Below are 130,891 nucleotides of genomic sequence, written 5' to 3' on the forward strand. Positions count from 1 at the left end.
ATATATATATATATATATATATATATATATATATATATATATATATATATATATATATATATATATATATATTCAATAAAAACATAATGCCAAGTATTTAATTCAAACTTTTATATTTAGATTTTTTAAAAATATGAATTTATTTTTATCTGCATCTTTATTTTCCATCCAAACAGAAAAAGAAAGAAATAAAGCAGAGGCTGATAGTTCATCATGATTGATAGTAAGAGCAACGACTGTAGGCGGTATGAAGGTACCTCTTTATAAAATAAAATAAAAATGTATATTTGATCCCAATTAAAATGCAAAAAAAAAAAATTTGAAATAGTGAGTATTTTAACGTTTGCGGCCCCATTCACTGGCCCCTATTTTTTATTTTATTTTTTATCAACATTGTGCCACAAATTAGGTCGATTGATCTTAACTTGTACTGAACCCAGATTATTCCTTTAACAAAGTCACCCCGCAAAGGCGATCTACCAAAGCTTTGCTAATCGGTTCGATCGAGTCATTAAAAAGAATTGGTTCAAACGAACAATTCGTTCGCGAATTGGGTGTCCTCAGCGTCGTAGAAAAAGTAAGTTGCGACTAGACCAGTGGTTGCGGTACCATTTAAACTTGCCGCTACGTGGTCACATGGTTCATGTAGCTCTCATATTCCAAACAAATGCGCGCAACCTGTTTGAATTGTTTTAAGCGGGACAAACATCACTATATTTGCAGCAATGTTTGGTAAATATTAATATGCATTGATTGACTGCATTTATAGTAGCATTTTTTCTGGGGAGTGATGGAGAGACAGCAATAATCAGTTTTCTGTGTTTAATTTTTGGAGGGAAGGGGGATTGCTCCTATAACGTATACATTTACAGTAAGTATGTATTCATATTTTTCTCGTGCAATTACTTGCATCCTAATGTTATCTTAATGTTAAGACATTCACAACAAGGGAATATCAACGAATGTAAGCAACTGCTCAATTTAACCCATGAAAGAAGTTTGGTCACTTGTGCAAAATAAACTAGGCAACCCATTGCATTCGACAACACATTATATTATATTATATTATATATCCAGGGATAGGGTAGATATGTTTTTCCTTGAATGGGCAGTCTTCATAGAAACACATTCAACCTCCAATAGGGAGAGAAAATTTTCAGAAAGCAGGCCAGGAAAGGAGTAAAAGTCAAAATAGCTGCATTCTTTCTTTCACCGCAACAGTAGGAAGAAAAGGAGATCTGGACACCTGGCCATGAGCGCTCAATAATTTTAACTGAATAATGACTGCTCAAAACATCTCCAGACACACATGCAAGAACCACAGTCAAATTCTTATCCATACAATGTTAGCAAAAACAATCAAACTCCACACCACAAGTAATGCTACAGTTTCTTGAATATTTGGGGTGAGGGCATTCCACTGCCAAATGCAGACAGTGGTGGAAGTTGTATTCAGAGCTTTTACTTAAGTACTAATACCACACTGTGAACATACTCATCTACAAGGAGAAGTCCTGCATTCAAAACCTTACTTAAGTAAACTTAAGTATGTAAGTATTATCAGGAAAATGTACTTAATGTAAAAAGTTACCAAAAGTAGAAGTACTTATTTGTAGAAAAATGTTCCCTGTCAGTGTTTTACTATTATACATGATGTTTTTGGATTAATATTACATATGTGTACATGTTGCATTTTACTGCTGTAGATGTTTAAGGTTGAGCTAATTTTAACTACTTTATAAACTTTGGGTAGTTTAATCTACAGCAATGCATCATATTCTATCATCATATGTTTGTAAAGTCGCTGTCCTGTGAAAACCATGTAGGCCTATCTAAAAAATTAACTTTTCATGATCTCAGAAAAACAGCATGTGGAAGCAACTGAGACTTATCCTCCGCCACCCGGATTGAGGTGAGTACGCACCACCATGAGGACCTAGTAAGCAGTGGGAATTGGGTATTCCAAATTGAGGTGAAAAGGGGATCAAATAAAAAATGTAATAAAAAAGGAAAATTTTCTCAACCCATAAAAGAACACTTAATCTTTCAGTTTATCACAAACATTCAAAATCACCACATTTGGAGATATGTGGTTTTCACTGGACAGGAAAGGTATGAAAAATTGTAAACTGAAAAGTAACTACTGTAGTAACTAAAGCTGCCAGACAAATGTAGTGGAGTAAACAGTACAATATTTATATTATTTTATTTGGACTCAAGTTGGCGCCGAGTATGGCTGCTGGGTTGCGAGCTCCGACACAACACTGCAGTTTATTTTGTTTACAATTTTTTTTATTTTTATTTTGGATGTTGTCTGCTTAATTGTATATGACAGACAAATGCTTTTGGACATTGGTTTGCAATCACACACAACGATCCGCTGTTTACAAACACACCAGCGGAGCTCTTTGTCTGGGCTGCCCAGCCGCGGAAACGCAGAAGGAAAAGGGGAAAAAGAGCCGGCGTTCTCATCAGAGTAAGACGTCGTGCAAATCGACCCCCGCTACCCAGTATACTACTGGCAAATGTTCAGTCTCTGGACAACAAGCTCTGGGAGCTGAGAGCGCAGATCTCTTTCCAATGAAAGACGAGTGACTGCTGCATTATCTGCCTTACAGAAATTTGGATGTCTGTGGAGACTCCGTGCACCGACCGGACAGAGCGAAAGACCTCACAGGTAAAAGCAGAGGTGGTGGTGTATGTTTTATGATCAACAAATCATGGTGTAATCAGAGGAACATACATTTTATCAAGTCTTTCTGCTCTCCTGATCTGGAATTTCTCATGCTTCTGTGTCGACCTTTCTGGCTACCGAGGGAATTCACAGCGGTCATTATCACTGCTGTGTACATTCCCCCACAAGCCGACACAGACCGGGCACTCAACAAACTGTATGGGAGTATAAGTGAGCAGGAAACCGCGCACCCTGAGGCCGTGTTCATTGTTACCGGAGACTTTAACAAAGCCAATTTTAAAACAATCGCACCAAAATACATCATCAGCTTCAACAACAAGGGGACCGGGTTTTGGACCATTGCTATTCTCCTTTCCGGGATGGCTACAAATCCCTCCCCTGCCCACCATTTGGCAAATCAGACCACTCTTCCATTCTGCTTCTGCCCGCTTACAGGCAGAAACTGGAACAGGTCACTTGTTTAAATGACTGGCGTCCTGTTGCTCTGACCCCCATCATCAGCAAATGCTTTGAGAGGTTAATCAGAGATTACATCTGCTCTGTTCTGCCCACCTCACTGGACCCATTGCAGTTTGCCTACCGCAACAACCACTCCACTGATGATACCATTGCATCTACAATACACACTGCTCTCTCCCACCTGGAAAAAAAGGAACACATATGTGAGAATGCTGTTTGTAGACTACAGCTCAGCATTCAACACCATAGTGCCGTCCAAGCTTGATGCGAAACTCTGGGCTCTGGGCTTAAACAACTCGCTGTGCAGCTGGATCCTGGACTTCCTGTCAGACAGATGTCAGGTGATTAGAATGGGCAGCAACATCTCATCACTGAGCCTCAACACTGGAGCCCCGCAGGGCTGTGTTCTCAGCCCACTCCTGTATTCCCTATACACACATGACTGTGTGGCAACACATAGCTCCAATGCCATCATTAATTTTGCTGGCGATACGACGGTGGTAGGTCTGATCACTGACAATGATGAAACAGCCTACAGAGAGGAGGTGCACACTCTGACACGCTGGTGTCAGGAGCACAACCTCTCCCTCAACGTCAGTAAGACCAAGAGCTTGTAATGGACTTCAGGAGGAAAGACAGAGAACACAGCCCCATCACCATTAATTGAGCTCCGGTGGAGAGAGTCAGCAGCTTCAAGTCCCTTGGTGTCCACATCACTGAGGAACTCACATGGTCTGTCCACACTGAGGCCATTGTGAAGAAGGCTCAGCAGCGCCTCTTCTTCCTGAGACGGCTGAGGAAGTTTGGAATAAACCACCACATCCTCACATGGTTTTACACCAGCACTGTAGAGAGCATCCTGACTGGCTGCATCACCGCCTGGTACGGCAATAGCACCGCCCACAACCGCAAAGCCTTGCAAAGGGTGGTGCGAACTGCCAGAAACATCATCGGAGGTGAGCTTCCCTCCCTCCAGGACATATATAACAGGCTTTGTGTGAAAAAAGCTTGGAGGATCATCAGAGACTCCAGCCACACGAGTCATGGTCTGTTCTCACTGCTACCATCAGGCAGGCAGTATTGCAGCACCATGACCCGCACCAGCCAACTACATGACAGCTTCTTCCCCCAAGCAATCAGACTTTTGAACACTTGATCTCTCATGATCAATATACATCAGCACTGCACTTTATTAATCTATTATCTCACACTGGACTGTCATAATTCTATTCTCCACAATACAACTACTATATATGTATATTTTTATATACTCGTTATTTTTTTTTATGTGTATTCTATATTGTGTTTATTGTTTAATGTACATTGTATATTATTATTGTGTTGTGTAATTATGTGTACATTTGATATGTAAATTGTGTTGTGTAAATATGTTGTTTATTGTAAATTGGTATATGTCTCGTTACTGTCATGACTGCTATGTTGCTCGGTACTGCACACAAGACTTTCACCTACTGTTGCACTTGTGTATATGGTCGTGTGACAATACAGTGATTTGATTTGACAATATTTTCCTCTGAGATGTAGTGGAGTAAAAGAATAAAGTTGCATTAAATGGAAATACTCAAGTAAAATACAAGACCTTCAAATTTGAACTTAAGTACAGTACTTGAGTAAATGTACTTAGTTCAATTCCACCACTGGAAACAGACTGACTGGGTCTTGAGTGGAGTCAAGCTTGTTGCTGCTGAAAATGTGTTAAGGTTAATACACTGAAGGACATAGATTAAATACACATCGAAACCAATGTTTCCCAAAGATTTTAATGAGGTAGAGAGTACAAAAGTGAGGGTACATTACTATGGACTTCAAGTGCAAACTCTCAGCTTAAATTTGTGGGTATTTTCAGATGTATCAAGTGAACCATGTAATAATTATGGTGAGGGTCATGAATGACCTCCTTATTGCAGCTGACAGGTGCATGCAGTATTTTGGTCTTGTTAGACCTCAGTGCTGCATTTGACACTATATCCCACACCATCTTACTGGATAGGCTGCACAGCTGGCTTGGTCTCTCTGGAACAGCATTGGACTGGTTTAGATGTTATCTTGCAGATCGCTTTCAGTTTGTCATCTTGGGTAATAATAAGTCTGACACTGTAACAGTGCATCAGGGTGTTCCACAGGGGTCGGTGTTGGGCCCCACTCGTCAGCCTTTATATTTTTTCCCTAGGCAGATTATTGGGAAGTATGGCCTTGGTTATCACTGCTATGCTGATGATACACAAATCTACATCAGTACTGGCCCTGATATTAACTACACTTTAAGTGTGCTGACAGAGTGTCTACATATTTATTAAGTACCTGGATGCAGCATCATTATCTGAAGCTGCACTGTTCCAAAACTGAGGAGGCTTGGGAGTTGGCCACAGGGCAAGGACTAGGTCAGGAGGAGACGACTCTGGTGAAGTGGGCGGAGGAGAGGAACTGAAGGCGGAGCCGTGGAAGACTCTGGGCGGAGCTATGGAAGGCGGGGCCGCGAGAGGTGGAGCCATGGAAGGAGGAGCCGTGATAGGCTCGAAGGGTGGAGCCATAGAAGGCGGAGCACGGAAGACTCTGGGGGTTGCGAGCACCGGCAGAGACCGGGGAACGGCCTCTGTGGTCGCGAGCACCGGCAGAGAATAGGGAGAAAGTCAAGTCAAGTTTAGGAGAAAACTAAAAATAAGAGTCCTTGAACATGGTGGAGACAAACTGTGACAGTCAAATATGGGAAACATTTATATAGTGCTGACAATCGCTGAAAAATTTTAATCGAATTAATTACATGGTGTCCCGATTAATTGCATATACAAATATTTGCTGAGAAAGCCCCACATATAACAATAATTCAATATATAATGATGAAATAATTATACATAGTTATCTTTAAATATTAAATATATATATGTATATATATATATATATATATATATATATATATATATATATATATATATATAAAATAACAAAATATTCAGATAATTATAATACATTACATTCTTGTGGCAGAAGTGTTAATAATTTATAAGACAATACAAAAAGCGGCTTTAGATGTACTGTTTACTATCATATTATTGACCATAAGACAATCATTGGCATACAGTTCACAGCAATCCATTTCACAAGTGAATTTGTCAATAAGTTGGAGATTTATTATGAGGGCTTGTTTAAGGACCGTCAATTTACACCTGCGTCAGACATTTTCTTTTTTTAGAAACAAGCCAGGGGTATACATAGTACACAATACTACAGATATATTTTACAATAATGCCAAGACATTATATTCATTACGTAGTTCAATGGTTTTCAGTGCTTTTGAGTTGTTGGAGGTACAAAGAGTATTTAAATAATATTTCAAGTCTTTACAAAAAAGTGCAAATCGGGGCTTTATAGACATAAATTTACACTTATGTTTAAAAAAAACTTGGCAAGAAAAATAAACAGATTAATCAGAAAATATTAACTTAAGTTATCAAAACAGTGAAAACCAAATAAAACATCTTTATAAAGCAAAGAAAAACTACTTAAAATAGAGGTACATACAAGTAAACAGGTGGTACTACAAGCTTGCACTTCTCAGGAAAGCATTGTTATTAATTGCGTATTTTTTTAACGTGTTATTTTTTGTAAAATTAATCGCATGTTATTAACGTGTTAAATCGACAGCCCTACTTTTATACAATTCCAGGAAAGTGATTAGGCTGAAAATAAAAATTATAGGGTGCCTATAAAAAAATACTTTACCTCTTACTATTATATATTTTTATTTTCCCCTGAATGTTCAATGTTGAGGGTGGGGGAGGGGGGTGTTTATTAATGTTATTGTATGTGTGAATATGTTTTATTTGCGCTCCACTACTCTTACAATATACATTTTTTGTATTTCTATTAAGCCTATAAGCATATACAGCTGCCATTTTATTAGGTACACCGAGCTAAAACTAATACAGTCTATCGGTCCTGCAATAAATCCTACCTTCATGAAGGTTATAATGTTTCAACTCTATGATTATTCTGGAAGATACAGAGAGCTGGTTCTGACAATTTCATACCTCTTTTTTTTCATCATTGGTAGATAACTTTCTTGCAAAGTCAGCCTCCCATGGTTTCACATGTCAGCACATCAACAGAAAAATATTTTTAATGTAATTAGTTATCTGCAATTATACTTTTTACTATGATCATCCACATGTATGCTGCTGATCTTTTCACTTGTCACTAATGCACTGTCTAAAAAACGATGTGTGTAAAGACTGAATTAACCAAGAAAAAACCTGGCTAGAGACAAGCTAGCCATGTTATCTAGTTGAGCTACCATTCAGTGAAATTGGGTGTACTAATATGGTATGGTCTTCTACCAAGTGTTGCTAACTTGAACAACAAATCTAATCACCGAATATAAACTTTGAATGTTAACGAACGCCAATAACTGCAATTAATTTGAGTTAAATGTAGGCCAACTGTGTTTGAAACACAACATGTTTCATCAGGAAGTGCATAGATGATGTAGTACCGACCAAAACTATACGGATCTACCCTAACCAGAAACCATGGATTAATAGCGATGTTAGTTCGGCACTTAATGCGTGGGCCTCCGCTTTTAATTCCAGGAAGGCGGAGGAGCATAAACAAGCCAGTTCCCTATCGAGAGGTCTCTCCTATTGCGTAAGTAGCTTACGCTATAGGAAAACTCAGTTTCTCGAGAAATATTGAAGTCTTTATGTAAAACACATTGCAGCTGCACAGCAGACAGCAATGAGCGAGGCAGCTCGGTCATTGGCTGTGCTGCAGCAACTTGCTCGAACCAGTGACGGGGCGACTCTGAACGCATGACCAATGGGCGCGCGCTTCGCGCTGCTCGCGCGCTCGGAGCCCGCCAAGATAGGCGTGGCTTAGGGCTATATATTAAGCGCCCCTTCATGAGAGATCTTTACATTTAATCTCCTTCAGCAAAGACCTTCTCTTCGCTGGATTCTCCGGATTGTTGGAGTCTTTCGCGCGCCTTCGAAAAGCCTACAGCAGGACCGCTAAGAGGACGCTGGCATCTTCAGCCGCCTTCGAAGCCTTCTGCTACGCCATCCGGCGTGCAACGCTATATCCTTTACTGCAAGCGCTCGCCCCTGCGACGCTTTTGATTAGTAAAAGAGCAATTTTTTCAAGGCATTGTTGCAAATGCCTTCAGCCTGCGCCTCGTGCAGAGGCCCTCTTCCTGATGGGGATCGTTACATCATTTGCACTCGCTGCCTGGGACCAGACCACGCAGAAGCTGCTCTCATTCAGGGCGGATGCCCCGAATGTGACTCCCTGGGCCTCGCCGAGCTGCGCGCTCGCATTGCCGCTTTCGCCGCAATCGAGTCTGCTTCCACCGTGCTGCCGCCCCCTCCGTTCGAGCCGCGCAAAAAAAGCGCCGCTCACAGAGGCTGCCAGAGCACGTAGACTTCGGTGACGTCACGCCGGCCCAGTCCCCGCGTGCTTCACCGCTGCCTGAGATCTCCCCGCCGCCAGTCCATTTTATGAAGACAGACCAGCACCCCTCCAGCAGAGCGGTGGGTCTCGTCTCGTTCAGCGCGTCAGGGGACGACGATGAAAAGGATGACAGCCTCTCTATTGACGCTGCATCCGAGGACTGGCCGGGCTTGAGTTTCGACCTCACGCCATCGACATCAGCGGACACGAGCACGGGCACCAGCATGGACTCTGAGATCGTCCGCATCCTGTCCAAAGCCGTAGAAGACCTCGGGCTCGACTGGTCTTCTCTGGAAGAACCCGCCCGCAGCCGGCTGGACGAGTGGTTCCTGCAGGGGCACTGGCAGGCCCCTCGACAGAGACCCTCTCCTTTCTTCCCCGAAGTGAACGATGAACTCACAAAGTCGTGGAAAGCCCCGCACTCTGCTCGCCTGAAGCCTTCTTTTTCTTCCTCGCTCTCCTCAGTGGACGGTGCAAGAGAAAGAGGCTACAAGGGAACTCCGCCCCTCGAGGAGGCTGTGGCCAACCATCTGTGCCCACTCTCCACCGCCGGATGGAAAGCCAAAGCTTCTCATCCCTCGAAGCCCTGCAGATCCACCTCAGCGTTCGCCGGTCGTGCATGCGCCGCCGCCGGCCAAGCTGCATCAGCGCTTCATTCAATGGCGGTTTTACAAGTTTACCAGGCCAAACTTCTCCGCACCATGGACGAGTCTGGACCTGAACCTGAAGTTTTCAAGGACCTGCGCAGCGCCACTGACATAGCCCTGCGAGCCACGAAGGCCACCGCCCAATCCATCGGCCGGGCCATGGCTAATTTGACTGTCCTTGAGCGCCATCTGTGGCTGACGCTAACGGAGATGAAGGACGCGGATAAGGCGCCATTCCTTGACGCGCCTATCGCTCCAAGTGGCCTGTTCGGATCAGCGGTAAAAGAATTCGCTGAACGCTTCACTGAGGCCCGGAAGGATTCGCAAGCTATGCGTCACTTCCTGCCCAAGCGCTCCAGCTCGTCTCACCAGAGACAGCCTCAGCAGCAGCAGTGAGCCAGGGCGGCCCCTCCCGTCTCCAAAAAGCCGAAGAGCAGACCTGAAATGGACGCTCGACGCCGCTCTCGTTCCGCTGGCCGAAGAAAGCCGCCTGAGCAACGAGGTCCTCGGCCCAAGATCGTGCTGAACCCGGAGCCTCGTAAGTCTTCCTAGCAATGGGAAGAAAAAGAGAGAGTATGTGTCTCGCAAAGGCCGGACCACTTTCTCTAAAACATGTAAAACATTACCCAGTCCCCTTACAGGCGGTTGGAAATGTCTGTACAGCAGTCAATGGGCCAGTCACAGAACTCGCTCACCTGCAATCAAATGCCATTTTAACGGCGACACACAGAAATCACGAAAAGAGTCATTTTCTGCCTGTGTCACTAAGGGTTCACATGTCCACACTAAAGTGCGCATTCCCACATACCAATACTGTCCAAACAGTGCCAAATACTTCCCCAGCTCAGGCTGGACGTCCAATAAATGTAGATCGTGTGCCTATTGTCATGTATGCACCACTACACACAAGCACTGTTCCCACAGTTATAAACACTTCCCCAGTAAAAGCGGGAAATACTATAAAGGTAGCGCGTGTGCCTGCTCTCCTGCATGCACCCCTACACACAAACACTGTATGCATAGCCAAAAAAACCCCGCCGCGAGCAGAAGACTTTATGAAAGTGGTGCGCGTGCCTACTACAGTATATGCACCCCCACCCATAAGTGCTGCCCATACAGTTTCAAACAGTTCTCTGTCTCATGCCGCAAACATCACAGATGCGATGCGCGAGCCAAGAGACGCCCCGCTAAAAGCGGGAAGCTTTATGAATGTGGCGCGCGTGCCTATTACGATGTATGCAGCCCCACCCGAAAACTCTGTTCATACAGTTTCAAGCATTTCTCTGACTCATGCTGCAAGCATTTCGGAGATAGCACGCGTGCCTGTACTCTCCCACGCACCTCTGCACTCGGCACTCAATACGGCTGCTCAGCACGCACCTGCGCCTCTGAGAGCTGTAAACTCAGTGTTAGCACAAGGCAATTTGCCGGTGGGGCCCATACGTCACAGCGACATGCCCCCAGCCAGCATTCAGCCCATATCTGTGCGAGCAAAAGCCTGGGAAAAAATCCCCGACATGCCGAAATGGGTTTTGAACATAATAAAACACGATTACTCACTTCAATTCGCTCGCAGACCACCCCGCATTTCAGCGGTGGTCGAGACGAAAGTGAGGAAAGATGTGTCACATGTTCTACGCACCGAGGTGCTCAAACTGATAGAGAAGGGCGTTATAGAAACTGTTCCTCCTCTATGAGCTAGGCGGGTTTTTACAGCCGCTATTTTCTCGTCCCGAAAAGGACAGTGGCCTCCGCCCCATCCTAGATCTCAGACATCTGAACAAAGCTTTAATGATTCGCTCGTTCAGAATGTTAACAACCAAACATATCCTCGCGCAAGTTCGCCCGGGATTGGTTTCTATCAGTGGATTTGAAAGACGCTTACTTTCACATTCGATAGCGCCTCATCACAGGCCTTTTCTGAGATTCGCCTGAGGGACAGTCATACCAGTACACAGTACTACCATTCGGCCTATCATTGGCCCCCCGTACATTCACGAAATGTATGGACGCGGCACTTTCCCCCCTGAGACAGCGGGGAGTGTGAATACTGAATTACCTTGACGATTGGCTAATCACAATCAGAGGGTCAGTTAACGACGCACAGATCTTGGATTATCAGCCATCTAGAATGCCTGGGTCTGAGAATCAATTTTGCAAAGAGCGTGCTATCCCCCAGCCAGAATATCTCTTTTCTGGGAATAGTGCTAGACTCAGTGCAGATGACAGCGCGCCTCTCTATTTGACGCCTTGCAACATCATTCAGAACGGGCGCACACGCCCCCGTCAAACGATTTCAAAGAATGCTCGGTCTCATGGCATTGGCATCAGCGGTACTCCAGCTAGGATTGTTGCACATGCGTCCTCTCCAGCGCTGGCTCAAGAGCCGTGTCCCCACTCACGCGTGGCGCTCTGGCCATTTTTTGATCAGAGCGAATCGCGGCTGTATAAAAGCCCTGACGCCCTGGAAAGCCGTCAACTGGTATCAAACCGGCATGAGTCTGGGTGTAAATACACGGAGAAAAATGATCACGACAGATGCCTCCAAAATAGGATGGGGGGCCCTTTACGAGGGCAGGCCTGTATCCGGCTTTTGGTCAAACCCGGAAAAGCGCCTACATATAAACTGTCTGGAAATGAAAGCGGTCGCCTTGGCTCTCAGAGCCCTGCTTCCGTACCTGAAAAATGAACACGTCCTGGTCCGAACGGACAACATGACGGTAGTTTCGTATATAAATCGCCAGGGTGGACTCAGGTCGAGCTCCCTGCACTCTATGGCCAGGGAGCTCATCTTATGGTCAAAACACCACCTGCGCTCGCTGAGAGCAGCGCATGTGCCAGGCGCCCTGAACCAGGGAGCAGACATGCTGTCCAGAGACAAGGTTCTCCCAGGAGAATGGTCTCTCCATCCCCTGACGGTTCAGTGGTTATGACAAAACTTTGGCGAGGCAGAGGTCGACCTCTTCGCCTCCAGGGAAAACGCGCAATGCCCCCTTTTCTTCTCAAAGAGCACGGATGCGCTTGCCCAAGTCTGGCCGAGCCGCCCCTTGTATGCTTTTCCCCCGATCACGATGCTACCTCAGGTCATCAGTCGGATCAGGGAAGTGAGATGTGCAGTGCTCCTGGTAGCCCCACTCTGGAACAACCAAACGTGGTTTCCAGAACTGATGCAGATGATGCAATCTGCCCCATGGCCGATTCCGTTGAGGCTAGACCTCCTCAGGCAGGCCAACGGGATGATACTTCATCCCCGCCCCGATCTGTGGGCCCTCCATGCATGGCCCCTCAACGGGTTCCCGAGAACCTCCCCAGTGGAGTGTTGAGAACCATCACTGAGGCGCGAGCACCCTCTACGAGGCGCTTATATGCCCAAAAGTGGAAAGTGTTCAGTGACTGGTGTGATACCAAGAGCTTGAACCCCAAATCGTGTGAGGTACCAAGTGTACTCGCCTTTTTGCAAGAGCTGCTGGAGGCGGGCCGCACACCCTCCACGCTCAAAGTCTATGTGGCTGCCATAGCGGCATCACACAATCCTGATAAAGGACGTTCATTAGGGAAAAATGACCTAATCATTCGTTTCCTAAGAGGCGCTAGGAGGATGAACCCTCCTCGCCCCCCCTCGGTGCCGATCTGGGACCTGGCCACGGTCCTGGATGCACTCAAGAGTGCCCTGTTCGAACCTCTCCGAACCGTGCACCTTAAACAGCTCTCGCTCAAAACTGCGCTCTTGCTAGCACTCGCCTCAGTCAAGAGAGTGGGCGACCTGCACGCGCTGTCATCAAGCGCTGCTTGCCTGGAATTTGGACCTAACGACTGCAGAGTTGTCCTTAGGCCAAAGCACGGGTATATTCCTAAAGTGCTCTCCACACCCTTCAGAGCACAGGTGATATCTCTGGCAGCTTATCGTCCCCAGCAGACGAAAGCGACGCTAATTTACTCTGCCCGGTCAGGGCGCTCAAGAGTATATTTGGAACGTTCTGCCCCGTTCAGACAGACGGAACAATTATTCGTATGCTTTGGTGGCCGCACTAAAGGTCTCACAGTCTCAAAGCAAAGAATATCGCGCTGGATAGTGGATGCTATAGCGCTAGCTTATGAAGCCAAGGGCTTCAATGCCCCTTAGGCGTCAGAGCTCACTCTACGAGGAGCATGGCCTCCTCGTGGGCTTGGTCGAGTGGGATACCCATTGAAGATATTTGTGCGGCGCCTCGCCTTCGACATTTATCAGGTTTTATAACCTACAGGTCCCCTCATTATATTCCAACATTCTATCAGCCTGACTGTAGAATGGACTGGAGAATGTATATGCTGAGCATTATATCCTCCCTTATAAGGTCCGTCTCTGACTGACTTAGAGGATTTTTTATGCATATCAGTACATAGAAAAATGCATTCCAACATTCTATCAGCCTGACTGTAGAATGGACTGGAGTATGTATACGCTGAGCATTATCTCCTCCCTTATAAGGTCCGTCTCTGACCGACTCAGAGGATTTTTTATGCATGCCAGTACATAGAAAAATGCATTCCAACATTCTATCAGCCTGACTGTAGAATGGACTGGAGTATGTATATGCTGAGCTTTATCTCCTCCCTTACAAGGTCCGTCTCTGACTGACTTAAAGGATTTTTTATGCATATCAGTACATAGAAAACTCAGTACATAAGATATGTGCTTGTGTTTGTACTATGAGCGCCCACCATGGACCACCTTGGAAGGGCTCTATACTATCCCATTATGTAGCTCGCCGTTGGCCGGCTCGTGGAATAATCACTTTGCTTTAAGGCTCAGGCATCTGCCTCTGGCTTTATAGAGCGAAGTCAGCACGCACGGCGTTTTACATGGTGTTCCCATAGCGTAAGCTGCTTATGCAATAGGAGAGACCTCTCGATAGGGAACGACTCGGTTGCTAACGTAACCTCGGTTCCCTGAGAGGAGGGAACGAGTATTGCGTAAGCTGCCGTGCTAGTGCTTGGTCAGTTCGGCTTCAGTCGATTGAACCAAAGAACTCTCATGAAGGGGCGCCTAATGTATAGCCCTAAGCCACGCCTATCTTGGCGGGCTCTGAGCTGCGAACGCAGCGAGCGCCCATTGGTCGCACGTTCAGAGTCGCCCCGTCATTGGTTCGAGCAAGTTGCTGCAGCACAGCCAATGACCGAGCTGCCTTGCTCATTGCTGTCTGCTGTGCAGCTGCAATGCGCTTTACATAAAGACTTCAATATTTCTCGAGAAACTGAGTTTTCCCATAGCGTAAGCTACTTACGCAATACTCGTTCCCTCCTCTCAGGGAACCGAGGTTACGTTAGTAACCGAGTCGTTATGCCCTCCGCAAAACTATCAGAGCGGCCAAATGCCAGTACAGGAACAAGATTAAAGGACAGTTCCGACTCTAGAAGCATGTGGCAGGGAATTATATCATCACATACTTCAAAGGAATAAAAACTCCGCCGTGAACACCACTGACTCTCTCCCGGATGAGCTAAATACATTTTATGCTCGTTTCGAGGGAGACAACACCGCCCTCGCAGAGAGAGCTCTTGCTGCTGCAGCTACAGAGGTTAGTTCACTCGCCGTCTCTGTTGCGGATGAAACCAATCCTTTCCAACGGGTGAATATCCGTAAACCCGCGGGTCCAGACGGCATTCTGGGCCGCTGCACCTCCTCTATGTATGCTGACTTATTGTTCTTGCTGATGAGACCTACCACCGTCGTATCATCTGCGAACTTGATGTGATTCGAGCTGTGCATTTCCATTGCTGCACAGTCGTGAGTCAGCAGAGTGAACAGCAGTGGACTGAGCACACAGTCCTGGGGGGCCCCAGTGCTCAGTGTGGTGGCGGTGTAGATGCTGTTGCCGATCCGGTCTGACTGAGGTTTCCCAGTCAGTAAGTCCAGGATCCAGTTGCAAAGGGAGGTGTCCAGGCCCAGCAGGTTCAGCTTTCCAATCAGGTGCTGAGGAATGATTGAGTTGAATGCTGAGCTGAAGTGCATTCAAACGTATGAGTCCTTTTTATTCCAGGTGAGGGCCAGATGGAGAGTGGTGGCGATGGCATCTTCTGATGCTCACACACTGATACACTCAAACTCACACACATACACTCTCTCACTCTAACCTGTATAATCACTTTACAAGACTATGAAATAAATTAGATATACACAGAAATACAGAAATAAATTAAGATATACAGTTGTAAATATACTAAACTAGCTAGATAAGCATTAGTGTACCAAACGTAACCTTCATGGGGCCCACTTGCCTGCCAAAACACCAAAGTGCAATTAAACAACCCTTTCGTTTCAGTGTCTCTCTTCTTTGATGAATAAAGTCATTTTATTTGCGACAGAAATTGACAGAACTGTTTTTTTCTGTTGGTCTTAGTTATAACTAAGTGAGAGTGTAATAATTTTCACAGCCTGTCGATACTCCAAATCAGTTGGTGGCGGTAATGCACCAAAAGCTGGTTTGCCAACCGCCAATAAACAGAAAAGAAGACGTCACACGTATTCCAGTACTCATCAGCTTAGTTAGTGTGTATGAGCTAAAGGTAAGTTTAAAGGTTTTCTTTACAATGTCATATGAAATTTTGTTACTAAATGGAAATGGTCCGTAATGCATAATTTGGGCAGTGAAAACTCCATATGGCTCATGAAGGTGTTTAACATTATTCTGTGCCTGATTTAGATCTTTCAATCCCAACTCATGGACGTATAACATATGTTCGGTAGTTATTTTGCATTGCACTTCAAAGCACTTTGATGAGGCACAATGTCAAGTTTACTTTTGTTTTTTGATTAGAGACAGAATGGGTAGAAGCTGCTTTGTAGATGAGGCAGTGGAAAAATATCTTAGTGGTGTTCAGGCACCTCCTGGATCATGTGTCACTGGTCTTCTAATTGGACAAGTAAGGAAACTTAACTGTCATTAAACCTAACCTATATGTATTTTTCTGGTAGTTAAGAAATGGTCTGACACTTTCTATTCACAGTCCTCCCCTCAGAGAGATTTTGTGGTGTTGGCTGTGAAGACTCCTCAAAGGGCAAATGAAGGCCAACCGAAGGCTTCAAAAGGGGGCTGCCTACTGGATGAAATTGATGTGAAGTGGGTGACAGAACATGCCAGGCAGGTGGGTAGCCTATTAAATTACCATTTACACACTGGCTTTAAAATGTTTCATTGTTTCACGCAATGAAGTTAGACATAATTTGCACAATTTAGAATTCTGAATGGCCCTGTTATAGGTGTCCCGCATGTTACCAGGAGGTCTCTGTGTTCTTGGCCTGTTTTTGGTAACCCCACCTGAACTCTCTAAAGATGCCCAGAACTCTCTAAAAAGGGTGAGATTTATTTGCATGCATACATGGATGTATCTGTTTATTTAATAGTCTTTAAAAAAATAAGTTAATTGGACCTCAAGTTGTAAAGCCCATCATAAGGAGTACTGTCTCTTCTGGGTTAATTTAATTCTGTGTCTATTTACGTAGCTTATATTTGCTTTGGATAAATACATAACTAAAGGAAGACTCTGGGATCTTTCAGAAGAGGATGTGACTGATCGAGTCACTCTGCACATTTGCTCCACAACTAAAAAGTATCCTTGACACTACCATCCATTTACAGCTATTATGTTTTACTGTATTTGAAAATGTAATAAATGTGTCCTGCAAAGGTGTTAGGATTCCCTCTATCTAGAACTATCTTGGTGTGAATGATCCTTGACAGCAATGTGCAGAGCTATTTGCAGAACATTTGATGTGACAGATCCAAAGGTGCGAGACTTTCTTTTTTTTTGTGGCTAAAATCATTCAAATATGGCATGAATTAGGGCAAATAATTTTGTATCTGGGCACTCATGCATGCTGGTTTACAGAGTTCAGCTAAGCCAGCAGATTGGAAGTATCAGGCAGGTGTTTCTTCATCCTGGCCCATGTTGACCTGCTCTGTGGAGCTCGACCTGCAGATCCCTGTTGCAGAATCCTCCTTCGATAACACAGAAAAGTGGATGAAGGTAAGACAGAACACAGAGAATTTCTTGCAATACTCTTGTCATATTAGAATTTATATAACATTCAAAGGAATATTCCAGGTTCAACACAAGTTAATCTCAGTCGACAGCATTTTTGACAAAGTTGATTACCACAAAAATAATTTTGTGTCTGTCCTCCTTTTCTTAAAAAAATAAAGTAAAAATCAAGGTTACAGTGAGGCACTTACAATGGAAGCAAATGGGGCCAATTTTTGGAGGGTTTAAAGGCAGAAATGTGAAGCTTATTATTTTATAAAAGCACTTGCATTCATTTATTATGTATTATTTGAGCTGTGAAGTTGTTTAAATGGTTTGTTGACATTACATTGTCATGGCAATGAAGTTGTAATATTGGCTATAACTTTACACAGAAAAGGTTAGTAAGCGTTTTTTTTTATTTTTATTTTTTTATTACACTGAAATCATGTTAACATGCATATTGTTTATGTCTTGTGGCTATACTTTTGAAACAAAGTATTTTAATGTTTACGGATTGCCCCCCATTCACTTCCATTAAAAGTGCCTCACTGGAACAGTTTAAAGAAAAGGAGGGCCAAATTTGTTTGTGTTAATCAATATTATTTCACAAATGCTGTCGACTGAGCTTAACTTGTATTGGACCTGGAATATTCCTTGAATTATTGTCTTTGTAACATATTAAAGACATGTCATATTTTATTCGTAACATATGTACATTTAACTATGTATTTGTAAAGATTCCTATTTTTTCGTATATTTGTAAATTTCATAATTGCTTTGGTACCCCTTGTTCAGGATGGTCTTGGGAGATGGGCTAAACAGATTGAGGCTGGTCACTGTCTCATAAATGGCAGACAGTTATCAGATGACTCTGAACTTATCTCAGGACAGGTAGTAATCTTTATTCTATTTTTTATTTTTAGTCCATTGACAATTTTGATTCTATATTTGATCTTTATAATTGTTCTTTTCAGAAAAAGAACCCAAAGATTACCCAGCGTCAGACACTCCCAGCACGGATCCTTGTTTCACATGTGAGATATGTTGTGTGTGTGGGGGTGTATGTATATATATATATATATATATATATATGTATATATGCATATTGTCAAACATATATTGATATTTGTGTCACAGGAGCAGCCAGAGGTAGATGAGAGGTCCAGTGCTGTGGTTCAAAAGTGCAGTGGCTCAGTGAGTGTGAGAGGGATTGTGCACTGCAGGGCCTACATCCAGAACAACAAACCCAAAGCCAGACATGCAGCACAGGTCATTAAAGCCTATTCTCACTGCAGTTCTGTTTCTGTGGTGGTTAATGGGTTCTTTATCAAAATAAACTTGGAGTAAATCAGTTACATTTAAAGTAAATTATATTAATCTATAACAGTGCTTCCTTTAAATGTTCTGTGAGTGGTGACTTATTATATGTTCATAACCAAAGAGCTGACTTGAGCTTTCCTCTTCACCTGTATCCGGTTATTGATCAAATCAATGCTGATGTGTAATTTCTTGTTTGCACTGGTAGGCCATTAAGAGAGACATCATAAATACAGTTTCCTGCAGAGTGGAGATGTTTCTAGAAGATCTTTTAATAAATGAAGGGAGCCACAAAGGTACAGTGGTCCATATCTAACTTTTGATGTTGTAGTTCCACTACAAACTACAAACAACTATTTTCAATCTTTAGTAACCGTTGCAAACATAAAACAGACCACTAGATGGTGGAAGGGTGCCTTTTTTTTATCATCTGCGTCCTTGGAGAGTTAGTTCACCTAAAAATGACAATTCTGTCATCATTTACTCACCCTCATATTGTTTCAAAACTCATATGACTTTGTTTCCTCCATAGAACACAAAAGATATTTGACCGAATGTTAGTATCATTCACCATTCACATTCACTGGATGGACAATATGTGTAATGAAAGTGAATATTCCTAACATTGTAATTTTATTGTAAACTATTGCTTCAATCCATGCCAAGTATTGTATCTAATTAAGGAATCAATTTATTCATAATTCAAGACATAAATTATTATTTTTGCGTCTCTAGGTCCATGTAGTGGGCCGCAGGCTCTTCCGCGACGTGTGTTTTCCACAGTGCCTGGCTCTGGCCTGTCAGTGTGTGACTACATGTTCCCAGATGAAAGCACAGCTGATGTAGCTGAGCGTCTAAAAGAGATGCTGGACTGGGAACCACGGGAAGAGCGACATAGATATTAGTCTAGAGAACAGTCAATGTAAGCTTCCCTCAAATGTTTTTTCATGAAAAACTGTTGGGAGTAATTCATTCTTTAATTTCCTTTGAATGTCTCATTTTACTTATAAACATGTCTTATTTTGATAGTAGAATATATTTTTGGAAGCATTCTATTGGTTTAACTCCACCAATACAATTCTTCAAAGTGGACCACAGATATGTGGTGAACTGTAGAGCAAACCCTTGTAGGGTTTTATTGTTAAACGGTCAAAAATGTGTATAGGTGTGTGATTTTCTTTGGCAGAACTCCAAAGGATAAACCTAGTCTCTGACACACCCTGGCTCATTTCCCCTCCAAAATAGTAGCTGGTACTTTGCTTCCTGTTCCAACCAGTTTAAACTAACTTTGTCAACAATTAATTTTCCAAGTATGGTAAAAGGAAGACATGGAGCGGTAGTATTGCTGGCCGTAGGCAGTAGAAAATATGATCTCTTTTAATAACAGGCCCTTTGGGAAGTGTGGATTGTTTTCCCTATGACAATGCAACTCTAGCACTTTTTAGAAAGAGGATAGTTTTTTTTCTATTCTTTTATTTGGTCTTTTTCTTTCTTTTTTCTTTTCAATATCTTATGTTTGTTTTAGTTTTTTTAGTTTTTTCTTTTTCCTTCTCTTTGTTTGACATCTCTTAATTTATTTTCTTTTACATTTCTTTTTATTTTTCTACTTTTTTTTTATTCTTTTGTTTTTTCTTATTCTTTTAGCATTTTTCTTTTATATACGTTTTTTTCTTTCTTATTTTATCTATATTTTTTTAAATGTGTCTTTCAGTGTTTTCCTCGGTTTCTGAATGGGAGATATCTGACAGCCCATGTGATGAATCTAGTAAACAGGTCACATCACAAGCCCATGTTCCAAATCCTAAAAGCCAGAAAGCCCCCCAATACTATGCAGGTAAGTTTCTCCTGTTTTAAATAATGTCTATTTCTTTGAGTAACAGCTTTATGAGCCGATTTAACTCCAAAAATCAGCATATAAAAAAAAAAATGTAAATGCTCTCTTTTGATAAAAGAAAATGCTGGCGAATAGATATATAATCTGTCACTCTTTCTCTGAGTAATAATTTTAGTAATAAAAGCATAATTCTTCAAGTATCTCTTGGTATTAAGAAAGGCTAAACCCTGACTGATCAGTAAGCAGTCTATTAGTCCACCTGCATAACACAAGGTTAAAGCTACAGTTGCAAGAAAAAATATGTGAACCCTTTGGAATTTGCTGGTTTTCTGCTTTAATTGGTCATTAAATGTGTTCTCAACTTCATCACAAATGTAGACTAATAACAATGTGCTTAAGCTAACAACGCAAACAGTTATATTCTTTCATGTCTTTATTGAACACATCCCATTAAACATTTAAAGTGCGTTGGAAAAAGTAAGTGAACTCTTGTATTTAATAACTGATCGATCCTCCTTTAGCAGCAATAACCTCATCCGAGTGTTTCCGGTAGCTGCAGATTATACCTGCACAATGTTCAGTAGGAATTTTGTACCATTCTTCCTTACAGAACTGCTTCAGCTCAGCCATATTCTTAAGATGTCTGGTGAAACGGCTCTCTTGACGTCATTCCATAGCATCTCTATTGGGTTAAGGTTTGGGCTCTAACTGGGCCACTCCAAAAGTGGGATATTCTTTTTTAAAAGCCATTCTGTAGTGGGTTTATTTCGATGTTTGTTTCATTGTCCTGCTGCATTGACTAACTTCTACTGAGCTTCAGCTGGCGCACAGCCACCCTTATATTATCCTGTAGGTTATCCTGGAAAAAAATTAATTCTCAAGTTTATCATGATGTTGCCAACTGGTCCAGGACCCGAAGCAGGAAAGCAGCCCCAGATCATGATGCTACCTCGACTGTACATCACCTTTGGAATGTTTACTTGTTGGTATGCGGTGCCCTTTTTTGCGTCATATGTAGTGCTGCATGTTGTCCCAAACAATTTTACCTTAGTTTTATCAGTTCACAAAAAAAATTTCCCAGTAGTGTTGTGGAATGTCAAGGTGGTCTTCGGAAACTTCCATACGGAGCAATGATTTTGTTGGAAAGCAGAGGCTTCCTTTGTGGTGTCCTGCCATGGACCTGTTTAATGTTTTCCATAGAGTAGACTCATGAGCAGAGATGTTAACCAGTTCCAATTATTCCTTCAAGTCTTTAGCTGTCAGTCTAGGGCAGGGGTATTCAGTTAAAGTTTCAAGAGGACCGGTCTCTACATTTCTTTCACAGCAAAGGTCCGGAAAATAATAACTTGCGCAGTGTCAGTATGGCTTTGAAATTATGTTTTTTGTTTGTTTTTTGAATAGTTATTGTAATTTTCCACGTTGGCAGCAATAGTACTTTGTAAAAGAAAAAAAATTTAACTGTCAATATAGTCTCTTCAAAGCAGAGATGAGGATAATGGCCCAGAGACAAAGCCAAAGCAGTGGGGTGTGAGGGATCTTTTCTATCAGAAGATTAGGCTAATATATAGTTGAGGTCACTTGGATATTAATATTACAAGATAAGATCAACATTTGTTTTCAAGCTGGGTGACGGCAGTCCAGTTTTTGTTCAAATATTTTTACATTCAGATACATATGTATGGCACATGAGTAATTTTGACTGAGAAAATATTGGTTACTGTATGGGGGTTCAGGGGAATCCCTTAAGAGAAAATTTAGAAAATGTCTGAATGGACCATTTTTATATTTTTCATAAAGTGAGAATCTAATAACAATAAACGAGCAATTTACATCTAAAAAATACTGTTTGCTTAAGTTGAGTATGAATGGGCTGACTATGAAATAATGTGAACGTTCTCATCAGAAGCAGAGAACTCGACAAGCCAGGCTAACTAATAATATCCATTCATTATAACTAAAAATCAGAGATAAGGACGACATCTGTGGTTAATTTTCACCAAAAATTAAAACCAAAACAAAAAAGGCACGTAACACGCTGATTAGTAAAGCTAAATTTAGATGGGGAAAAAAAAGGTGAAACATGAACTTGTCCTGCCACAAAGCTGCTGAACAGTCGGAGTCATATATTAGACAGATTAAAATAGTTTCACTTTGCTTTAGTCTCATTTTCTGCAGTGTTCTTAGTGAAAGGTCTCCATCTACATTGCTGCTCACCGTGACTCCACTGCTGTTGTTAAAATAACTGTGCCTGGAACTCTACATAGCCTAATCAGGCTTTATGCTACACCTCTTGTATATCCCGAGGGAGAGAGGCAACCTGCTTGGAGCAGGAAATGAAGCTTGTTCGGCGCTTGAGAAAAAGATTATATAATGCTGATCATCCCCGAGTGCTTGTGGTGTTAATAGCTCCATTGTTTGGATGCACTGACCACTGAAACTGTAGAAACATTATGATAGAACAACTGTTGTCATTATCTCGCAATCCGGATGGAACCAAGCTCTAGGGTTCTTTTTTTAACTTATTGAGCATTTTGCGGTGTATCCCTTTGAGTAATCTTGGCTGGACGGCCACTTCTAGGGAGAGTAGCCATAGTACTAAATCATCTCCATTTATAGATAATTTGTCTAGCTGTGGACCAATGAATATCTAAGCTCTTCGAGATAACTTTGTAACCATTTCCAGCTTCATGCTAAGCAATAATACTTGATCGTAAGTCTTCTGAGATCTATTTTTCGAGGCATGGTTCACGTCAGCAGATGCTTCTAGTGAATAGCAAACTCAAAATGTTTGAGTGCTTTTTATATTTAAAAGATCTAAATAGCTCTAACCCACAACTCCAATCTTGTTCCATTAATTGGATGCCAGGTTTGCCAACTCCTGACTTTAATTAGCATTTGTTGATGTCATTAGCCTAGGGGTTCACATACTTTTTCCAAAATACTCTATGAATGTTTGAATGATGTATTCAATGTTTACAAGTACAATAGAATAATTTGTGTCATTAGAAACCGATTGTCTTTCATCATTATTGTAACTTAGATGATCATACCAGATTTTAAGATACATTTTTACATAAGTGCAGGAAATTCCAAAGGTTTCACATACCTTTACTTACCACTGTATATAGACATCATTTTGGATCCAGCTTCTATGACTAGCTCCATGTTGCGTGTAAATTGGGCAGATGTGACCATGTTTTTCTTGTGATTCCTATCCCTCACCTAATTCACTACCTGATTCACCTCTTATATCTCTCTCTCACAGGTGTGGCAGTAGCAGCAGTCATTGCTGTCCTTGCCACAGCCACATCCCTGCTTTATTTTAGTGAATAACAATGGAAGCTGCATGTACTGTATGGATGAGTGTATAAGTGAGTGATTGTGTTTGTTTGCATAATATGATCAAACTATCGTAAATAATCTTATTGATTTTCATATTGATTTAAAATCAACATTAATTTAGTTTGTACTTTTAAGTTCATCCATAATTTATGAAAGCTCATTATATTGTTATTTGAAATGTTGTCCCTGTGCCAATTCTCAGTGTACTAAATAATTCTAAATCCAGTTTTTTTTTCTGGCTTCAGTATTAAAGACACACAGGACCTGATGCTGAAAATGTAACTGAAAATGAAATACAACTGCTGGAAGCATTTTGTGTGTCATGAGTTACAGTTAGTAATTTAATGTTGCTCTTCACTTTCACTTCTTACGCATCACATTTGTCAAACACATAATTATCAGGTGCATCCTTATCAAGTTTCAAGTCACTTAAGAATCACAATAATGCACACACTTAAACCCACATTAGCCTGCACCTCCAAACACACTTGAACATGAACCCTCATAATCCTGTAATTGTGTAATCTTTGATGTGTTAGGTGGGTACATGTCAGGGCACGTTCCAACAGGAAGGATCTTTGTAGTACAAAACTAGCATTACAGTCATTAAGACATAAAGATACAAGGAGTGTCGTTTGCCTTTTGTGTCGATTTTGTGAACTTTTATTTACATAGAAGATAGTGGCTTGATGCACAAGAGAAATTACAAGTACAGTGTCACTGTGAGCCCTGCACACTGAAGCGTAACCACACTGAAAATAAAATTAAGGTGGCTTCTCACCTTCTCTGCAAATAAAAACAAGCATAATTGTGAGCCTGTTGATTACACTGTGATATATTTGAACTGTTGTACATTTTGTGTTGAATGTAAGTAAATGCCTTGAGGTGTACATGCGTGGGGTAAATGGGTAATTGTTGATGTCACAGCCTATTAGACTTCACAATGTCATTACTGGATCTATGTCTGAAACAAGTCTGACTGCCCTCACTGGTTGATTAGCAACACTTCCACCTGGATCATTCCACATCAGCATTCTCTTCCTCATCTTGACAGGCTGCAAACTCTTTTTCTGGTAGAAGACCATACTCATTTAGGAAGTTCTCAACATCAGTGGCAAAGAACTCCTCGTTTAGGTGCTTTGTAAAGCACAGGAAGTTGCCTAGCAGCTCTCTGGCCTTGTACACCAGCAGAGCGGGCAGAACGTCTCCGGAAAAGTGCTCAACCGCACCTGTGACTGAGGCCTGAATTCGGCAGAATTTGACGCTGGAATACTCTGCTGCCAGGCAGGTCAGGCAGTTGTTAAGTGCGTCACAACCTTTAATCCCATCGTCGTAGATGTGCACCACCACGAGTGTCAAGCGATGCTCTTTCTCAATGACATCCATGAATGCCTCGCCACTATCCAACTCAAATACGGCATCAAACTTGGGCCCGAAGCTTAGGCGCTCATGCATCTCCTGCATACATTGCTTGCGATACTTACGCAGACACATCTCGTCCTCCTCTTGGATCATCTCGTATTCCTGAACACTCATCTGCATGTAGGCAAACACAACAACAATTTAACACTTAAACGCATACCTTGGGTCTTTAGTGACCTTGGACCTCATTACGCCTCCTGTACCTCATCCATTTTTTAGAGTTGTGCCCACACCTCTTTAGTATTAATCAACAAAATGATTGTCTTCATGTGGTTTAGTGCTTGGATTGAGCCTTACATTGCCATGTTGTTCCAAAAGTGTATAGGGTCATAAGAGACCCTAGATATGTATGGAGCCCCTCAAGTGATCCTTGCAGGGGGGGGAATCCTGAGATTATGCAAGTTGTTTTTTTGCACTTCCAACTATATAAGTTTACTATCACATGATGTCTATTTCTGTTTATTACAAGAGAAAGTGATTGACTTGATTTACATTTGCCATAGCTATTTGATTAAGAAACATGGAAGTAAACTATTGCAAGTGTAACACATGAACAATATGATATGACTATTGTCATTTGGGTATACTACTAAAATTATGTAAGTGCATCTATTTAAGACTCAAGAAGCGCCTAGAAAATACTTATGTGACATATGTATTGTGTGTTGCTGATTTGTTGCCTTTTTGATAATTGAAAAATAAAACATCAAAATATACTTTATTGTTTTTTTTTTTAATTGTCTTGAAAATAACTCACTACCAGTTAAAAGTTTGAACACCCTTGAATTAATTTGTTTCACATGATCTTAAAGACCTTTTGATTTATAGGCTTATATATATATTTAATTAATATTAATATGTAAATTAATTCTGTAGACAAATTCAAATTTGAACTTCTTTATAAAGTAAGATTTTATTTAAATGGATGAGCTGGATCAGTTAGAGAGGGTAAAGCAGCCAACGTAAGCCCAGCATACATGGGAGCTTCTTCAATATGGTTTAAAAAGTATGCCAGAAGGAACCTCCTGAGGTGTATGCCACAATGATAATTAAATGTCTGTTGTATTTCATGAATGACAAGGTGATTGGTTAAATCATCTAGAATTAAAGTGGCTACCTCTGAATCATTATAATTGTGTTATAGAATTTGTGTAATTCTAGAATGTGAACTGGGGAATTCTTCCCGTTTACCTTGCGATTTAGTTTTTCCTGTGTGTCATCATTGATGGATTTGGGGTTGGACATCTGTCTGAGGAGCTCTCTTTTGTTTAGAGGGATGCTTTCAAGATCCTCACTCCCCAGTTTGAACTTTCTCCAGTCATGAATCACCCCTTTGGGTCCTTAGAAGGATGTAAAAGTTTGCAGTCATGAGCTTTTCTGCATCATTTAATAATTAAATCAGCATTTCAATCCAATACTTGTGTTATTTGTGTTTATTATCAATGGAATTTTTGGGTTGAAGCTCCTATCATAACAATAGTACATATTCTGCAGTTTTGGGCTTCTAGACCCCCAAATGAATGTGAAATTGGTGCACTATGAGTAAATGACAGATTTTAGGCATTAAAAGTGCTGGGAATCAATGCCTTACATTTATAGTAAAGTTAAAAGTTGACAGCCGAAATTACTATAGAAGTTAATCTAAATCCAGGCTTTAATTATAGAAAAATGTGAGAGTATCATAATATAATGTGAGATATTCCCAGTTTTGCCTCACATTACAGTAAAAAAATGTACTAACATTTCTCACTGATTTGTTTTGCAGTATCTATAAGGGTGTATCTTCCTCGGACGGTAATTAGTGGTGCTTGCAAAGCATCACTATTGTAATCTCACATACTTATTAGTGGTGCTTGCAAAGCATCACTATTGTAATCTCACATACTTATTATTTTTATTATTTTTATTAGTGGTGCTTGCAAAGCATCACTATTGTAATCTCACATACTTATTATTTTTATTTTTATTTTTATTTTTATATCTCTTAACAAAACTTCGGCACCTAACTCGTCCCGCACCGTTTGGCGTAGACCCACGAATGAGGTGTCAAATCGAACGGCCTATTGAGGACACGTGTGCTATGACTTTTATAAGCGTATCGGGGTACGGTATTTGCCCCAGGGGCAAAAAAGCAGCCGAAAAATCCCATAGACTTAACATTGACGACAAACTTTGACGCGTCACAGCTCCAAGCGAGGATTTCAGTAGAAACGTGTGATTTGCCACATTTGAAGAGGCTGGCAGGCTCTGTAAGAGCATACCTCAATATGGGGTAAAAGCTGCACCCCTGGGGGCAGGAGCTGCCCAAAAATGCCCCAATTGACTTATAATGGTGTAGGACGGCCCCTGAAATGAAAAGGCATAGGGATTTGTATTGAACATAGCTCTGGATCACAGTGTCATAGAGACGAGGGGGTGGGCTCATTTTACTCAGACGACCAATCAGTCTCTCAGGATCATTGTGAAGCTATCAAGCCACGCCCTAGCAACCATTAAGAGCACCTTAGCAACAAGTCCCATAGACTTCTATTGAAACAGATCAAAGGGATATCTCCGGATAGAAGTGTCATAGAAACACAAGGGTGGTCTCGCTTTACTCGGGACAGCAAACAGCCAATCATGCATCAAATCAACACTTCCTAGCCCCTCCCTAGCAACCATTGTCGAGCACCTTAACAACCAAAATCCATAGAGGGATATCTTCCATTCTGAATGTCACAGAGGCATGGGAGTTGGTTTATATCATTCATACTGACAAGCAGCCTTTGGAGATTCATGATTGGCAGCTGCCAAGCCACTCCCTAGCAACTAAACAGAGTACCCTAGCAACCGCTTAGCAGTAACTATATCTCTGCACCAGAAAATCAGAGAGACTTCTGGGTTGATTTATTTCAATCAGGATGGCAAGGACACTTGATTAGTATCACTATGGTAACTGCCTAGCAACCAGATGGGGTTACCCTAGCAACCGAGTAACAAATCACATATCTCTGCATCACAAAAACGTAGAGACTTCCGGGTTGACTTATTTCAATCAGGATGGAAAGGAGACTTCATTAGTATCACTATGGTAACTGCCTAGCAACCAGATGGGCTTACCCTAGCAACCGAGTAACAAATCACATATCTCTGCATCACAACAACATACAGACTTCCGGTTTGACTTATTTCAATCAGGATGACAAGGACACTTGATTAGTATCACTATGGTAACTGCCTAGCAACCACATGGGGTTACCCTAGCAACCTACTAACAAATCACATATTTCTGCACCAGAACATTATACAGACTTCTGGGTTGATTTATTTATGACCACAATTTCTGTTCTTTTCAAGCAGGCTATTTGATCGAGTTTTGCCACGGCAAGCACCACTCACATTTTCTTCAGGAAATGTACCTATCTAGTTAGTGGTGCTTGCAAAGCATCACTATTGTAATCTCACATACTTATTATTTTTATTTTTATTTTTATTTTTATATCTCTTAACAAAACTTCGGCACCTAACTCGTCCCAAGACCGCTTGGCATAGACCCACTAATGAGGTGTCAAATCGAACGGCCTATTGAGGACACGTGTGCTATGACTTTTATAAGCTTATCGGGTACGGTATTTGCCCCAGGGGCAAAAAAGCGCCTAAAAATCCCATTGACTTAACATTGAGACAAACTTTGACGCATCACAGCTCCGAGCGAGGATTTCGCAGAAACGTGTGATTTGCCACATTTGAAGAGGCTGGCAGGCTCTGTAAGAGCATACCTCAATATGGGGTAAAAGTTGCACCTCTGGGGGCAGGAGCTGCCCAAAGTTGCCCCCATTGACTTACAATGGTGTAGGACGCCCATGAAATAGGGATTTTTAATTAAACATAGCTCTGGATCACAGTGTCATAGAGACAAGGGGCCTGCCTCATTTTACTAAGACGACCAATCAGTCTCTCAGGATCATTGCAAAGCTATCAAGCCACGCCCTAGCAACCATTTAGAGGACCTTAGCAACAAGTCCCATAGACTTCTAATGAAAGAGATCAAAGGGATATCTCCGCTAGAAGTGTCATACCAACACAAGGGTGGTCTCGCTTGACTCGGGGCAGCAAACAGCCAATCATGAATCACCTCAACACTTCCTAGCCCCTCCCTAGCAACTATTGTCGAGCACCTTAGCAACCAAAATCCATAGAGGGATATCTTCCATTCTGAATGTCACAGAGGCATGGGAGTTGATTTATGTCATTCATACTGACAAGCAGCCTTTGGAATTTCATGATTGGCAGCTGCCAAACCACTCCCTAGCAACTACACATAGTACCCTAGCAACCGAGTAACAAATCACATATCTCTACACCAGAAAATAGTACAGACTTCTGGGTTGATTTATTTCACTCAGGATGGCAAGGAAACTTGATTACTATCACTATGGAAACTGCCTAGCAACCAGATGGGGTTACCCTAGCAACCGAGTAACAAATCACATATCTCTGCACCAGAAAATAGTACAGACTTCCGGGTTGACTTATTTCAATAAGGATGGCAAGGAGACTTCATTACTATCACTATGGTAACTGCCTAGCAACCAGATGGGTTTACCCTAGCAACCGAGTAACAAATCACATATCTCTGCATCAGAAAAACGTAGAGACTTCTGGGTTGATTTATTTATGACCATAATTTTTGTTCTTTTCAAGCATGCTATTTGATCTAGTTTTGCCACTGCAAGCACCACTCACATTTTCTTCAGGAAATGTACCTATCTAGTTAGTGGTGCTTGAAAAGCATCACTATTGTAATCTCACATACTTATTATTATACTTTATTTTATTTTTATTTTTATTTTTATATCTCTTAACAAAACTTCGCACCTAACTCGTCCCACGACCGCTTGACGTAGACCCACGTAATGAGGTGTCAAATCGAACGGCCTATTGAGGACACATGTGCTATGACTTTTATAAGTTTATCGGGTACGGTATTTGCCCCAGGGGCAAAAAAGCGCCTAAAAATCCCATAGACTTAACATTGAGACAAACTTTGACGGCCACAGCTCCAAGCTGAGGATTTCAGAGAAACGCGTGATTTGCCACATTTGAAGAGGCTGGCAGGCTCTGTAAGAGCATACCTCAATATGGGGTAAAAGTTGCACTCCTGGGGGCAGGAGCTGCCCAAAAATGCCCCAATTGACTTATAATGGTGTAGGACGGCCCATGAAATGAAAAGGCATAGGGATTTGTATTGAACATAGCTCTGGATCACAGTGTCATAGAGACGAGGGGTGGGCTCATTTTACTCAGACAACCAATCAGTCTCTCTGGATCATTGTGAAGCTATCAAGCCACGCCCTAGCAACCATTAAGAGCACCTTAGCAACAAGTCCCATAGACTTCTATTGAAAAAGATCAAAGGGATATCTCCGGATAGAAGTGTCATAGAAACACAAGGGTGGTCTCGCTTGACTCGGACAGCAAACAGCCAATCATGCATCACTTCAACACTTCCTAGCCCCTCCCTAGCAACCATTGTCGAGCACCTTAACAACCAAAATCCATAGAGGGATATCTTCCATTCTGAATGTCACAGAGGCATGGGAGTTGGTTTATATCATTCATACTGACAAGCAGCCTTTGGAGATTCATGATTGGCAGCTGCCAAGCCACTCCCTAGCAACTACACAGAGTACCCTAGCAACCGCTTAGCAGTAACTATATCTCTGCACCAGAAAATCAGAGAGACTTCTGGGTTGATTTATTTCAATCAGGATGGCAAGGAGACTTCATTAGTATCACTATGGTAACTGCCTAGCAACCAGATGGGGTTACCCTAGCAACCGAGTAACAAATCACATATCTCTGCATCAGAAAAACATAGAGACTTCCGGGTTGACTTATTTCAATCAGGATGGCAAGGACACTTGATTAGTATCACTATGGTAACTGCCTAGCAACCAGATGGGGTTACCCTAGCAACCGAGTAACAAATCACATATCTCTGCATCACAAAAACGTAGAGACTTCCGGGTTGACTTATTTCAATCAGGATGGCAAGGAGACTTGATTAGTATCACTATGGTAACTGCCTAGCAACCAGATGGGGTTACCCTAGCAACCGAAGTAACAAATCACATATCTCTGCATCAGAAAAACATAGAGACTTCCGGGTTGACTTATTTCAATCAGGATGGCAAGGACACTTGATTAGTATCACTATGGTAACTGCCTAGCAACCAGATGGGGTTACCCTAGCAACCGAAGTAACAAATCACATATCTCTGCATCAGAAAACATAGAGACTTCCGGGTTGACTTATTTCAATCAGGATGGCAAGGACACTTCATTAGTATCACTATGCTAACTGCCTAGCAACCAGATGGGGTTACCCTAGCAACCGAGTAACAAATCACATATCTCTGCACCAGAAAACACTACAGACTTCCGGGTTGACTTATTTCACTCAGGATGGAAAGGAGCCATGTATTGTATTACCTTGGTAACTGCATAGCAACCACATGGGCTTACCCTAGCAACCGAGTAACAAATCACATATTTCTGCACCAGAAAATCATACAGACTTCTGGGTTGGTTTATTTATGACCATAATTTTTGTTCTTTTCCAGTTACAACATGCTGTTTGATCTAGTTTTGCCACGGCAAGCACCACTCACATTTTCTTCAGGAAATGTACCTATCTAGTTAGTGGTGCTTGCAAAGCATCACTATTGTAATCTCACATACTTATTATTATACTTTTATTTTTATTTTTATTTTATTTTATATCTCTTAACAAAACTTCGGCACCTAACTCGTCCCAGCACCGCTTGGCGTAGACCCACGAATGAGGTGTCAAATCGAACGCCTATTGAGGACACATGTGCTATGACTTTTATAGTTTATCGGGTACGGTATTTGCCCCAGGGGCAAAAAAGCGCCTAAAAATCCCATAGACTTAACATTGAGACAAACTTTGACGCGTCACAGCTCCAAGCGAGGATTTCGTAGAAACGTGTGATTTGCCACATTTGAAGAGGCTGGCAGGCTCTGTAAGAGCATACCTCAATATGGGGTAAAAGTTGCACTCCTGGGGGCAGGAGCTGCCCAAAAATGCCCCAATTGACTTATAATGGTGTAGGACGGCCCATGAAATGAAAAGGCATAGGGATTTGTATTGAACATAGCTCTGGATCACAGTGTCATAGAGACGAGGGGTGGGCTCATTTTACTCAGACAACCAATCAGTCTCTCAGGATCATTGTGAAGCTATCAAGCCACGCCCTAGCAACCATTAAGAGCACCTTAGCAACAAGTCCCATAGACTTCTATTGAAACAGATCAAAGGGATATCTCCGGATAGAAGTGTCATAGAAACACAAGGGTGGTCTCGTTTGACTCGGGACAGCAAACAGCCAATCATGCATCACTTCAACACTTCCTAGCCCCTCCCTAGCAACCATTGTCGAGCACCTTAACAACCAAAATCCATAGAGGGATATCTTCCATTCTGAATGTCACAGAGGCATGGGAGTTGGTTTATATCATTCATACTGACAAGCAGCCTTTGGAGATTCATGATTGGCAGCTGCCAAGCCACTCCCTAGCAACTACACAGAGTACCCTAGCAACCGTTTAGCAGTAACTATATCTCTGCACCAGAAAATCAGAGAGACTTCTGGGTTGATTTATTTCAATCAGGATGGCAAGGAGACTTGATAAGTATCACTATGTTAACTGCCTAGCAACCAGATGGGGTTACCCTAGCAACCGAGTAACTAATCACATATCTCTGCATCAGAAAAACATAGAGGCTTCCGGGTTGACTTAATTCAATCAGGATGGCAAGGACACTTCATTTGTATCACTATGGTAACTGCCTAGCAACCAGATGGGGTTACCCTAGCAACCGAGTAGCAAATCACATATCTCTGCATCACAAAAACATAGAGACTTCCGGGTTGACTTATTTCAATCAGCATGGCAAGGACACTTCATTACTATCACTATGGTAACTGCCTAGCCACCAGATGGGGTTACCCTAGCAACCAAGTAACAAATCACATATCTCTGCATCAGAAAAACGTAGAGATTTCTGGGTTGGTTTATTTCACTCAGGATGGCAAGGACACTTCATAAGTATCACTATGGTAACTGCCTAGCAACCACATGGGGTTACCCTAGCAACCGAGTAACAAATCACATATCTCTGCATCAGAAAAACATAGGGATTTCTGGGTTGGTTTATTTCAATCAGGATGGCAAAGACACTTGATTATAATCACTATGGTAACTGCCTAGCAACAAGGAGGGGTTACCCTAGCAACCAAATAACAAATCACATATCTCTGGATCAGAACATCATAGAGACTTCCTGGTTGACTGATTTTACTCTGGATAGCAAGGACACTTGATAAGTATCACTATGGTAACTGCCTAGCAACCACATGGGGTTACCCTAGCAACCGAGTAACAAATCACATATCTCTGCATCAGAAAAACATAGGGACTTCTGGGTTGGTTTATTTCAATCAGGATGGCAAAGACACTTCATTATAATCACTATGGTAACTGCCTAGCAACAAGGAGGGGTTACCCTAGCAACAGAGTAACATATCACATATCTCTGCATCAGAAAAACGTAGAGACTTCCGGGTTGACTTATTTGACTCAGGATGGAAAGGAGCCATGTATTGTATTACCTTGGTAACTGCATGGCAACCAGATGGGCTTACCCTAGCAACCGAGTAACAAATCACATATTTCTGCACCAGAAAATCGTACAGACTTCTGGATTGATTTATTTATGACCATCATTTTTGTTCTTTTCAAGCATGCTATTTTACGAGTTTTGCCACGGCAAGCACCACTCACATTTTCTTCAGGAAATGTACCTATCTAGTTACAAATGCACTGCTGGGCTGTATATTTCTCAAGAGGGTGATTGTATTATCAATTATATTATCAATGATTTAAGTTTATACAAGGAATGCTTGACTTTTTTTCAAACCTGTTTGTGTTGCTGGTAGTTCATCATTCTCAGTTGACATGATTTCCCTGGAATCTTCTTTTAAGACCTGATGATAGAAATGACAGACCCTTATAAGCCTTTTTTTTTTTTTTTTTTTTGTGGCTTTATTAAAAAAAATGTATGCTTGTTTAATCTACAGGAAGATGTGCAGGTAAGGATGGAAAAATAGAAGAAAGCTATTTGTCCATCAGAATATGCCTATTTTGTGCAACTTCCTTCTAAGAAATACATGCAAATATGAGGATCATCACTTTGCAACACTGTAAAACCTAATGCTCAAAATAATTAAGTAGGAAAAATTAAATCATACTAATTAGTTCAAATAAATTAACCTTGATGAGTATTTAGAACTTTCTCATTTGAATTCCCTAAACTACCATCTTATAAACAACCTGAATTGTTTCATTTTTTTTTAGTTGGATGAACTAATCACTTTCAATTTTCAGGAAATTAAAGGGCACCTATTATGCCCCTTTTCACAAGATGTAATTTAAATCTTTGGTGTCCCCAGAATGTGTCTGTGACGTTTCAGCTCAAAACATCATTTATTATACCATGTTGAAAATGCCAATTTTTGGGTGGGAATAAAAACGAGCAGTTTTTTTGTCTTTAAATGTAAATGAGCTGGTGCTCCCCGCCCCGTATACAGAATAGGGTGGAGTTTTGACATCTCTGCTTCAGATAACTAAACATCATAAGCAATATGACTGACTGTGAAAGTAGGTGTGTTCAGCCCTATATGTTTGAACCGGAGTCAGACACTGATGAGGGAGAAACTCCATCAGAAGTAACAACTTTGAGAATGAAAACGTGTACTGTTGGTGTGCCTCTAGGAACAGGGTTCAGAGAAACACAACATTAGCAGCAGATCCTTCCCTGTAAATTGCGAGTTGGAGCTGCCGTGGATCAGACTTGTTGGTCCAGCACAACCTGAAGATGCTCAATCGGATTGAGATCTGGGGAATTTGGAGGCCAGGACAACACCTTGAACTATTTAACATGTTCCTCAAACCATTCCCGAACTGTGTGTGCAGTGTGGCAAGGCACATAATCCTGGTGAATGAGGCCACTGCCATCAGGGAATACCATTGCCATGTAGGGGTGTACCTGGTCTACAACAATGTTTAGGTAAGTGGCACATGTCAAGTTCACATCCACATGAATCACCAGACCCAGGTTTTCCCAGCAGAATAGTGCCCAGAGTATCACACTCCCTCCACTGGCTTGTCGACGTCCCACAGCGCATCCTGGTGCCAACACTTGCCCATGTAAAAATGGTGCACATGTACACGTCTGTCCACGTGATTTAAAAGAAAACAGGACACATTGGACCAGACAACCTTCTTCCACTGCTCCAAGGTCCAGTTCCGATACTCGCATGCCCATTGCTTTCGACTGTGGATGGGGTTAACATGGGCAGTCTGGGCTAAAGTGGCCCATATGTAGCAGGGTGTGCTGCACTGTTTGTTGTGACACATTCCTCCCGTATACCCATCATTAAAATTTTTTGGGGACTTGTGCCAAAGTAGACCTTATGTCGGTTTGGACCAGAAAGAAAAGCGTTCGTTGCCATCGTGCATCGATGAGCCTTGGACGCTCAACACCCTGTCACCAGTTTGTGGTCTGTCCCTCCTCGGACCACTGTTGGTAGGTACTCACCACTGCTGTCCCCTGGAGCACTCCACAAGCCTTGTTGTTTCAGAGATGCTCTGAACCAGTCAAATGGCCACATTGATTATGAGATTGTATTGTTCACTTACCATCAATACTACCCAGACCTTGACATGTGGACTTGTTAGGAGATGATCAACGTTATAAGCTTCACCTGTGAGTGGTCACAATGTTTTGGCTCATCAATGTATAAGTTGAGATTACTTGTTCAGTCACAGAGTTCAATTTAAAGTAAAGTGCCATACAAATTTATGTTATCTTACCCAATATTTAAAGGGGAATTAATATGCATGTGTATTAAAAAAAATTTAACCAGAAGGTTCTATCAACTTAAACTTGGGAGTTTACTACATTAAAAAAATGTATGTTTGAGTTCTGCTGACTTATTAGGTTTTGTAGCAGGTCAGGAAGAAGGCCAGCGATGAAATTACCTGAAATAGTTGGCATTTTCGCAGTAATTCCTTTTCATGTTTCATATGAGAGCAGCAGATGGGATGTTTTGTGAATTGGTTTACTTTGTCCTAACTGTTCTGATCTAATATAGCATACAAAGTAGATATAAATTCTGTTGCATGAGATATTGACACTGTCAGACTCTGTTACAATTATCCAGGTTGAGGTGGAATTAGCAGATTACTCTATAGGTAATGGATTAGATTAAAATCAGATTATATTGTTGTGAGTAATGGGTTTGTTTGGAACAGATGCCCCCATTGCGTCTGTTTCTTGCATGTAAAAATGCCTTCACTTACTAGTGCTTGCAAAGGGCTGAACCTGATCCTATAACAGTTGTACTTACTCTTTTAATATGCCAATGTCCCCAAAAAGTATTTGCAAACTTAAGATACACTTCAATTAAATGTATGAATGTCATAACATTAGATGTGTGGATTGAGTGTCCAAAAGTGTTCAAATAATTTTTGGTGAGTTGTAAATGGCTGAAAAGGGCACAACTGCATACAATCACTCGCACCACAGAATCAACAAACCTCATATATTTGTGTGACTTTCTCAGAGCATTAACCATGTATTTCTGCGAAGAGGGTTAGCTTGTGGTTTACCAAGAAATGTGCTGATTGTGTCCACTACAACATTAGATGCTGTCAACAAGAGACTCGTCAGAAATAAGCTTGATCGATCCAACCCCTACAGTTCGCTTTGTGACAACCGTCACATGATTGTGAACTTATGGCAAAACAATTCTAATAAAAAAACTCATCATTCCACTCTAGTTTCCTTAGAAAATTTTAAATTTAGTGTAAGTCATGTTGTCGAATGCTAGACACACAATTTATGCACAGGGGCAGATCTGTCTAAGCCCTCTACATTGCACCTATTGTTTCAGCATCAAGGATGATTAAACATACAATTAAGCATACAATGAATTTTTTTTGTTGAACTACATTACATACTAAATTAAGCCCCTTTGTCACTAGTGTCACAATACTGTGGCAGCAAAGTGTCTTAGGAGAACAAGGCCCACTATAGTGTGGAAACATTCAAAAACAGCAAAAAATATAAATGCTTATAATATAATGCTTGAAAAAATTACAGTCCCAGAAGCAGAATGGTCAAATTAAATTCATGCTTACCTGACTGTTTGCTGTCACAGTCTGTCTTTGTTGTGCACTGTTATGAGTATACTGTCTCAGATGCTGTGGGGGCTCTGTCTGCATTGGCATCATGGTTACAATGTCAATTGTAATTTTGTTGTAATAGGATTACTGCACAGAAATTAAACCTGCCTGTCTTCATCACAAGCATGGTGAGAGATTAGCAGGCAAAAAACAGGTCCTACATTGTTTGGAAAGGCCCCTATAAATAATCAACAAATGTTCAGAGTGTGATCAGATTATCTATAACTAATGTCCCAAACAACAACTCAGGATTCCAGGTCACTCCAAAAAACATTTTAGCCTAATTTTAAGATTTACATATTTCAATTGCATTACTAAATTCCATTAAATGAATATTCTGGGTTCAATACATGTTAAGATTAATTGACAGCATATGTGGCATAATGTTGAATACCACAGAAATTAATTTAGACTGTCCCTCATTGTCTTTAAAAAAAGAAAAGAAGCAAAGTCTGGGTCACAGCAAGGGCAAGGCACTTATAATGGAAGTGAATGGGACCAATCCGTAAATGTTAAATTACTCAGCTGGTTCTAATGTATTGCCACAAAATGTAAACAATACTTGCGAAAGTTAGTGTTGCATACATGATTAAAAATGAGTAGTTCTGCCCCAGGCAGATAGGGAAGTGTTTATGAATATTATATTTAGGTTAATATTTTTCCAATTCCATTTGGTGATGCTAGTGGTGCAGAAATGACACACTTAAACCTAGCTAATTTTTAATGTTGCCCACTGTAATCTATATAAAGAGTATTTTGGTGCAGTTAGACCCAGTGTAATGGTTGGTCCTGCCTATATACGTGAAGTCATAAAATTATGACATTTGTACATTAGAGAGACTGAAGGTACACACTGATCTCCCTTCCTGTCTGTACATGATTTGTGGAGACAATTCAAACATGTTACTTCATGCCCTGTCCTCTGGGATTTTGCCTTCTCTCATCTGTATTCCATCTCACATTACATCAACCACAAAGAGGAGAAGATTTGCCAAGAAAAAAGAAACACTATAGTTACATTTACATTTATGCATTTGGCAGACGCTTTTATCCAAAGCGACTCACAGTGCACTTATTACAGGGACGATCCCCCGGAGCAACCTGGAGTTAAGTGCCTTGCTCAAGGACACAGTGGTGGTGGCCATGGGGTTCGAACCAGTGACCTTGCTGATTAACCTAGCTGATTAACAGACCTGTGCTATAGCCACTACGCCACCACCACTCCAGTAAGTTTCCATGCTCTGGTAAGTTTCCATGCTACGCCACCGTGGCGTAGCATGGAAACTTACCAGAGCATGGAAACTTACCAGAGGTGAATGGTATGTAGTTTAGTCATCTCTCAGATATCACTAGATGGTGGTAAAATCCACTGTAAAGGTTTGGAAACCTCTTCTTATTGAACATTTCTGATGGTGTGAGGAGAAAAATGTCTCACCAACTCTACATAGCTATTGATGTTGTATAAGCAAACTTACACATTTATCATTGCAGGGTGATCTGCCAACAAGCTGTATGCACTGTAATTTCTTTGGCTCATTTCTGGGCAATTGACACACACACTGGGTTAACACGCTTTATTGAGGGGTGTGAACTGCTTAGCATAAGCATGGTTTTACTTTTGATGCTTTGATAATTTTGTAACTATTTACTACACAACTCAGCAGCTTTTATAAGGGACATCTTATGAAAGTGAATTTTTTTTAATTACAATAATAGTCATATACTGACTCACTCACTCACTCACTCACTCTCAATTTGTCTACTAACAATGTCCAAAATATAACATGCACAGTGTGCTTGTTATATGTTATATGTGCAATGTGTTGATCTTCACAGGAGATTTGTTATTTTTATTTAATTTTTTTATTATGGTCACGCAAATTACTATTTATGTACCCACTACATAAATAGTATTTTAAAATTTTCTTGCATAATTTTCCAAACTTACTGATTGATCAGACATAACGCTCGATAAAAATATTCAGCTCACAAGTGATTTTTACTAATATTATTTAATAATAATAACAATAATAATAATACAATAGTTATGTACAACATTTTTGGTGTGGTGGAAATGAGGCCACAAATTTTCACAATTTTCACACAATAAAATGTTAAATGATTTGTTTATTTTATTCTTTGTTTAGATTATCATATTTTTAAACATGTTATAATTTGCATTTTTATACTGGATATTCATAGTTTAATATTGACTTTTTCATATTGGCTAAAACAGTCAAATCTATACATAAAAGGCATTTAAAAACAACCAAAAATAAATGATGAAGGCCTGGTAAAAAGTTTCCAATAAAATTTGAATGACATGTTCATGTTCAATAATTCTAGGCCCACACACACACACACACACACACACACATATATATATATATATATATATATATATATATACAGGGCCGGCCCAAGCCTTTATGGGGCCTTAAGCAGAAGTTGATTTGGGGGCCCCTCGGTGCCGGCAATATAATTGAATATTGTCAATGCTTGATTATTCGCACACTATAAATCTAACACACCCCTTATCAATTTTATTAGTTGTAGCTGTGTTGCTTACAACATACCAATGTCTGCCTGGCATGATTTTACCCTTCTACGGTTTTAAATGTAACAGTAGCACACCTATATTTACCCAATCCTCTTGATCCTCTGTTACCAGTTTTGTGGACTTCCTAGAGAACAATTTGCAGCAGAAGCTGTAGACAGTATCATTTCTTTTTGAATAAGTGAGCGGCTCCACTTACATTTTTTTCCCATTAATTAACTTTCTGTAGGAGTAGTGGAAGCTTCGGCCATCAGGTTTTTCAGGGAATGTGAAGTTTTCCTGTATAGGCAGTGGCCCTCTGCTTACCAGATCAGTCCTTTCTGAGTCAGACAGGATAGATGACCACATCAGTGGATGCAAGTGCTGGGAAGTGCTCCTCGCATGCAGAGGATGGACCTGATGAAAGATTAAAATAATAATAATAAAAGCTAGCCATGTTAGATGTCATATTAGAAGGTAAAGCAACTGTCTGTCAAAAACAAAGGCACGGTTTTAATATGGTTTAATAATGATCTGGGATTGTTGAAAAATCATCATCAGCTGTAGCACTGGAACTTGGGGCAGGTGGCGTTGGTTGTGCCCAACGTCCAAAATATTTCAACAGTGCTCCTAGGGAAGTTTCATAAGAGTACATATTTGACAGAATATTTGACAAAATATGTTATTTTCTCAACACAAATTATTATACACAGCAGCAAGCCATCAGTACACCTAAACAACAACTCTTAATCTATAACTAGCTAACTGAGGCATAATGATATTGGAATATAATAGCAAAGACCCCAAAATGGTAGACTAATGTAAATAATGTTAAGTTGTTATCAGTACCAAGTTTATGGAACAGAAGCTTATTTTTATTACAAAAATATATACCCAGGAAAGTAATTTTTACAGAGAAGACAAAAACTTTAATCTAAATCTTGCTAAGTAATATGATGTACTAATAATATATTAAGATGTCAAGGCTATTTACGGATGTTTAATCAAACTTTCCTAAAAAAGAAGATATGCTACATAGGCTATGTTAACTAACTAGCCAGCTAATGTTAGATCGTAACTTAGCCTAGCTACTTAACATAACTTTATCGTGCTGTTTTTTTCTCTTCCTCTGTTTTCTTCTTTTTCCTTTTCTTTGCACCAGAGGATATGTCCCTTTTTGTGACATTGCTGTTTTGCTTGCTTGCATCCTGCAGCCCGTTAACATAATATTGCATTTAATATTGCATTTTTGTATAATTACCATTGTCCTTTGACAGTATAATCACAAAAAAAAAAAAAAAAAATCAAGCTGTCATTTAATGTGCTCTTGGGGGCCCCCTGGTGGCCACCAGGGCCCTAAGCAGCCGCTTAGTTCGCTTATGCCTTGGGCGGCTCTGTATATATATATATATATATATATATATATATATATATATATATATATATAGATATAGATATAGATATAGATATATGTATATAGCTGAATATAAGCTGAATTCTGTTTGTTTTAATAAAAATCAACCCCTGGGACATGAAAGTGGTTGAAGAAATAGTTGCAAGGTTGAAGAAATCATATATACAGTAAAATATTGTTACATTTAAGGGGTACAAATTTACAACAAGGGTACATGAATAATTATGTAGAGGCTTCAAGGCATGGACTTATCAAAAACTAATGAAGAGTTTACCTTGACTACCACTGAATCATATGGATTCATGCATGAATAATGGCCACATTCACTTCACATTCTCTAGATTCAAACAGTTTATTCCTAAATTTTAATTAATACATAAAATATTAGATGTGTACAAAAGTTTAGTTAAAGGGATAGTTCACCGAAAAATTTAAATTCTCTCATCATTTACTCACCCTCATTCCATCCCAGATGTGTATGACTTTCTTTCTTTAGCTGAACACAAATAAAGATTTTATAAGAATGTTTCAGCTCTGTAGGTCCATACAATGCAGGTGAATGGGTACCAAAATTTTGACGCTCCAAAAAAACCACAAGGACATTTACTTGTTAAATCCATATCTTCAGAAGCAATATGATAGGTGTGAGTGAGAAATTGATCAATATTTAAGTCTACTATCCACCTTTTTCCAGGGGGTCTTACTGGGGAAAGAAATGTGAGTGGGACTTCTGCCGGAAGTCGTTCTACAGCATTCCCTAGCAGCAGCAATTTTAAGATCCTGTTTACAGCTGGAAATAAGATGCTTTTCGAATGATCTGATCACAAATGTCAGCGCTAAATATAGTTGTAAACTGGCTTCAAAATGTTTTATGATTGGATCACAAAACAGCATACAGTGGTAATCAAAAACCACATTGCATTTGAGGTTTAAAACGACGTCCTGACGCGTCCCAGACAGCAGCAAAGCACCACCTCTCATCACCAGTCAGTCGCCCTTGGAAAAAGGTTTTAAACCTATGTGCAGATTTAAAAGGAAATAACTGCCTGATCAGAAAGCTTGAAAAATTGATTACATACCCAAGTATGAGAACTGCACGGCTCTTCCTCAGTGTGTATGTCTGATTTGAACATGCAGGATTACAAGATGACAAGCACACACATCTGAAGCTGAACTAACATAGGAACTCCACTAAAACAACCAATAATTTTGCTCTAAATGTTGCATTTGTGCTTAGATTAAATCTCAACTGTTAATTATCGTTCAGTAACACACTGATATAGTGATTAATGTATGTCCTCATGAAATCATACATGCTCTCCTCAAAATCCCAACACCACTACAAACGAAGGAATGGACATACACCGCAACAACAGTTGTGTTAACTTAACAATGGAAGTAACGCCCTTATTTCTCGCTAACCATCACGGGACATAGGAAAAAGTTGGATACATTTACTATAAATTCTCCTCCCTACCCAGTAGCACAAATGTTGATACCATTCATTGTATTGATTTACGGATTTGAGATATTCTTCAAAAAATATTATTTTGTGTTCAGCAGATGAAAGAAAGTAATACACATCTGGGATGGCAAGGGTGAGTAAATGATGAGAGAATTTTCCTTTTAGGTGAACAATCTCTTATTCATGCATGAATATATATGACTTCAGTGGTTGTCAAGGTTAACTCTTAATTTGTTTTAGATTAGTCAATGCCTACACTCATCATTATTTTATATTGAAGTAAGTATTAATTCAGGTGTTAGCACATGATTATTCATGTACCCTTATTGTAAAAAATTACCCATTAAACTTTGGGCGTTAAACTTTCATGTTTCATTTCACCTGAGATTAAAATATTTGAAAACTGACAGTTGAACCATTCTTTTACAGACTTTCTTGAAAGTAAAGATTTCAAAACAATTCCATGTTCTTTAAAATGTTACTGTATATCAGTATATTGCTCTACAAAATTCCTCTTTGATTAATTGAAAAATACATTTGTAACTTTCCCTTCCCCCACAGGAGTACTGTAGAGCCTGGCGAGGTTCAAATAAAGAATGTTGCGTAAGAAGTGAAAGTTTGAGGAAGCGTAAATCACCGCACTTACTACAGACATATTAGGGTCATTATGTGTGTGTGTGTCTAACGTTAGCCTCATATGGTTTTATCATAATGCGTAGCAGAAATGACTCTTTAAACAGTGCTCACCACTTTATGACATCAAAGCTGTATTGTCTAAATAATCTTCACCAGGCAGGAATGCTTGATTTTGTGGAGAGTTTATAACGCAAAGGATAACATGAGTAAACCACTCTGACTAAATCTCAGATGTTCCATGATGTTACAATTGCATATTTTTTTTATTGGACTGATAAAATGTATGTTTTTTTTGCCACTTGAGATGCTCCATATTGTTCTATATCAATGTGTTCTCTTATTTTAGTTATGATTTTAGACCACTTGTACAATTATTTTGTAAATGTATAAAGATGTAACTCTCTCGGTTGTTCTGTAAAAAAAAGATTTATAAAAAAGAAATCCTTCTATAATTGGTTGACATCATGTAATGATTAAAGGTGCACTCAGTAACTTTTGTCTATGTGTGATATTGGACTTACACTGACACTTTGAGGCTTGTATGCAGCATCATTTAAAATGAATAGTTTTCAGTTTCAGATGTCATTGTAGAAATGTAGAATTCACAGTCAGCCATGATTACTTTAATCAATGAGTGAAAGTGTCAAATAACAGGAGGGTTACTGAGATTAAGCGAGTAGTATTCGGCTGGTCGTTCGATTCTAACATGGCAGCCCCCACGTGTGGACCCTCTCCGTGTAGAATAAAATAGCTTTTATAAGTAGGTGACTGGAGTCTTCAATTTAATGTGAATGGTCATAATTTCCTACCTACAGCTGTAAGAGATCACTGCAATATTATCAGTTTCTCTGGATTTACTGTTTATAGGTATGTGTTTGAGTAAAATTAAAATTTTTGTTTTATTCTATAAAATACTGAAAACATTTCTCCCAAATTCCAAATAAATATATATTGTCATGACAACTGGTCAAAATAACAAAAAAATATGCTGTGTTTTAATGCAAAGAAAACCAGTTCATATCATTTTGAAGCAACACAATACTACAGTTTTAACTTAGGAAGAGTTCAGAAATCAATATATGGTGGAAAAACCCTGCCATTCAATCACAGCTTTCTTGTGTCTATCAGTCTTTCACATTGCTGTTGGGTAACTTTATGTCACTCCTGGAATAATAATTCAAGCAGCTTGGCTTTGTTTGATGGCTTGTGACCATCCATCTTCCTCTTGATCACATTTCAGAGGTTTTCAATGGGGTTCAGGTCTGGTGGTCCTCCATTCGCACCTTGATTGACCTGGCTGTGTGGCATGGAGCATTGTCCTGCTGGAAAAAAACAATCCTCAGAGTTGGGGAACATTGTCAGAGCAGAAGGAAGCAAGTTTTCTTCCAGGATAACCTTGTACGTGGCTTGATTCATGCGTCCTTCACAAAGACGAATCTTCCCAATTCCAGCCTTGCTGAAGCACCCCCAGATCATCACCGACCCTCCATCAAATTTCACAGTTGGTGTAAGACACTGTCGCTTGAAGGCCTCACGAGGATCGGTGATGATCTGTGGAAGCAATCCAGTTCGTTTTGGGTGAGAACAGACCAAAATGTAACTCCTCTTTCACTGTCCATCTTAACTGCCATCTCCTTGGCAATCATGATTTCAAGCTTGATTACACTTCCTATAGCGCCTCTAGCAATCGAGACCATAATGACAAGCTGTAAAGAGAAATATTTGTTGCATTTTGGTCTTTTCTCACCCAAATCCAATATTTCCCAATACCGGAATATTTCAGAAGACATTGATTTAACCACTGGAGTATTATGGATTACTTTTATGCTTTTATTACCTTTGGAGTTCTGGTCACCATTCACTTACACTGTATGGACCATACACATCTGGGACAGCATGAGAGTGAGTACATTTTTGGATGAATTTGTGCTACTTCCTGGCCAAAATTACTTTCTGTAACCTACAGTATGTAGACAGGCTGATTTAGTGAAAATCAAATAATATATTTGACTGGAATAAAACAAATTAATTTAAATGTTACCACATGAGCCACATTTACTTGCTACATTTAATGTGACAAATGTTTTTATTTTCAATGTAGACCAGCACCCACCAGCACTGACCAGTTAAAACCAGCCTAGACAATGATGGAAATTCAGGGTTGTCTAAGCAGATCTTTTCAGCAGGCTCTTACGCAATCCATGAGGAAATGCTTCTAGGGAAGTTTTTCAGTTCTCTAAATATTACTAAAGAAAATTTGTTGTTGATGTTGGACAATGAACTCTCCTTTCCAAGAAATTCTGGAAGAATTCCTGTATGAGTGTTATGTTCCCTGTTGTCTTTTGTTTTTGTACTGTCATCGTGAAGTTTAGTTTAATTCCTGTTTTGGTTTTGTAGTCTTTTTGTAGTTTCTTTTATTCTGTCATGTTCACTGTTGTCTTGTGTTCTATGTTTCTTCACATTCTTGTCATGTTTCCTTGTCTGCTCCGTGTTTTCCTTTTCACCCGTCACCGTTCACGCTCCATGTCACGTTTTCTTTGTTGTCCGCCCCATGTTTCACTGTCCTTGTCTAAAACTACATTTCCCACAATTCCCGGCCTCCCTCACTGCCTGCACTCATCATTGTTTCCACCTGTCTCGTTCTGTCTCCACTTTGTCTGTGTATTTAAACCCTGGTTCTTTGTTTAGTCTCGGTCGATTGTCGTTCGTTTCTTGTATGTTGCCAAGCCTGGTCCGTGTTCCCTACCTGAGTTCTTTGTTTTCTTTGTGTTTTGGTTCATCGTGTTTAATCTGTTTCATTGTGTTTTAAGTTTCCAGTTTTCCCATCGTGGACTTTCCTTTGTGTTTACCTTTTATTTCTTATGTGTTAAAGTCAATAAAAACCGCGTTTGGATCCGCACCTCTTGTCCGTCTTGTCCTGCTTCCGCACCCCCCATAACAATGAGCTACAGTCTTATATAACTCATTCAGTTAGTGATGCCAACCAAGCTTTTTCCACTGTTCAATTGCATTACTGTGAAGAGCGGTTTGAACTAGAGCCTATTAGCTGCCTGATTACTTCCTCCCAAGTGTCTATATTTATTTATTTATTTATTTTGGACTATTGAATACATAAAAAAAGATATAGCTGTTTGATGGCTGTACACAATCATCCTCTCCATACATGAGGCCAGAATTCTCATTTTGTATGATTTTCCTTAACATTGGACTATGGAAGGTAGACGTTTTCCATTCCCAGCATTGTTCAACATTCATCCAAGCATATAGCACACCCCAGAATATGTAGACAGTGTCCCACCAGCATGATGCACTCAGGCTTAATTAAGCATACTGCGGCAGTTTTGCTGAACACTGGTTTAGATTACTATTATTTTAAAAGAGAGAAGTACAGTTATCCTAATTAGCAGCTTACGACCATTTAACAGTAAAGCATGAGTCAGTGGAAGAAATGTTGTTTATGATGAGAGCAGCTGGTTACTAAAGGAAGAAAATGTGAAGTGGAATTTCCAGACGCACCATTCACACTTTTCACAACTGTTGAGCAAAGGTACAAATTTCACTGAAATTTGGTCAGTGCTGTTTTTTGAGGTCTTTTATATCCTTTTTAACTGAGCTGTGACAGAGTTTTACGCTTAATTTTAATAACAATTAAATAGACCTGTATGCCTACCAACAGGCCTTACCTAAAAAAATAGACAAATGTTTGCCGGTTATGAGCTGAAGGAATGTGACTGTACAATCAGCTTGTTGTCATTACCCTCACAAGTCCATCACATTCAGTCTAAACACACCCACTTACACTTGCAATGTCTACAGCACTTCAGATGTTTAAACATTTGCTCTCACATTATTATTATTATTTTGAGACATTTCCTTTCTATGAGTCAGATCAGACGGGATGTCGGTATGACAGTGAACAGAGCATTTGGTTAAACTAATAATGTACCTCACTGTAACTGTTTTAACATTTCATGTAGAGGATGTTTATGAGTAAATAAAAGATATGTACACAGATGCAATACTACTTTGCATCACTTTGTATATTTGATACACAAACAGTGATTCTTCTGTTGATACTACTGAAAATCATTGCCTTCAATACATTCAAATTTGACTTAATTTTCAAGGTTAATATAGACACATGGAACTTCCTGATTTCAACAGTACATTCCTCTAAACAGGGCCATTTCAGAGCATTATGGTGCCCTAGGCATCCCTATCGCTTGTTGAGCATGTTACCACGGAGATACAGTGCGTGTGGAGGCTTCACGGCATCTAGCACAACTCACCACGCACCTCACCGAGGTTGAAACACATTACAGCGATCACGACCCTCCCTAGCAACCGTGCCAATTTGATTGCTTAAGAGACCCGGCTGGAGTCACTCAGCACACCCTGGTATGTGAACTAGCGAACTCCAGGAGTGGTAGTCTGCGTCTTTACCTACCCAGGCCCCCTGAACATGGGAAGCTTGAGTAAAACTGACTATAGCATTTTTACATGACATTAAATGTGATCTTTCAAATTAAATGCATTGTTGTGTAATTGGAATTGTTTTCACAGTTGTTGATAGTAGGTGGTAGGTCAAAAAACAAAGGACAATGTCATCATGGCAGATGTAGTAGGCCTATGTTTGGGAATGTAGCCTATGTGTACTACACACTTGCATACCTAATAAATATACTTCATCAGTGGTCGAGAAGTAAGAAGCCGAATTCAGTACATATTCTGAAGGTATGACAATTCAGACGCAGTCAGTAATAATGATAATAATAATACCCAAATTGGGAGTTTGACAGCATCTATGATTGATTTTTTATCCCTAAAGCAGGCAGTCAAGGCCATATTTATATAATATTTATGACAAGTTTGAGACTTAACAGGGAATTTTTGCACATGTAAGCAGACCATAATTTGTCATTTGTCCATTGATGTTACAGTGCATCCAGAAAGTATTCACAGCGCTTCAATTTTTCCACATTTTGTTATATTACAGCCTTATTCCAAAATTGAATAAATTCATTATTTTTCTCAAAATTCTAGATTGGGGCGAAGGTTCATCTTCCAACAGGACAACGACCCCAAGCACACAGCCAAGACAACAAAGGAGTGGCTACGGGACAACTCTGTGAATGTCCTTGAGTGGCCCAGCCAGAACCCAGACTTGAACCCGATTGAACATCTCTGGAGAGATCTGAAAATGGCTGTGCACCGACGCTCCCCATCCAACCTGTTGGAGCTTGAGAGGTCCTGCAAAGGAGAATGGGAGAAACTGCCCAAAAATAGGTGTGCCAAGCTTGTAGCATCATACTCAAAAAGACTTGAGAAGGTAATTGGTGCCAAAGGTGCTTCAACAAAGTTTTGAGCAAAGACTGTGAATACTTATGTACATGTGATATATATATTTTTTTTAATTTGCAAAGATTTCAAACAAACTTCTTTCAAATTGTCATTATGGGGTATTGCTTGTAGAATTTTGAGGAAAATAATGAATTTAATCCATTTTGGAATAAGGCTGTAACATAACAAAATGTGGAAAAAGTGAATCGCTGTGACTACTTTCTGGATGCACTGTATATTTAACGTTTAGTATGAGCTGAACATGAATTAGACAATTGTGTTATTTAATCAAATAAACATTCTCAAACTGGAGACTTAAGCCAAGTCTTGCTCACTCAAGCCCTGTGCCAAGTTCTATCTGTTATAACTAGACAATTGTGGCTGGACAAAACTACACATTCCTTGCAACATGATCACATGGGAAGTCGCCATGGTGCTTCAGAATGTTCCAGTGCCCTGGCATCGGCCCCATCATGCAGCTACTGAAAATTGCAATTTCCCATAAAACATTTTTGCATCGGTTCAGATGTGTTTACCTTCTCCTTTGGCCCGAATAGAAGCCAATAGCATCAGAGTGGGAGACCCAGCTTTTTTAATCTGTTTCCTGCTCTTTCCTGTTTCTTACACAACACACGTGCAGTGAGCATGTGACTTATATTTGTATTCCCTCTTAACCTTGTATGAGTAGCGAGCAGTATAAATCAAAGCCTTTGTGACTTACATGACCTATACTCTTCCTTTCCCTTAAACATTCATCTCTCTTTTCCAATTGTCAGTTAGGCCATTTGGCTCATCACGCACAACGAATAAGAAATATGTCAGCAGTGTTGGAAAGGCATGTTAGTGCTTGTATCTTACCTCATTTTTTGCAACGCTCCCAGTAACACCCAGAGGATTATAACTTAGGACAATTGAAGCCCTGTTTTACCAATTAATTTCTTTGAATTAGAAGTGTTTATTCATTTTAGTTCTTTGTTTGATCAGACAGATCTTTAGTACAGTGCACAGGGCCAAAGCTTAATGAAACTTTGGCCCTGTGCCAATATGTTTAAAATAAGTGAAAATAAGTGACTTTCAAAGATTTGATTCCATTAGCCCTACAAACTTTGGCAAATCCTCTGCCGCAAAAGTGCTCATTTTATCAGCCCAGAACCTTATTCCAGGTAGACTGAAAAAAGAAAAGAAAAGAAAAACCTGTGCTCCTTTACTCTTAGAACTTGTGTAAAGCCAGCCAATCAGATTGAAACTGGCTATTTCAGCCAGCGCTTGCCATTTTTGCAATATGCATCCGACTATTATTCAACGGACTGTGTGTGGTTTGCCGTTGAGCTGTCTAAGTAAAAGACTAGTAAATGTAGCTACTCTAAACTAAATATTGTTCCCGACTTTTTAATCAATGAGCATATTTACATGCACGTTCTTACATGGGCGCCTACAGGATTTCGCCTTGAGGGTAAGCACAGAAATTTTACTAAAGTATAGCTACTTTTATTTGTAGAGGGGTCCAGGGGCATGCTCCCCCAGGAGATTTTTATTTTTTTTATTTTTTTGTAAAATCAACACCAAAGCATTCAATTGACCCTTTGCTAAGCCCCACCCCCTTGATTATGGTTATCACACTTAAAAAGAGAAAAGGATCATTTGATAGCATTGCACATCTGATAAAATTAATATAAGTGAACAGAACGGCTCAAAACACACTCACTATGATGCAGTGAACACTTTATTTACTACTCGCTTTACTAAGACCTGAAACAATACATAAATTCATTAGCATTCAGATATTAGCTTTAATTGACCTTGGATCAAAGGTAGGTAGGTGTCCTCTCGCTGTTGTTATTCATGCTCATTTGGGAATGAGGGCTGACACAGTTTAATCCGTTGTCTTCTTGATATTTATTTAAAATACATTTTTTAAAGAAAGAAAAACACTGGGTGTATCCTTCAAGTACCTCATCACTTTTTTAAGTGGATAGTTTTTATAAAATTCTGCTTAAAACTGCTCAAACATACAATTCTCCCATTTGCTCTCATTTGAAAATAGCAAACGTGTGTCAGAGAAATGGCAGCCCAGCAATAGTTGCTAAGACAGGAATGGTCAGAAACGCTCTAAGGCGGGGCTTAGCGAATGGTCAAATCTGGTGACTTCGAGAGAAGCATTCTCGTGCTAAAAAAGATGATGTAGTGGTCAAAAACATCCATCTAGCAAATGTTTCTGGAAATCGATTGAAAAAAGGGTGAGTGGTGAGAACAGCCCCTTATTCTCATGACACAGCACTAGCTTAAGTTTCTCAAATTTACCTCTAAAAAAACAGCATTTATTTTTTTTATTTGACTGTACATATTTGTGTTATGTCTGTTGGAGCCCTCATGGTATGCACGGCAGTACAGCTGCAGGTGTCGTGCCAATTTTTCACTCCCTAGTATGGTTATGTGTTGGGATAGGGACCAATTACTCCCTACAATGATTAGGGTTAGAGGTGGGGGTAGGAGTGGGCTTAAGGGATAGAGACCAATCAGATAGTGGGGAGTAAGACCCTGGCAGGTAGTCAAATTTCAGCACAACACGTAAAAATCTGAGAATATCCTGATGATAACGAATCTCGTATATACACGCATTGTCAGACTTTTTGAAAAATCCGATATTTGGTAAATATTTGTGTATTGATGAGCATGTAAACACACTTAGTGTCTTAAAATGAATGTGTATCTTTCCCAGTCATGAGAACCACCAAGTTCATCTGAATTTTGGGCTTTGTCTGGGAAAAGTAAACTGTTCACTCTCTCTAATATTTCTTCCAGTTAGCATGTCCTAGGTACAAAGCCACTTTCCCAGAAACAGAAATCCTTTCCCTCTTCAACAGAAACACATTCCCGAAAGTTACCATGCACACCGTGCTGTATATTTTATCAGCTTGATTATGTTGGAGCTTAACAGTAATTGTTGATTCAGATCAAAGTAGTGGTCTGATGCACATTCTTAATCTGCGCTTTGCCTATTTTTCTGGATTTATTGCTGTCAGCATGAATTTATAATTGATTTCACATCAGTGGGAAAGTTAGGTCTACAGAATCACTATTAGCTCAAAAAGGTCACGATTTGATGGTTATACCATAAGTCTCAAACTTTTTGTTTCCAAGGCTTCCCATTGTCCAAGACAATATTTGAAAGCCACTTTCACCCGGGAAACAAGGAGTGTCAATAGATTAAAATAATAAATCACAATTAATTTTGTGACTCCAGTCATTTCAGCAACTTATAAACTAAAAAATTGTGGGGCTCCATCTTGATTTCTTGCTGTTTTAGCATTTTATTGAAGATATTCAATAAATAATTTGAATATAACTTATTTAAAATGAACTTGAGTCATCCTGAGACCCCAATGAAAGTTTGATGAGGCCCCACTGTGGCCCTGTCCCTCTGGTTGAGCCCACTGCCTTAAGCACCATCTAAAGAATAAGAACTAAGTCATCCACTAAGTTTTAAATAAGCAAAAGTATTACAAAGATACAGCTTCACTACCTTTTCTTTATTGTCAAATTTGTTACAGGTAAACGGTTTGGGGTATCAAAAATGTGTTTGTTTATTTGTTTTCTTTTAAGAATGCATTGTGTGGTGTGTCAAGAGTAATTGGCAATAAAATGATACCAAACTTATATTAAAAAAATATCTCAACAATTTTATTCAGAGAAAGGCACATCATTGATATAAAAACAGCTACATTCTACATTTCTTTAAAAAAACATTACTCCTTTCAACATAAGAGTGTATTAAAAGAACACCTAAAGTGACAAGCTTACTCTTAATTTCAAGTATTAATGTTACAACAATACCAACAGAATGTCAAATAACACGTTAATAACAACTTTTAAGCTATAAATAATACATTCAAATAAATAATTCAAATAAATAAACAAATAAATAGAAATATAATAATTATATCAAGAATCACAGTTAAAAAATATTGACAATGTTTTAGAGCTCTGAACTCCGCTCTCTCAAGACAACAGTTGGATTAATATTATTTTGCATGGAGTGCACTGTGCTTGAATTAATGTTTTCTGAACTTTGATATATCAAATCAGGCACCTGAAAGGACACCATTGGACAGGGTCCATTGATGTTTAAGCACACAAGCTTCTTTAATGAAGCAGTGTTAACAATGTCAAATCCCACTTTCCCACCAAATGTACTGGGCATCCAGTATTCAGGAGAACAAATAGCATTTCCCATGAGTCCTTTGAGAGAGTAGGGGGCTCCCATCTCCACCATTGTCTCCCCAAATACAGCATTGGGTCTGGGCTTCTCCACAAGGAGACCAGGATAGAGCTCAACTGCATCTACATGACCATACAGCTTCTCCAGTTCGGATGCTAGATCCTTGTCTCCTGTTAAACAGAATTATTCATATTAAATAATCAGGTCACATTTGATATATTTGTAATAATATTGTGTAATATTTAATAATGTAAACATAGCGGTTTGTAAATGTAATTGTTTATCTTACCTGTCATCTCCTCAAAGGAGGAGTAGGGCTTCATGTTGAAACGTTTTCTGTAAGCATTGAAAGACTGGTAGCGCATCGCTCTGGAGTGCTCGAGAGCTTTAATAGCAACTCCTTGCACTGTAGCTGGCAGGTTCCATCCACCAGAAACCTATCGATACATAATTGGACAGAAATTAGGTCAACAGAGTGGACACAAATTAAAAAGACAGTTCACCTTTCTTTGAGTGAAACTCACCCGTCCAGCCCTCTGCTTGCTAAAGGACTCCACCAGGTTGCTGATGCCATGTTCTGTAACAATGGAGTTGTTAAATATAAACTGGTGGTGGCCATAGACCTGATCCTGGATCTGAAAGATGTCAGGCATCAGCGGGTGCCAGTGATAAAGAGTGTTGAATTCAGCCGCAATGCGATTCTGATACTGGAAGCGTTGATTGAAGAGAAGCTCTGGGTCAAACTTGAGCTTGAGGTGATAGCCACTCAGGTGCTGAACATAGTCCTCAATAACAATTTTAATGGTCTCACCTAGGTGAAAGAAGCAGGAAAAATATGAAATCCCTTGCTTTCTAGATCACATCCACAAAATTAAGTGGATTAGGAGAAAACGACATCTTGACTTACCAATCAGGATGAGTCGGGTGGTTTGGAAGATTCTCTCATCGTCCCAATCAGGATGCTCTTGCTTCATGATTTCACAGACACGATTGTGCTCGCGCAGCCAAATAGTAGCATACATCATCAAACCTGGAACCAGACCGAAGGCCTCATGGCCCACAACAAATTTTTGTTCCTCTGGGACGTGAGGAGGGTAATGCATCTCCACCTGGACATCCTTCACTAGAGGAGGGTACACCTCACCATCTACAACCTAAGGGCCACGCACATGTTTCATTAAATAAATGTCCTCTTAAAGACTGTAGAACCAACACGCGATATTTAAATGCTTTTTTGAAAGGTAGTTAGTCTCATTATAGCACCATACCTGATACTTCAGCTTGCCGTCTTTGAATAGGCGAAGTTTGTGTTGCCTCTCCAATGTCTCTCCATAAACATGCCCCAAATCCACCTGAAACATTACAGAACCATTAGAAGTTGCACTGCAGTTCCACATAAACCTTTGATGGGATGTTAAGTTTACCCTCCAAGTTAAACGTGAATGAGACTTACTCCATGACCCAGGGCTTTGGTGAAGGCTGGTCCTTTTTTAAAATCAGTCTTGAAGAACTGGTGAGTGAAATGCTGGGCAAAGAAAGCAAACATAAGACTAGTCCTCTGTGGATCAGGGATGAATTGTTTCCTTAAGAGCACCTTCTCCACCACCTGCTTTGCATTAGGGAGATCAGGTGCAGGGCAGTTCTTGGGCAGTGGTGCAAGACTGCGGGTGTAATAGGACAGATTGGCATAAGCTTCCCAGCTTTTGTAGTTATAATCTGCATTGTACGTTGGTGGACTGTCAATCAGATGTGACCTAGCTGGATAACATGAAATGAAGAAACAATTTTATGATATTGATCTTCTGATATTTTCTTAATTGAGTGCCTAATGTGAATAATTCAACTTACATGTCAGGATATAGCGCATTATGGCATCTCTCAGATAGGAAATGTTGTTGATGATGTCCCAGATCCATTTATAATGCGTTAAGAGGTGATGCACTAGGCTTGGCCTTGGTTTCAGTGTGGATTTGATGAGTGTGAAAAGTTCAGCTGTAAGGCAAGACAAAGCAACAACACTTATAATAAAAAACTAAACAAAATGTTAATTAATGTAAAGACAATCCAGGGTCAGACTTACGGGTAGAGCAGTTCACACCATAATATCCAGTCCTGGTACAATCACACTCATAAGCATCAGCACCCTTGGACAAACACACACCCTGGTTTTGACAAGGTTGTGCACAGCAAGGGTCATCTGTAAGAATAAAAGTGAAGATTATTTCAAGGCATAATAGATTTGAGTACAGTACAACAAACAAACACCAAAAGATGCATATCTAGCCAAGGAACCTCTACTTTCACTGTTAGAGCAGTTAACTTACATCCTTCACAGGGAGAGATCCAAAGGATTGACAGTAGCACCAGGCAAATGACTCTATGCATTCCAGAAGTGTTTTCTAGAATATGTTTTACTTCGAAGCAAAGCTCTGAGAGAGCGCCTGAAAATATGCGCCTTAATGCGCGTCTCTGCCTTTTAAGTGCTGCAAAAAGGGAGGAACTCTTGCGAAATTTGTATGATAAGACACACACACACACACACACACACACACACACACACACACACACACACACACACAAAAGGGGAAAAAAAAATTTGAAACGTCACAGGCATACTTGACTGTATTTTTCCATACGCGTGTTATACATTTGGTATGGATTTGTATTCAGGTTGATTTCGCTATAGATAAATTGGCATGTTAAAAGCATAATAAATATTAAGAAATTATAGAAATTATATTAAATTATTAAATTATAAATAATAGGCCTACAGCAATAAAAAAAAATCTTCATATTTCTCTATGTATCGACACGTTCAATAAAGATGCAATTTTAAAGTAATTTAAGTTCAGAAGTTTAATTATAGCGGCTTAAGATGGAAAAGAGAGGAATTTTAAAACTGCGTAGATCAGACACAGTATGGGAATGCCAGTGATGCGCATTGGACTTTGGCACATGAGCGCCACCTTGCGTTAAAGTAAATGTTACAATAGATTTTCATTCTATTCTATTATTGTTTTTAGGGCTTAAGTGAACCAAAACCTGAACACCTACAAACAATTTCATATAAAATTTTGTACAATGTTATGAGAAATATAGAGACACCTTGACTAAACATCATTCCCAGCAGCGTTTCTCATTTTCGTCGGCTTTTTTTGTGAAACATTAAGAGCTGGGGCGGGAGAAAAGTTGGTATCCGCCCAAGCGCTGGGAAGTTCGGTTCATTTGAACGAATCGATTCGCTTGGACAGCTCCTTACAATGAATCGGTTCAGAAACCGAGTTGTCGACCATATAGCCTACACAAGTGCAACAGTAATACATTTAGTTGAATAGCTAGGCTACTGATAGTAGTCTATCGCTAGTGAGTTGTACTGTACCTCACAATTTAACTCTTAAACGTTTTCCTCTACAGGCGAGTGATTTCAAACGCTTTGCGAATCGGTTCGCTCGAATTATCCAAATGGACCGCTCACATGAACGATTCGCTAGAGAATCGCACGTCTCTAGTCCGCCCCGTAATGCGCATTCCTCTTGTCTTCCTGAAATTACTTTTTGTCGGAAGGTCTTACAGCACTATACCACCAGGCATGGTAAGTTCTTACATGTTTCGTTTCTCTGTAAAGTCAGAGTGTGTTAGAGGACGCGTAAATGTAACTTGTGCAAATACGGCATCAGCTTCAGCAATTCCTACCATTAGTCTTCTTTCTTCTAAACTCTAAATTAACATTTCGGTTCGCCGCACGAAGACGTGTATAAGTTGAACTCTGCAAGTCTCATTCGACAAGACAGTATCACATTTCAACATCTTGTGCGTAGACAGTATTTTTCTTCCACTTTGTACTGTATAATTTAACAGATGTTTCCCGGACTGTCCTGAAATAAGAGTGCCTTCCTGACCAAAACGGCTGTCAAAATGTCTTCCATAGACCCCTATCAGTACATCATAGTAAGTTATATTATCCTCCTCAATTTATATAATGATTTTAGTGAGAGTTGTCTTAAAATACAGTCTAAATTATTAGAATTAGAGAACCCTAAATACTATCATATAACATTTTACTTGGTGATTTTGAATAAAAAATGTATTTAAATTATTTTATTTTTTTCACATGTATTTGTTGTGGTTATTAATATGCATTTAGAATAAAGATATATATATATATATATATATATATATATATATATATATATATATATATATATATATATACACACATTCTGAAATAAGATCAATAACTTCTGGTCTATAGTTGTGTATGTTGTGCTGCTGTGGGTTTAATTTGCATGAGGAAAACTCCTGCTGGCACTTTTTGGAAATCCAGTCTTCATTTAAATGATGTGCTAAATATCATGTTGCTAAAATGCTACATTCATTAGTTATTCATTTAAACAGTATACCCTTAATGTGTATTTATCATGATAAAATGTCAGAATACCTTTTTTAATTGCTTATTTTGATGTAGGAAGCAATGCTTGGACACAATTCTGTTTTTGGGATTTACCTGTTGTCCATTTCCTACTTCGATAGATAAATAAGCTTCCTTTTTACAGGCATATTTTACTGCCTTTTCCACCCTAAATCTTTGCCATTGTATATACATTTTTTCCACAGGTTGAGCATCAGTATTCTCATAGATTAAAAGTAACAGTGGCAAGAGCTGAAAATGTGACTAAAGGAGCATTTGGGGATTTATGTGAGTATAAACTCATGATTTCTTTTTGTTATTTGAGGAAATCCTTAAATAAATATATGAAGTGATTAGTGCACAAGCGTTACAGTTTATGTGTTTTTTCATAGTGGACACCCCAGACCCTTATGTGGAGCTGTCCATTTCAACCACCCCAGAGTCAAGAAAACGGACACGCCACATAGATAATGACATTAACCCAAAATGGAACGAAACATTTGATTTCATATTGGACCCCAATCAACCCAACATTTTAGAGGTAAAAAAGTCATACTCTAATCACTTAAAGGGATAGTTCACCCATAAATGAAATTCTCTAATTTACAAACCCTCATGCCATCTCAGATGTGTATGACTTTCTTTCTTCTGCTGAACACAAACAAAGATTTTTATAAGAATGTTTCAGTTCTGTAGGTCCATACAATGCAAATGAATGCTGAACTTTGAAGGTCAAAAAAGCATATAAAAGTATTCCACATTACTCTAGTGGTTAAATCCATGTCTTCTGAAGATATCTGATAGGTGTGGGTGAGAAACAGATAAATGGTTTTTACTGTACCGTAATTTCCGGACTATAAGCCGCAACTTTTTTCCCACACTTTGAACCTCGCGGCTTATACAATGACGCTGCTAATATATGGATTTTTCCCGCTTTCAAATGTTATATATATATATATATATATATATATATATATATATATATATATATATATATATATTAAAAAAAAAACATTCTGTGACGTGCTCAGTTTTTTGGTGGCGTGAAGCTTTCATTAGACCAATGAAATTGCCGAACGGTTTAAGGTCAAAACAACTTTTTTTGTTTACTGTTTAGATTAAATTGAGCGCGCTCAAACTTCCCATCATTCTGATTACGGTAGTAATTTTGTCACCCTCAACATGGCAAAGACATGGAGAAACGCATATGATGCTGCTTTCAAGTTGAAGGCGATTGATCTGGCTGCTGCACGGGAGCTTGGTCTTAATGAGTTGATGATAAGACGTTGGAAACAGCAGCGTGAGGAATTGACTCAGTGCAAAAAGACAACTAAATCTGAGGCTATTCAACTCCGACACCGAAGGAGATGACTTCAGTGGTTTCAGTGCACAGGACGAGGAAGATAGTGACCAATGACTTTCTTGGTAGGCTACTATTTACTGCAAATGTTTTATTACAAGCCGTGTGTGGCAGCGGGGGCGTGGTCAAGCGCCCGTCCGGGAGAGAAAAGCTGTAAGGGCGCTTGCACCTGCGCTAAATTATGTCTAACACCGGTGTCTAATTTCAAGTGCCCTGCTTCACATGTCCTTCTTGGGAAAACTGTCACACGGGCACCAGTGTGACAGTTTTCAGCAGGGCACTTGACGTTCCAGGTAAGGCTTTTAATGGCCACAGCAATGTTTACAATCAATTTTATAAAGTTTCTCAATTCTTCTATGCGCCAACACTAGACTGACGTGTGTCACTCTCTCAGCTCTGTGGCTGCTGCCTTTTTATGCCGCTCTCCCCATGCTTACTGAAATTAGACACCGGTGTTAGACATAATTTAGCTCAGGTGTAAGCGCCCTTACAGCTTTTCTCTCCCGGACGGGCGCTTCACCACGCCCCCGCTGCCACACCGTGTTTCATTAAAGCCTATTTATTTTTGTTACAAGCCATGTTTCGTTAAAGCCTGAGTAAAGTTCATTTGTTTCAATGTACCGGTAGGCACCTGCGGCTTATAGACAGGTGCGGCTTATTTATGTTCAAAATAATATTTTATTTAAAAATCAGTGGGTGCGGCTTTTATTCGGGTGCGCTCAATAGTCCGGAAATTACGGTAAATATAAATCTTCACGTTCACATTCTTCTTTTGCTTTTGACGATTTGCTTTCTTTGTGCATATTGCATTAAAAAAAAAGACGAACTATTTCTCATCCACACTTATCATATGTCTTCTGAAGATAAGGATTTAACCACTTGAGTCATATGGATTACTTTTATGCTGCTTTTATGTGCTTTTTGGACCTTCGAGGACCTACCATTCACTTGCATTGTATGGACGTACAGAGCTGAGATATTCTTCAAAAATCTTCATTTGTGTTCAGCAGAAGAAAGAAAGACACACATCTGGGATGGCATGAGTGTGAGTAAATTATGAGTGAAATGTCATTTTTGTGTGAACTATCCCTTTAAGGAGTACTTGGCTTTACAAGCATTTTCTTTTATTCTGAGAAACTTTCCTGTAGTTACATTATCATTCCATGACAGGTACAATATATAGGTCATAGAGTGTTTATAAAAGTTCTGTATTGAATTGTATGTACAATGTTATAATTCCATTTGAATGCTCTTTATTTAGATGACACTGATGGATGCTAATTATGTCATGGATGAAACTCTCGGCACAGCTACATATTCCCTTTCAAAACTCAAAGCGGGGCAGACAGAGCAAGTGATACTCTCTATTGGCAAGGTGAAAACCCATTCCATTTCGGTATATATTTGGCATACTTAGCCTGCCAAGAATTAATCTGTGTACTGACAATGTTTATTTGATAGTTAGTGATTTTCAGTGTCTTATTGTTTACTGTTATTTTCCTTCTAGTCTACAAAAGTGTTTCTCGATATGTCCTTAGAAGTGTGGTATGTATGAAGTCATTTTTATGCAACATATTGTGCATATTTTATACATTTGTATATTTGTATGTTTCTTTTTGTGCACGTTCTAATGTGGTCCATGCAGACCTTTTAATATCTTAACAAATGAGAATCCCAGTAATATTCTTATCACAATCTTATTATTGTGTACAGTGCGTCCACAGACTTGCGCTTCAGCATGGCTTTGTGCGATCAGGAGAAGCTTTTCATGCAGAGACGCAGGGACAGAGTTATGCTCAGCATCAAGAAACTTCTCAAAATTGAAAACCCGCGCTTCCTCCCAGCCTCACCAAGTGAGGTGAACTTAAGAAGCATTTTCAAAAAAAACAAAACTGTGCTATACCAAAAAAAGGAACCTTATTGCAAGTGAGTTAGACCCTTTCTTATTACAGTTCTGTTTGTGCTCAGGTTCCAACCATCGCCATATTGGGCTCTGGAGGGGGTTTTCGTGCAATGGTGGGCTTCTCTGGAGTGATGAAGGCTCTCTATGAGTCAGGAGTGCTTGACTGCGCTACTTACGTGGCAGGACTTTCAGGATCAACATGGTCAGTATTTGTTTTTTAAAAGCCACAAAGTTTGCTCAAGATGTTTTATTATGTGAGGTAGCTGCAGGATGGCTGCTAAGCAGTTTGCCTTTTATCATTATTGCAGCGCAGCATAACAACACTGTTATTACTTGTACTTAGGGTTTGGGATTTGACTGGTTACTCGTCCTGCACTGTTTGCGCTTATGGACATAAATGGTATTTCAAATCATGTGGCTTATTACATTTCTAATCAATCACTTTCACCTGTCGGATCCCATAGACTTACTTTGAAGGAGGGAACCTAGCCATATCTAGTGACCAGAATATAATAGAGACTTAGGGGTGGGCTCTTTTGATTTTGGGCCAGTAAGTAGCCACATATAACACCCTAGCAACCCCCCACAACACCCTAGCCTAATTTTTCTTCAGAAACTGCAAAAATCTTGTTTGTTAAGTCTTTGTAATGGAAAAAGCAAAAACACTTCTACACTTTGCAGAAGCCTTCTACATTAACAATTTTTCCACAGGTATATGTCTATGCTGTACTCACATCCTGAGTTTCCTGCTAAAGGACCAGCAGATATTAATAAGGAGCTGATGAACAGGGTCAACAATAACCCACTGAAACTGCTTCTGCCCCAAAATATAAACCGCTATGTAAAGGCACTGTGGAAGAAGAAGTCAGCCGGACAGCCTGTCACCTTCACTGACATCTTCGGCATGTTGATAGGAGAGACTCTCATTCCGGGGGTGAGATAAGCAGGAATATACACTACTGGTCAAAAGTTTTGAAACACTTGACTGAAATGTTTCTCATGATCTTAAAAATCTTTTGATCTGAAGGCGTATACTTAAATGTTTGAAATTAGTTTTGTTGACAAAAATATAATTGTGCCACCATATAAATTTATTTCATTATAAAACTAAAATTGAATAAAAAAAAGTTTTTGAAATGTATGACTTGGACCAAATAATAAAGAAAAGCAGCCAATAAGTGCCCAGCATAGATGGGAACTCCTTCAATACTGTTTAAAAAGCATCCCAGTGTGATACCTAAAGAAGCTGGTTGAGAAAATGTCAAGAGTACATTTCTAAATAATCTAGGCAAAGTGTGGCCACTTTGAAGATGCTAAAATATAACAAATTTATTTTGGATTATGTTTAGTCACAACATAATTTCCATAGTTCCATTTATGCTATTCCATAGTTTTGCTGACTTTACTATTATTCTAAAACGTGAAGAAAATAATTATAATAAAGAACGAGTGAGTGTTTCACTTTACTTTAGACCGGTAGTGTATATATGTACACTGTATATATATACAGATTATAAATATAGAAATATAGAAATTGGTACTTTTATTCACCAAAGTGACATTCAACTGATCACAATGTATAGTCAGGACATTAATAACATGCAAATGTACTATTACAATTTGAAAAGAATGTCAGAACTTCTTAAACTACTTCAAAGAGTTGAAAAAATCATCCACTTGCAGCAATGACAGCTTTGCAGATCCTTGGCATTCTAGCTGTCAGTTTGTCCAGATACTCAGGTGACATTTCACCCTTCCTGTAGCACTGGACATAGATGTGTCTGTCTTGTCGGGCACTACTCACGTACCTTACAGTCTAGCTGATCCCACAAAAGCTCAATGGGGTTAAGATCCATAACACTCTTTTCTATCTGTTGTCCAATGTCTGTGTTTCTTTGCCCACTTTAACGTTTTTCGTTTTTCTGTTACAAAAGTGACTTTTTCTTTGCAATTCTTCCCATAAAGTCAGCCCCCATGAGTCTTCTCTTTACTGTTTTACATGAAACTGGTGTTGAGCAGGTAGAATTCAATGAAGCTGTCAGCTGAGGACATGTGAGGCGTCTATTTCTCAAACTAGAGACTCTGATTTACTTGTCCTCTTGTTTAGTTGTACATCTGGCTTTCCACATCTCTTTCTGTCCATATTAGAGCCTTTGTATGAAATCTTTTTTGGCAATTTCAAGCATTGTATATCCTTCATTCCTCAAAACAATGATTGAATGACGAGTTTCTTGAGAAAGCTGTCTCTTTTTTGCCATTTTTGGCCTAATATTGACCTCAAGACATGCCCGTCTATTGCATACTGTGGCAACTCAAAAACAAACACAAAGACAATGTTAAGCTTCATTTAATGAACCAAATAGCTTTCAACTGTATTTTATATAATGGCAAGTGATTTTCTAGTACCAAATTATTTTTCAAATAATGATGGAGCTGTTTTTTACATCAGTAATGTCCTGACTATACTTTTTGATCAGTTAAAGTACCAACTTCCTTCCAAAACAGCAAAATCTGTACATTATTCCAAACTTTTGGCCGCCAGTGTATATATATATATATATATATATATATATATATATATATATACACACACAATGGGTTATTAAGAGTTGACATTATTCAAAATGAGTTGAAGTGCTCTGTACTATATTTACATACTCTACAGTATTTTCAGATACAATGTATCCTTTGTATGTTGTCTCTATTACGCATCCCAATGCAAATGGACTTCTCTTGGGGAGGATCGGTCCCATGAATCAGGAAAATATTTTTCCTTAGAGAAAGCAGACAGCCTCTATATTTAGGAATTTATCAGCTGCAGTAAGCTAGTTTTGAATCAGTTTGCTTAATCACTGATAACATTGTTTAGCTAAATTCTCATATGACGTCTTTATCAAATGACATAGAAAGAATAAACAGTGTGTGCTGTGATAGATGCATCAGAATGACTACTAATAAAGCATTGACTGTGACTGGGTGAATAACTGTTTCCCTGCAGTCATAACAGTGTTACAGTTCAACAACCATTGATCACACTGAGGAAATCTGGAAAATCTGCAATTTTGCAATGCAGATTTCCAGGGTTAGGGTTAGGGTCGGGATGAAGTCTGCTTATACTACAGTTACCACATGTAATAAAAAAAAAAAAAAACATTTGACATATTTAGGATGAAAATTAATGTTTGAATGCACAATGAATCAAATTCAAATTGTGATATGTCCTAGTGTGATTATTATACTGCAAAATGCTGCGATTAAATTGAATAAATATATAATATGTATGTGCAGTGCACTTCAAAATGAATGTGTGAAGCTTGCCGCTCATACACTAAAAACATCATCGTGATCATCACACGTGATCTTGTGTGTGTGTTTAGTAGAAGACAGAGAGCAGAATGCTCTGAAGTTTGCGGTACATACAGACTATATATATATATATTTAATTAAATCACAGCTTTTGGGGGTTTAATAATCACTCCAGGCTATGTAGCGAACTCCTTATCTGGATGTGAGAATTGCAAAAAATAAAAGCTTGATTTAAGCGGACGTTAGAAAAATGCAGTAAAAAAGACAACAATATATGACTACTGTATAGTATGTAATTAAATTATAACAATAACAAAGTAATATTTCACATCTGTGACAAAAATATCTCCAGTGTTGTTTTGGATTGTACCGTGAGGGTTTTGTGTAAAAGCATTTAATTTGATAAAAAATAGTGCAGTGTTATGTTGAAATTTTGTAATTATTAAAATCATTCTACCACCCCTGGAGTACGCTAGTTCGCATCATAGGGTGTGCTGAATGTCTCCGTGGCAATGCTCTCAACAAGCCACGTGATAAGATGCACGTGTTGACTGTCTCAGGCGCGGAGGCAACTGAGATTTGTCCTCCACCTCCCTGATTGAGGTGAATCACTTCACGACCATGAGGACTAAAAAGCACATTGGGAATTGGGCATTCCAAATTGGGAGAAAAAGGGGAAAAAGATAGTTATAAATACATAAATAAAAAGCAAATAAATATGAAAATCATTACATTTTCATTTGATTTAAGTTTTAATTAATTATTTGATTAGACTCCTGTAAAGAGGTCAATGGAAAGGAAGAGGCGAGAACCGGCTTGACAATATAAATAATAGTTTTAATGATAAACTTAACAGACAAACACACACATGACGGACATGTCCGTAAACTATCTCTCTCTCCCGCACAATCCTCCACAGTCTGTCTGTTTCCCCCTCGGAGGCTTGATTAGCCTGATACATGCACATGCACAGTGAGCAAAGTGAGATTAGGGAAATATTTTCACTGATTTAATATATGTGAGATTTATTTTAAAATACTACATTGTAGGTACCAACTTTTAAAAGAATAGTTATTTTATGAAAAGTCATTATTTACTCACCCTTACTTTTTTTTTTTTTTTTTTATCTTCACATGTCTTTTCGCCATATAAGGAAAGTAGTGATTCTGGGCTCTCAAGCTCCACAAAGAACAAAAAGCACCACAAAACACTAAAAGTATTTGATACATCTCACGCACTATTTGTGTTGAAGACGATACACTCACACACTATTTTTCAAATTGTTGTTCACGCTCAAATCAAATAAAATCATTGCTCAAAACCCATAAACAGCGAACAAATGAAATATAGTGACATGTCAAGTCATCAAACCTCTTTGGTTCTTGTGTCATTATGTGTGGTCACATGAGGTTGGATTTACTATCCATTTTCATTATATTACTATAAAAAAAATCTACAGTAGAAAAAACATTGGGTTTGGAGCCACATTAGATGAGCAATTAGTGATAGAATTTTCATTTTTGGGTGAACTATTCCTGTAAGAAAATGCAATGTAATTGTGATAATGTGCCACCATTTTGGTCAGATGCTGTGATCACATCAGAAATATAACATTACTTTGAATGTGTTTGTGTTGGTTAGAGAATGAACTCAAAACTTAGCACCATGCAGGAGAAGATTAATGAAGGTCAGAGCCCTCTGCCACTCTTCACCTGTCTGCACGTCAAACCTGATGTCTCTGAGCTCATGTTTGCAGGTAAGAGTACATTTCCCATAATACAGCTTACAAATACTCAGGAAGGAATACTCACATTAGAATGGTGCATTGGATATAGTATATTTTAGAAAATACACTCAAGGCCTACTTCATTATCTGGTTATTCTTGGTAATGGCACATTTTAGATCACTGTTTGCAATGAATAATTAATATCAAATAACTGAAATCCACAACAACTTTTTACAAAGTCAATAGTTGTAAAGACAAACAAAATAGCAACAATTTGTATGACAGTAATCTCTCTTTAGCATACATGGAAGCGTGAACACTATTTATTTGTTTATATTTGCTTAATGCTGTGGAAAACATGCAAATATTCATTATGGTGCCTAATGATTGACTTCTTCTCTGACCCACTGGCTCCGCCCAGAGGTGTAGACAAACTATTTTTAGAGACTAGCCATTGTGTGTGGATAGGTTGTTTTCTGTTGAATGGGATCAGAGCATATGACTAAGCAGAGATGATTGTTAAGTGGAACTATTTGTCAGTCAAAAGTGTGTCAGTTACATTACTCGCTGTATTTGTCATAGATGAGTATACTTGAGTCACATAGTCAAGTAGTATTTATTTATTTATTTGTAAAAACAAAATATTTCTACTGTAGTGTTTATTTCTACTGAGTGAGGGTTTTTTTTCTGTACCTCTCTCAATCAGATTGGGTCGAGTTCAGTCCGTATGAAATTGGCATGGCCAAATACGGTACCTTCATGTCTCCAGGGCTCTTTGGGAGCAAGTTCTTCATGGGCTGTGTTGTGAAGCAATATGAAGAAAACCCCTTACATTTCCTCATGGGTAAGACTGGGGCTGCTCTAAATTTCAACAGAACAGTTTACTCATTTAGACCCTCATATGAAAATGCATTGAGTATCACTGGACTGCCATATGAACTGAAAACTGAATGCATTTACTTTCATACCTATTTGTTTATATATTCAAAAACTGACAAGGTTAGAAACCCGCCTATACATGACTTTTAAAATCATCTGATTATTCTCTGCTTTTGATGACAGAATGTAAACAGGCATGCGCACAAACTTGCACACACTAGATAAGCCAGTAAGAATGCTGCTAAAGCAACACAAAATCTGGATATTCGGCAAAACTCTACACGTGCCAATCATTTTTTGCTTCAACTGTTTGTGACTTTAGCTCGATAAAAGAACGCCATTTAGATGACTTCATACATTGTCAGCTTATTAACCGTAACCGTTGCAAGTTAAAACATGCTTACTGATAACTGTACTTATGTACTGTATTATCTTTGATCAGGGTTATTCATACTTCCTATGGGTCATCCTTTCATGCTTAAATTCTTACTCATAAGTAACTTATTATGTAAATACATCTAATCCTGAATCAAGAAAGCTAATCTTGCACAAGTATCTTGCACCCTTGCAAGCATTAGTTGAAGAGAGTATGAGTTCTACATAAGAACTGATAATCCTAAAAGCCTCTGATTGTTTTCAAGATACTCAGTGGAATATCAGAATCAGTTCCAGGTATTGTGCATTTTAGTGTGTGTTCCATAGTTTTTGCATAGTATTTCAAAGTATTTTTGCATAGTATTGGAGTGGTGGTGGTGTAGTGGACTAAAGCACATAATTGTTAATCAGAAGGTTGCTGGTTCAATCCCCACAGCCACCACGATTGTTTCCCTTGAGTAAGACACTTAACTCCAGGTTGCTCCGGGGGGATTGTCCCTGTAATAAGTGCACTGTAAGTCGCTTTGGATAAAAGCGTCTGCCAAATGTAAATGATGTGTTAACTGTGTGTGTTGCAGGTGTATGGGGAAGTGCCTTCTCAATACTCTTTAACCGGGTTCTGGGAGTGAAGGAGACAGCCAGCAGTTGCACAATGGAAGAAGAGTTGGGTGAGAAAGATTGTATTTCTTCAGTGTTTTCTCTATTTTTGTTATCAGATCTTTGAAGCAAAGAAACTGAAACTGAAGTCAAGCCCACCATGAAAGGGACAATGTGTGCTGTATTTCAAAAAAGCCAGATATTGTAATAACTTGTTTGTTATTTACAATATCTTGTCATGTTGCTTAGTTTGTGACCTGCTAAAAAGTGCCATTATGGGTTCTTCTAGTACAGAAATGTGCAGTTTCACATACTGTTGCATGTGTGTACAGTTTGTAATGTGTGGAAAAGATAAGGTTAACAAACTACCATACAGATCTACAAGCTATATCTGTGTGACCTCAGTCGAAACCTCCTGTCAACATGCCTTTCATTCTTATATCTCTATACTCAAAAGTGTTTCAGTTGAAGTAGAGCAAGATACAATTAACATGATAGACTGGATTTTTTGTTAATGTCATGTATATGTAATATGTCAAGGTCATATTACAAACCATAATCAAAAGAAAAAGAAAGAACTAAAATTTTCATAAAGAAAATTAAGCTTTTTTTTCTTGGACCATTGTTGTTTTGTTATGCATTGTGACAATTAAGGACATTTCACCCATAAATTCTTATTACTGTAATGCAAAAAAGAAACTTATGCAGTAACATAAGTGCTGGCTACATTTCTTGATCTGATTAATAATTCAGTGACTGTTAATTGGTAACCTGATCTCTTGATAGTTTTAATGAGATTCATCTTTCTGTTTTGTTTTCAGAGCAAATTAAACCAGAGCACATTGTTGGAGATACCTCAACCGATAATGAGGAGGAAACACAAAGAGGTGATAATCTAATGATAACTCTAATATTTTCACTTTCATTATTTCTCTCTCTGTCTCTCTCTCACACACACAGAGACACATTTAAAGCTGGGCTGCAAAACATTTTCGGTGTTAAAATACTTTCTTCTATCCAATCTTAAAGGGTTAGTTCACCTAAAAATAAAATTTTCTTTCATTATTTACTCACCCTTGTGACATCTACTTTCTTTCTTCTACAGAACACAAGCGACGATTTTTTATGAAGAATATCTCAGCTTTGATGAATCTGATGATTAAACTACTGGAGTCTTATGGATTACTTTTATGCTGACTTTATCTCCTTTTTGAAGCCTCAAAGTCCTGATCACCATTCACTTGATATATATTATGGACATACAGAGCTGAGATATTCTTCTTAAAATCTTCATTTGTGTTCTGCAGAAGAAAGGAAGTCAGACACATCTTAAATGGCTTGGGGTTGATTAAATGATAGAGAATTTTCATTTTTGGGTGAACTTCCCTTTAATATGCAGACTCAAGTATAAGTAAGCCATTTGTAGCTTAATTTTCTCAAAAACGGTAAACACTGTGTTTCTGTGGCCCTATAGAAATGAAATATTTTTTTATTTTTTTTTATATATATATTTTTTTTAATTCAATTCTGTACACAATGCAACTTTAACTCAGTTCAATTTTATTTCTATAGCAACTTTCACAATACATATTGTCCCAAAGCAGCTTTTCCATAGAACTGTTGCTGTAGAACCCCCAGTGAGCAAGCCAGTAGGGCAAGAGCTCATAGAAAAACTCCTTAAAGCGGTGTGGGGTAGAGGGAATAAACTTACTGTTTCTCTCTGTCACTTTTTCTTCCAGGGGGCACAGAGTCTGCAGAGGTGGAAGATGAGCGACAGCGTCATGCCCAGGCTAGTTGGGTTCAGCGCATGTTGACCTCCATAATGGGCGACTCCACCCTATTCACCACACGTGAAGGCCGTGCCGGCAAGGTGCACAACTTCATGCTGGGCCTTAACCTGAACTCTTCCCTGCCCTTTTCTCCCTTCAACGGCCTTATGAATCAGACCTCAGTGGATGAGGAGGTTGATGCTGTTACAGGTACTAGGTAGTCATTTAGGTGACACTTTTAGCCAAAGCAACTTTAAACTAACAGTACACTTATTACAGGGACAGCGCCCCCTAGAGCAACCTAAGGTTTCCTACTTGCTAAAGAATCACCCATTGCAAGATTCAGACCCACAAACTTTTGATTATCAGTCCAGACCTTTAAAGGAATAGATCACCCAATAATGTAAATTCTGTCATAATTTCCTTAACCTCATGTCATTCCAAACCCGTATTCTGATTCTTTATGCAGCTCTTGACATATAATGAAGTTCATAGTGACTAACAACATGCTAAGCTCCAAATGCAGTCCATACAGCTATATTCCAAGTTTCCTGCGGCCAACAATGGGTTTGTGGGAGGAACAGACCAAAATTGAAGTCATTTTTTCTGATAATCTTGCCCTCTGCCAAAGTTTTTCTTGTTTAGCCCTTGTTTGCATTCTAAATTCTAAAGTGGCATGATGAAAACCAATGGCATTGTGGCATATTGGTGTCTATATGCCATTATAGAATATGAACGTGAACACTGGCTAGATGCGAACTTCAGTGAAGGTGAAGATTAGCAGTGAATAACAACTTAACTTCTGATTTGTTCCTCACACTAAGCTATTGTGTGTCTTCAGATGATATGCAATACTGCACACAAGTCATATGGACTACTTTAATGGTATTTATTTGGTCATCCTGGTCACTATCAATGGCAATTGTTGTATGGCAAAAGCAGTGGAACGACATGAGTAAATTGGTGAGTAAATAGACAGGATTTACTTTCTTAAACCCTGGATCTAACTGAACTCTTTTTATGAATTTACTCTTTCTGTTTATGCCTGACAACTCACATTGTACAGGTCCTGTGGAGCATGCAGTTAAAAGAAAAGGGTGTGACAGACTGTAGGTGGAACAATACCCTGAAATCTGGTCATGTGCCACGGGACTTAATGATGGGCTTTTAAAAATGATTTGATACTAGAATGGGAGGAGAGGGGAAGTCAGTTAGTCAGCTTACAAAACTTCTCACATACCAACACACCCACTGCAAATTGTCTCCTCTCCCAGGGGTTAAATGTACAGAAACACCTGAATGCATTACACATGATCCATTGTGGTCAGATGCATGTCCCTGCAAGATTGCCAATCAAGTTGAATGGGGCAGCTTTGAAAGTGGCGTGTGAAGTTTATGTGTCATTCTGTTAAGCTCTCAGATGAGTGAAGGCAAGGTCTAGCTATTTATTATTGCATATAAAAACATTGTGTGTCTCAGTGATTCAGCACTTCCTGTTTATTGTTAGGTGTGAGAAAAAGATCACAAGAAATCTTCTGCTAATGTGCAATATATGATGACATTAATGCAACATAAAATCATTATTATTCTTTGACAGCAAACAACCAGGTGAATCTTAGTGATGGCATGTATTGTTGTTGGCTTTTCTGTATACTGCCATTCAAAAACAAAGCGCAGAAACTACATTTTTTTTATCAAAACTGAATTGGTCTCTTAGACTAATCTGTCCAATAACAGATGGATTTGGCTCAACTATTCTCAGAGAAAATTAAGTGTGTGAATTGCAGTAACACCAAAATCCTAACTAAAATAATGGCAATTAAAAAACTTTTTTCAGTTTCACTGTTGGTGTAGTTACAGTTTTTTGCCTTTGTAGGCCATTGTTATTTTTTTTTACAAACTACAGCGGTAACACTGAAATTAGCATAATCTTGTTTTTCCTATAGATCCTGATGAGTTTGATCGAATCTACGAGCCACTAGATGTGAAGAGTAAAAAAATCCATATTGTGGACAGTGGCCTGACCTTTAACCTGCCCTACCCTCTGATCCTGCGGCCTCAGAGAGGGGTGGATCTCATCATCTCCTTTGACTTCTCAGCCAGGCCTAGTGACTCTAGCCCACCATTCAAAGTGAGTATCTGACCTGAAGTATGAGGGAATGTTGGGTGACTCTCATGAAAACTGTCAAGAAATGCCTGGTTAAATTTCACACCAAAATCAAAACAAGAAAAAATGTATTCAATTTTGCAAAAAAGGAAATGCTGCCTATTTTTAGGAACAGAATAAAATAATATCTTAGTATTTTTTGTTGGTTTCTGATATGAAATACGAGCCAGACATTTCTCTGTAAGTTTCACTCAATAGGAATGTTAGTAATCAAAGGGTTTGTCATGGCATATGAATTTGAGATCTAAATGATTACTTGAATGTATCCAAACATGTTTTTCCACTAAGCTAATTCAGTAATTTGGATTTGGAATGATCTTGGGTCACTCAATGCAGTGTGTGTTGTTATAAAAAAGGAAGTGGACAAAAAGATGTCATACTTTGTTTTAAAGCTGCTTGACCAATTTGTTTCATAGTTTCTCTATAGAAAAAGTGGTGGTGGTATAGTGGGCTAAAGCACATAACTGTTAATCAGAAGGTCACTGGTTTGATCCCCACAGCCACCACCATTGTGTCCTTGAGCAAGGCACTTAACTCCAGGTTGCTCCAGGGGGATTGTCCCTGTAATAAGTGCACTGTAAGTCGCTTTGGATTAAATGTCTTCCAAATGCATAAATGTAAATGTTTCTCTAACTTTTTATACTCCGCTCCTATGAGCATAGAAGAAGGGCTTGGTCATGCATATGTATGCCTAAGCTGTTTTTTACATTTAATTGTGTTCTTGTCTATCTGTGTTAGGAGATACTTCTGGCTGAAAAATGGGCTCGAATGAATAAACTGCCGTTCCCTAAGATCGATTCCAGAGTATTTGACCGAGAGGGTCTGAAAGAGTGTTATGTGTTCAAACCCAACAAAGGAGAAAAGAACTGCCCCACTGTCATTCATTTTGTCTTGGCCAACATCAACTTTCGGGACTTCAAAGCCCCAGGTAAGAATTATTTATATATATTTATATATCCTATTTTAAGCAGCGCTATGCAATAAGTCATACATGCAAAGTCAATGGGCATGGCCAAGAAGTTTTGATATGTTCGTGCAAGCATGTGCTATGTCTAGGCACAAGTGGTTTTGGCAAAATTGCGTGTGCAAATCACTAATGGGATGGGTCAAGTGCAATTTAATTCTGTGGTTCTTCTCCAGTTATTTCCGCTGTCTGCATCCTGTTATATACTGTAGTCCATATAAACAAAGACAGCACATTCATAAGTAGTTGGTAGTTTAAATGGACTGTATGCTATGAATTTGTTCTTTTGTGCATTAACTGCGTCCGTGAATATAAGGCATATTTCAATGACAGTGACACGCTCCTTTTATACGCATTGAAAAATGTGGTTCTCATCAGGATTTGGATTTACACTCTGTTAATTATAGAGAATGTAAGTATTATTAATTACAATTTTTGTTCCTGGGTAGTACGTGTTATTTCATAATTGCTTATGCCTCAAAAGTATAGAAAATTGATATTATTCCCCACAAACTTGGCTTTTATCTCCAGGACAGTGATATTTTGAAATGTACCTATTTCCAAATTTTTGCATTTTTGTTCACATAAAGTCTGGAAAAAAAAAAAAATGAATCCAAATGAACATGTATTTATACTAAAGTAATACAAAAATGACTACAAAAGATTTAGAAGTGTTTAGTGGTTTTTTGAGATGTATTATTATACTGTAAATCACTTTCACGAATCAGCCCCCAAATGTACTCATACTTCAAGGCATCCAGCAAGGTCTTGATGCTGTTGTAATCCTCTATGAGGTGCACAGAGTGGGCCAGGGAAAGAGATGTGTACTTGTTACCATTATGGAGCAGCACGGCTTTGAGGCTCCTGGATGCGCTGTCAATGAAGAGGCGCCACTCATTCTGGTTACAGGCGATTCCGGTTGTCTCAAACAGACTGGTCGCATTGTAGCAGAAGCAGAGCCCATCTTGATGGGTGAAGAAGCTGGAAAAAGGTTGGTGACGCTTCCTCTGATCTGCGACTTGCACACTTTCATCCAACAAGTTCCACTGCTTGAGCCTAGATGTCAAAAGCTTGGCATTGGACTTGGTGAGACCAAGATCTCTAATCAAGTCATTGAGGTCTTTTTGTTTGGGGTAGTATGGGTTTCTCTCCTCAGCTCCACCTCTGAAATTGTCATCTGGATCTACAACGTCTTCCTTGCTGCTCTCTTCTAAAAATGGCTGCTCTCTCTCCAGATGAGTGGGTATGGAGAGCTCATGGTAGTGTGACACCGGGGCGATGGATGAAGGAATGTCTGGATATGTGATAGCAGGTGCATTCTTGCCAGTCCGACGTTTGGAAGGGTCCACTATCCAGAAGTAGCAGTTGCTTGAGTGGTCAGTGGGTTCCTGCAAAAGTCTTGGAATAGTGAAAAGTGGCTCTCTTTTGCCCTCTGTACCATACAAAAAAATACATTTATTTCACCCATGACTAATGTGTAAGAGATTTTTCATATTTGATATATTTTTTCAATAACATTGAAAATTTTAAAACATTTTAAATGTAAAAACTTTTACAATTTAAAAAATTAAATATTTTTTAATATAAAATTCCGAGCAACAATTGTCCATTTGACCTTCCAGAGTCTTTTGCAGTGCTCGCAGGTGAAATGAGGTGCTCAGGGTTTGTCTTGATCCCCTATAGGCATGCCTAAATATGCCTTGTAGGCCTCACACATCTTGGCAGATGCTTCCACGAAGTACTTTTTCATTCTTGTCTTGATTAATTGGCCGCAGACATAGCAAAATTAGTCTGCCGGATGCTTGCAGCCTCTTGATGCTATCTCAGAAAAATGCAGATATATATCCGCTTAGGCAGCTGGAAATAAACTGAACTGGTGGGCTTAAGACCCCTGTATTTATACTACTATTTATAATACTGGAACGTTCTAGAAGTTACTCCAAGTTTACTCAGCACTGAATCTATCTGGAATGTTCTGGAAAATAGGTACATTTCAAAATATCACTGTCCTGGTCATAAAAGCAAAGTTTGTGGGGAATAATAGCCATTTTTTAATACTTTTAAGGCATAAGTAATTAGGAAGTAAAACTTACTACACAGGAACCAAAAAAAAACGAAAACAAATGTGTTACACAGTGTTTTCATCTACTGACACACAATTAATGGCCAGTAATAACAGTCATTGTAATGTAACGCACTTCACTTAAAAAAATTGGATCATAAATACAATTGTATATAATATAAACATAATAATAATAACTGAAAAATAAACCATGACTTTAAGATAGTTTAACACAAATCTCATAAATATTTGTCTCATAATATGACTCCAACAGTTATCGTCATGGACATAATTTGATGTTCCACTATATTGTTAGAGTTTGGACTTTATTACCATCTGCTGGTGGAATATGGAGTTTAGACTTTTAGCTGAAAACAGAGGTGCTTTCAAGCAATACGTACAATACACACACCGTTTGCTCAAACACTCCCATCCATTACCGGTTGCACTTTGCACTGGCATGAAAATTAGTTTAGAATTAGAGCTTTCACAAACATTAGATAAGACATTGCACACGAAAATAAAGCCCTTTGTATCATTCCCATGCATGCATCTTTAACACTGTATCCTAACAAGTTATGATGCAATAAAGTGACACACAATAAAAGGCTAACCTGGAAGGTATACCTATTATTGTGTCGTTGTATCGGTACAACCACGACACGCGACGAGCAACAGGATATTGCAACAGTCGTTTGTTTGGCTTCTATTCTTCCATTGTCTCTCCAGGTACCCCGTCCACTGTAAACTCTCATTGGTCAAAAATCCAGCTTTTCACAACAGTAGATTAAACCTCAAATATATTCTAATTGGCTTTGATTAAGCAGTTTCACATTCAGTGTGGACGGACAGATCGATTGCTAGAAATGTACAGCAATCTGTCTGGTTACAACTGTAATTCTATCTCTGAAACAGTATGCTTTATTTTGCAGTAAGATTATTCCTTTATTTTGTTATCATGTCTTTATTTAGAGGACGGGGTGGTAAATTGGAAGTTTGTGGAAACTGAACAGTCCAATCAATATCAATTTCCATATTAAAAATACTGCTAATTTCAACAGCACCATTTAAATTTGTATACTGTATAAGGGACACAAGATGATGCATTTTTAAAAATGTTATTGTGTTGAAGGAGTTCCCAGACAGTCAGACAGTGAGATAGAGTTTGCTGACTTCGACATTTTTGACGATCCAGAATCTCCCTACTCCACTTTCAACTTTAAATACCCCAATCAGGCCTTCAAGAGGCTACATGATCTCATGGAGTTCAACACACTTAACAACATTGAGGTCAGTGCTTAATCAACTTGAAATAATTGAATGAGAAAAAGTTACATTTTGCCTTTGCTCTTTGTGACTCTGACTTTGTTTTATAGGTTATAAAAGAAGCTATTAAAGAATGCATTCTGCAGAGACGAGAGAACCCCTCACGCTGTTCAGTTTCCCTTTCACTAAGTGAGATCGAAAACAAGAAGTTCCTGAAACGAGATACCAGCAATGCAAAAAGACACACCTAACAGAGAGCTATGCAAAAAGCTACACAAAAGCCTAGTGGTTTTGAGACTGTGTTGGTCGTCTGGTGCTGAATAAGACATTTGATGAGAATCAGTGAGCTGATTTATCCGACAAGACTGGATCGACCTTATTGCTGAGGTTTACCATGTTTTATAGTGTAATTTTCTGTGAACTTCCACAATATTTCTTGAATCAACATTTTCAATATGTGTGGGCAAGTTCCCCACACCTTTAATCTTAAAGTGCTCTTACTTTTTGAGACCTACAAATCCTACAAATCTTGCAGTGCACTTCTCTTAGGCTAATAAGGAGCCAAGTTCTGGCTGCTTTGTTTTCTGTGGGCATTTTAGCTGCAAATAATCTGAGCTGTGAGAGTAATTTATGGTCTCAGTGACAGCATGAGCCTCAGGACATGCTGTTCCTTATGTGTTTCTGGTGATAAGAAAACAATTTATGTTCTCAATTCAGTTCTACTGTGATGTAACTATGACCAGTAGATGGTTTGTGGTAAGCCTTGCCTATAGGACAGGATTCATCTCATATTTTAGTGAAACTTTCTTGTAACAGCTCAAGGATCAGCAAGGAGGAGGCGGGAACCAGCTGAACATAAACAAAATTGTCAAACTTAACTTAAAAATAAACAAACACAGACACTTGCAATGCAGCTGCATGCGTCTCTCTCTCTCTCGAACTGGTGCCTCCGGATTCCCTTTATCTCGCTCTCCCGCTGATCAGCTGATTCAGCGCCGGCCATGCACCATCACGTCCCAGCTACGCACTCCTCCTCATCACACTCCTCCCCCGCCCGATTCAGGCTGGGGAGCCACCACAGTCTGAATAACATCACTGGAGGGAGACGCTGCACTTCTGGTCGTTCTGACAGCCGGTGGTCCACTCCGCCTCCTGTGAACCTGGGGGTGAGACGAGGGGAGGCGTGGGAAGAGGGAAAGGGCGAGCGGAGACACACAAAGAGAGGAGAGAGAGATGAACTTGCTCGCTGGCTCCCAGATGCGCTGTCGCCCGGTCCTCAACAGCTCCTCCGCCCTCTGGCGGATGCCAGCTCGCTCCTCCCCCAGTGGATGGTACCGAGTCCTCCGGCCCCTGGTGAATGGAACCGCTCCTCCACTTCCCTGTGGATGGCAGTGGCAAGGACTCCATGACAGCACCTCCCTCCTGGGTTTCGGCACCCTGTAACAGTTCAAGGATGGGCAAGGAGGAGGCGGGAACCGGCTGAACAGTAAAGTTTTAATGTCAAACTTAAATTAAAACAAACATAAACAGACACACATGCAAAGCTGCATGCATCTCTTGCAAACTGGCGCTTCCGGCTCCCCTTTATCTCGCTCTCCTGCTCATTCAGCCCCAGCTGTACACCATCACGACCCGGCCACACCCTCCTACTCGTTACACTTCATTACATTTGTGGCAGGCTCTAAATAATATAAAACTAACTGTACCTCTCCACGTAATCATTCCTCTTGTTTACTTAACGATGAAAGTGTACAACAGCATTTAACAGAGCATGTTATGTTTATTTATTTGTATGCGTATTATGTAGTTACTGTGTTTTAATATTCAGTTTAAGATATTGTTTAACTTACTCATCATTAAATTGCCACCTGGAAGGAAAATCCTTAAATCAAATTTGAGATCGTTTTTCAGTTAAAGATATCATATTTTGGAAAGACTAGCTTCAAATTTGAAATAAAAAGAAATGGGAATATAGGAATGAAAGCTAGAAAGCAAACTAGGTAAAGTCATTCATAAAACTGAACTGAGGTCAATTGGATTAAGGTGGCGGTTATATACTGGAAAGACAGGTAGAGTGGTAAAATTAGATCCAAGTCTATTTAGAGTGCACTTTATGCCTGAAATAAATGTAAACCATTACACTTCCATGCTGTTTGTGGTCCATCCAATTTGGATTTGAAATGATGTAGTTATACTCTAGCAAATACCACAACTGTAAGTAGTCATGTTTGTATGATTAGTTTATACACAGAGTTATCAGTGTCATCTTCACAGTATGCTTTGCATTTTCCCTTGAGGTGTGTTACTAGCCTAACAGACGGGTCAATGCAGCACCTGGCTATAGAATTAAAATGACACATTAAGGCTGCAAGGTGTTTTTTTTTTTTTTAAACCTAATAAAAGTGCATCAATAAACATCTATTGCTGGCGAAAAGACATGCACACTTGTTTAGAGAATGACCGAATACAATTTCAGAAATGTATTTCTAAAAATTAGACAAAACATTTGTCTAAAAATGGTTTAGACATTTTGTCTTAGTTGGCAAAAATAGTAGCTGTTAGGTATTTCCTAAAAGTTTACTCAGCAAACTTACAATTCAAAAGCAAACTAAAATACAAAAAGATCAATCATGCAAGCAACACAAACAGTGCACTCAGTTGTAACTGAGACAATGATACAAGAAAGCACTGGGAACACAGCAAGGATAAAGATGAACACAACCAATGATCAAAATTACCGTAATATGTTCAGATTGTAATATTTTCAAAATGTTGCTTTTATAATAAATTAATTTAAAAGGTTATTGTTTAAAAAGGTTCCCACCATTAAAAATACATCAGAGGCTCTGTGAAATAATGGTGGCGGACAGTATCCATTGGCTACAAAAAATAATAGGGTGTTGATCTGAGGTCATGCTAGATAACAAACTATAAAAAAATTAGGGTTTTGACCAACAGAGTCAGATCTCAGCTGACATCTCTGGTTTGTTGGTCTGCTCAATAAACTCTAACCTTTGACACCTGGAACTCCTGACTTCGAGAGTTTTCTTATTGAGAGGGAAGAAAAGTTCCCTCTCGAGAGGTCTCTCCTATTGCGTAAGTAGCTTACGCTATGGGAAAACTCAGTTTCTCGAGAAATATTGAAGTCTTTATGTAAAACGCATTGCAGCTGCACAGCAGACAGCAATGAGCGAGGCAGCTCGGTCATTGGCTGTGCTGCGGCAACTTGCTCGAACCAATGACGGGACGATTCTGAACGTGCGACCAATGAGCGCGCTTCACGCCCGCGCGCTTAGAGCCCGCCAAGATTGGCGTGGCTAAGGCTATATATTAGAGCCCGTCATGAGAGTTCTTTAGATTTAATCTCCTTCAGCAAAGACCTTCTCTTCGCTGGATCCTCTGGATTATTGGAGTCTCTTCGCCCGCCGTCGACAAGCCTACAGCAGGACTGCTACGAGGACGCCGGCGCCTTCAGCTGCCTTCAAAGCCTTCTGCTACGCCATCCGGAGCGCATCACCTTATATCCTTTACTAAGCAATAACTTTTCAAGTGTTCGCCTCTGCGACGCTTTTTTGTCCTTAGTAAAGAAGCAAATTCGAGGCGTTGTTTAAAATGCCTTCGACCTGTGCCTCGTGCAGAGGCCCTCTTCCTGACGAAGGGGACCGTCACATTATCTGCGCTCGCTGCTTGGGACCTGACCACGCAGAAGCTGCTCTCACTCGAGGCGGATGCCCCGAATGTGACTCCCTGGGCCTCACCGAGCTGCGCGCTCGCTTTGCCGCCTTCGCCGCGAACGAGCCTGCTACCACCGTGCTGCCATCCCCTCTGTTCGAGCCGCGCAAGAAAAAGCACCGCTCACGGAGGCCGCTTCACCACCACCCGAGGACTCCCTGCCGCCAGTTCTATTCACGCAGGCAGACCAGCACCCCTCCGGAGCGCTGGGTCTCGTCTCGTTCGGCGCGTCAGGGGACGATGGTGAAAAGGATGACAGCCTTTCCATTGACACTGCATCCGACGACTGGCCTGGGCTCGGCCTTCGACCCCGCGCCGTCGACACTAGCGGACACGAGCAGGGGCACCAGCATGGACTCAGAAATCGTCCGCATACTGTCCAAAGCCGTGGAAGACCTCGGGCTCGACTGGTCTTCTCCGGAAGAACCCGCCCGCAGCCGGCTGGACGAGTGGTTCCTGCAAGGGCGCCGGCAGGCCCCTCGACAGAGACCCTCCCCTTTCTTCCCCGAAGTTCACGACGAACTCACAAAGTCGTGGAAATCCCGCACTCTGCTCGCTTGAAGCCTTCTTTCTCTTCCTCGCTCTCCTCAGTGGACGGCGCGAGAGAAAGAGGCTACGAGGGAACCCCGCCCCTCGAGGAGGCTATGGCCAACCATCTGTGCCCACCCTCCACCGCTGGATGGAAAGCCAAAGCTTCTCATCCCTCGAAGCCCTGCAGATCTACCTCAGCTCTCGCCGGTCGTGCATATGCCGCCGCCAGCCAAGCTGCGTCAGCGCTTCATTCCATGGCTGTTCTGCAGGTCTATCAGGCCAAACTTCTCCGCACCATGGACGAATCTGGACCTGAACCTGAGGCTTTCAAGGACCTGCGCAGCGCCACTGATGTAGCCCTGCGAGCCACAAAGGCCACCGCCCAATCCATCGGCCGGGCCATGGCTAACCTGACTGTCCTTGAGCGCCATCTGTGGCTGACGCTAACAGAAATGAAGGACGCGGATAAGGCGCCATTCCTCGACGCGCCTATCGCCCCAAGCGGCCTGTTCGGACCGGCGGTAAAAGAGTTCGCTGAACGCTTCACTGAAGCCCAGAAGAATTCGCAGGCTATGCATCACTTCCTGCCTAAGCGCTCCAGCTCGTCACAGAGCCACCAGAGACCGCCTCAGCTGCAGCAGCGAGCCAGGGCGGCGCCTCCCGTCTCCCAGCCCAGACCTGAAACTAACCGAAAGCAGCCGCCTGAGCGACGGGGACCTCGGCCCAAGATCGTGCTGAACCCGGAGCCTCGTAAGCCTTCCTAGCCATAGGAAGAAAGAGAGAGAGTGCGCAAACACTGTATGCATGCCCAAAAACCCCCCGCCGCGAGCGGGAGGCTTTATGAAAATGGCGCGCGTGCCTACTACGGTATATGCACCCCCACCCATAAGCGCTGCCCATACAGTTTCAAACAGTTCTCTGGCCCATGCCGCGAGCATCACAGATGCGGCCATGAGCCAAGAAACTCCCCGCTAAGAACGGGAAGCTTTATGAAAGTGGCGCGCGTGCCTATCACAATGTATGCACCCCCACCCGTAAACACTGTCTATACAGTTTCAAACATTTCTCCAGCTCATGCTGCGAGCATTACGGAGATAGCGTGCGTGCCTGTAATCTCACACGCACCCCTGCACTCGGCACTCAACAAAGCTGCTCAGCGCGCTCAGCGCCTCTGAGAGCTGTAAGCTCAGTGTTAGCACAAGGCAATTCGCCGGCAGGGTCCATACGTCACTGCGACATGCTCCCAGCCAGCATTCAGCCCATATCTGTGCGAGCAAAAGCCGGGAAAAAATCCCGACATGCCGAAATGGGTTTTGAACATAATAAGACACGGTTACTCGCTTCAATTCAGCCACGAGACCACCCCGCTTTTCAGCGGTGGTCAAGACGAAAGTGAGGAAAGATGTTTCACATGTTCTACGCACCGAGGTGCTCAAACTGATAGAGAAGAGCGCTATAGAAACTGTTCCTCCCTCTTTGAGCGAGGCGGGTTTTACAGCCGCTACTTTCTCGTCCGAAAAGGACGGTGGCCTCCGCCCCATCCTAGATCTCAGACATCTGAACAAAGCTTTAATGATTCGCTCGTTCAGAATGTTAACGACCAAACATATCCTCGCGCAAGTTCGCCCGGGATTGGTTTCTATCAGTGGATTTGAAAGACGCTTACATTCACATTCGATAGCGCCTCATCACATGCCATTTCTGAGATTCGCTTTGAGGGACAGTCATACCAGTACACAGTACTACCATTCGACCTATCATTGGCCCCCGTACATTCACGAAATGTATGGACGCAGCACTTTCCCCTGAGACAGCGGGAGTCGCGAATACTGAATTACCTCGACGATTGGCTAATCCTAGCACAATCAGAGAGTCAGTTAACGACGGACAGATCTTGGATTATCAGTCATCTAGAATGTCTGGGTCTGAGAATCAATTTTGCAAAGAGCGTGCTATCCCCCAGCCAGAATATCTCTTTTCTGGGAATAGTGCTAGTCTCAGTGCAGATGATGGCGCGCCTCTCATCAGAGCGCGCGCTCGCTATTCGCCGCCTTGCAACATCATTCAGAGCGGGTGCGCACGTCCCCGTCAAACGATTTCAAAGGATGCTCGGTCTCATGGCCTCGGCATCAGCTGTACTCCAGCTAGGATTGTTGCACATGCGTCCTCTCCAACGCTGGCTCAAGAGCCGTGTCCCCACTCACACGTGGCGCTCGGGCCACTTTTTAATCAGAGCGAATCACGGCTGTTTAAAAGCCCTGAGCGCCCTGGAAGGCCGTCGACTGGTATCAAACCGGCGTGAGTCTGGGCGTGAACACGCGGAGAAAAATGATCGCGACAGATGCTTCCAAAATAGGATGGGGGGCCCTTTACGAGGGCAGGTCTGTCTCCGGTTTTTGGTCAAACCCGGAAAAGCGCCTACATATAAACTGTCTGGAAATGAAAGCGGTCGCCTTGGCTCTCAGAGCCCTGCTTCCGTACCTGAAAAACGAACACGTCCTGGTCCGAACGGACAACATGACGGTAGTGTCGTATATAAATCGCCAGGGTGGACTCAGGTCGAGCTCCCTGCACTCTATGGCCAGGGAGCTCATCTTATGGTCACAGCACAACCTGCGCTCGCTGAGAGCAGCGCATGTGCCAGGCATCCTGAACCAGGGAGCGGACATGCTGTCCAGAGACAAGGTTCTCCCAGGAGAATGGTCTCTCCACCCCCTGACGGTCCAGTGGTTATGGAAAACCTTGGGCGAAGCAGAGGTCGACCTCTTCGCCTCCAGGGAAAATGCGCACTGCCCTCTTTTCTTCTCAAAGAGCACGGACGTGCTCGCCCAAGTCTGGCCGAGCTGCCCCTTGTATGCTTTTCCCCCGATCGCGATGCTACCTCAGGTCATCAGTCGGATCAGGGAGGTGAAATGTGCAGTGCTCCTGGTAGCCCCACTCTGGAAGAACCAGACGTGTTTTCCAGAACTGATGCAGATGATGCAATCTGCCCCATGGCCGATTCCGTTGAGGCTGGACCTCCTCAGGCAGGCCAGCGGGATGATTCTTCATCCCCGCCCCGATCTGTGGGCCCTTCATGCATGGCCCCTCAACGGGTTCCAGAGAACCTCCCCAGCGGAGTGTTGAGAGCCATCACTGAGGCGCGAGTGCCCTCTACGAGGCGCTTATATGCCCAAAAGTGGAAAGTGTTCAGTGACTGGTGTGATACCAAGAGCTTGAACCCCAAATCGTGCGAGATACCAAGTGTACTCGCCTTTTTGCAAGAGCTGCTGGAGGCGGGCCGCACACCCTCCACGCTCAAAGTCGATGTGGCTGCCATAGCGGCGTCACACAATCCTGATAAAGGACGCTCATTAGGGAAAAATGACCTAATCATTCGTTTCCTAAGAGGCGCTAGGAGGATGAACCCTCCTCGCCCCCTCGGTACCGATCTGGGACCTGGCCACGGTCCTGGACGCACTCAAGAGTGCCCCGTTCGAACCTCTCCGAACCGTGCACCTTAAACAGCTCTCGCTCAAAACTGCGCTCTTGCTGGCACTCGCCTCAGTCAAGAGAGTGGGCGACCTGCACGTGCTGTCATCAACGCTGCTTGCCTGGAATTTGGACCTAACGACTGCAGAGTTGTCCTTAGGCCAAAGCACGGGTATATTCCTAAAGTGCTCTCCACACCCTTCAGAGTACAGGTGATATCTCTGGCAGCGCTATCGTCTTCAGCAGACAAAGCGACGCTAATTTACTCTGCCCGGTCAGGAGCTCAGAGTATACTTGGAGCGTTCTGCCCCGTTCAGACAGGCGGAACAATTATTCGTATGCTTTGGCGGCCGCACTAAAGGTCTCGCAGTTTCAAAGCAAAGAATATCGGCTGGATAGTAGATGCTATAGCGCTGGCTTATGAAGCCAAAGGCCTTCAATGCCCCTTAGGCGTCAGAGCTCACTCTACGAGGAGCATGGCCTCCTCGTGGGCGTGGTCGAGTGGGATACCCATTGAGGATATTTGTGCGGCGGCAGGCTGGGCCTCGCCTTCGACATTTATCAGGTTTTATAACCTACAGGTCCCCTCATTGCATTCCAACATTCTATCAGCCTGACTGTAGTATGGACTGGAGTACATATATGCTGAGCATTATCTCCTCCCTTATAAGGTCCGTCTCTGACTGACTTAGGGAGTTTTTTATGCATATCAGTAAAAAGAAAAATCAGTACATAAGATATGTGCATTAGGGCCGCAACGACGCGTCGACGTCATCGATTACGTCGACTATGAAAATACGTCGACACGAATGAAATGCGTCGACGCGTCACATTCATTATTTACGTTTAAATATCGAGTAATGGCGGCTTCTGCTCCAGCTCATGGTGAAAATGACAATCTGGCTTTATCACATAAAGCCAGACCACGATCATCCAAAGTATGGGAATACTTTAAACTACAGCCGAACAGAAAGGTGCTTTGTTCACTATGCAAAGCGGAAATGTCATACCATGGCTGCACAACTGCTATGAACGAGCATCTTAAAAGGAAACATCCTGTGACTCTGCGAACTCAAAATGACGAGCCAGCTGGGTAAGTAGTAGGCTTTATTACAGTGAGTTTTTGGAGTTGTTGTTGCGGTCATACCTTCTTTTTTCAGCTATTACAGCTTGTGTGCCAGAGTTTCCGCTAGAAAAAATGGTGCGGTCAAAGTGACCGGCAGAGGTTTCGTTTTACGGACATTTTGATGATATGCCGGTCAAATATATCGCCTCTTAATTAGTCAAGTTGAGGAAAACTGGAGGCAGTCTATGTAACTTAAAAAATGACATAATCAGGCCGTATAGAATGCAACATATTATTATTAGCTTAACTTTCAAATAGATGAAAAAAAACATGAACGTCCGATTGGCGTCAATCAACGCCAATTGTTTTTTACTGTGGTTTCACACACATTCACTTTTTGAAACATTGAGGCACGGATGTACCTAATACAAATAAATAAAACATCTCCAGTTAACTAGCAGATCATTCATTTAGTCCGTTATTAAATAAGAGATCTAGCGCTAAAATCTGTTGTTTTTGAAATCAAGCTGAGCGCTCGTGTCCGCTGCTATCAGTTGCATGGACGACGCGCTGCGCGAGTTGCGCAATCTTCACTAGGACGCGCGTTTCAATCTATCGCCGTTGCGGAGACTCTCTATTAATTCCGGTGAAATCACAAAATAAAATGCACACAAACGTGTCCCTGCTTGATATAGACTGTAACCATGCACTGATGAACATAGGCTATTCAGTTTTGATGATAGAGAAAAAAAACTGCACGAATGCGCGGATTAGAAGCACTGATCTATCTATAATGAGATGTTCCTGATTCACCATCGTCTGGCCTCTGAAAAAAGCTTTTAAAGCTAGTCTGCCTGGGCCTGGCCATATTTGAAACGTCTCACTCAATCGTTCGTTGTTTAGATATTGCAGCCGTTTTAGGCGTGCGCTTTATTTGAAATGCCGCGTGCGATGTTGTTTCATAACTTTCAAACGGTAGAGCCTGTTCCTTTATAACATAGCAAGAGATCGGTGTATTTTTGCTTTATACATTTTAGGCTTATTCTCAAATTCAGATTGTGTTAGGGGGATGGGATTATTAGGCAATTTTAATCGGACAATTTGACCGGAGAGATTTAATTTTGTCGGACATTTAATTTTTTTACCGGCCAATGTCCGGTAATTACCGGACAACGGAAACCCTGTTGTGTGCTAGTTAATAGTGTTAATTGCTAACGGTGCAGATGTAATTTATTGGCCCATTCGGCGACAATAAAATGGACTTTCATTTATAACTTCAACTTAAATCTGTCAACGAAGCCTTCAGTGCATTTAAATTGCCCGTTTTTAAAAGTTGTGTATGCACATGTAGACTACAGACATGCACTCCCGCGGGACCCAACACAACAGAGTGCGGCGCGGGATCTGATGGCCGAGTGCAGGCGCGGGCGGTAATGCACTCGTGTGTGTGCTGGTTGCGGGAGAATAAAACGATTCGCGGGACTCCCGCAAAATAGAAATCTATAAATTGAACATCTCAAAACAAATAAATTGTCATTCATCTGTTGCACAAAAGCAACAAGAACAACTAAAACAAAATAGATAGACCCTGGCCTGTAAATCGTTTCTATGTATAACATGTTTGCAGCGTTTAACAATGTAGCCAATCACAGACATATGTGTTGATTTCTTGAACGCAATGGCCAATCAGAAGCATTTAAGATGGAATCTCCTCACCGCTCAAAATTGACTTTTTGTTCAGTGCTGAATTCTGCATACTGGCAAATCGATATAATGAAAGATTCATTGTGCAGTCAGTTTCATTGATAATAACAGAGATGTCCGCTTTTTAGGAATTATTAAGGGAGAAATCCGTCCCGCGCATGTCTCTAATTTAGACTTTAAAAACAAACAATAACGTTATATTTACATATTAACAGTAGCCTAGGCTGTAATCTAGTTTATTTATTTATTTATTTATTGTTTATTTGAATAGGGACAGATACAAAAAATTTTCAGAAAATGAATTAATAAAAGTTTGAAATACTAATGTAGAAGTTGTACTTATTATTTATTGGAAAGTTTGCCAATGGATAAATCGGCTAATCCCAAAAATATGCATTAGATTAATCGGAAAAATAATCGTTAGATTAGTCGACTAATCGAAGAAATAATCTATAGATTAATCAACAACAAAAATAATCGTTAGATGCAGCCCTAATGTGCATGTGTTTTTACAATGAGCGCCCCACCATGGGCCACCTTGGGGCAAAGGCGCTCTGTATTATCCCATTATATAGCTCGCCGTTGGCCGGCTCGTTGAATAATCACTTTGCTTTAAGGCTCAGGCATCTGCCTCTGGCTTTATAGAGCGAAGTCAGCACGCACGGCGTTTTGCATGGTGTTCCCATAGCGTAAGCTACTTACGCAATAGGAGAGACCTCTCGAGAGGGAACGATCGGTTACTAACGTAACCTCGGTTCCCTGAGAGGAGGGAACGAGTATTGCGTAAGCTGCCGTGCTTGTGCTTGGTCAGTCGCTTCAGTCGATTGAACCTAAAGAACTCTCATGACGGGGCGCCTAATATATAGCCTTAGCCACGCCAATCTTGGCGGGCTCTGAGCGTGCGGGCGTGAAGCGCGCTCATTGGTCACGCGTTCAGAGTCGCCCCGTCATTTGTTCGAGCAAGTTGCCGCAGCACAGCCAATGACGAGCTGCCTCGCTCATTGCTGTCTGCTGTGCAGCTGCAATGCGTTTTACATAAAGACTTCAATATTTCTCGAGAAACGAAGTTTTCCCATAGCGTAAGCTACTTACGCAATACTCGTTCCCTCCTCTCAGGGAACCGAGGTTACGTTAGTAACCGAGTCGTTATCCACGCTCCATGACAGTTCCTGGGTAGTACGTGTTATTTCCTAATTGCTTATGCCTCAAAAGTATAGAAAATGGCTATCCTTGATGCTCTTGATAAATTCAAGGAGAACATGGGAGCAAACACGGAGGAGCAAGGCGAGTGCTTCCATCAGGATATACTGGACTTTGAACACCACTACCAAGGACTGTATAATGAGAACATGATGGTAGACTACATTTGGGGACTGATTCGTGAAAGTGATTTACAGTATAATCGTAACTTTTGGAATAAAAAAGTGCCAAAAGTAAAGAAAAAAAAAAAAAAGAGTCATTTTTGTATTACTTTAGTATAAATACATGTTAATTTGGATTCAAAATATCACTCTCCTGATCACAAAAGCAAAGTTCATGGGGAATAATTGCCATTTTCTATACTTTTGAGGCATACGCAATTAGGAAATAACACTTGCTACCAAGGAACCCAAAAAAAAAAAAAAAAAAAGAAGAAATTTGTTACTCGGTGCTTTAGAAGAACTTAACACACTGTCATAATGCAGGATGAGAATGCAGTTTGCAGCATGAGACTTCTCGCTGCATGCATCTTTGACTATAGGGCTGAAACACTTAAGCATGTGTAAAGGAAACACTGAATCCTTTTAACTTGAAGGGGATTTTAACTCAAGATAACTCTAGGTCCGCAAACTGCAAATAATGTTGCTAAAACTAACCAAGAAGGTAATTGAGTTGGAAGTGAACTTACAGGTAAATATATTTTTTGATAAATGAAAGACAGCTCTTGGGTGCCTCCTACAGTTAGCCAACGGATGACACGTGATGTCATTTTGAAGGTGTTCGTTCAGGCCTCAGCCACAGGGGGCGCCTTCTATGCGGAAGGCCACAAGCGACCAAGCTGCTTCCTGAAAGTGCTGGTACTACTCTGTTCAAAACTAGAAAAGCACACTACCAAACAGTTTCTGCTTGCGTGATCGAACCAGCCATGTCGAAGAACACGGTGTCAGATCGATTCAGAAAGGTCGATGTAGATGAGTACGACGAAAACAAGTTTGTAGACGAAGAGGACGGCGGAGAAAATCAGCTGGGTCCGGATGAGGCTGAGGTGGATTCTCTCATCAGATCATATCCTTTCAGTCGTGTTACTTATATGATTATTTTTCCTATAGCTTTCATGTTGCATGATATTTCAATTGTTCGGTTTTTGGAAACTCTTGTAACTCTAAAGCTAATTTGCAATTATTTGATATGCTGTCTACTCAATGGTAGACAAGGGTGTGGTAGTCAGTGACTTCATTCATTTGGGATGTGCACACTACCTGCTCCCATAAGAAATGTACAACTCTTTATGGCCATTAAAAGTAATTACTGCTACAATGGTTAACGCATGCAGTATATAAAGCTGTGCCCGATACATACAGGAAGTGCTTAGAAACTGAAATTGTGGTCGTGGGGCACGGTTATTTTAGTAAACTGAAACGAAACTATTCATTAAGAAGCATTTTCGTAAACTGAAATAAGTATTTTTAAATAAATGAAAAACAAACGGCAGTTTCTAAAAAAAAATGACTGATTTTTTTCATCAAAAATAAATTATAGTTTTTGTAATCAACGAGCGGGAAAATCTGACCTGTGCGTGTGTGTCATCTTCAGAGTCGCAGACACTATTGGACAGTTTAGTTTAACACATGCAGGTGGCGTTGTGGCATGTAATGCACATGAGGGTAGCTTATACTGAAAGACTGATATATGAAGACGTCTCGGACATGAATTATGGCTGGTAGTATGTCTTATTTTTAAAAGCAAGTATAAAAACATTTTCACGATTTTCTATAACTATTTTACTGTGGCGAATGCTGGCATACTGGGGTAATAGGTGCAATACTATGGCAAAGGAGCTAGCGTGATAGAATTAGCGCATGTAAACATTACAAATAATTACATATAATCTAATGCAGATATCTTTCAATCATCGTTGAGTTGTTATAACAACTACTGATTTAATGTGGATTCCTTTCATATAATGAAGCAGAAAGCATAATCCTAGAATATGATGTATTTGCACACTTTTTTCTCTTCATGTTGGTATTTGGATCATTTCTGAGTCTTCTCTTTACTGTTGTACATGAAACTGGTGTTGAGCTGGTAAAATTAAATGAAGCTGTCAGCTGAGGACATGTGAGGCGTCTATTTCTCAAACTAGAGTCTCTGATGTACTTGTCCTCTTGTTTAGTTGTACATCTGGCCTTCCACATCTCTTTCTTTAATGTTAGATTTAGTTGTCCTTTGTCTTTGACATTTATTTACATTTATGCATTTGGCAGACACTTTTATCCAAAGCAACTTACAGTGCACTTACCGTATTACAGGGACAATACCCCTGAAGCAACCTAGAGTTAAATACCTTGCTCAAGGACACAATGGTGGTGGCCATGGGGATCGAACCAGCAACCTTCTGATTAAAAGTTATGTGCTTTAACCCACTATGCCACCATGATTTGAAGACTGTAGTTTGTATGAAATCTTAAGTTTTTTGGCAATTTCAAGCATTGTATAGCCTTCATTCCTCAAAACAACGATTAAATGGTGAGTTTCTAGAGAAAGACGTTTCTTTTTTGCCATTTTTGACCTAATATTGACCTTAAGACATGACAGTCCTTTGCATACTGTGGCTCAGGCCATTGGGAAGATTGGGAATTTTCCCAGTGGGGCCGCAACGTTATGACAGCGGTGTTCACGTCATTTTAAAGCTGTCATTCTGTAAGTGTTCCTTGTGCGAGAGGCAAATCCTGCCATCAAACCAGCATGAGAGCTGCATTTACTGTCTGGGCCATGCCCATGCAGAGCAGGCTCTCATGGAGACAGACTGCCCTCATTGTGAGGGCATGAGTCTCAAGCGCTTCGCTCGTGAATCACCCTCGATCTGAGGGACGATTCGGCCTCCCGTGCCCTCCCACCTGCCTCTTTTGTGACACCCGATGGATGCATCAAGGGCGGTCGAAGAACTCTATATCTAGTGGTCTCCTCCAGAGGAACCTACACATTCTCGCCTTGTGAAAAGTGGCTGTGTTCCGTAGATCTGCCCCGTTCTTCCCTGAAGTTCATAACAAACTGTCAAAATCCTGGCGCACGCCCTATTCAGCTCGCCCGCGAACGGACGAGCAAGGCTACGATCCAGAGACGTTCAGAGAGCTCCGCTACAGACTTAGCACTGCGAGCTACGAAAGTGACTGCACAGGCCATTGGCAAGTCAATGAGCATCCTGGTGTTTATGGATCGTCACATCTAGCTGACCCTCATGGAAATGCGTGAAGTGGGAAAAGATGCTCTATTTGATGCTCGGTGTCTCCTGCTGGCCATTTCGGAGGCTCTGTGAATAGAATTGCTGAGTGTTATTTCACGACTCTGCAACAATCACAGGTTATTAGATATTTTATGCCAAAATGGAGCAGTACTTCTTCACAACCGTCTGTCTCTGGCTTCCAGCACATTCACAAAATATATGCGGCCTTCACCCCATTGAATGGGGTGTGTGTTTTGAATTACATTAACGATTGGTTATGACTAGCCAATCAGAGGCACTACTGAGCAAACACAGACTTGCTGCTTTGCCATATGGAAAATCTGGCCTAATGTCAACTGGGCAAAAGCACGGTTTTCCCCAGCAAGTAAGTCTTTTTAGGAGTTTATGCATGTGCACCTCATGAACGAGCACGTACAGAACATTGTTCGGTGTCTGTTTAAGTTCAAACTGAAAAAACATTACCATTTAATTTTCCTGTGCATCGTGATAACTTTGGCTGCTACGTACGTACGTAACCGATATGTTTTCATTGATTGTGTGATTTGTAACACCTTCTACTGATTGGTCAACTTAAGGTAGATCACCAAATTGGCTCATGAAATCAAGGCGACTGCACCGACATTTTTTTGACCGTTTTAACTATTATCGGGAGGTCGTGAGCTGCTCGGCTCCACTCGTAATTCCTCTCACACAATGCAAGCTGCGACCATATGAGCACCAAAGATTTCAACGCGATCTCTCCCGGTTAGTAGCTTGCATGACAGCCGTAAATCGCACTGTGTACGCGCGCCTTTATGCATTGTGTAATACTCTGTTTCTCGTCCGGTTGTACTTCACCACCACGTCAATTATGGCTGTGACTCTATTAAAAGTGGTTACTCATCATTTATTGTGATTATTTAAATATATAAAATCTTTAGTTTTTTTGCAGAAAGTTAATTAGACAACATTTTACAGGTCTAAACCCTGATAAAATTATATGTTTACAAGCCATGAAATCAGTGGACATGCTGTAATTAAGTATTGAATTACAAGTTGGACAAAATCCATTTTCCAGTGGACTTTTTTAATAATAGGATTAAATGGGCAGATTAAATTCATATTAAGTTTATTTTGTGAGATGAACTTGAGTGTACATTGCCATTGCATTCTAAGATTATACATACAGTTTTAAAACAAATGTTGGAGTTTAAAATCTCATAACTATTATTTTCTCTGGCTGTCTTAGTCTATTGCACACACCCTGGGTCTCTCGTGCAGTTTTGTATTTGACACTGGTCCAGATGACAGAGCTAGTGAGTGTTTTCAGGTGATGCAAAGAGATATGGCAGCTTGCTCGTATCTCTCCCACACCTGGCTCACCACTTGCAGGTGAAGTCTCCATTCTCCGTACAGTAAATCCACTCTCGTGTTTATTATGCTTAACATGAATTGCGCATAATAAATAAAGGCTGAAACATACTCTGTGCAAGTACATGAATACTGATGTGAGTGCTTGGCCACTACATTGCCAACGCATTGTCTGGTTGATCGTGCTCTACGTGTGTTCTTGTGTTACAGTTGCAGGAACAAATCTCAGTACTCAAGGGGGCGATAGTTACCTTCAAACGTCTGTGCCATTAAACTGTATGTGTTATTCAGGTTAGTTGCTATTAATAAGCAATAAAATAATAAAAATAAGCACGGTATGAGAGGCCGTGCTATATTGTGAACATAGTCACAGTTGAAGGGCGTTGTTATGCACGACGCAAAGCCTCTCAAGTGGTGGTGGCGTAGTGGTCTAAAGCACATAACTGGTAATCTGGTGATCGGAAGGTCGCTGGTTCAATCCCCACAGCCACCAGCATTGTGTCCTTGAGCAAGGCACTTAACTCCAGGTTGCTCCGGGGCGATTGTCCCTGTAATAAGGGCTCTGTAAGTCACTTTGGATAAAAGCGTCTGCCGAATGCATAAATGTAAATGTATGCCTTATTGCTTAAAAATGCCACAAGCAGTTTGCCAAGTCCTACCCCAACTTCATGTTTCAGTGGCAAATATGTCAACAGAAAACTGTACTGGTCAGGGCACTTCATGGAGATTTTAATCCCGCTCTGAGACTCATCAGACTTGCTACTCTATATTAACGTCTGGAGGTGGTTTGAACTGAGGAATAAAACTCTCACAATGTCTCATTGCAGAGTAGGCGCATTAATATAGAAATGTGATAAACTGTCTGGAACTACCTGTGCATTAAACAGTTTTAATGCACATATTCCAACCAATCAGAATAGAGTATTCAAATAGACCATGGTATAAGATAATTTATAGGAATATTCTGGGTTCAAACGACAGCATTCATGGAATGATGTTGATTACAACAAAAAATGTATTTCAACTTGTCCATGCTTAAAACAATTTAAAATCTGGGTTAGAGTGGGTTACAATAGAAATTAGGGCTGCACAATTATAGCAAAAATCATAATTGTCGATTATTGGTCTTGATATTGTAATCGCGATTAAGGGAAGGCAAATTAAAATAATTGTAAATGGATATCTATGGTATAAAATAAATAAAATTAAAATAAATTTAATTATTGCTAAATTACGGCTTAAATTATTAGTCCACGTACAGTAAATAATATGGCATATTCAATATTTTAACTTATTAACAGCTGATTTAAATATACCAATTTACTGCATTCAGTAAGACCTTAGGTGGCGAGACGGGTGACCATTCATCCCGTTAGATCTTCAATGGTGATCTTGTTCATGTAAGATCATCGTTATTTGCGATCAAAGTTTGTGCAATTTTTGAAAATGTTAAATCTACCAATACGAAAAACACACTAAGAACAGTTAAGCTGAATTATTTTATTACTATTTTGTACAAATCAAATTCACACTGGCCTATTATTAACATGACAAAACAAAACTGTTAATACATTTTTAATAAATTGTACACCGAAATCGAGCAACGTGGCAAACTCTCCCATTACAATGACTGCTGTCACTCACTGCAGGTTTACACTGTTTGAGACCTGCATTTCAACGCAAGCTCAGTGATGCTCGATCCACACAAAGTTCTTCACTCTCGCGAATGCTCTCATTAAAAACAAAGCTGTTTAATCAGCATAACAATTCAATTATTTACACTGCATCTGTGCATTGATTAGAACAGGATCGTTTTAGTTTTGCCGTGTTGCTCATTTGCAGTGTATTTAACATCTACGTTAAAAGTGAGCGGTGCAATATGAAATGGATCCAAAATATTTACAAAGTCCTTTTCGCTCTTGTTCTACAGCTTCTTTTCAAGTGTCAGGTGATGTTTCTTCAGTATTAATTTTTGTGTATTGCACGTACAGAACAAGAACATAATGCAAGCATCTGGGTATTCAGACAGTTTAAAACTTGCGCATTAGGATCAGTTGTCATCACTGATAGGACGGAGGACTAATCCAAGCGGCTCTGATTGGCCTTTGCCATTTCATTGCTCAACGGACATGTTATTGATTGGTTAGAATACTCAACCGCTGCAAAAACATGTTGTAAATAGAAACCATTGACGCAACAGGAGCAGACTTAAATTGAATGCTGTAATCATCAGTTTTCACGATTACATAATTGAGGCAGCCGTAATCGCGATTTAGTTTTTCGATTAATTGTGCAGCCCTAATGGAAATTAATGTTTCTATAAAATTAATGGCTAGTTTTGAATGAAAGTAGTTCTGAGGTATTTTCCTTAGTGCAGAGTACAGGTAACATGATGGGAGCTTTACAGGCGGTACTGAAGAATCCACCAATCAATACCAAGAACCAGATTGTGAAGGTGAGTTAAGCCTAAGTCACCTTAAAATATAAGCATTCTCTGTACAATGTCCATTAAATATACTACATTTGAAGTCCAATTATTACTTTTCCACTAGATTTCTAAAAACATCTGCTTGATGTGTGGAAAAAATGGGTTCATGATTTATGATTCATTTACATTCCAAGCCAGTTCACTGTGTGTGTTTATGTGTTCAGGACCGAGCTGAAGGCCTCGTATTGAAAGTGCTCAGCTCTTTCAAGACTAGCGATATAGAAAAGGCTGTTCAGTCTCTGGATAAGACTGGAGTGGACCTCCTCATGAAGTACATCTACAAGGGCTTTGAAAAACCCTCAGACAACAGTAGTGCCATTCTGCTTCAGTGGCATGAAAAGGTAAGAGATCTGTATGAGTGGGAGAGAAACTTTTCATATTTAAGTAAAAAAAAAAAAGCACCCCTCAGTTTCTTTCTTCATTGAAAAGCAGAAGGAAATTGTCCAAATTTACTCACCCCCATGTCGTTTTAACTTATTGTTTTCGTTCTTAAGTAGAATGTCCAAGCTTTCTAGACCATGTCCAATACAAAAAAGTGAACAAGGATTTGCACCATAAAAGTAGTCTATGTAATTCATTAACTATAAACCATATCTTCTGAAACCATACAATAACGTTGTGTTACAGACAGGCCGAAATTAAAGTTATTGTTCACAGATTATTTGCATTTTTTGAAGAAACACTTTATCAAATTTATTATGTTTAAGAAAATAAATAACCTTCCTTCTTTTTATGGGGTCCCCCAACCCACTCACATTCCACGTGGAGAGAGAAAATCCACTCATATTAACATTTTACATTTTGACATATGAGAAAAAAATTGATTGTGTCAAAAATAAAATTATAAAGACCACATTCCCACATTGGTGCACCAATCAACCCTAAACATCCCCCAGAACAACAAAAACAGAAAACATGCGCACGACGGCGTCAACCTGCATCCATCCCTCTAAACTCAAAACGTCCATGTACACTTATGTGAGTCCCCGCGACAATTTCGCCATCAGATTGCTTAAAGAACATGTAGATTCATCCACATAACTGTCCTGAAGGTGTGTTCCTCCACAAAACAAGCTCCAGCCGCTAGCGGAACCAGCACCAAAAAAAAAAAGTACAGTTTCTTCAGGCAGTCAAACAAATGTTCAGTGAGCCAGCCCATTCGGCTGTTACATAAGTGTAACAAATGCCCCAATCACTCTAATGATTTTCAAGAAATATTCCACAAAACAAACTCCATCCAATAGGAGGCACAAGCACAAAGAACGTGCAGATTCATCCACACACTTTCCTGAAGGAGTGTTCTTCCACAAAACAAACTCCAGCCGCTAGGCAGAACCAACACAAAAAGAAACTCAAAAGGCGCTCTGTTTCCTCGGACAGTCAAGTGAATGTTCAGTGAGTCAGGTCCACTCGGCTGCATCGAGATCATCAAACAATGATTTATTCATTCCATTGACTTTATAAAGGAAATCGCTTGCTGTGGGCATGTAAATATTTTGATGGCCATCCTTAGTATCTATTCTCAATTTGGCTGGGATCATCAGTACAAAAGTGACCTTCTGTTGATGAAAGAGTTTTTTGCATTCCTTGAATTAATCACGTTTCTCTCTTGTCAAATTCGAGAAAATGAAAGAAAATGCTGTGGTTCTACCAAGAAAGCCTTCCTTTACTCCATGTGTCACACAAGATCTTTATTTGATGATCTCAGAAATTTGGCCAGAATTGATCGGGGCCTGTCACCCTCCACGGATCTCCGAGCCGGAACTCTGTGAGCTCGCTCGATTTCCAGCTTATGGCCTGTTATGTTGAGTGGACTCTGGAAGAGCTCATCTAGGAATTTTACCATATCTCGGCCTTCTTCGTCCTCAGGAATTCCAACAATTCGGACGTTGTTTCGCCTTTTACGATTCTCAGGGTCTTCCAAATATTCCCTCTCCGATGACTCCAGATAATCTATCTGGTTCTCAATATCTGCAACTCTTGTAACCAACTCTGTGAATTTCGTCTCCATGGTCCAAGTCAGCAACGACCTTCATCAGCATTGCCAACATGTTCGACAGTTGAAGCTGAATCTCTTTCACCTCACTGGCCAAATTGAGTTCTGGGCTTTCGGCCTGCTGCTCAGGGGCTTCAGTTTGAGCACGTAAGTGTCTTTTAATGTCTCCAGAGCCTGAGGATTTTGAATTCTTTGACATTGTATATAACATATAACAGTTGTGGAGGTATACAGGGTGTATCAAATCTCACCAGTTTATGACACAAAAAGTATTAAAACTAGCAAAGTGCTCAGAGCTTGACATTTACGCGTCTAAACCTTGCATGGCGCCACGTGACTCCCTGTAGAATAACAGTATGTTGGCTTTGTCAAGCCAGTATAATTACAGATGTGGGTACGAAGCAGGAATGTCATCCCAAAATGTTTATTACGTAGTAGAGGTGCAAATGAAAACAAATAAAGAGGTAGCAGAATACTACCAAGTTCATTAAAAAAAAGTCTAAAATCTAGACAGTTTTGGTACTAAATGCAGTACCTACTCCCCTCTCTTCACAATGGAGGCTGAAGTCATTACACTCAAGCAGTGCTAACAACCTTGTCTGTGTGCTTTAAACTCAACACAATCTGACAACTTGTTACTCTAACTTCCCTCTGACTTATATTCACAATTATTCCCACTTCTAATTGGAATATACCATTTAAATACAATTAATTCTTGCTTTCTGTCCTCTCTCAAGGCACTCTCAGCAGGTGGCGTGGGCTCCATTGTCAGAGTGCTCACAGCCAGGAAAACCTTGTAAACTTCAGCACCGTGGCAGGGTTGGCAAAAGGACTGGCTGGCACAACCCCTTGTGTTCTGTTTTGTGCCCATACTGCCATACTGTGGAGGGTACCTAGTCACTCAACTTTTTTTTTAAACGATCAAAATAGTACACTTAACATTCGGACATCCGCACTCGGATTTCTTGCTGTGAAGATATGCACCTTGGATCTGTATGTCAACAGAATGGTTATGAGAAATGTTATTACTGACCTCAGCAGATTTTAAGCACAGACATTTTAGCTATTATCAAAGGATATCCCCATTTAATTGTCTACTTCACCTCTCATACACATTCCAATGTAATTTCAGAACATGTAAGGGCATGACTAAATCATTACATAGTCATGCTAGTAATGGCATGTTACAGAAGCACTCTGGCGTGTATTATTATTTGAGATCTGCTCCATCGTTTTGAGTCACTTTGACCCAAAACTACATTATGCACTTAAGTAAAGTGTAAAATCTCAGCTTTCTAATGAAATTGTCATTGTGTCTATTCCAAACTGTTGCAGATTTATAATCATTGAAATTTCTTTTTTACTTTCATGTATAAAACTCATTCTGCTTCATTGGCAAAGTGACTCAAAATGATGGAATAAGTCATTTGTTTTACCTAAGAAAAATTATCCAGATTTATTTGTAGAGGATTTTCAGTTTGCACTCTGTCACAACCTACCCATCATCTACTCCTTTTAAGAAACAATCAGATCTGGTCTGTGGAATATGCCAACATCAGTATTCACTTGGTTATTTTAGTTTGGTAGTACGTGCTGTATTATTATTGGCCATGATTTATTTAATGCATATGTTATTTCCAAGATGGTTTTTGGATATAGCTTTATCTTAATGCCTGTGCATTTGAGCAAGAGGGAGATTTTCTGCCCAATTTATTGTGCTAATAAGCTTTTTTTTCCCCTCTACAGTCTCTTTTATAATTCATGTAGCTTCTGTGACACATCTCCTTGATTTCATATCATACCGGGATCACATTTTGAGAGAGAAATGTTGCCAAAAACTTTTTTTATTCTCATTGTTGATCTGTTTTTGTACTCTTAAAGAGTTTAATTTTGTACAGTGCTGAGTGTTATTAGAACTGTCCACCAGAAGTGTATGTATATTGACCACATTTTTTAAATTTGTAAGATGTAATCAATCGTAGAAATCATCATCATAAACATAATTTCTTAACATGTACTTTAAACAGGTATAGCTTGTATAGCATAGCAATTGCATATCCCACCAAACACAGCAGCAACGCTCTAGCAAGATGTTTCTATTTCAGGCTTATGCTGTAAATAAGACATGATCGAGGGCAGATTTTGCTTCCCCTCTGGTCTACTTATTTTTGCCATCCTTGAAGCTATACACAAGCAACCCAAGGAGGTATCCACTTGTTCATTAAAGATTCTTAGTGAATGTTGAGTTTGCATCACTCCAGTCAATCATTTGATGAAGTGCTAAAATTATAAACTAGTTTACCAACTGCCTTATCAAATTTTCCTTTTGTATTGTATGGTCCTTCTGAAAAATAAAGTAATTTTTTATTTTATTTTTTCCATCCCTGTTTGCTTATGGTGCAAACATATGTTTAAGTTGTGTCAGAGGAGAGATTTCTGTTAGACTCTGCACTGATATATGACATGTACTGGGTTAATTGTAATTGCTTTATACTGTATATTTAAATATAATTTAGGTTGTATGTTTACAATTGAATGATCAATTATATTAGTTGTGAAATAATGTGAAAAATAGTTTATTTTTAATTTGAATATACATTCAGGATTCTTGTGTACCAAATATTGTTTACTGTAAGTGATAATTAATGCATTGGGGTTTTGCACAATGAAATGCATTTTAACCTAATGAAATGAGAAAAGATGCATTCTGTTACAGATAATTGACAATCAGGGACCCCAATCAGTGAGACACCCCCATCTGTTAGTATCAATCACCTCTCTGGAATAACACAAGGGCCATGTTTGTTTCATGTCATGGAGGGCCCCATTAAATTGAATGAATGAATGAATGAATAAATAAAATAGCACAGGGGACCATTAATTTTAAGTATTTCTCAACTTTAGTAATAACTGTATTAGATTCAATGAAATCCAGGCACATTGGGTAAATAAGGTGTAAAAGATGTGTTGTGGTCTTGTCATTTATTACTTTCCCAAAGCGATTATCCTACTTGGGGTCACTGTTTCCTATGACTCTTGGATGCTCCTGCGTAAAATCTTCATATGTTTCACCTGAACATGCTGTAAACAACTCCGCAGTGATGGGCACAAAAACATGAAAATACCTTAGTTTAAATGTAGAAAAATAAAGTACCAAATAGTGTGTGGAAAAATTATCTAAATAAAATACAGTATTTTGTATCTTGAAAATATGCAAAATACATTTATTTATTACATCAAATTGGCCATTCAATGAAGTATCACTATTAGGCTGAAATCTATCTTGATTCTGAATGCAAAGAACATATTGGTGTACAACTGCTTAGAAACCTTTCTTATTTTTCATCTTCCTCTTCAGTCAATTAAAGCAAATTATATACATCCCAATTCTGACAAAGTTGGGACAGTATGGAAAATGATAATAAAAACAAAAAGGAATGTGTGTGTGTGTACATCATTAAAGTTGTTGAATGTTCTACCTGTTCCCACCTCCTTGCCCATCCTGAACCCATTACAGAGTGATTTGTAAATTATATTCACCCTTTTCTATATGATATTTCAGCTTGTGAATTTCATATTTTTTTTAAATTATTATTTATGTACAGTAATTTCAAATCAGACAATTGCAACACGCTCCAAAAAAGTGGGGACAGTCGAGTGTTTACCACTGTGAAACATCACCATTTATTCTAATAATACTTAAGCATTTAGGCACGGAAGGCACAAGTTTGTTAAGTTTAAAAAGTGGAATTTTACCTCATTCATCCATTATGCAGGTCTTCAGCTGCACAATTGTGCAGGCTCTTTATTGCCGTATTGTGTGCTTCATAATGCACCACACATTCTCAATTGGAGATGGTCAGTACTGCAGGCAGGCCGATCTAGCACCCGCATTCTTCGCTTATGTGGTTTGAAGTTGTCCTGCTGAAAATTCCGGGATGTCGCTGGAAAAGATGGTGCTAGATGGCAGAATATGTTGCCCCAAAATTTGTACAAATATGTCTGCATTAATGGTGCCCTCACAGATGTGCGAGTTACCCATGCCATGGGCACTGACACACCCCTGGCCCATACAGACACTGGCTTTTGGACCTGATACTAATAACAGCTTGGATGGTCCTTTTGTGTTTTTCAAAAACGAATTGAAATGACTCTTCAGACCAAAAAACACAGTTCCACTGTTCTGCTTACCATCTAAGATGAAACCGAGCCCAGAGAAGTTGGCACCGCTTCTGGACAGTGTTGATGTATGGCTTCTGCTTTGCACAGTAAAGTCTTAACTTGCATCTGTGGATGCAGTGGCAAATGGTGTTGACTAACAAAGGTTTACTGAAGTAATCCCAAGCCCATGTTCATGATATCCATTACAGATGAATTATGTTTTTTAAGACACTGATGTCTGAGGGATCAGAGAAGCATTAAGAAGTGGTTTCTGTCTTGCCCTTTATGCACCGAGATTTGACCAGATTTCTTGAATCTTTTAACTATATTGTGCACCTGTAGAGGGTGAAATGCCCAAAATAATTCCAATTTGTCTTTGGGGAACATTGTTCTGAAAGTGCTGGATTATTTGCGGAGGCATCTGTTGTCAAATTGACAAGTCTTGAATGATCTTCACTTTTTGAAGTACTAGGCTGTTTTGGAGGCTCCTTGTGTACTCTAACATGATTGCCTCACCTGTTTAACATCTCCTGTTTCACATTATCTTGTTATTTTAACTAGTGAAATTGTTATTACTCTTAAACTGTCTCAATTTTTTTGGAGCATGCAATCATCTGATTTGATTATACTGTAGGCTACATTAAAAAAAAATCAAGAAATTCACAAGGTAAAACATCATATAATGTTTAGCTGTAGCGCTTTCAATATAGAAAAGGGTTAATATAATTTACAAATCACTACTTTTTCAGAATTGGGGTTGTATATGGTAAATGCCAAATAGCAGCTATTTCTATACTTATTTCTGTTCAGTTTACACTGCAGCCTGCTATTATTCTGGCGAACCCTATTAAATAAATCACATGTAAAAGAGGGGGACTTTTCTTGCAATCTAACAAGGAGTAATGCCACTAAATACAAGACTGACTAGATAGCACTAATGTCCAGTGCTAGTGCTAATGCCATTTTCCCCTTGCCAGTTCTCTTTTATTTCTTCACGTTAACTAAAGGCAAATCATAATGATGTTCCTTTTTAGCTCTCTAGCTAATGATCTAGCTAACGATAGCTAGTGAATTCGCTAGACTAGTGTAACGGTAGCCAGCTGGTAGTAGTTTTTTTTTTTATTTGACATTACCTGGCACCTTATTTTAATTCTATCTTATCATTATTATTTGTCTTGTCATTATCTGTTTTGTGTATTAATGCTTTGGCAATATTGTATGTAAACACAATCATGCCAATAAAGTACTTTTAAATTGAAAATGTAAAAAATTGGTACGTGCTGTGCAATGTGTGTAAAGCTCATTCCCCTGGCCTCAAGAGGCAGACTAGGGACTCACGCTAGAGGCTGTAGCCTTTAGGCTCCTCCTTAACGCACACGCCTCCCATGCAGGAGACCCCGGTTTGAATTCCACTCGAGGTGGGTTGAGCAGGACTGGTGTCAGTGGTGCCGTGATCCAGATATGATTGAGGTTTAGGTGGGTGGGTGTAACAGTAGCCAGCTTGTACATGCTGTGCAGTGTGTGTAAACCTTACTCGCCTGGCCTCAAGAGGCACATTAGCGACTGATACTAGAGGCTGTAACCTTAAGCCTCCTCCTTAGCGCGCCTGCCTCCCATGCCTGAGACGCTGGTTCGAATCCTGCACAGAGTGGGTCAAGCAGGACCGGTTACACTAACTGGCTGCTGACTAGTTTTGATTTCCTCACTGTTGACATTTATTGCATTGGCTGGCGAGAAGTATCATAGCTGCCTTAATATTTTAATGGAAAATAAATAACCTGCCAACAATTATAATGTTTTTACAATGAGTAGCTTATATTATGCTGCATTTCCAACTTTCCACAAGGAAAAGAGCAAATGAATGCCACTTCAAACTCCTGCGGAAAGTTTCAACACGTGCGCTTCAAGTGGAGTCGGAAATATTGTAATTACGAGTTCTGAGCACATGAATGACCGTATTAATGAGTGGGAAACTCTGAAGATGAGAGTTTACGAGTTGGGACGATGGAAGCTCATTCAGCTCATGATTCATTCGACATGAAAGATGATGAAAAACAATGATTTTGCAAAATTATTTAAACTTCTGTAATTTATTTCAATTACGTTGTTATATTTGACACTTTGTCACACTTTGTTTGAAGCAAATTAATTAATAATATGTTATATACCATGCATTAAGAAATCATATATGTAGTTTATTAGTGATATTCTTATATCGTATGTATAACGTTTATTCTCCGCTACAACAGAAAAAGGTATTCTGCCATCGTTCATTGTTGTTTAAGTTTGGCTTCTTCCGTATTTTGTTTCCCACATGAATGCGTGACATGTCGTTGTATCATTGAGCCGCTCTCTCTGACATCTGCATCTCGTGTGGTCTGGATGAAAGTTAGGGTTGGGGTGCATGCCAGAACTAGTTGATACAGGAAATCAGCAGCCTAACAAAGAAGATGACTGGCACAAAGTATCAGATGTATATTGAAAATAAACAAATACCAAACTTAAATGTATTTATATAGAAATTACATTTGTTTGTTTTTTCAAAGACTTTAAAATATAAAGTAAAGAATAATATTTTGTAATTCAAATGAAATACTGCCCATCCCTGCTCATAGCAGGTCACAAGAAGAATTTTAATATGAAGAGGACAAAGATCAACTATCAACATTTAGTAGAGCAGGAAGCTTTGTTGACCATGTGGAGTGAATATTTTTTGGAAATGCAATATAAAGTTAAATATTTACTGCTTTTGTAATGTTTATGTGAGTCAATCACTGACCAAATTCCAGGTATTTGATCCAAAGTATGAAGGTCTGTAACACAAAGCAAAATTGATTTTGATATCTAATAGTAATTTTTTTCCTCATTAAAAGTTTAACTCCTGAAGACATGAATTGTAATTTTGCTATGTAAGTAATCATTCATGACCGAAATAAGGTCGCGAGTACAAGCGGCCGAAATGGGCTTCCTCAGAAGGGTGGCGGGCTTCTCCCTTAGAGATAGGGTGAGGAACTCAGTCATCCGTGAGGAGCTCGGAGTAGAGCCGCTGCTCCTTTGCGTCCAAAGTAGTCAGTTGAGGTGGTTTGGCCGCCTCCCTAGGGAGGTGTTTCAGGCACATCCAGCTGGGAGGAGGCCTCGGGGAAGACCCAGGATTAGGTGGAGTGATTACATCTCCACACTGGCCTGGGAACGCCTCGGGGTCGCCCAGTCAGAGCTGGTTAATGTGGCTCGGAATAGGGAAGTTTGGGGCCCCCTGCTGGAGCAGCTGCCCCCGTGACCCGACTTCAGATAAGTGGTTGAAGATGGATGGATGGATGTAAGAAATCATGACCGTTCACAATAAGATGAAGACTCCAGTCATATCAGTAACCTTATAAAAGCTGTTTTATTCTACATGGAGAGGGTCCACACATGGGGGCTGCAATTTTAGAATCATATGACCAGTATAACATTTCTACAATGACATCAGAAACTGAAAACTATTCATTTTAAACAATGCTTCATTCAAGCCACTAGTGTCAGTGTAAGTCCAAGATTGCACCTTTAAATACGGACAATTCTGATATCTTCTACAAGACTAAATACCAGACAGGAGTGGGGAATAGCTATGAGGTAAACAAACACTCTCCACCAGATATGCTGTGGCTTTGTTTAAAATTGACACCAAATGATCAAAACCAAGATGGTAAAAAAAGAGGTTTAAAGGAATATTCTGGGTTCAAAACAAGATCAGTCGACAGCATTTGTGGCATAATGTTGAGTCCCTACTTTTCCTTAAAAACAAAAGCCCAAATCTGGGTTACAGTGAGGCACTTACAATGGAGGTAAATGGGGCCAATCTGTAAACTTTAAAATGTACGTTTCAATAGCCACAAGACGTAAACAAAATGTGTTAACATGATTTTAGTGTGATAAAATTGCTTCCTAACCTTATCTGTGTTAAGTTGTAGTCAATTTCAGAACTTTGTTACCATGACGACGTAATGCTGAATGCCCTCATACATCCTTTAGAACAATGATTTAAACAACTTTACAGCTCAAATATTACACTAGCTTTGACAGAATAATTAATGTAAGTGCTTTTATAAAATTTTAAGCTTCACATTTCTGCCTTTAAACCCTCCAAAAATTGGCCCATTCACTTCCATTGTAACTCTCACTGATTTTTGTATTTTATTTTATTTATTAAAAAAAAAAAAAGGAGGGATAAGTCGAAATCTATTTTTGTGGTAACAAATATTATGCCACAAATGCTGTCGATTGATTTGAAATTGTATTGAAAAAAGTAGACCAGCTTTGCTTTCTATTTAATCACATACTTGTTTGTGATTAATTTTAAATGTGACAAACAGGAACGTACTGGCTGCCGAAAAGAATCATTTGGAAATGTGCTGGTCGCTTTTCCTTAAAAACAGTTTCACTACTGTTTTAAAGGGAATCACAGAGGTTTGCAGTATATTTTATTGCCACCAACATTTCATAAAAGGGTAATTGAAATGTAAACATACAGTATTTGTCATCAACAGTGACAATGGTCTGACAGTTGCACAATGGCTTGTCCTGAACAGTTTAAGTAATTTAATATGGATAATAGGCTACAAACATGAACTCTGGGTTCCTTTACATCTTCAAAAAAGACCCACTTTTTACATGAAAACAAAATATGTTTAGAGTACAAAATTTGTAAAAAGTGGTAACCTGCAATTGTTACCTTAAAGGGATAATTCACACACACATTCAAATTATTTCATAATTTACCATCATGCCATCCCAGATGTGACTGACTTTCTTCTGCAGAACACAAAGATTTTTAGAAGAATATCTAAGCTCTGTAGGTCCATACAATGCAAGTGAATGTCCAGAACTTTGAAGCCCCAAAAATCACAAAAAGGCAGCATAAAAGTAATTCATAAGACTCTGAAAAGTGTGGGTGAGAAACAGATCAATATTTAAGACTCTCTTTTTTGACAGGCGACCTGATGACTTGAAAACATTTGAATTAAATTATGAAAGAGTTTAAAAATCTTCACTGTGGCGTGAAGAAGCATTTTCACTTGTAAAAGCCATTCCTAACATGCTGCTTCAACATGGCTAGATTGTCTGTAGATCAACAACAAACATTTGGTAGAGCAGGAAGTTTTGTGGATCATGTGGAGTGAATATTTTTTGGAAAGGCAATATAAAGTTAAATATTTACTGCTTTTGTAATGTTTAAGTGAATCAATCACTGACCTAATTCCAGGGCTTTGATCCAAAGCAATAAAGGTCTGTAACTCAAAGCAAAATGTATTTTGATATCTAATTTTTTCCCTCAAAATGCAGATTGCATTTTACAAAGCAAGCATTTCTCTGTGTTCTTGCATGATGCATTATAATGTGCACACTGTTTTATTGTAATATAATAAAGCAGTATACCTCCCATATTCCTTATATTCTCCTTTTTATCACACTCAGATACACTTATATGAGCCTCAACATTATGACATAAACAATAATAATGGCAAATAAGAGCATTGTGACCGGCTCAATGACATGTCTGCAAATAATATTATATGTGAGCTTTCAGAGGCCTGAATATGGCTCATAAAATATTACTTAAGTGTGTTGTTAAACCAGGGTCTAGTAGAGTGCCTTATGTAAGCCATGTAACTGAACAACATGTTGCATAGAGAGATCCATAGACAGAGGGCAGAAGTGTGTCTGTGTTCGTATTCAATATTATTTTCTAAGTGGCAGGAAACCATGGAGACCGCAGGATTAGGTGGAAAACTTTCAGTTGTACTGATGCAAAGGTTACATAATCCACAGAGGGGTATCAGGGAAACAGAATGTAAAATGGCATTACAGGAAACCTGACATCCACTTACTTTTATATTGAGAGATAATTATTTCTGCTTTTTTAATGTTCCAATAGATTCTCTGAGTGCTCTGAATTTATATTTCACAAAAACGGTTTCTTAAAGGGATAGTTCACCCAAAATATTTTTTATTATGTACTCACCCACATGCCATCCCAGATGTGACTTTCTTTCTTTTGCAGAACATAAACAAATATTTTTTGAAGAATAATTCAGCTCTGCTGGTCCATATAAAAAGCAAATGAACGTTGACCAGAACTTTGAAGCTCCAAAAAGCACATAAAAGTAAAGGCAGAATAAAAGTAATCCATATGACTCCAGTGGTTAAATCCATATCTTAAGAAGCAATCTGATAAGTGTGGGTGAGATCAATATTTAAGTCTTTTTATTACTATAAATCTCCAGTTTCTCTTCCAGATTATTCTTGTGTTTTTGGCGATTCACATTATTTGTGCATATTGCCACCTACTGGGCAGGGAGGAGAATTTAAGGGACAAAAGGCAGCATAAAAGTAATCTGTATGACTCCAGTGGTTAAATCCTTATCTTCAGAAGCAATATGATAAGTGTTGATTAGAAACAAACAGGTCAATAATTAAGTCCTTTTTTAATATAAATCTCCACTTTCACTTTCTTTTTCTCTTGTTTTTGGCAATACCTACTGGGCAGGAAGGAGAATTTATAGTAAAAAAAAAGGACTTAAATATTGATTTGTTTCTTACCCACATGATCATATCGCTTCTGAAAATATTGATTACACCACTGAATTCTTATAGATTACTTTTAAGATGCCTTTATGTGCTTTTTTCAGCTTCAAAGTTTTAGTCCCTGTTGACTTGCATTGTATGGACCTACAGAGCTGAAATATTCTTCTAAAAATCTTTGTTTGTGTTCAGCTGAAGAAAGAAAGACATCTGAGATGGCATGAGGGTGAGTAAAGGCCTGTTGAGAGAAATTACATTTGAGCTGAATTAACCCTTTAATTTTTTTAATGTGAAAGAGAACTGGTTTGCCCCTAAAACTAAAAACAGTCTTTTTTTTGTTTTTGTTATTTAGTGTTCTACTTTTTTATATATAATTTTGTTATTAAAGATTTTCTACTCAAAGTATGTACTAAAAACTGTTTTGGTGATATTGCAAAAGTATGCAACATTGCCCAGTACAAAACAAATACTAAAAAAGCTAAAGTAAATGGACAACTTGTTTATTTATAATATTTCTTGATAATGATGAATTACAAAGAGACAATGTCTGAATAATTTATTAATCTGATGGGTTTGAGGTCAATGTTTAAGGGCTTCAGTGTTATTTGCGTGACTTACAAACATGTATTTACATATTGCATTACAAGACAAAACCACAAAGCAACCACTCCAGCTCTAAGAGCACTATCTGAAATATTCATATAGGCAGTGTCAGAAGAACAAATCTGTGCTTCATGAATGAATTAGGCCTATACTGTGTTCTGGTTGCTGGTTTGTGACACAACCATGGTCACGTAATTCATGCTAAAGTTCCGATCGACGTGGTTCTTTCTATATAGATTAAGACTAATACCATTAATAAATAATCCCAACAACATATATTGTAATTGTAATCATAACTGTAAAGCGGAATATTATAAATCCAGGTTCCAGCTGATCTCTCATTGTCCCTCCCATCGTACTGCTGTCGTCATCGGTGACACAGCATAGTTAAGCGCGCGGAATCTCGATAGCGGCGGTTCTTTGGTGTCGTCTCAGCCTTTCTACTAATAATCAGTAATTTTTCCTCGCAGAAACATGTCTACCACCTTAAACAGGCAAAGGAATCTGGTAAGACTTTAAGCTCGTGGTCTGATGTGAAGTTAAAGTGTTTTAGTGGGTTAGGGTAGGTTTTAGTTTCATTTATTTAGCCAGTGGTGGCTCGCGAGGTTCTCGTTGTAGTTGTGAAGTATTGTTTTAATAAAGACACGTTGTTTGTGTTTTTGCCTTTAAGTTTGCACTCCGGCTTGAATTTCGGTTGAGTTCAGCCAGTTAAAGGTTCCAGTTTTGCTCGTGATAGTAAACTCTTATTTTCTTATGGTGGGTGGATGGTTTGGACAGCTAGCGTGTCTATGAAGTGGAAATCTCTGGAATGAAATTAGTGCAGTTTAACTGTCGAGTCAGCATCATGTTAACTTCGCTAAAGCATGATCTCTGAAAACTTTAACAATACAGCTGGCTGCTTTCAGGTCGTCAATATTCATTATTTGTGTCATGGACATTATAAATATCTTTAAAAACAAAACTCCATCTCGTCATTCAGAGGTGTTGTATGTCATTTAACCCACCGTTTGAGCTTATATTGCTGATGTTTTTATCATGAATTTAGGCGACGTCACGTGTCTAACTTCGTTTCTGGTTAAATCTAGAACGCGGTTCCCGCTCGCGCGCTGTGTGCAAGCACTCCTCGCTGCTGACCGTAGCACGATGACGTAGTGGATGATGTTTTAATGCGTATTCACATTGTTATGTTTTGTTTGATAACCGTAGCGTACTTAACACCGTATATATTCATAGAACTCACACATATTTACATAATAGGTCTGCACAATTAATTAAAATATAAACGAAGTATGACATTGTGCGATTATTTAACCGCAAAGGGCTACAGCGATTTAAATAAATTTATAGATTCATCAAGCTGTTCGCTTCAAAGTCTATGCACGCTGCTCTGTCCTGTCTGTATGGTGTATACGCATTATTACAGTGTACTCAGAGCGGTTATGTGCTCCACAACCAGTGGACTATTCTGTGTCATTTTTAAAGCGCTCCAGATTAACTTTAATTTCACTTTTGCACACTTCCAAGTATATTTGACCACTACATGTTAATCTACAAATAATTCACCCCATGCCATTTATGTACATAGGAGAATTTTTTTTCTCTCCCCAATTTGGAATGCCCAATTCCCAAATCGCTCCAAGTCCTCCAGGTGGTACAGTGACTCGCCTCAATTCGGGTTGTGGAGGACGAATCTCAGTTGCCTCTGAGACCGTCAATCCGTGCATTTTACCACGTGGTTTATTGAGCCCGTTATGGCAGAGAGGTTGCGCCTCTTGAGGCTTCATGCTATTAGCAACATCCACCCTCATCTCACCACGTGCCCCATTGTGAGTGAGAAGCAAACATTATAGCGACCAGGAGGAGGTTACCCCATGTGACTCTACCCTCCCTAGTAACCGGCCCAATTTGGTTGCTTGGGAGACCTGGCTGGAGTCACTCAGCACACCCTGGGATTCGAACTCCAGGGGTGGTAGTCAGTATCAATACTTGCTAAGATACCCAGGCCCCCAGCAGAGGAGATGTTAAAATGAGGAGCACATTATAGTGAGGATTGCTTAATTTATATATTTGTTTTCTGTGGGTGAAGAGGAAAAACAATTAAAACTAATTTACAACATCCATTGTTATTACCATTTTTAAAATCTAAGCTACATGAAACACATTTCTGTGTAATACTTTAATACTAAGTAATAATAATTGTAAAGCATAAAAAACAAAAATCCACTACATCACCAAATTCCATTGTGCAGAGGATTAAATCCACTACATCATTGCGCTACAGCCTGCGGTGAGGACCCCTTCTCTGTGTCTTGTGTAAGCTGACTAAATCCTGGAATAAATATTAAACATATGATCACATGAAAAGTTTACTTGCTTTTTAATTGACTGCATCATGTTTAAAATACTGTATTTTATAACTCGTATATGCTTTTATTTATTACTCTGCACAATGACAATAAAATGTAATCTAATTTAGAAAATGTATCAATTAAAACCGATCTACTACTGGTATTTTTCAGAAGATGTAATGTTTGTTTGTTTAACACCATATATGCATACACCTTATAAACAAGTTGCCCTACCCAAGTTGGTGGGTTCTGCTGTTAAAATGGATTCCTTTTGTGTACAAGAGTCTGGCTATATGTTTGTTGTAGATGGATACCACAGTTGAGTGATATTCGAGAGACTCCGAACCACATCAGTCCATTGTTTGGAAATTTGATAAATTTGGTTTCTAAACTTCTGACACATCAAATCTTCCTGGAAAGACCATTCTATGTTTTGGTACATTTTTGTTAAATCATTATGGATATTCTAAAATGACTTGACATTTAAAAAGGGTTCAGACATTGTTGTGAGTTGCCATGGATAAATCTGATGTGTACTGTTCTCTCTCTTCTTATCAGGTCATCATGGATAATAAAGGTGGAAAAACTTGTATTCTTTAACACAATTGGTCACAAACCCTGTGACATTGAAGTCTGTGCAGCTGCTGCCTCTTTTCTGCTGTGTTCTACCCTCTGTTGGAAAACATACTTGAGTGCTCTGAACAATTGAATGCGATTCTTCTGTTGCTTCTACTTGGTAGGTGTGTTTTCTCACCAAACCTGTATGGAATCTGTGGCAATAAAAAACTGAATTTCTACAGAATTGGATTGCCAGTCAAGTTGTACACATCCCCCACTCCTTGCATGTTAGTTCACTAGATGTTTTGAATACTTTAAAGGTGCTGTAAGCGAATTTAACCATTCTGGAACTTCCACAAGACTGGGCTGTTAATCTAGAAATACCCCACCTCTTTCCAAGGTGGCAGTGGACTTGACTCACTGAAGCAGCACATAAACAGCAGACAGAACGCAGTTAAATGGAACAAAATGCAGCATGTTCAAAACTGAACTTCAACTTAACACTCATATTAAAAACATGATGGTTATGGCATCTCCTGTTAAGCCAACTGCGATTTGAAAATATACGGTTCACAGAGGCACTAAAAAAAACTGGTGTGCACTTACTAAAATTACTACGGTATCCTGACGGAACATCAGACAGATGTGTATTGTGCACTTTCATTGAGTTGGGCAGTGACTCTTCACCAAAAATGATGCATTGATAATGCAATTATTATATAATATGTGATTATTGCACCGATTAATCATTAGCTCTTAACCGACTATTCAGATTGTGCCTGACTTAAAAGGTTGTATTAAACGTGCTTTCTAACAATAAAGAGGAAAAAAAAAATCATCTTTTAAAAATTCCTCTAAATGAAATTCACTGAATTAAAGGAAAACATTTATATTTTTGATTGTTTAATTCAGTAAAGAAAGTCACTGCAAAAAAATCCTATTGTTATCAAGTGTTTTTGTCTGTTCCATTTTAAAAATGTCTAAAAATCCTTAAACAAGATACATTAATCTGAGAAGCAACATACAGGTGAAACTCGAAAAATTAGAATATCGTGCAAAAGTTCATTAATTTCAGTAATTCAACTTAAAAGGTGAAACTAATATATTATATAGACTCATTACAAGCAAAGTAAGATATTTCAAGCCTTTATTTGATATAATTTTGATGATTATGGCTTACAGCTTATGAAAACCCCAAATTCAGAATCTCAGAAAATTAGAATATTACATGAAATCAATAAAAAAAGGATTTTAAATACAGAAATGTCGGCCCTCTGAAAAGTATAATCATGCATATGTACTCAGTACTTGGTTTGGGCCCCTTTTGCATTAATTACTGCCTCAATGCGGCGTGGCATGGATGCTATCAGCCTGTGGCACTGCTGAGGTGTTATGGAAGACCAAGATGCTTCAATAGCGGCCTTCAGCTCTTCTGCATTGTTTGGTCTCATGTCTCTCATCTTTCTCTTGGCAATGCCCCATAGATTCTCTATGGGGTTCAGGTCAAGCGAGTTTGCTGGCCAATCAAGCACAGTAATACCATGGTCATTGAACCAGGTTTTGGTAATTTTGGCAGTGTGGGCAGGTGCCAAGACCTGCTGGAAAATGAAGTCAGCATCTCCATAAAGCTTGTCTGCTGAAGGAAGCATGAAGTGCTCTAAAATGTCCGGTAGACGGCTGCGTTGACTCTGGACTTAATAAAGCACAGTGGACCAACACCAGCCGATGACATGGCTCCCCAAACCAACACAGACTGTGGAAACTTCACACTGGACTTCAAGCATCTTGGATTGTGTGCCTCTCCATTCTTCCTCCAGACTCTGGGACCTTGGTTTCCAAATGAGATGCAAAATTTGCTCTCATCAGAAAAGAGGACTTTGGACCACTGAGCAACAGACCAGTTCTTTTTTCTTTAGCCCAGGTAAGACGTTTGACATTTGAAGCCCATGTCCAGGACCCGTCTGTGTGTGGTGGCTCTTGATGCAGTAACTCCAGCCTCAGTCCACTCCTTGTGAAGCTCCCCACACATTTGAATGGCCTTTTCCTGACAATCCTCTCCAGGCTACGGTCATCCCTGCTGCTTGTGCACCTTTTTCTTCCACACTTTTCCCTTCCACTTAACTTTCTATTAATGTGCTTTGATACAGCACTTTGAGAACATCCAACTTCTTTTGCAATTACCTTTTGAGGCTTTCCCTCCTTGTGGAGGGTGTCAATGATGGTTTTCTGCACAACTGTCAGGTCAGCAGTCTTCCCCATGATTGTGAATTCAACTGAACCAGACTGAGAGACCATTTAAAGGCTCAAGAACCCTTTGCAGGTGCTTAGCTGATTAGAGTGTGACACTTTGAGCCTACAATACTGAACCTTTTCACAATATTCTAATTTTCTGAGATTCTGAATTTGGGGTTTTCATAAACTGTAAGCCATAATCATCAAAATTATATCAAATAAAGGCTTGAAATATCTTACTTTGCTTGTAATGAGTCTATATAATATATTAGTTTCATCTTTTAAGTTGAATTACTGAAATTAATGAACTTTTGCACGATATTCTAATTTTTCGAGTTTCACCTGTATAAGATATTTAGACTTGCTTTAAGAGAATGTATCTTAAATATAAGTCTAGTTTGTATACAAGTGTATTTCTATTCTCTAAAAACAAGTCTAAATATCTTGTATGCTGCTTCTCAGATTAATTAATCTTTTAAAAATATTTTTAGATGTTTACTAAATATTTGTATTTTTTTATGTTAATTAATTCTCAGATAAAATGTTTTTCTTTTGCAGTATAGCTGCTAAAGAAAATGTAAGTTTAAAATATTTATATTGCAAAAAATCCAAAACAAATCAAAAACGTATTTTGTTGTATAATGGGGAGGAGACTACCCTCTCTCACCTTTCTGCTCACATCAATCCAACTTTAACTCACAAAAAAATAAGCTCTGTCTTAATAAAGCTGCGCATTAACAATTTTCTTCACAATAAGAAATGCACAGTGACGATAAGTCACGAGCCATCATGTTATAATCTAGCTGCATTAAGCGCACTCTAGGGATGAGCAAAGTTTTGTCGACAAGCTTTTATTGTCGATGACATCGACTGATCATTTCAGCCCTACATGTCGTTGTCCCTCGAGTACTCGATTAGTCTGAGTACTTGAGTAGACAAAATGCCCAGACCAATCATCGCATCTGAAATGGTGCTCTGGTCATCCTGAAAAAATTGTCTAAAAAAAATCCAAAGCCTTCAAAGAGTTAGTTTTTTTTTTTTGTTGTTGTTGTTGTGCCATTTACACAATGTAGTGCTGCCACAGAGACCAGTCAGATATCTCAGGACACTTTTTTTTGTTATATCTTTCAGGGAGAAGGAATATTTTCTGCATTTCATTCCATAAAAAAATAGCTTGCAGCACCTTTTAATAATGCTTTCAGCCACCAAATTGAGTATAGTTCTCTCAGCTCATTCAAACAGATTTTATGATATTTAAATCAATTGCAGAAAATGTGTAAAACCAGCACAGATTCCATGTGGGCCTTATCTCAATAAAATGTTATTCTGGGTGTAACAACAGTTCTCATTTAGCTTCTTTTGCTTCCTACTGTCTCTGATAGATCCATCAACATGTTTACTAACGGGTGTTTGATATTTGAAGATGATAGCTTTCTTGATTCCACTGTGGCCAAGATGAATGCTTTACGTAAAAGTGGCCAGTTTTGTGATGTCAGACTGCAGGTAGGATCCCCCTTCTTTTCAGAAAGAAAGACATGCTTTTTTTGATCATATTTTCTCAGTATCCACTGAAATCACCCTTAATGATGATGGTCCTTCTTCAGGTCTGTGGACATGAGTTAATGGCGCATAAGGCTGTGCTGGCCTGCTGCAGTCCTTACCTGTTTGAGATCTTTAACAGTGACTCTGAGCCACAGGGTGGGGTTTCACTGGTCATATTTGATGACCTCAACCCAGATGCCATGGAGATCTTGCTCAACTATGCCTACACAGCTCAGTATGTGTATTTACATAGCATTTAAGCTTTGTATTGCGTATTCTTTATTTCAAGTAGAGATATGTTCCATATATCTCTTACTCTTTGTTGACAGGCTGAAGGCAGATAAAGATCTGGTCAGTGATGTGTACTCTGCGGCAAAAAAGCTTAAATTAGACCGGGTCAAACAGGTATGTTCAATCTCATGGTTGGACTTTTCTGAAGTATACATTTCTATTCAGTTTGTAAACTGTAGAATCCTCTTTCTGTTTGCAGATCTGTGGAGACCACATGCTATCTAAAATGGACTGTCAAAGTGCCATTTCCTACCGTAATTTTGCTAGTAGCATGGCTGATTGTCGGCTTCTGAGCAAGATCGACAGCTATATCCATGACCATCTTCAGGAGATCTCGGAACAAGATGACTTCCTTAAACTTCCTCGTCTGAAGGTGTGTCAAGAGATGTTATCATTATCGTATGTTTTTAAGAGTCGTGGAGTGTTTTGAATGTCTTTATCCCTATTTTCTTTTTGTGTGTGTTTAGTTGGATGTTATGCTAGAGGAAAACCTGAACCTTCCGAGTAATGGTAAACTCTACTCGAAGGTAATAAGCTGGGTGCAGCGCAGCTTGTGGAAGAATGGAGATCCCCTGGAGAAACTAATGGAAGAGGTCAGTATTGTCTTTAACCATACCCTCCATGTTTGGCTTGGTCATGTTTCCTGAATTCCTATTCAAAGGTTGACTCAGGGCCTCCCCCTTATTCTGCCTTTGAGGGGTGCCCTTAACCATATAAATTTTGCAGTACGTGCTCCTCAAAATACTGAAACTGAATGGTTTTCCAGGTGAGCCAAACTAACTGTTCCATTTTTCTTCCCCTTCTCTTGCTCTTTACTGACCTGAGTTGAGTTGTGTTCTTGATTTTGTAACATGCCATTTCTCCCCGGCAGGTGTTTTGGGAGTTTTAATATATTGATTCTAATGGCTGCTCCTCCCCATTGATCTCCCCATTTCTTCTATAGGTTTATTAATGCACCGCAACGGCAAATTTGCCATGGCCTGAAGAAGACTGCAAGATCCCATCCATCAGTTGTACTAAATCAGCCAACGATAAGACATATGGGCACAGGGTTCCTGAGAGTGCTGGAGTTTTTATTTCTTATTCTTTTTTTCTTTTTTTTTCTCAAAATCCCACTAATTGGTTTAGATGGGTCTTAGTCCCAAAGCATAGTTGCTTTTGATAGGGATGATCTCTCCTTCCAGCAGTCTTTACCATTGCAGTGACTGTAAACACATAAGGTCATGGCGCCCTCAAGGTCCAAGAAGCAGAAAGTTGTCAAAAGCCACCCTCATAGCAGCTGACTCTACTGCTTCAAGAAACAAGACAAAATGTTGCTTTGCACTTGTTTTGGAAACACCCACATGGGTCTTGTTGGTGTTTTGTTGTTGCAGGTGCAAACGCTGTACTACTCAGCAGATCACAAATTGCATGATGGGAGCCTGTTTGAGGGGCAGGCAGAGACCTGCAACTCTGAGGATGACCACATCCATTTTGTGCAGGTACAAGACTGGTTTTCAGTCTTCCTCTTCCAGTGCGCTGCTTTCTCTACTCTAGAATAGCACATCTCCCAATTTTTTTTTTTTAATGTTCAGGTGGTTTGCACAAAAAAGGCAGGTCAAATGTCAATTAAGCACCAGCTTGCTTTGGCTTGTGTGTCCTGCGGAAGATCCAATAAATGGTGTAAAATTGCAATTATTATTGGCATGGGATGGATATTTTCTTTTTGTCTGTATGCATGTGTAGTAGAGGGTAGGAAGTTAAGTTTGGGCACTGTTTTGTAGCTGCCTGGTTTGGTTTTGCAGAAGAAGCTTCCTCGAGAGAGAGATGAGATTATCTCAGGTGCCTCTGGTAGCCCTTCTCCCACCTCCAAAAGCCTTTTCAACAAGCACGAATGGAAGTACATTGCCTCTGAGAAGACCACCAGTATGTTCACACTGCTTTATCAGACCAGCTTTTATGTCTTCTCTTAAACTTTAATACTGGATAATGTATTGCTATCATTAGCCTGTGAATTACCTGCATATCAAGGGATTGAACCTCTGCCCACTCTGCTCCAGACAACTCTTACCTATGTCTGGCTGTTTTGAGAGGCGTACTGTGTGTGATCTCCCTCCATGGCCGCAGCAGTCCCCAGAGTTCCCCCTCTGCTACGCCTTGCGTGCTGAAGAGTCTGAGCTTCGAGGCTCAGCCAGAAGAACTGCAGGAGAGGCTGCTAAAGCCCATGCATTATGCTCGCTCAGGCCTGGGTACTGCTGAACTAGATTGCATGCTCATTGCTGCAGGTATGTGTGTCCAAATATTGATTAAGTATTTGTAAAAGAAAACGAAAGGGAATAGTTAAGCTATTTGACTGAAATTTGTCCAAATAGTTGTTAAAGTTATTCATTGGGAATCTCTAAAACCTAAGGTTTAGTTAAATAACATCAACAAAAAGTTATGATTAGGCTTGCACTGAATCTACGCCCATAGTATTCCTCAATTTCTGCTGAATACTTGTGGATGTCAATCATCATGTTATATACAAATTAAGGCTGGGCTATTATGTAAAAAATATTTTGGCGATAATTGCCTTAAAAAAATATCACTATATCCGATTACATTGTCAACCCCCCTGCCGAGGGTCTGTGAATGTTTTTCTTTATTGATTTTGCTTTAAAATGTTATTGAAACATGAAACGCATAAGACATTTCTAAGTACAAATTGCACTTTAAACGAAAAAAGCAATACAATTACTAAGTGATCAAAAAATCTAATTTAGCCACCTCCCCAAATCCAAACTTTTTCCATCTCCAACGGCTCCATTTGCAATCGGGCAAGAACGATACAAGGTGGAAAATTACTTTTAGGTAATGCAGTCAAAGCTGCCTAAAGAAGATAAAGCTAAATTTTAGGTTAAAGGTGAACGTGTCTTGTATTACTTTGTTTTAATCACTTTCGTCTTTTGTTTCTTTATTTTCTTAATATATATATATATATATATTATCATATCTGAGCCTGTAGAGTTCACAATGCATGTTAACCGCGTGCAAATAAAGTGAACAAAACTTGAAGCACCTCCCGAGATGATCTGAGATAATTCGCAGCATTCTCACTGATGACATTATTTTTGCAAACGTTTTCAGAAAAATGAAACCGATAAAAAAGTGAAGACTCTTTACATGCACTTGTTCCATGAGACAGGCACTTGCTGCACATCTCTGAACAAACAGCAAATCGGACTCCAGAATTGAAGGCTTTTCTCTAGTCTTTTCTTAAAATATATAATAAAGTGTGTTTCTTCAAGCGCATGTCTTTGTGACTAACAGCATTTCTTGTCATGTGTCACTCCGAGGCGTCTTGCAGTTCGCCTGCCTATTACGGGTAGATGACCAAAGTTACCCACGCATGAAATGCATTTGGACAAGGAGCTTGCAAACTAGATTCAGCCTAGTCACATTTTGCACGTGCTAGTTTCACACCCTGGCTACTTCCCAGATCCATGGTTTTGCCATTTCCCGATGTTGTCGATCACCATCTGTTCACAATCGGGATCTTTGTTAAGACATCGTCAATAACCGATTACATCATCATATTGCCCAGCCTTAACACAATGAAACCACAACATAGCATTACACGAGTGAGAATTATTATTATTATAGATGTAAACGGGAGCTAATGGTCTATTTCTGATGGGTGGCCTGAGACTTTTACTTACCCAATTTGTATCTTGGATTAAGAAATGCATTCTATCATTTGATTTGTGCATTTCCAAAGTGCCTACCTGTTTTTTTTTTTTTTTGGTCAGGTGGCTACAACAGAGAAGAGTGCCTGAGGACTGTGGAGTGTTACAACCCAAAAAAGGATTGCTGGACTTTTATTTCTCCCATGCGCACTCCACGAGCTCGATTCCAGATGACTGTGCTAATGGTAAAGACATCACAGTTTACAGTATTTAAGTAGCGATGAGTCATCTGTCATTAGAGCTAAATGAATGATTTCCTCTCAGGGTCAGCTGTTTGTGATGGGTGGCTCCAACGGTCACTCGGATGAGCTTAGCTGTGGAGAGATGTATGACCCCAAGGCTGACGAGTGGAGTCAAGTTCCTGAGCTCCGCATCAACCGTTGCAATGCGGGTATGTGTAACTTTCTGCTGCTCATGCATGATGCACAAAATAACAAGTGTCTTTTTTTTAATGAGAAACTTGTTCCTGCTGCTTTTCAGGTGTGTGTTCCTTGCAAAACAAGCTTTTTGTGGTGGGTGGATCTGATCCCTGTGGTCAAAAGGGCTTGAAGAATTGTGACTCCTTCGACCCAGTGTCAAAATCTTGGACCAGCTGTGCACCACTGAACATCAGTATGTAAATTTAATTTGTATGTCCAAAAAATGTAAATGACAAGTTGGTTTGTATAAGTTAATGCTGTTATCGCTCTTCTGTGTTTAGGAAGGCACCAGGCAGCGGTGTGTGAGCTAGCCGGATCAGTGTATGTAATTGGTGGCGCTGAATCCTGGAACTGCTTAAACTCCGTAGAACGCTATAACCCTGAGAACAACACCTGGACCCTAGTGGCCGCCATGAATGTGGCCCGCCGTGGTGCGGGAGTGGCCGTTTATGAAGGTAAAAGGAGATGGTGAAGGAGACATGCGTTAAACAGACTGTTTAGTCCTGTAAGGACGTGACCTTTCTGGTACCTGGTAGAAAATCGTTAATGACTTCATTCATTACTAGCATTCAATTTGACAAGCTTAATTTTCAACTGCTTACAGGGAAGCTCTTTGTGGTTGGAGGATTTGATGGCTCTCGTGCTCTGCGATGTGTGGAGGTGTATGACCCAGCCAAGAATGAGTGGAGGATGTTAGGAAGCATGACATCGGCACGTAGCAACGCAGGGGTGGCTGTGCTAAATGGTGTGCTCTGTGCTGTTGGGGGCTTCAATGGCAATGAGTTTCTTAACACCATGGAGGTGTTTGACCCAGACACCAATGAGTGGAGCCCATTTATAGAGGCATTAGCTAAGAGCTGAACATGGCAAAGTGAACAAAGCTTTGTAATGTAATTTGTTTTATTGGTGTTTGTCTGGGTGCTGAGGAGAGGAATGTGGGGATGTTAGGAAGAATAACTGATATTTTCATAGGGTTGCTCAAAGCAACGTAAAGCCTTTGCATATTGCATGAATTACTGTGTAAATATTTTTCTTTTTTTGGTCACCATGAATTCCAGTATTTTTATATTTTGAAGGTTAATAATTCAAAACTTGTTTTAGGCTTACTGTATTCAGATGCAGTGCTCAGTCCATCATGCATAATTTGACCTTGATTTATGAATATTTCTTTGAAGATGAGATGTATATTTACAGTTGGAATGTCTTAGACCATTGAATACTTGGCCTTGTCATGTTAAATGGAGCCATAATGCTTTGGTGGATTGGTATCTCTTGCCTCTTTTTAGCGTTTTTATAGAACACTTATATGTAAGGGTCCAATTTGTAAAACTGAGAATTGCACATTCCAAGTTTTGAAAAATGAATTTGTGCCAGAGACTTTCTTTCATTAATTTCAGTTTCATCTTATTCATTTCTGTATTTAAAACCTTACTAGACCTGAACTGTAAATGGATTTTGTTACAAAAATGATAATAAATAAACCATTTTAACTTGAATTGAGTGTTGGACAACTTTCATCTATCCATCCTACATAAAGGCATAATTTAGTTACCTTTTACTGTCAAGGTCATGGAAAACCTGTAAATGTCAGATTTATTTCTTCTAAATTTTATGTAGATGTTTTATAGTGAATACATTTTTGTAGCTATGCTTTTGTAGTAATTTCCCATCAGCTAGATATTACTCAATCTATTTCTTCCAAAAATTGGTATGTGACATCCAAATGGAAATCTGTTCTTGCTATCTAAAATGTTTGAAAATCATTTACTAATAATCATGACTGAAAAGGTCAAGGAAAATGAATGGAGAATAATTGAAGTGTTTGAACCATGTACAGTGCAATGTGGAGAATGGTCAACCTTTCAAAATAATTTGTGTGCAGATTGTTGTCCTGCATGAACTGACGATTAAGCACAGCACTTGTCCAGGTGGAGTGCCCTGGTGGATTGTTAAACTCTTACCTAGGCTACATGTTGGCCTAGAAGTCACAAGTGCCTCATTTATTAAAAAGTAAAGAGTAGACTAGTTTTAGTCCCTGATCCCTTGGCCATGTTAATGCAGGCCACAGTGGCTTAGTGGGCCAGTCAGGGTCAGCCTGAAATGAAGGGACTTGTGACTACTGCGATTTGGCAGCTGTTTTTAGCAGGTGCCAAATACAGGTCATCTAATCCAATTGAATGTCTAATGTTCGTTTCATTATCCAATTGACCCATCCAATGTGTCAAGGATGTTGTCCTTAGATTCAACCAGATTCAAAAAGTTAAAGAATTTTCTTGAATTCAGAAAAACTGTTGTTACTTTGGCTCTAATCTAATTATATATATATATATATATATATATATATATATATATATATATATTTTTTTTTTTTTTAAGATATAAGAGAATATTCTTGAAGTTATTTTAAAGTGGGTGATGTTAACAGATAGTGGAAACAATCTGTTATACTAACAGTTTTCGAAATCCTCATGGCTGTGTCAAAGTATCTAGCATTTACTAAGTGGCTAATGCATTTAATCAAATGAATGAATGCTAATAGCTAATGAGAGTTTTTTTAAACTGATGCAAGCCTGCCTCTGCATTGTGAAGTGTCTCGCTAGCTTCACTAATCCTACTAATAATTTTACTTTTATCCTAGTACCAATATAACCCTTGTTATCTGGCAGGTTAAGTAATTTTTTAACTGTGCAGCGCTTTTCACAACACAAATAGTTTCAAAGCAGCATTAACACAAAATTAAATTATCTATAAAGTCTTAGTCATCATTGTGTAGTTTGATTAAATATTGTGAATTGTGATTAAAAATAAATAATTAAATAATAATTGTATTTAGATCCCCAGTGAGCAAGCTGAAGGTGACTGTGGTAAGGAACACAAAACTCCATAAGATGTTGGTTATTGAAGAAAAATAACCTTTGGAAAAACCAGACTCACTGTGCGGGCCAGTTCCCCTCTGACTAACCAGCATGAATATAATACCAATATTAGATATTTGTGTGCAGAGCGAGTCATTAGTAAACTAAGTAAATGTTGAGGGGCAGTGTTTAAAGAAAGATTTTGTATGAACTGTAAGATTAATGACTAAAGTCTTTGAAGTTTATCCTGGATTAACTGCAGAAGTTCACAAAGATGCATAGTCCTTTTTCAGTTGGCTGATGAAGGCATTTATTTCATTTTATGAGTGTAGTCCATCATTAGACAAAGGTGATGCAGGAAGAGATCGGTGAGGTGCATCTTAGTTCAACTAGCAGGTCATGTCGGTGAGGTCTGTCTGAAGTCCAATGTTCAGGCAATGGCATATGATGTGTCCCATGTCTTATGGTTGGAGTTGGCATCAGTTAATCCCCTGAAGTCCATCATAATAGACTGAAGTGAATTTAGTCCTCATCACTCAGAGACATGTAGCAGTGGATTCCAACACCAAGCAGGAATGGAGGTGGATCTGGCCAGCTCTGGAAACCTCGGGATATGAATCCCATGGTTGAGACAGGGAAACAAATAGAATAATATCAGCGTAGACTCCTTTCGATTTTTACAGAGTTATAGATCATTATAAATGTTTCTGGTTTCATCAGACCTAACTAAAGCAGCCTAATTGTGAGTTGGTTACATAACCAGCTATTAAATTGATAATATCGTTCAACCTTTCCACACAACTTAATCTCTAGGTATAATCCTGTATCACTTCATCAAAGGAAGACCATTATACAATATCCTCACTACATTTAGGCCTGTACAAAAATGACATATATAACATTTATTTTGTTATTTATTTATTTTTAAAATGCCTTATTGGTACAACTCTGGTTCTGCAAATATGTGTAGAGAACAGCAGGATGTGATGACTCATACGGAAACCACACAGAATTACCACAAGATGACAAACTCCGCTCTAGGCTGCACTGAAAATGCAGTATGTTTTGCAATCTGGGGAAAGAAAAAAAAAAAAAAAAAAGAACATTTCTGTGTAGTCTATATTTCTAAAGAGTATAACAAACTATCTGAAGAATATGTGATCTTTTTAAGAATGAGGTTTGCAATTGTGGAACATTAAAAAGGAACGACAGTACCCTAAATCCTTTTAGTACGGCTTCATATTTGTCTGAATGTAGATTATGTAAGAGCAAAGTCATTTTTCATAGTTGCAGGCTCTTACATAAGGAAGCCTGTGCCAGGGTGCGCAGGTTAAAAAAAAAACTGTATATGTAACGGCCTCACATGTTTGCTTTTAGATACTGATGCTGCTATTTAGAGACTGTGTCTGTTGTGTTCCCTTCTAGCACTTTTGTGCCAGTATTGATGTTCTGGTAGCTATAAACAGGAAATGATAAGGTTGTAGTATATAGCCTAGTTACCACAAACTCTGCTCTTTGCAGGGCCTGCTTTTAAGTGTTCCATGGACTAAAGTAAGTCATATGGGCTTGGAACAACATGAGGGTGAGTAAATGATGACAGAATTTTTGGGACAGTGTAATGGACTTAAGACAACTATGGTCAATGTATTTGCATTGTGTGATCTGCCTTAAAGCTTGAGGCCTGACATTGAAGCTCCAGGCAGGAAAAGTCAGAAGTGATGCAGAACTGTTTGAGGAAAGAAGATCTGCTGGAATATGAGTGAATGTTTGGATCTTTATAATTAAATGTAATGGTCCGTACAGTACATTTAGTGGCCAAAAAAATAATAATTTCAGACACTTAATCCACACTTTAAAATGTATGATTGTCTTTGCCTTTGTATAGCAAAATATTAAACCAAGTAACATTTCTTTTAGGGAAATGTAGTACAACAATTTCTCAAGCAAACCATTTTGCAAATAGAAGTTTACGTTACAGATATAAACAATAGATATATTGTTTAAAATTAAATGTGTAGTTCGCTCAAAAATTATTATTTTATTTACTCACACTTATGCCATCTTATACTGGAATGCATGACTTTCTTTCTGCTGTGGAACACAATGATTTGTTTAGAAAGTTTATAAAAATTAATAAAAAAAAGATCCCATTGACTTGCATTGCATGGAGAGATAAATTGTATATCCTTCAGTTACATTAAATATCTAAATGGCACATTTTTTAAAAATCAGTTTGAAAAACTGGTTCAGTTGGCAATGGAGCATGACTGTCTATGACAGAGTCCCAGAAGACAATGAATTCAGCATCTCTTTGTTTCAGTTCAAATGTTTCATTCTTTGCTCAAGCTGTTAAACATCCATGTCCTCTGAGCCTTCCTGGTGGATTACAAAGTCCTTCTGGGACTCATTACCAGCCCTGCAGAATCTGCAGAGATTCACGAGGAACATTTGTTCTTATGGATCTCCAACTGGCATGAATTATTATTGGCCATTTGTAGACTATGAATAACAATGACCCTTTATTGTCACAATTATAAATGCACATTTAGGATTTCCCAGAATGTTCATTTCAGTTAATGTACAATAAAGGTATGAAATTAGATTTTTGTTATTTTGTTTTATGACTAAAATTTTTTTTTTTTTTTTTTACCACATTCCCATGCCTTATTATATACAAAATACACAGTAATTAAATATTAAAAACCCAAATTTCCTGAGGTTAAGCTATAACGCAACTTTAATGAAACAAACACATATTATAATGTAATAAATGTGGTCCCATTGCAAAACAATCCCTTTTGCCAACCTAAAAAGAAAATAGGCTATCTTTCTGTCTATACATAAATCACAACCACCCACTAACACAAGCATGGTAACACAGACGCAAAGATAAGGTCTCGATCTCAGCTTAAGTATTTTGTGTATGTGTGGCGCATGTTCTTGAGAACTGGTTTTAGGCTTGCTCTCACATGCTCTTTGTGTATGGTGAACACAGTGTTCCTCTGTGGAGACCTGATTTAGGTGAAACTACTATTGAAAAACACCTTGTAGCAAAGCACACCAATTGTCCCAGTTGCCCAAACTGTGGCACAATGCCCAGGTTCTCAGATTTGGCTCAAGTGTCTCTATCACTCCCCAAACAAAACAAGAAAGTGATGGACAACATATACTGATAGATCACCAATCACAACACAGCACATTTTGTACTTTTATCTGATTGGCTGAAGAAGTTTAATTCAGTACAGTGTGACAATTTATCTAACAACAAAAGGGTTTTGTGGTTTGAACACAAAGAACGTGCCTGCATGTGCATAACAACAACAACTTCAAAACATTAGCATTTTATGACTTTATTTAGAACATTATAAACAAAACAGCCAGTACAGGAACATGATCAAATCCTTATGATTACTGTTTATGGCACAATGAGTTCACTTCATGCAGGGAAGGTTTATTCACACAGGGGATCATATTGTTAAAGACAAATTTGTTTACACAGAGAACATTTCATCAGTTGTGGAGGGAAGACGGAGTGCAAAGAAGCATTTCCTGAAGCTACTGTGCTTCTTCTACATGTGATACATATGTTACAAATGAGTCCACCCTACTTACGTACATGTATATACACACTTACTGAGCTCTTGAAAAGGGACACCTATATACCTACTGTACTTATTCATGTGATTATCTATCAGCCAATCATGTGGCAGCAGTGCAATGCATAAAATAATGCATATACGTGTCAGGAGCTCCAGTTAATGTTCACATCAATCATCAGAATGGGGAAAATGTGATCTCAGTGATTTCCACCATGGTATAATTGTTGGTGCCAGACGGGCTGGTATAAGTATTTCTGTAACTGCTGATCTCCAAGGACGTTCACACACAAAAGTCAGAAACAAACTGAGTTTACTCCAAAAACAAAAAACATCCAGTGAGAGGCAGTTCTGCATCTATATACAGTATAAATACAATACAGATTCAAAGGTCCAACTGCTCAAATGTGTTTTCTTTAGCAGTGGTTTTATATGTTGGTTTCAAACATCTAGTTCACAACCTTAAATTAGAATAATGTTTGTGAATTCTACCCTCCAATGGTAATTTTCACACTCGATAAATTTGTCATAGCTTTTGAGGCAACAAGCTAACATAATCAAACCACACTGGCATACATTAAAGGGTTAGTTCAATCAAAATTGAAAATTCCCTCATCATTTACTCATCCTCATACCATGCTAGATGTATATGACTTTCTTTCTGCTGCTGAACACGAACAAAGATTTTAAGAAGAATATTTCATCCCTGTAAGTCCATAAAATGCAAGTGAATGGTGACCAGGACTTTGACACTCCAAAACCCAGGAAAAGTCAGCATAAACATAATCCATCAGACTCCAGTGGTTTATTCAATGTCTTCTGAAGCGATCCAGTTGGTTTTGAAAAACTCCTTTTGTGCTCCACACTTCCGCTTAGTTGTTGTTATCAGCTAGACTAACCTTACTGGGTGAATAAGCGCTGTTATGGGGTGTTATAACAACTACAGATGGCTTAAAATCTACTGTAAAATGAGTGTCACAACAAAAAGCCACCACAAAAGCTGCCAATGCTGAAACATTTCGAGTCAAACCAGATGTAATAAGCCGAGGTTGCATTAAACGATTTCTCTGTCACTTACCTATTTTTTTTAATATTGACAGATAATTCCAAATACTGTCCGTTATTTTGGAAGATAACAAAGATGAAAAACATTTAAACCAAACTCCTTGTTGTTGTTTTTTATTAATAATCTTTTCGAGTTTCATATCTTACGTCGTGCTGTGAGTGTATGTGAATGAGGGAGAGGCAGAGTTGTTGTGAGCAGAGTGTGTTAGAAGGCACTTGTTAATGCAGAAATAATCCCATAAATCGGAAGATTTTTATATGGAAACTATGATGACCATACACCCCCTTTTCACAGACATGTCCTCCTTTTCCTTAATAAAGCATCCAGTCTGATTTATAGATTCCCTAAATGTCCAGGATTTGGCTGTTATCATACTGAAGTGCACAACAAGAAATGCAGTGAAATCTAGTGCATCATATTCGTGGTTCCCTTACGACTAAGTCCACTTGACTTTGCGTTTATTAACGCATTTGGGGAGTGCCCAAAATACACAACCTATTTGAAACCTCTCTACAATAATGTCAATATTCTAATAATGGCTATGGTGTTTGAGCCCCGCCTGTTTTGGCATGAAACTGACCACTATAAAACAGGTGCACAGACACCATTTCCTTCAAGACAGCGATCATCTCTTGTCTTGAAGCCCTCGAATTGCCCTCGTTCTGAGGAATGATTCAGCCTCTCGCTTCTGTGATATGGGAGGGTTCACACGAGGTCGAGCTGGATGAATTTGAGGTGGATTTCATCCCGACACATGCCCCAAGAGCCCCTCAATCTCCACGAAACACATTTTCTATGTGTGAGACGAGCTCCGGCCCTCTGAAGGAGCATGCGGCCTTGTCTCGTTTGACAGATCTGACGCTGGGGATGATGACGATGTCATGTCTCTCGCCACATCAGGCAAATGGTCAGTGGATGATGCTACTGCCCCTCCCCCCAGCGAGGGCAAGGAACATGCATGCGCCAATGACAGGGAGATGCTCCGCGTTCTTACAAGGGCAGTCGAAGAGCTTCACCCTGACTGGTCTCCCCTAGAGGGATGAATGGTTCCAGCAGTCCGGATGCCGTCAAATGGCAGCATCCCGCACAATTCTTCCCCAAAGTTCAAAACAAACTATTAAAGTCCTGGCACGCGACCTTATATGGCATGCTCGTGCAGTGACGCCATCCTCTTTAATGTGGATCACGGGAAAGAAAACTGTCGAGGAGGCTGTAGCACCTCTGCTCAGCGAGTAACATGTACATCCTTCCAAACTGTGTAGATAAATGTCCGCACTGGCGGTAAAAGCTTACTCAGCAGCAGAACAAACTGGATCAGCACTCCACACAATGGCGGTGCTCCAGGGACTAAAAGCCCCATACCTCCTGACTTACCAGTACCAGCACGTGCAGCAAAAGCGCTCCTGACGGCACAACCCTTTGAATCGGAAGGCAGAGCCCGCGATTGCCTCCGGGTCTGCTCAAAAAAGGCTCAATTACAGACACAAAACACTGTTCCCCATCTCCCCACTATTGTATGTTGGAAATGAATTTCATTGTTCACGATATTGTTCAAAATGTTGTTTCTGTGTCTTGCATTCAAATAAATGCAATGAAAAATGCAAAAAGGGCAAAATAGAATACAGCATTCGTTGCAAATGCACAAGATGCTTACACATTCTCAAAAAAGAGCCCCTTTTTCCTCTTCAAAGCACACACATTATGCGCAACCGCTTCCCTATAGTGAGCGTCGCATCATATCATACGGTAAGCAAACCAACAATTACCCTCTGTCCCATAATGCGGATGCGTGGCGAGCCCTAATGGGTATTTCAGAATGGGTGCAAAAACGATCAAACATGGTTATACGATCCAATTTGTTGAGAATGACGCATTGCCTTCTCCTTTGGCGCAAGCATCATCTCTCCCTGAGAGAGACATTGGTCCCAGGCCGCCTGAATTACAACACGGGCCTACTGTCACGCTAAGGGGTGATACCGGACAAATGGAGACTTCATCCTCAAACTGTACTGAGGATTTGGGAAATATTCAGCAAAGCAGAAATTGATCTATTTTCCTCAGTGGAGAATGCCCACTGTCCCCTCTGTTATTTGAAGTCCCATGCCCCGCTTAGTAGGGACGCAAGGGCACACAAATGGCCGGCGAAACACAAATATGCGTTTCCTCTGATATGCCTGATCCACTCTGTCATATACAAAGTCCGAGAGGACATGGAAACGGTTCTACTAATGCACCGAAATGGCCCAACCAGCCATGGTTTCTGGAAATTATGGAGATGCTGTACAGCACTTTTCCTAGTATTGTAATTCTAACTTTCCGAGTTGAATGAACGCAGCACTACTTTTCAAACTTGGTCCGACACTGAATGCTCAAGTAGCCTAATTTACACTTAGAAAACTCCCGATGTTGCTATAACAATGCAAAAATTACATACCAATTTACTTGAAGTGAAAATCAGTCCTCCTTTCCTGTTTAAAAAATTAAGCAATCCCACGGTCATGCAGAAAATCTCGTGTTTTTAAATCCATAAGGATCTCTTCCTCAACGGCGATACCAGCAGTGATGACAGTCGACTGGTCAGACAGCTTGATCTTACACTTTTTACTCTTGAATTACGTACATCACTTAAAGCGTGATTGCGTCACACAAGGCCAGCTAGAAGGCCTGAACCGGGACATATCTTAAAGACCACACCCATCAAGAAGAAATAAATCAATCTGATTGGCTGATGAATCTGACAATCTGACTTTAGTTGCTCATTCATTTGCCCTGTTGAGGGATTCGGTGGAAATTGTGAAGGCTTGAGGGGGTGGAGCTCAAACTCATGCGCTGCTTCAGTCATGCGTTTTGACTTTTCTTTTCTTTTCCATGCTTTTCTTGTAAGCATCAAGGAATAAATTCTAACTGGATACATTTTTCATTTTTCTCTATTTGTTTGTGGATTAATTAAGAGTGGAAAACGATGAAAAATACATAGGCAAAAGGTGATTGAGAATGAAAGGATGAAAAATATGTATTTATTTGGCATGTTATGCCAGCAGAGAAGGCTTTGCTGGCCCTGAGAATTCACCACTGAGATATATATATATATATATATATATATATATATATATATATATATATATATATATATATATATATATATACTTATGCCCTTCCCTTTAAGTAAGGTCTCCCCATCATTTACACAACCACCTGCATTCCGGCCACAAGTCACAAGCACTTTATTATAAATAAAATCCCTTCCCAACTGGGTTCAAAAAGAGTTAATTCATACTATATGACAATAGTTCATATTTTCATTATGAGTGCTCTCCTCCTGGGCTTCTTGTCAGTTGCCGTCCCATAAGACTGCGCCGCCATGTTTCCTCTCTGGGAAGTTATGTCGTGTTTTGCAATGAAAAATGTGTTTTTCGCTTGTTAAAGAGTGGCATGCTGTCATTGCAACCATGCTACATTCAGTTTCCGTTTGTCCTACGAAGGCCATCTTTTTTAAATGAGACTTGTTTAAAGGAGGACACTCGGTATAGTGCAGCCTTCAACGGATGCATCCTACCTAGCACGCAACCTTCCAAACGAGATACAGCCAGTGAAAAAGGTGGATAGCGCCATGAAACACTCTGGGCATGCTTCAAGTGCTAGGAAGTGTAATAGAGATTGAAATCATGATCGTGCCTGGAGACTGCAATGGCAAGAAAAAGGAGCTATATTTTGGGGTACAAAAGTTGTCACAAAAATCAGAGTGTGTTCAATGAACTATCCCTTTTCCTGCACAAGAATTATGAAAAAATGTTCATTAGCTTATTGTAGCAAAGACTTTAAGGTATATGACAATACAAAAAACTAACCTGAGAAAAGTGTGAACGAGCCCTGGTCTTTATATATGTACATGTTCAAAAATATAAATCTCAAAACGTAGGAAAACAAATATTGTAACTGATACATTGTATGAATTTATGACATTTCAAAAAATTATAAAAGAGAAAAGGATTTCATAAGAGTTATGCAGCTTGCCCATATGTAGAGGCAATAATAACTCTGTCACTGTTCTGTCATTGTCTCTCAAATCATGGACATCATTGTTTAGTGCAATGTGTCTGAGAACTGTCTCATCAACCCTCAGTGCTCCTACACACATTGAAACAAACAATGAAATGTCTGAATGTGAGACAGCAGTTGAAATAAGGGCTCTAGCTCTGATTGCCAGTGAATATCTGCACAATACTGCCATTTGCAATCGAAAGGGAGTTGCGTCACACTACATGTGCTCATGACAAAATGA

At 39.7% G+C, this 130,891-nt stretch overlaps 5 protein-coding genes across 6 annotated transcripts; 4 read left to right on the top strand and 1 right to left on the bottom strand.

Moving 5' to 3' along the window:
* Positions 1 to 15,735: 15,735 nt before the first annotated feature.
* On the top strand, positions 15,736 to 23,821 carry odr4 (odr-4 GPCR localization factor homolog). The gene is given in 15 exon segments (XM_052133920.1): positions 15,736 to 15,810; positions 16,062 to 16,167; positions 16,252 to 16,389; positions 16,505 to 16,600; positions 16,748 to 16,854; positions 16,996 to 17,032; positions 17,134 to 17,271; positions 18,064 to 18,159; positions 18,243 to 18,302; positions 18,406 to 18,537; positions 18,794 to 18,881; positions 19,321 to 19,475; positions 19,477 to 19,507; positions 20,297 to 20,419; positions 23,685 to 23,821. Coding segments are annotated over 14 exon segments (1,368 nt in total). The 5' UTR covers positions 15,736 to 15,810; positions 16,062 to 16,068; the 3' UTR covers positions 23,753 to 23,821.
* Positions 23,822 to 24,731: 910 nt separating this feature from the next.
* LOC127649688 (prostaglandin G/H synthase 2-like) lies at positions 24,732 to 55,572 on the bottom strand. Its single transcript, XM_052134923.1, has 13 exons — positions 55,433 to 55,572; positions 55,189 to 55,305; positions 54,957 to 55,100; positions 54,562 to 54,866; positions 54,377 to 54,460; positions 54,016 to 54,262; positions 53,633 to 53,919; positions 53,398 to 53,545; positions 52,869 to 53,278; positions 37,454 to 37,561; positions 34,170 to 34,236; positions 26,375 to 26,523; positions 24,732 to 25,297 (listed from the first exon to the last, which is right to left on the bottom strand). Exons 1-13 carry the CDS (start codon positions 55,491 to 55,493, stop codon positions 24,779 to 24,781), a joined length of 2,646 nt encoding a protein of 881 aa, XP_051990883.1. The 5' UTR covers positions 55,494 to 55,572; the 3' UTR covers positions 24,732 to 24,778.
* A 1,053-nt stretch (positions 55,573 to 56,625) lies between these two features.
* pla2g4aa (phospholipase A2, group IVAa (cytosolic, calcium-dependent)) lies at positions 56,626 to 78,911 on the top strand. The gene is made up of 18 exons (XM_052134697.1): positions 56,626 to 56,700; positions 56,967 to 57,056; positions 57,723 to 57,804; positions 57,909 to 58,057; positions 60,138 to 60,251; positions 60,384 to 60,421; positions 60,590 to 60,734; positions 60,845 to 60,981; positions 61,491 to 61,713; positions 65,727 to 65,841; positions 66,519 to 66,656; positions 67,645 to 67,734; positions 68,485 to 68,550; positions 69,403 to 69,642; positions 71,379 to 71,563; positions 72,338 to 72,527; positions 75,758 to 75,915; positions 76,002 to 78,911. Exons 2-18 carry the CDS (start codon positions 57,024 to 57,026, stop codon positions 76,140 to 76,142), a joined length of 2,244 nt encoding a protein of 747 aa, XP_051990657.1. The 5' UTR covers positions 56,626 to 56,700; positions 56,967 to 57,023; the 3' UTR covers positions 76,143 to 78,911.
* Positions 78,912 to 88,385: 9,474 nt separating this feature from the next.
* On the top strand, positions 88,386 to 101,979 carry LOC127648976 (actin-related protein 2/3 complex subunit 5-A-like). Its single transcript, XM_052133841.1, has 4 exons — positions 88,386 to 88,659; positions 94,571 to 94,644; positions 94,842 to 95,018; positions 97,411 to 101,979. Exons 1-4 carry the CDS (start codon positions 88,521 to 88,523, stop codon positions 97,471 to 97,473), a joined length of 453 nt encoding a protein of 150 aa, XP_051989801.1. The 5' UTR covers positions 88,386 to 88,520; the 3' UTR covers positions 97,474 to 101,979.
* Positions 101,980 to 108,360: 6,381 nt separating this feature from the next.
* Positions 108,361 to 120,582, top strand: ivns1abpb (influenza virus NS1A binding protein b). Of its 2 annotated transcripts, none has more exons than XM_052134410.1 (15): positions 108,361 to 108,505; positions 110,905 to 111,082; positions 114,519 to 114,639; positions 114,741 to 114,913; positions 115,008 to 115,083; positions 115,169 to 115,342; positions 115,437 to 115,562; positions 116,343 to 116,450; positions 116,733 to 116,874; positions 117,009 to 117,233; positions 118,737 to 118,858; positions 118,938 to 119,064; positions 119,154 to 119,285; positions 119,374 to 119,547; positions 119,697 to 120,582. In XM_052134410.1, exons 3-15 carry the CDS (start codon positions 114,529 to 114,531, stop codon positions 119,951 to 119,953), a joined length of 1,947 nt encoding a protein of 648 aa, XP_051990370.1. In that variant the 5' UTR covers positions 108,361 to 108,505; positions 110,905 to 111,082; positions 114,519 to 114,528; the 3' UTR covers positions 119,954 to 120,582. The 2 variants fall into 2 exon arrangements, with proteins under 2 accessions (XP_051990370.1, XP_051990371.1); XM_052134411.1 differs by having other exon boundaries at positions 116,754 to 116,874.
* Positions 120,583 to 130,891: the final 10,309 nt, after the last annotated feature.

Source organism: Xyrauchen texanus, chromosome 9, assembly GCF_025860055.1.
Source record: "Xyrauchen texanus isolate HMW12.3.18 chromosome 9, RBS_HiC_50CHRs, whole genome shotgun sequence".
In the NCBI taxonomy this organism is placed as follows: Eukaryota; Metazoa; Chordata; class Actinopteri; order Cypriniformes; family Catostomidae; genus Xyrauchen; species Xyrauchen texanus.

Excerpts from the sequence above, each read along its gene's own strand:
- LOC127649688 (XM_052134923.1), bottom strand. The coding sequence starts at position 55,493 with ATGCATAGAGTCATTTGCCTGGTGCTACTGTCAATCCTTTGGATCTCT. Across the intron at positions 54,867-54,956 it reads AATGCGCTATATCCTGACAT|CTAGGTCACATCTGATTGAC; the intron begins GTAAGTTGAATT and ends CATGTTATCCAG. Across the intron at positions 53,279-53,397 it reads CTCCTTTGAGGAGATGACAG|GAGACAAGGATCTAGCATCC; the intron begins GTAAGATAAACA and ends TCTGTTTAACAG.
- pla2g4aa (XM_052134697.1), top strand. The coding sequence starts at position 57,024 with ATGTCTTCCATAGACCCCTATCAGTACATCATA. Across the intron at positions 57,805-57,908 it reads AGGAGCATTTGGGGATTTAT|TGGACACCCCAGACCCTTAT; the intron begins GTGAGTATAAAC and ends GTTTTTTCATAG. Across the intron at positions 60,252-60,383 it reads TGATACTCTCTATTGGCAAG|TCTACAAAAGTGTTTCTCGA; the intron begins GTGAAAACCCAT and ends TTTTCCTTCTAG.
- LOC127648976 (XM_052133841.1), top strand. The coding sequence starts at position 88,521 with ATGTCGAAGAACACGGTGTCAGATCGATTCAGAAAGGTCGATGTAGAT. Across the intron at positions 94,645-94,841 it reads CCAAGAACCAGATTGTGAAG|GACCGAGCTGAAGGCCTCGT; the intron begins GTGAGTTAAGCC and ends TTATGTGTTCAG. Across the intron at positions 95,019-97,410 it reads TGCTTCAGTGGCATGAAAAG|GCACTCTCAGCAGGTGGCGT; the intron begins GTAAGAGATCTG and ends TCCTCTCTCAAG.
- ivns1abpb (XM_052134410.1), top strand. The coding sequence starts at position 114,529 with ATGTTTACTAACGGGTGTTTGATATTTGAAGATGATAGCTTTCTTGAT. Across the intron at positions 114,640-114,740 it reads TTTGTGATGTCAGACTGCAG|GTCTGTGGACATGAGTTAAT; the intron begins GTAGGATCCCCC and ends GTCCTTCTTCAG. Across the intron at positions 119,548-119,696 it reads GGGAGTGGCCGTTTATGAAG|GGAAGCTCTTTGTGGTTGGA; the intron begins GTAAAAGGAGAT and ends AACTGCTTACAG.